Raw genomic sequence first — 141,329 nt, forward strand, 5'->3', positions numbered from 1 at the left:
TTTTTTTAAGCAGTCTGGCCCTTCTGCTCCTATGCTGCTAATATAATTTAATCTTTGTCCTGTGGATTTGTTTAAAGGGCCATTTTGGAGTCAACGGAAGCCAGCTGCTGCAACCTTGTAGATAAGAACCACTAACCAGCCCAGAAATCTTAGTTTTTCTTAACAGCCCCAAGATTCACCTCTCCTGGAGACAAAAAAATAGACCACAGGTAACACTTCACACCAATTAGCAGCCCCTTTCACTAAGCCAGTGGTTCTCAAACTTGAGCTCGTTTCAGAATCAGATTGCTGGTCTCTACCCGTTTCTGATTCTGTAGGTTGTGAGGCCGCAGGATTTGCATATCTAACAAGTTCCTAGATGATGATGTTACCTCCCCCGCTTTCCCCATCGGGAGACCAGGGTTTGAGGATCACTGCACGAAACTGCGTATTAAGCTGTTTTATCTTTCCAGGTCCCTGAAACTAGGACTCCGAAGTTCTTGTTCCCCGGCCCCCATAATATGGGGAGGGGAGTCTCTCCAGTTCTCCATCTGTGCAAACCATTACTTAGATTTTCTAGATCATTCAGACCAGCTGCCTCTGTACCTTTTCAATCCCTGCTCTTCACAGGACCTGGCTGTCTCCAGTTCTCCTTAATTTTCTATTTGCCCAGATTCATTTCTTTAATTTTCCCCTTGTTATGGGCAGATTTATAGGCTGTTTGAGGAAGCTAAACATCACTGAAGTACGGTAAAGGGGCCTCTGGCTCAGCCATTTTACAGTCTTTGATAAGCAAGCTCCCAGGGTGCCTGGCTAGCAAGCCCCACTCTCTCGGGTTTCTGTGGGTGGATCTGCAGTCCCCCTTCCCCTGCTTCTCTGTGCCACCTGCCTCTGGGGCTGCCCTTATCTGCTCCTCGCAGCCTTCACAGGATATTCTGGGCGGCTTGGCTCCTTCCGCTCCAACCACCCCAACACTGATGCCTTTCTTTTTCTCCTGCATGTATTTGAGCGGATTCTTTGTTGGTGATTCTGGTTGCATTTTTCAGGAGGGAGATAATCAACCGAGCTCTTCTTTAGGCTCCTCCCTGTGCCTGCATGATAATCCCCCTTTTTCCTTTCCAGCTCCTTTGCAGAAGTTCATTTCCTGAAAGGAGATAAAGGCAGTACAGGAACTTGTTCCCAAAATGCTGCTGGGGCCAGAGAGGACTAAAGATTGTGGGTTGGAAAAGTGAGAGGACATCTTAAAGCTAGAGGTGAAAGGAACAAGATTTACTCCATCATCAGATAAGACTCTTAAACCCAGCCAAGCATCATGAGGTCAGGGCCAGAAGCTGAATTCCAGGAAAGGTTACGAAGAACTCAAAAAAAGACGGGGTGGGCGATTTTAAGATTTTGAGTGACAATCACAGAAAACGTTTTAATGTGTCTTAGTCATCTCTGCTTTCACGCAGGATTCCTGGGAAGGCAGGCTGTACTAGATAGATGTTTCTTTTTCTATCAACCCAACAGTGATGGGAACAGCAGCCTGAGCCCTAGCTCCCCACCAAGGGTCCAGGAGACCATGGCTTGTCACTGGAAATTAAACACTTTTCACTGAAGACTGGTGTGTAGCACTCGCTTCCTGCCTGCCTTTACTGCTAACACAGAGATCCATCGACTCCCTGGCAGGTACACAGGGGGCTGGCATGGGCCCTAGAGGGGTCACGCTGTAGGTGAGGCTGAACTAGAAGGCTTTGACAACGGAAAGATAAGCAATCATAAGCTGGGAAGCTGGATGGAAGTGGAAATAGTGGCCATGATACAATCCTGTAAGTCCCTGTGCCTAGGGCTGCTTTCCCAGGCAGGAACTTTCTACTGCTTCCCACCATAGCCCATAAAAGAAGCCAGAGTGCTAATTCCTTTCACAATCCATTCCTCTCCCCAAATTCCTTTTAGACTTGAAATGGTGCCTTCTGACTAGGGTCAGTAAACTGATGCAGGTGGAAAACTGAATGATGGGACGGAAAAGGCATGGGTTCAGATCTCTGGGTCATCCATCATTTACTACCTGTGCAAACTCTGAGCAAAATCTTATGTTGTCAGTTCCCATTCTTTTTTGTTTTTCCCCCCAAGTTCTTGTCCTTTCCGTCTTAGTTGTGGAGGACGCAGCTCAGCTCCAGGTCCAGTTGCCCGTTGCTAATTGCAGGGGGCGCTGCCCACCATCCCTTGCGTGGCAACCTTGTGGTTGAGACCTCACTGGCCCATGTGGGAATCGAACCGGCAGCCTTCGGAGTTAGGAGCATGGAGCTCTAACCGCCTGAGCCACCAGGCCAGCCCCTCAGTTCCCATTCTTCAAATGAGGTGACAAATACCCACTTCATAGAACTGTGATGGAGATTAAATGAGATCAAAATGTAGTAATGAGTTAGTTTTCCATTTTCTCTGCTCTTCCCTCATCCACCCACCCATCTCACAAATATGGCAGCACTGAATTGTGTGACGACTTCATTCTCTTTGCCTCAAAGAGGATTCCAATTTCTGAACAGTGTAAATACCAAGAAATGATGACAGGCTTTTATCTGTGAATTAGGCATGTGAAATAGGCGTGGTTGTCAGAATTCTAAAGATGTCCTCCGTAGATTTTTGTCCCCTTGTTATTTAATCAAACAGGAATCTAGGTATTGCTGTAAAGGGGCTTTGCAGCTGTAATTAAGGTTATGGATCTTGTAAGATAGGGAGATCACCCTGCATTAATTAGCTGGTGTGCACAATCTAATCACCCAATCCCTTAAAAACAAATTTCTCGGGGGCCGGCCCGCTGGCTCAGGTAGTCGGAGCTCCATGCTCCTGACTCCGAAGGCTGCCGGTTCGATTCCCACATGGGCCAGTGGGCTCTCCACCACAAAGTTGCCAGTTCAATCCCTCGAGTCTCGTGAGGGATGGTGGGCAGCGCCCCCTGCAACTAAGATTGAACACGGCACCTTGAGCTGAGCTGCCGCTGAGCTCCCGGATGGCTCAGTTGGTTGGAGCAGGGGCTCTCAACCACAAGGTTGCGGGTTCGACTCCCGCAAGGGATGGTGGGATGCGCCCCCTACAACTAGCAACGGCAACTGGACCTGGAGCTGAGCTGCGCCCTCCACAACTAAGACTGAAAGGACAACAACTTGAAGCTGAACGGCACCCTCCACAACTAAGATTGAAAGGACAACTTGACTTGGAAAAAAGTCCTGGAAGTACACACTGTTCCCCAATTAAGTCCTGTTCCCCTTCTCCAATAAAATCTTAAAAAAAAAAAAAATTTCTCTGGCAGGAGTTAGACAGATGAAGCAGAAGGGAAGTCAGAGAGCCCAAACGTGAGAAAGACTTGACAGCCATGGTGGTAGGGGTCATGAGCCTAGGAATGTGGGAAGCTAAGTTTGACCTCTGGCTAACAGCCAGCAAGGAAACAAGATCTTTGTCCTACAACTGTGAGGAACAGTTTGGCCAACATGAAATGAGCTTGGAAGTGGATTAATCCCCAGAGCCTCTAGAAAGGAATGCAGGGCACTGTTTTAAGCCACTAGATTTGTGATAATTTGTTATGGCAGCAACAGAAAATAACACAACAGGTTGTGAAATCCCCTCAACAACCCTAGGAGGTAGGTACTATTACTACCCTCATTTTACAGACAAGGAGACTAAAGTACAGTGAAAAGGCAATGAGAGCGTGAGCCGCGAAAATAGTCATGTGGTGCAAGTGTTTGCTACTAAGTTTATTTGCAGGTAAACAGCACAACATTTACAAAACGTATTTTGTACAAGCAAGTCTACGCTGCCCTCACACACTGGCGGCTGAGGAAGACCTAGTCCCTCCAACAGTTATAAACAGTCCCGGATCATGAGTTTATAAAAACACTTTCTCTTTCTTCAGCAAACAAAATTATTTATGAAGCTCAGCAATAGGGAGCAAAGGGGAAAAATTACCTCAAGGAAAGCAACAGCTCCTTTCCTGGTGGGATCTGTCATTTTACAGACATGAAACATTCATATCAGAGATCTTCTCTTTCAAAAGGATGGGTTACATATCAGAGCTACGACAGTAAACATTTTATTTATTACTGATAGGGAATTAGAAGACTCTTTGGACACCATTTCTTACCGAGACTTTTGGAGATCAGGGTCAGCATGGCTCCCTTCTCCTCTAACCCTCAAGTTTCATCTTTCTATCCATTGCCGGCCTCTGAATCCCCTTCCCAATGCTCCATTTGAGAGCTGCCAAGGACTGTTCTGATGTTAAGTCACACCACAGATCACCTTCCATTGAAGGGCCCGAGTCTTGGCTTTTATGAACATAGGGTTTTAGAGAAACAAACTCGGGGAAACCATCTGTTCTCCTGAGGCCAGCCACTCTGTGCCCTCAGCTCTAAGCCAACAGCCCCAGCACAGGGAATAGGGCTGATAAATGAGTCAGCATCTTACTCAATTGGTGGCATTTAAAATGATTTTAAATTCTTTTCAGGTAAAAAAATCACCGCAATTTTGTGCTCATGGCAGATTTCAAAGGGAGGCTTGAAGTAGAAAATCTTTAAGGGACCCCTGCATAGCCAGAAATTCTTTTCAGGCTGATGTACCTAAAATATTTAGTAACTGGGACTGTGGAAAGATTGAAGAGGAGTTCCCAGGGCCTGGAAAAAGGCCATTTCCTCAGCTCATGCTGGGGGTCCTGTGGAGATGGACCCTGTACACTATACACATGGCTGGCTGGAATCAGCAGGAGATCTGGGGTACCAGGTAGGTGTCCAGCTCCTGACACTGGTAGAGGGCTACGCTGTCCAGTACCCACTCTCGGGTCACCACAGGTGCCTCACACATCTGCCCAATCGCTGAGAACAGAGAAAACAAGCAGAGATTAGTATCAGTTCACATTTTCCCAGACCGGTCTCTAGTCAGTTTACTCTGAGCTCGGGGTTACTCAGGTAGGAGCAAAATTGTCAATCTTAAGCAATGCTTGGGGACACAGGACCTTACTCAGAAACTCGAGGCATGACTGCTGGTGAAAGCCTACAGCTTCTGACAACTCTATTAACATGAGCTCCAATCTGATAAAGGAAAAGCCACCACAGAAAGCAAAACAGCATTGCAATTTAATGATGTGGAAACATATTTGCAATATCTTAAGTGAAAATGCACAACAGCAACGATGAGCATGATCACATTTGTACAAAATCTATGTGTGTGTGTGCGCACATGTATATATACACACACGTACGTATATACACGCGCATACATGCCCGGAAGAAATTTATGGTGATCATCTCCAAATAGTGGGATTACTGGAATTCTTTGGTTATATCTGTGCTCATTTCTATTTTAGGTGATGAACATTCATATTTAACCACCCCAGTGGAAACAGTTCACGCATTGCTTTTATAATGCAAAATAAAGTTTTGAAAGGACATTTTAGCCATTCATTCATTCAAATATTTATTGAGCACCTAGGATATGCTAAGAACTGTGTTAATTAATTACTGGGTAACCTGTAGTGAACCAAACTCATCCCACAGGACTCCATATGACACAGGTACATGTCTGTGGGCTTCTGGAGCCCCACGAAGATGCACCATCTACTCCAGCTGATCTAAATGGGAACTTTAGACCTAAAATCACCACAGTAATTGGCACCCTTAACCTGGGCCCTCCATCCCATACTCCTCTGGATGAAGGCTCACAGTAGGACTTACCTTGGAGACCACTGTCCTCTGTCCAGGCATCTGGCTGCACGACCACAATTGGGTAAGTACCCTGCATGCCCAGGAAGGAAACATTGAGCGTATCAGAATAGGACTTTTGGAACAGTCACTTCACCATTTCTTTCTTTTTTAAAAAAAAGGAGGGTGGGGCAGGCCGGTGGCTCAGTTAGGGCCATGCTCCTAACTCTGAAGGCTGCCGGTTCGATTCCCACATGGGCCAGTGGGCTCGCAACCACAAGGTTGCCAGTTCAATTCCTCTAGTCCCGCAAGGGATGGTGGGCAGCGCCCCCTGCAACTAAGATTGAACACGGCACCTTGAGCTGAGCTGCCGCTGAGCTCTCGGATGGCTCAGTTGGTTGGAGCGCGTCCTCTCAACCACAAGATTGCCGGTTGGACTCCTGCAAGGGATGGTGGGCTGCACCCCCTGCAACTAGCAATGGCAACTGGACCTGGAGCTGAGCTGCGCCCTCCACAACTAAGATTGAAAGGACAACTACTTGACTTGGGGAAAAAAAAAAAAGTCCTGGAAGTCCACACAGTTCCCCAATAAAGTCTTGTTCCCCGTCTCCAATAAAATCTTAAAAAAAAAAAAAAAAAACTATATAAAAAAAAACAACAACAAAGGAGGGCGCAGCGCAGCTCACAGTGGCCCATGCAGGGATCGAAGTAGCAGCCTTGGTGTCATAGCACCATGCTCTAACCAACTGCGCCAACCAGCCACCCCACCTTTTCTTGATGGTTTGCTAAAGCAGACTACTTTGGGGCAAACAGAAAGAAGGGAAAAGGGCACATGGCAAAAAGGAAGGGCTCCAGGGCCCTCAGTGTATTAAGTACTTCTAGTCTCAGGTCTTTGTTCCTCCCTTACCGATGGAGTCTTCTGGCACAGACATGTGATCAGAGAAGGCTTGGGGTGAAGAAAGCCTTCTTAGGCTACTTTGGGGGGTTTGAAAGGACAGATGAGTGATGCCTTGCTCAATCTCCAGACAGAATATTAATACTGTGTCCTCCCCTTCTGACAGGACACCAAACGCTTACCTTGCCGAGGGTGAACGAGGAAGGCTCTTTCACCACAGAAGCCCCACAGAGCTGCACCATCCACTCTAGCTGATCTAAACAGGATATTCAAACCAGAAAATCACCATAGCAACCCGCACATGTAACGTGTGCCCTCTACCCCATACTCTCCTGAATGAAAGCCTCCAGTAGGACTTCTTAGTGGGAGTCTCTGTGTCTCTGCCCCAAAGGGACAGAAAGGCCTTAAGCTAGAATCTGTAGTAGGGGGAGGGATTCTAAGTCAATTTGCTACCTACTCTGGTTGTCAGTCCCCATAAGGCCATTTGGTAGCTAAGGTTTAATAGTATCTTAAATAAAACACTTTTAAAGAGAAAAAAAACACCAAAAGCCAAGATCTAATTTACATTAATTTGACTAAAGTGCTGGCTAAGATAGTACTGTGAAAAAACTCCCACCTGCCTTCCCTCCCTTTTTGCCTAATTCTGTGTTGGTAATTGATAATCAGTCACTGAGCGCACCATACTCAGTAGTAATTACTGTCAATGTTGAGAGACAGGAAGATAATTCATTCAGTCAAAAACTAAACAAAACAAAACAGAAAAACCTTTTCATCCTGGACAGAGACTCAGCACATCAGCTGGGAAAGGCTACATGCTAAGCTGCAATCAACACACTCAGGGGACTAGAATTCAGGAGAGGTTACAGAAATGTTCCAGTGCACCTGGAAAATCAGCACAGAAATGACCAGTGGGTGAATGCTCTTTTCTGTCAGCCCATTTCTGGGGATGGCTGAGGTGCTTCTGTTTGTCTGAGTGCTCTGAGGTCAACTGACTCTCCTCCAAAATGATAGCTGTGAGACTCTGGTTTTCATTACACCAAAGTACAAAACCACAGAGAAGCCTTTGAGTGTGGCACTTGGAAATTTCATAAAAATCCAATCAATAACCAATAAAGAAGACATAAGCAAAATTACTTTTTCAGGTTCTTGTTACTGTCACGCTTCTGTCCCTGACCAGATGCTAAGGCCGTCTTCTGAGGAGTAAGAGGGCCTGATCCCTGGGGCAGAAATGGGCACAGAAGCAAAGGTGGGTGGCCTTTGTTTCCAAAAGAAGGAACTAAATCAATCCACACCGGAGCTGCAGTGTGTACAACTCCAGAGCTGAACCCCACAGCACTCCTATACGTAACATCACATTCAGTGTCAAAGTTCATTAGCAAAGTGTTCAGCAAGAGTCTTCCTCTGCTTGGGGCCTATATGGGGCTCCACGCCCATAGGGCTTATGCAGCTGCTGTGCTTTCTTTTCTGTGTCAAATGAAGATGGTTTAGGAAGAGAACTCTCTCCCTAACTTATTATCCACCCGCTTCTTAGAGCAAAGGGCAGTAAGGGCAGTTCTACCCCATCTGGGCACAGAACATTCTCTGTCCTAGATATTAATTCTTCACTGCCTTCTAGCTCCTGAGAAGGGGCACAGGGCTAGTTATTTTTGGTCACAGGGTAACATTTGTCTGACAGGTGGCAGGGAAACAGACTAACCTCTCTCCAATCTGAGGAACCCCCATACAATAATCCCTCCTGTAACACTGCACTAAGTAAGGGAAAGGCTGGTGCTGTTCTTCCAGTCTCTTACCTGTAGGCATGTTGGTAAAGGGCCCATAGCAACAGATTTCTAGGCCCCTGAACATCTGGGAGAAGCCAAGGACAGAAGGATGGAGAGAAAAAAACACTAGTTATAAAAGAGGATGGGTTTTATAAAAAACAATATAAAGAAACTCAGAATGAAAAAAACTTTTTTCCTTTTCTTTACCACCTGACAATTTCTGCTACACTTCCCAAAGAAAACTGGTCCAGTGTCCAGAACACTGGTGGATTCTAAAAGACCTTTTTGAAATAGTCGTCTGTAGTTGATCCACTCTACAGTCATGCTTTGTCACTCAAGGCCTGAGCAGCCCACCTTGCCACCAGTCAGGCCCAGGCTCCTCCCTGATGGCCTTTTCCAGGTGACTTCACTTCTTGATAGAGACGAGAAAAAGGAAAAAAGGTCCCTCTCTTGTTTCATGGCAAGAAATTCAGCTATTAGCCAACGTTTGATGTTAATCCAGACTGGGTACATCGATACTAACCATAACCGTAATTGGCAGAGGTCTCCGTGTAAATGCACGTGCTCCGACTTCCTTCTGGTCCTGAGCATGTGTTCCTGCCTTCACACTGCCCCGAGAATGCCCATGTTCCTTCAGGGACAATGAAGTGAAGCCTTGTTCTGCCTCTCCTCATCTATCGAGCTGACCTCACTGCCTGGTTTCCAGGAGACACTGATCCCACTGCACCTCCTAGGAACCTCGATAGCACTGACCCAAAGGCCTTCCTGTGACAATGAAAATGTTCTATATGTGGATTAAGAAGGTAGCCACGAGTCACGTGTAACTACTGAGCACCTGAAATGTGGTTAGGATGGGCGAGAAACTAAATTTTACATTCTATTTAATTTTAGTTATTTAAAATAGCCCCATGTGGCTGACGGCTACGATGTTGGACAGGCAGATTCTTAGACATGCATTGGCTTCGGTTCTTAGGGAAGAACTTGGGTATCATTTAGAAGAAATCTAAAGTTGTGCCAGTTGGCTGGATATATATCATTTGAGTAACCCTCATTCTCCCCATTCCACTAAAAAGAAAATCGCCTAGGTTCTAGAACTCATCTTGCTTCAAATAAGAGAGACTGGGATAGAAAAATCAGGAAGCTAAAAACATGTGACTGACTACCTTTTAGGAAACCCTCCCCCCACTCCCAACTACAGCCAGAGGAATGAGAAAGGGCAGCGAGACAAATCTGTTTCTGTTTTAAGTGACAGCCTCCATCTGCACCTTCACCATATGAATAAACTGCATCCCCAACCTGTTGACAGGACCTAGATGCTCATAATTCTAAAAGTTTTCCCCAGGCAATCAGCTGGAGCCAAATCTTGCTGTAAAAAGTACAAAAGATTAGAAATTTTTACGTCCAGGCTGACACTCATTGAGGAGGATAGCTAGTTATGAGATAAGAAATTTGAAGTTTCACCTCCACAAATACATTTCTCTTCCACAGGAAAATACTATGGTGATAGTTTGTATCTTCAGAATGTCATTCCTTTGATCTGGCACTTTCCATCATTGCCACCCCAAATGCAGGAAAAACTCCCACACACTGGAATTTCCTTTGAAAAGAGGGAGAGCCTGGTGCTAATTCTGCCTTGCATACAGTGGAATAAACACAAATGGCTGGCTCATACAGAGCTCCCCTGGGTTGAAGGCAGACGCAGAAATAGGACCAGCAGCATTTTTTGGCATCTGGAAGTTACTTGATAGGTTCAGAGGGTGAGGGTGGGCTGACCCCAAAGGTTCAAGGTCCCAGGGCTTGATTTGTGACCATCTCCCACATTAGTTTTCCTTGGAAAATCACCTCTGTTGGTTCTCCCTCAAGTTCTGTAAAGGGACAGAAGGCGGCCCGTATGAGGGTGTTCTGCAATGTCTGATGGTGCATACTTGAAAGGGGAAGAAATGCAGACAGGGAACATGAGCACTCAGTCAGGGACCTGAGAAAGCAGCTGTCTCAGGCCTGACAGGCAGGTGTGAGATCTTGCCTGGACCTCTTCCTGAGAGAAGGACATAGTTTTGGCTACATCAGGTGTTACAGGATGATCTGGGGAAAGTCACTGAGTCTTCCTGGGTCTCTAGTCCTTCATTTGCGAAGATGTTAGACTAATCTATTTTCCTCCTCGGTGAAACCTTCTACAACTTTCCAAGAAACTATGGTATTATCATTAAGAGCTCAGATTGTGGAGCTAGACTGTGGTGTGAGCTTGGGCAACTTATTCAATCTCTCTGAGCTTCAATTTTCTCATGTATAAAATAGACATAATTATAGTACATGTCTCATAGGGTTGCTGTAAAATTATCAATCAGTTACAATATGGTTGAGTGTTTAGAGCTGGCATATAGTGAACATTATAGAGATTAGCTATTGATTATCAATCACTTTCACGTCTACGCATCCACTGCGTACATCAGCCTTCACAGCACTTACCAAACTGCTTTAGAGAAAGACACCATGGCGAAGTGGAAAGAGCAAAGGCTTAGATTTACATCTATTTCAAATCCCAGCTCTGCCACTTAGCTTTGAACCCCAGAGTGGACCAAATTACATTGCTTCTCTAAATTTCTAAGGTCCTTCATTCATAAAATGGAGATAATACTTATTTTATTTATCTTGTTGGGCTAGGAGAACTAAAAAAAAAAAAAAAAAGTTATCTATATAGAAGTACCTAGCTAGTGCTCTAGCCGTGAGTACATAACACCCCTTACAAGACGAACGAGACCACCTCTGCGAAGCGGGCAGGAATGCAGAGAGATGGCGGTTTTTGGCCGTTTTGGGGGTTTTTGTCAACATGGGGAGAAGGGCTTTACCTTATTGTCCTGGGATTCTCTTGCTCGCTTTGGACCTTGGTGGTTCCTTCCATTGACAACATCCCCTCTGACCTCAAAATCACACTGAAAGAAACCAAACCCAAACCACAGGGATCAGAGGAAGAGAAGCCTCCTTCAATGGGAGCAGAGTAGATGTATGATATTTAAGAAATACAGTATCACCAGGCGAGGTTTTGAACCCTTCCCACCCCCAAAATCATTCTTTCTGGTGGACTGGATGAAATGACCAGTATCTCAGCGGCTGAAATCAATTCCCTGAAGCAAATCTTTGTGGGCAGAAATGAACAATTGGCTTTTCACCTCACTGGGACTTAATGTATTTTAATTTTCAACATCTATCTCCTCTCAAAACATTCACTTAGCATTTAGATTAAACTGCTAACACTGTGCTGTTATAAAGATAACTGGAGAATTCCTGATCTCTTAAATCAACTGTGGGCTTCTCAGATTTTCATTGAGAGGTTTAGTTAATGAAACCAACATTATAAAATATACATCTAATACACTGAAAAAAAAAGGTTTTTTTTATAATCACTACTTTGACTGATCAAGGACGAGGGAAGAAAAAATCAGGAGACTGGGGAGGTTAGAGCTTTTGGGAGAAATTTTGGGAAGAACGCTTAGAAACAATTCTGACTGAAACTCAAGATTGTAGGGAAGACCACATCTGTTGCCAAGACTATTATGAAGAAAAATAGTCATGACAGTACAACCACAGGTTGCTGTTATGTAATCTATTTGAAGATGACTCTCATATTTATAGTCCTGATTGTACCCCTGTGCCTCTTTAACCTCTCTACTGGGAGATATACTAGTATTAAATCCCAAAATTCACTCATCTAACAGAGCTCTCCTCCTGCCTCCTGCCTTTCTCCCCTCCCACTATGCCCTTTTCCCATTTCTTCCTTATCTAATATTAACATCCATTCCATTGTTCAGGTCAAAACCCAAAGCGTCACTCCCTCAATTCCTCTCATTGCCTCATCCTCTAAATTTAACCCATTAGTAAGTCCTATCTCCAAATATATCTCAAACCAACCTTTTCTCACCATCTCCATGTCTCCAATTACCCTATGCAGAAAATTCAAATTCTTTACCATGACTTACAGCAAATCTTACCCGATCTGGCCCTTGTCTATGACCTTTTCCAATCCCTTGTCTAACCCCTGCTCCCTACATACTAGTCACCACTTATTACTCTCCAGCTACACTAGTCTATTTGTCTTGAACAAACAAGCTCATTCCTGTCTCAAGACCTTTATGGTTGCTGTCCCTCTGCCTACAACACATTATCTATATTTTTCAAGGCCAATACTTTCTTGTGTTTCAGGTCTCAGATCAAGCATTGGAAGCCATCCTTGGTCTCCTTAACTAAAGTAGTCAACCTCTGTCCCCAGTTAATTCCTCGTCTGCTATTCTGTATATTTCTTCCTATTTACTGGTATCGTAAGCGATCTTTATTATGTGTATTTCCCCTCAATAGAACAAGAATCCCGCCAGAGCAGGGACCTGTCAGTTTTGTTTATTGCTGTATTCTTGGCACCCAGCACATATTAAGCTCCCAATAATATAAGTCACTGAACGAAAAGTTAAAACCAACAAAAACGTCAATTAATTATGAATATGCTAAATAGTGTGTACCAGTTTAAAAGTGCTTTTGTTAATTTTACATTGCCTGATCTGTTGTCATCAGCAGCTCTTAGACGGCTGTTTTAAAATTATTCCTCCTCCCACACTCATCTTATTTCCCTCTCACCGGTCTCAGTATCAGAGTAGTATCTCTTTGAAGGAATCTGATTTCTAAACAGATACATTTGCATATTAATATGAAGGATTTTTCTTCAACAACCTTGAACACACAATTCTCTACAAAGGTGTATGCATGTAAGATTTAGGTGGGCCTATTTCTTTTGCTTATGAGTCTTTTTTCCTGCTTGATTTTTCCTTTCTCTGAGGAAAGGATTATTTCTGCTGAAACTTAGAACAAATGAGCGAGGACACAGAATTTCTGGGTTTGCTCTGCATAACTCTTGATCCCCATCATCAAGGAAAACCCGTGGAAAGTGGTCCGAGGAAGGAAGCAGCTAAATTTTCGGTGATTATGTGACTCAATAGCATAATCTATGGTTTCATAAACTAACCAAGTCTTTCTGATTAGTTTATAACACAAAGTACCTACCTCATCTAGAATCTTTCTTTCTTCCATAGACTGGGTCACCCCTAAAAAGATCACAAAGACAGGTCACAACGCAGAAGAATATGCTCTTTTTACAGAGGTGGATGGTGAAGCAATCACATGAGAGCACAGAAGAAATAATACAGAGTGGAGGTCCTCTCTATAAAGTCAGCATTTTAATAAGGCTTGTAGCAGAAATTTCCTTCTGGAGACACAGTTAATGCTCAATCCAAACATAAAAGTGCCTGCTGCAGATGGATTTCTGCCTACTATTAAATAAATCCCTAGTTTATATGCTAACATTGCTAGAACAGATTAGGTCCTATTAGTTATAAAAAGAAATCCATTTTCCCAGCATCACCAGCTTATCTGAACAAAGATATGCATTCAAGATAAAGCTAGTTTAGTGTTATCATTAAAGACCTTTTGGTAATTCAGATTTGGCATCAGCAAAAACCTTAGGTGTTAAAATGTTAGGTGTAAAAATGCAATTCTGAGGTGTTAAAAGAAGGGAGAAATACATTGTACTTACAGAAATAGCTAACTACCCATTTTCCTCCTGCAATTCCGAGAAAATATTTCAGTGTCCGTTCACATACAAACTCAACATCTGCAGAACGAAAAACATCCCAACGATTAATAGAAGTTGAAAACAAAGTCAGGAAGTGCTGCCATAAGATGCTAAAGAACTCCAGGTCCATATGCTACTGGAAATCAACCTGGATTGATGATTCCAACACCCCTGGTGATAGACTCAGAAGCTGGAAGCACCCCTAATGATAACCAGCAGCCTTTACCTGGAAGGAAGCCTGGAAAAGGCCGATATGAAGTTAACACCAGAGGAAATGTCTGCCCTATCTTCTAGATGTCAAGACTAGCTACAGACATCCAACACTATGTTCAAGGAATTATCCACATCAGTAATATTGACACCCGTGAGTGGGAAAATCCAGTTTTACTAGATGGTAACATGTGAAAGGAGAAGAAAACAGTATTGTTGAAATCCTGCATCTGAAATGGCAATATAAGTGACACATTTTCACTCCCAGAACTTCTCCCTGGGAAACCCTAACCTCCTAATTCCTAATTTCCCTGAGAGGGACAGGAAAATACAGAGTAATCTCGTAGCTTTTCTCCTTTCTACTTAAGTATTTCAGAAAGCAGTAGCTGAAGAATCACTTCTGTTTATTTCCTAGTGTTTCAAAAGACTCCTTTGAAGAACTAAGCAAACTGAAGAAAGAACACTTAGTTTTAAACAGGAGAAATGTATTTAACTAAATCCTAGCAGCAACAGCCATTCTCCCTCAGAATTCTTCACAAATTGTCAAAATTTTTTTCCCTTTCATCACAATTTTATAGCTTTTTGTTTAACTGCTGCAAAAGAGGATTTAATAATATGCTTTAAACTAAGAAATTTCATTCAGCTTATTTTTAGTTCAACAGTGTTGTACTATCTTTGAGTTTAAAGACTGAATTACTTTAGATTTAATTTACATTTTAAAGTTTCCTTTTCACCTTCTAGCAGCTTTGATCCAAACCTATCGCTTAAGATATATTAAACTTGAATGACATTCATCTCTAAAATACTACTTAGTTTGAGGTACCTTGTTCTGGCACCTGGTTCCTGTGAGTATTCTCCTCTGACTTTGTGGTACGATCTATATACAGTAGAAACCTAACATCTTAGAGGTCTTAAGGCAATGTGCCCCTGCCAAGGAGGCTGGATCCCCTGCTCAAGGACCTGCAGTCATGTGAACAGAAACATCCTGGAGTGGACCACTGGATTTCCAGGGAGTCAATTTTGTTAGAAAGGCTTTTTTTTTTTTTTTTTTTGGTCCTCCCTCCCCCCAACTCCGAGTCAAGCCGTTGTTCTCAGTCTAGTTGTGGAGGACGCAGCTCACTGGCCCATGTGGCAATTGAACCAGCGATCTTGGTGTTAGGAGCACAGTGCTCCAACCACCTGAGCCACCCAGCTGTCCTTAGAAAAGTTTTTAAGAGCTGAGTTATAATCTGCGTCTGCTGTGTGCTGCATGCACTGGTCTCTGCTTCTTGGAGCCCCTGAGGAAGTCTAACTCCTGTTCCAGATAACAACTCTTCAACTATTTGAAGACAGTTGTCTTGTTCCCTTAAGTCTTCTCATTCCTTCAGCTGTTCTTCAACTGACATTGCTCTGAATTCCTTTTCTCCATGCTTATCATCTACCTTTGAATAAACACTAACATGTCAGTGACCAGCTTAAAAAGAAAGTATGGTGCTCAAAACATATCTTCCAAAGAAGCTAAACACCTTTGTAATAACAAACAAACAAACAAACAAAACAACCTATCTTCTAGGTAGATACTCCAGCAGAGAATACAGTGGGGTGGGGGGAAGGTCAGGATCAGCAGAGAATACAGTGTGGGGGGGGGAGGTCAGGATCTTTACTTCACTTGCTCCAGACATGAGGCTTGTATTAATGAGGCCCAATTTCAAATGAGCTTTTCCGCAGCCCTGAAATGTTTACCCAGATTTAGCTTATAGTCAACTAAAAGCCTCTAAGGTCTCTGTTACCATGGGAGTCACAATTAGGATTTCAAAAGGGGAAGGTATAGGACAAACCAATTTCCCCCTTCACCTTTTCCTTTTTCAAATGCTAGGCTACCTCAGAGCTGACATTGGACTTGTTTCCTGAAAAATTCTCAACCACACTGAAACTAGTATTCAAATGATCTAGGACATGGAATGCACATGGAGCTAGGGTTTCCAACCATCCAGATTTTGAATAAAGACTCACTTCTGTCCCATTTTCCTCTTTGCCCCACTTGTTCCTCCAGGACTTCGGCTCTGTGTTACAGAAAGCCCTTCCCACAGACTAGCCCAGGGAGGATGGACCAGAAGTGGTTCATCGTTCTGGCTCACCACACACCAAATCTTAACCCAAAAGAAAAGGGGGTGAGGAAGTAGCAAAACTATTATTTTTCTTCCATAAGTTAGTAATTGATTGATTATTGGAAGACTTTTATCCAGCCTACGCTTACCAAATATTCCCATTTCTTCACACAGTTTTATGCAACAGATGCAACATATTCTATAAAGGTTCTTGGCATACCTGTTTTCATAATGACATGAGTAGTCTCTTCGGTAATTAGATCAGTTAAAACAATGTGGTGTTTTCTGGCAAACTTGTGCACAAGCCCCTGAAATCAAATCAAATATTACATTATAATAAATCACCTCTAGCATACAGCTTAGTTATTAGTCTAGTTTTGTTATTAGTTATCTTCCATTTTTCTCAGAAAAAGCATTCTGTTTCTTCTAACATGCCTGAAGCCTCAAAATAAATAGCAATTTAATACAAATTATGTATAAATCAGAAGAAGAAATTCTAAAGTAGTCCATGCTAGCAGACATGAACTATAACCAAAGATGCAAAATAATTTTCCCTTTAATAGCAGACATCATTTGAATCCCTAAGACAATTAGTTTCTTCATAGAGTGACACTCTTACTATACTATAATTTAGATACATCAGCCTACACTATATGAGCCAAGAGGTAACTAGCCAATATAGAAAGTTATGCTACCGTGTTTCCCCGAAAATAAGACCTAACCAGACAATCAGCTCTAATGCGTCTTTTGGAGCAAAAATTAATATAAGATCCGGTATTATGTTATGTTATATCATATATATCATATTATATTATAGTAAAATAAGGCTGGGTCTTATATTAATTTTTGCTCCAAAAGACGCATTAGAGCTGATTGTCCGGCTCGGTCTTATTTTCGGGGAAACTTGGTATATACATATACATGTATGTGGCTTAAAAATAAGATGACACCTTCTCCCTCTGATAGTTACTTTAAAACATTCAAATCAAGAGTGCATAAACTATCAATTGTTCTTAAGGAGAAGGACTGGAAGAGACTCGTATTATTCCCAAAAGAAATCTAGAGCCTTCTAGCTATTGTCAACCCAATAAAAATCAATAGGCAGTAAAAGAAATTAACCAGATCCGTTATGGACACAGTTGACGTAATTAGTAGCTACTGTTTGGTAAATAACTCTGATTACCAAGGGCCATCATTTATCAGCCATCACCACCCATGCCAATATTTATGTGTTGCACAATATTGCAGGAGATCAGGCTATCTTTCTTTCATGCTGTCTCACTCCCCACTGCCACAGGGCACTGAAAAAGGCAGGCTAGAGAAGCTAATGACGTCCTCCCCCCTTTGCCACTGCCCTCTGCCAGGATCATTAGCAATTCTGAACTGATTAATTGCTGAAATCCCAGCCTTGAAACAGTGTTCAGTTAGAAGAGCAACTGCTGAAAAGATCATCTTAATATGGGCTTCAGAATTAATCATGTGTAATACAGTCAGCAGCTTTCATAATAAATTTACCACACTTCAGCAAGTCTGAATAGAGCTGAAGTTTTCCTCTTTGCTTATTTAAAGACAATATGTACCCAAGCCACTTATAGTCTCATCTATAGCTCAGAATTGCTCATGGCAAGAAAGATTAGGTCCTTTTAGCCTTCTCTGAAAAGCTGAACTCGCTAAACAAAAGAAGGAATGCTGATTTTCAAGGAATAAATGGGAATTCTGGATATGTACACAAATGATCAAGAGAAATATAAACAGACAGAGGTACGAATTTTCAGAGCAAATAGCTGGTCTGGGCATCTGGTTGTGAAATGAGAAATCCAGCATTGTTGACGAGAATTTATTCATTATATCTATTAATACGATGGCAGACATAGCTTCCTTTGTCCTTTTAGTAGTGGGGCACATCTGGCCACAGGGAATGTTATGGTAAGCTGCTACCCATAAAGAAATAGGGATGAAAAATGGTTCTTATCCTAGGAAGGATATATTAAGAAAGATACTTAAGACTGACTGGGTCATCTCTCAATGTGTAATAAATGACACCCACTACTGAATCCATTTGATACTCTGGTGTGTTATCTTATCATGGTTCTTTAAGAAATATTCACTCAATTATTGTGTTATAAAGTGATACCAATGGTGATTAATTACAGGGGAAGTAAATTTTCTAAGATGTCTGAAATCTACACTTGACAAAAGTAGAAAAAAGATTTCAATGGTTTCACTATTTCAATGGGTATTTTTCCACAGTGTAAAACAATTCCTTTTTCTGGAATGAGGGGCCCAAGGAGATGTCAAAATCCTAACAGGGAGGGGGTGTTTTAGGGCAGAAATAACAGGGCAGGTTACTGAATGATTGTGTCACAAGCCAGGATAAAAACAAATATACACTGGAGAAATGCCATTATCTGGCAGTGTGCTTGGAACCAGTTTGAATTTGGTTAATCATCCTGGTACATTCTTTCATGTGTGACACACAGCAGGGAAAGAAAAGATGCCTTCAGGGGAGTAGAGATACACCTACTTGCTTTTTTAGATAAGAAAATTAAAATAAAAAAGCTCTATATCATACCCCAAAACATAACCTCTGCTAATATTTAATATTTTAAGTACGAGGTGTGATCAAAAAATATGGTGAATGTTTAAATAAAAAAAATTTATTACAGTAAAAGACACATTGCTGCTAATCCCCCTCAAAATATTCCCCCTTGCTTTGAACACACTGATCCCATTGTTCTTGCCACTTTCTGAAACAGTTCTGGAAATCCTCTTTCGTGAGTGTCTTTGGTTGTGCTGTCATAGCTGCTGTGATGCCCTGAATCAACTCAAAGCGTTTACCTTTCATGGTCATTTTGACTCTGGGAAGAACCAGAAGTCACACGGTGCCAGATCTGGTGAATAAGGTGGATGAGGACACCCCATAATGTTTTTATTTGATAGACACTGCCAGACCCGAAGCGATGTGTGACACAGAGCCTTTCCTGTTGTGATCAACAAATACGGTGCATGCTGCTGCCGAGTGCCATCCAATAGAAAGGCAGGGATCTTTAATACAGGACGCAGCGTGTGGAACTTTAGTAACAGTGTGTGACAAGTTTCAACTTGTTCGGTGTAATCAGTTGGGTGTGAACTATGGTTGAGAGAAGGTATGTTTTAAAGTGTGTCATATATCATACTCCATTATGATAATGCTCCATGTCACACACTGCTTCTGGTACGGCAATTTCTGTCAAATAAAAACATTACAGGGCCGGCCCGGTGGCTCAGGCGGTTAGAGCTCCGTGCTCCTAACTCTGAAGGCTGCCGGTTCGATTCCCACATGGGTCAGTGGGCTCTCAACCACAAGGTTGCCAGTTCAATTCCACGAGTCCCGCAAGGGATGGTGGGCTCTGCCCCCTGCAACTAAAATTGAACACGGCACCTTGAGGAGAGCTGCCTCCCCGATGGCTCAGTTGGTTGGAGCTTGGGCTCTCAACCACAATGTTGCCAGTTCAATTCAATTCCTCCAGTCCCGCAAGGGATGGTGGGCAGCACCCCTGCAACTAAGATTGAACAGGGCACCTTGAGCTGAGCTGCTGCTGAGCTCCTGGATGGCTCAGTTGGTTGGAGCGCATCCTCTCAACCACACGGTTGCTGGTTCGACTCCCACAAGGGATGGTGGGCTGCGCCCCCTGCAACTAGAAAACGGCAACTGGACCTGGAGCTGAGCTGTGCCCTCCACAACTAAGACTGAAAGGACAACAACTTGACTTGGAAAAAGTCCTGGAAGTACACACTGTTCCCCAATAAAGTCCTGTACCCTTTCCCCAATTTAAAAAAAAAAAAAAAAAAACTTAAAAAAAAAAAAAAGATTAAAAAAAAACCCCAAAAACATTCCAGTGTGTCCTCATCCACCTCATTCACCGGACCTAGCACCAGATCTGGCACCGTGCAACTCCTGGCTCTTCCCCAAAGTCAGAATGATTCAGGACATGCAGGCAGCCGCAACAGTGCAATTAAAGACACTCATGAAAGAGGACTTCCAGAACTGCTTCAGAAAATGGCAAGAATATGATAAATGTGTTCGAAGCGAGGGGGAATATTTTGAAGGGGATTAATGGCAATGTGTCTTTTACTGTAATAATTTTTTAAAATTTAAACATTCACTTATTGTTTGATTACCCCTAGTAAATATATACAAAGTAATCCATGCCATAGCTTTATCTAGGTCCAAATTTTTCAGAAATTAGTAACAAATTAAATTACATAGAATTGTGCCTGTTTCCTAAATTTCTTCCTGTAGGTTTTATTCATTGTTAGTAGCTATTTAAAACTATTTGCAGCATGTCAATGAAGTCTCTGTCCTTAGGAAGATACATATGGATGGATACACTTACAAGTTCTTTGGGGGTCAAGCCTGATGCCACCATAGATATTCTTTTGCTGACTCTTTTTGTTAAAGATATCACTTTTGGATTCTCCCTGCTCACACTTTTCTCTCTCACAATATTAGTAGTATGAGCAGCGGCTGGACTCTTGGCAAATTCTTCAACTTGAAATTGGGGTAATTTCAAGGTAGAGGTTGAAGTTGGCACGCTGTAAACATGAGCCGGCTCTGGAGCTTTGTCTTCAGAAGGTTCAGACTCAAGCTCATCCGAGAAGAGGCTGATTCCAGATTTTAGGTAAGGGGTTCCCTCTGAAAGAAATCGGGGAAGAAGTTTAATCTACATGACAACGAATCTTGAATTACAATGTCTAGTCTGTGCTAGGAACTAAAAAGATAGATCAAGTTAGGTTAAGAGAAAAATGGGTACACTAAGTACACTGCTGGTGGAAGTGCAAAGTGGCTTAAATTTTCTAAAGGACAATTTGGCATTATATTCCAAAAGCCTTGTGTGTTTACACTTCGGTCAATAAGTCAAGCTTTAGAAATGTATCCTAAGGAAATAAAAGATGTATACAAAAGTTTAGTCATAGGAATGTTCAAGGCAACATTGTTTATAACAGTAAAGTTTTAGAAACAACCTAAATGCGCAATAATAGATTAAATAAATTATGGCCCATCTGTTCCAATGGAGTACTCTTCACCCATTACACTTAATTACAATAAAACGAAGAAATGCACACACCCAAGTTCATTGCAGTATATTCAAAATAGCCAAGAATGCAAGCAACCCAAATGTCTCTCAATGGATGAGTGGATAAAGAGAATGTAGTATATAGCATATAATAGTTTCTAAAAACTGAATGAATAGCTTTAAAAAAAGAAAATCCTGCCACATGCTACAAACATGGATGAACTCTGAGGACACTGTGCTAAGTGAAAGAAGTCAGTCACAAAAAACACACAAATACTGTGTGATTCCACTTATATGCAGTATCTAAAGTAGTCAAACTCTTAGAAAGCAGAATGGTGGTTGCCAGGGGATGGCAGAGTGGGAAATGGGGAGGAGGTGAAATGGAGGGTTGCTGTTTACGGGGTAGTTTCAGTTTTGCAAGATGAACAAATTCTGGAGACCTGTTGCACAACAATGCAAATACACTTAACATTACTGAACAGTTAAAAATGGTTAAGATGGTAAATTTTAACTTGTTTTTTATTGCACCTAAAAGTAAAATAAATTTTAAAATGCCATTGATTTTAAGATGCTTCAGAAGATGCTATTCTACTTCAGAATCTTACCATGAAAAAAATTTGCATCTTAGAATCCATTAAACGCAAGGTCTTATTTATTTTATCTACTTTAAATATTCCTTTTTTATTACCTATATTCTCCAACTGTTTGGCAATGAACATATAGTACTTTAATAAGGATTGAAAAAAAGGTTGAAAAATGAGAAATACTCAATTTTTGTTTCTTCATCCATGATATCATTAACGTTTGCACTTAATAAATCATCTGATATCATTACCAAATTAAAAATAGGAGATCGTCTCTGAAACATTTCAGAAAATGTCACATCATTGGCAAGCAAGCATAGCTTAGTGGAATGTATGAGATTCCTAAAATGACCCTAATTAATTAAAATGGCCAACTACCACATTTAGATACCAAAGAGCATCTTTTATGACAATGTGTTTGAGATTAATTTAAAACTTTCTTTACTAATTAAAACTTTGATTTACAAGCCATAAAACACATCATTCCTTTAAAGTGATTTATAAGGCATAAAATATATAGTCATTTATATTCATTAATTTGTAAAATAAAAGCTTACTTTGGAGATTTATTCTAGGGTCCTAGAACTCTTATCTAACAGTTGAAATAAAATATTTAGAGTGCACCAGGACTCTCTCATCCTCAAAACTGTTAAAGAGTTAAACCAGTAACAACTGCAATAATTTTCAAGTAAACTTGGATTAACATTCAAGCTATTTTTTAAAAAATGGGTTTAAGTATAACAGATGCATTCATGATAGATTGTACACCTGAAAGTTAATTAAGCGGAATATCTTCAGGTAAGATTCAGAGTAAAATAAAAGTGTTTTCTCCATCAGAGCAGATGAAATATTACCTAAATCTTGTCTTGGCAAAAGAGACGGCTCCATGAAATCCTGGGCCTCCGACCGTGTCAGCTGTTGCCCCTCCACCTCAGTCACCTGAATGAGCTCCTCTTGAGACGACGGGCAATTTCTCTTCTGACTTGGTGAATGGCTGTTCACATACCACCTATCATCTAACAACTGGGATTGAGAAGGGAAAGACCTAGAAACAGAGATGAAAGGAGAAAACCATTATCACAGCTCCTGAGAGGGCTAATCATACTTCCTGGGCAGCCAAAGTATACATGAAACAGCTCATTATCAGAGAGATTGGGAATGATTAGCCAAAAAGAACCCGAGTGACGGCCTAGAAGCCTGGGTTCATGACGTCTACCAGCATGTCAGGGTTGACGTAGAACATCTCCCCTTAGGGTCTGGTCTGAGGCAGTACATGTTTTAGCTATTTAAAAGCATGTCAGCAAATTATCCACTGCCATAATCAAGTTCTATAGCATTATTCCACTTGAGTCCCAATGGATGTGTTAGAATCAGGACTCTCATGAAAATAGAAAGTTGACTAATTTTGACATTGCCACAGGCATTCTTTCTACCCAATTTCAGCACAATTACATAGAATCATCCCTTATCTTCTGCCTTTTCAATGTCCAAAATCATTCCAAAAACAAAAGCCAGCTATAAAATATTGTTAGAATATGCACACAGTAATTCCTCTACTCTTTTAGGTGTTTAGGACCTTGCTAAATAAGATACTTATCAATAGATTTAAAGAATCTCACAGGTAAGCTACTTAATTCAAACAATTACTGGGTGTTTACTACAAGTCAGGCACTAATGCTAGACCCTGTGGATTAAAGATGAGCAAGACCTAAACTGCTGTTCTCAAGTAGTCTAGTAGAGGGAGTAAGTTCAATCAATGTGTAGGTTCTTTAACAGAAGTCTCTTAGGGTACACTGGGGTGGGGAGAAGGAGCTGTAATATTTGGCCTGAATATTAAATGGGTGGTTAGTTAAAGCATGGCAATGATATCACTACCTGTAAACATGGGTTTAGTGCCCATGGAGGCCAGATCTTTAAATTCTCTGTCCCAGCCCCCGTGCCAGTACCCCAGCCTCAAAAATATATCCTTAGTCTAGTTCAAGAGCCTTGGAAAAGATGGTGTGATTAGATTATTGACAACCTGTCACTACTCCCCAAAAGATAAGTAAAAATATCCATATACTGAGTCGAAACTCAATAAATATGCTTTCCTTTTCCTCCCTAGAGAGGTGAGATGTGGGAATCGAATGGCCAAGACCCTTTCCTGAACTATCAAATAGGAATAACAGTCCAGAACTTGTCCTTTTATCTTCAGTGTTGTTGTAAAAATCAAATGATTAGGTAAAGTTGTTTTTTTTTTTAATTTTTATTGGGGAATATTGGGGAACAGTGTTTTTCCAGGACCCATCAGCTCCAAGTCAAGTCATTGCTTTCAATCTCCTTGTGGAGGGCACAGCTCACTGGCCCATGTGGGAATCGAACCGACGACCTTGGTGCTATGAGCATTGCGCTCTAACCAACTGAGCCAACCAGGAGCCCAAGATAAAGTATTTTTGAAAATAGAAAATACTATACAGTCTTATCTCAATAGTGATTTAAATAGATACCCTGAAAGATCCTGTGAATATTTCTTGGGGTGAACCAATAAGCTAAACTTTTTCTACAAAGGCAAACACTTCAATTTAGGTAAGGGCTGCCTTGGAGAAGTCTGCCCTCAGCCTCCAGACTTGTTTAGGTTTTAGTTCGAGGCTTTATTCTGCCCTTCAGAAGGATGCACAGATGTGCTGTGCATTTCTCATGTTGCAGTTCATGCCTTGTATGGGTCCAAAAAGCCTACATACAGTTAAACGAAAGAAGTGTCTTAGAGCAATGAGAGGTTAGAAATAGCTGTGTACAAAAAACTGGAGAAAGTATGGTGAAAAATAGTGAACATTAAGTGTTCGATACAAGTAAAGGTGTTACTTAGATACCACGATTTGACATTTACTACTTCTTACCTTTCCACTTCTGGTTGTTTATTTTTACTAGTGGAAATATCCGAAGATTCTTGAAACTTATCTGCAGAAAGGCTTTCTGGATTCTGACTTATAAGATATTCACCATTTTTCTCTGAAGTTAATACTGCTGTAAATGGAATGAAAAAACAAAGAAATCTACTTTATTGCTTTGTTCTGATGATGATAATTCAGGTGAGTATTACCATTTTTTTTCAAAAGCAGCACTCTGTGACAATCAAATTGGTTTTTAAGCAAGTATATCAGACAGAATTTTATAAACACAAGAGTTCCAGCACCAAATGGAACTAAAAAATATATAATAGGAACACTTTAAGACTAGGTAAATAAAGATACCCAACTGAGACAAGGCTGAAAAAATCATGTATTTATATTTTTTGGCCCTACATGATAAGGAAACAAGAATAGGAAGTGATTTTTTTTCTTTTAATCTCTACAGCTAACTAAATTATACTCAAATTCCCTTAGATGATAGGGAAGAGAAAGTACTGGAAAGCACAAAGCACATTTCCTTTTCCATCCCTACTGCCTCCACATCAAAGACTGTATAAAATGGGGATTTGAGCTTTTTCAGTGTGGGGAAAATAAGAGGGGAGAGGTCGGGTAAGAAAGAAAAAAGAGGTGACATTTTGCTTCACATTTTCAATTACTAAGAAAAAACAAACCAAAAAACTAATATACATAAAAAGACCAAGGTGCCAACTGATAAGGAACCCTGAAGTAATACATAGAACTAATGATGAAATGGCATGAGAGAAAACAACACAAACAGACCCAAGGCCAAGTTCTGACATGTTAGTACATCCTTTTTATTTATTAATTCCTCCAAAAGTATTATTGTACCACTGCTTAAGTAGCTTAAAGGCAGAAAACTTTAAAAAGCAAAAACAAATACTTAAACATTACAAATGTCTTCTATTCATTAAAAAGTCACTGACAACTGTAATTCATTTTGAGCTTTTATCAGAAAAGCTAAAATCCATACATTGTGGGAGAAAAATTTTTAAAAAGGGCTGTGTTAATTACACTGTTCTTTAAGACCCTGGGTAGCCTGGGGGAAAATAATCATTGATTTCCTGAGTTAATCTTCAAATGCATTATTTATCGTTTTCTTTGTGCTCATCTTTTCTGGACCTGTGAATTTCTGTGAACTGGAAGAACTCTGCCTGGAGCTACCAGCTGCTGAAAGTAAGCAGAGTCTAAATCTAACCATGCAGGTTTTTCTTTCAACTGGGTATGTAAACTTTTTAATAAGGGTATCATTTCCCCCCAAATACAAGGTGATAATTAGTAAAAGGTTATATGCAGTCTCTAAGGAATCACATCAAACAGAATTAACCATTAGAAAGGGATACAGAAAAAAAAAAGTGAAGGGGCGGCTGGTTAACTCAGTTGGTTAGAGCCCGGTGCTCTTAACAACAAGGTTGCCGGTTTGATCCCCACATGGGGCCACTGTGAGTTGCGCCCTCCACAACTAGATTGAAACAACTAATACTTGACTTGGAGCTGATCGGTCCTGGAAAAACACACTCAAAATAAATAAAAGTTAAAAAAACCCCAAAACAAATTGGCAACACATACTTAAAAAAAAAAAAGGTTATTCTATTGCCTGAATAAATAGTGTATGACTTCCACTTTTTACTACAATGGGGTCAAGCTAAGAAGAAAATAAGCTAATCTGAGTTGTAATTTAACAACTCAACAAGACCTAAAAAACACGGAAAAACTTTTGTTTTTCTTTTTCTTTAATCCTTATGTCATAAATGCAGGGATCCAGAGTCCAAGTACTGAGACGATACTATAATATCCCTTAAATCATTCCCTCATCTGGGGGTCTTAACATGTTATATTCTTCATGGGTAGGGAGTATGAGCCAGACCAGATATTTAATAAATTTACTGGCTGCCTATCATGTGCTAAGCACCGTGCAAAATATTGGGAGAATCAAAGGAAAAGACATTTGGGGAGGAAGGAAAGAGATATTCAGAAATGATAAACTATAAAATAGGGAACTCATAATGAAATTCAGCTTTAAAAAGCACATAACCCATCTACAAGGCTAATTCAGAATTTTCAGGGGAAGAGGCTAGGAATTTTTAACAAGTGCTTCCAGGAATGAACTATGGGGACAAAAAAGATCCGATGTGTCTGAAAATCACTTCCGCTGTAACGGGCTATGATCTTACAAATGGTTAATGTTTGCTTTATGAATGACAGGTAATCCAGGAGAAAAAAATGGCAAAATGCCTGATATGAAATAGCTTTATCTACAGAGGGAGGTACACATAACTTATAATGGGTAAGTATACACATTTACACAGAAATATTATACAGCTTTAGGAATGACCCTTAGATAAACAATAGGGCAGATCTATGCTGACAGCAGGACATTTGATACAAAGACTCTAAAACAATGAATAAGTTTACTCCAAAGGATAAAGTAAAACCTATGAACAAAAATGTTTTATATAGAGATTCAGAAGAAATTTTGAAAAAGGTTTTCAAATCCATAGTAAAACAGAATGTATAAAAACCTAACATTTATGAAATTGCAAAAACAAAAAGCCACAAAGAAACATTTTTGTCTACAGATCTTCAGGAAAGAATAAACACCCCACCCTCAAAGATGAGATAGATTTACACAGATTCAAAGCCAGACAATAACATTTTATAAGCTAGGCATTAAAATGGAACGTCTGAAAAGAAAAAAAATTGAAAATCTAGTCTGTTTTTAGATTGAAGATGGTAAAAGCACCTCAATGAAGAGAACTGTGCTGGGGAATAGACTTTGGGCTTCATTATCTGGGAGATGAACTAAATGAAAACACAGTTACAAAGAAAGCATTTAAGGAAATACATTTGAACCACTGCCATAGCAACAGAGTTCCTAGCTTCTCTGTGCATGAGCTAGTGTTTCTCTCTGAACATAAAAATACTGCAAGGCACACTCCTGGATCAAGGCCACAGTTCTGAATCATTAAGACTTGAGTTCCTAGAAAGACTCAAAGGAAGGCACCAAGGCCCCCAGTACGACTAGAGAAGGAAACGATGAAGGAACTTAAACGTTAAGTAGGTATCACTGAGAAAGTAGTGAAGAACACTTCGGGGGGGCTCCCCACAACTGCCAGTCCCCACTGCAGAACCCATGCTTGTGCATAGCCTCTCATCTACTTGTCTAAGTATTGTATTTGCCCGTATTAAAAAAACCTGCCTGATGTGCTCTTTCCAATTAAATACTCAAAATTTCATCTTACTTTCCTTCATTTATGCAACATTATTCCTCAGCTCAGTGCTCACTTCTTTTAGGAAGTCAGTTCTGATCAACTCCACCTGCCTGGTTCCGCCAAATGCCTCATCTCAGAGGTCCATCTGGCCTTGTTGACAACTATAACGTTGTGATAAACCACCTGACTCTGACACATAATTGGACTTTCTGTGGATTAAGGTGCAGTTCCTGAAGGATAGGGCCTCTCTTCCTATAAACTGGAATGCACATGAAATAGGGTTTTGTGACCTGACAGCTGTGTTATAAGAGTATGTCCAAGTTTTTTTATAAACTTTCAAAAACGATGGGATCACCTATTTCCAATCTCCCCCACTATACTCAACTTCCTACGTGTTCTCCATAGCATCTCTTCATTGTGGGGACTCAGTCAGACAAGGACACTTAATGACTGTCTTGGTCCCTCTGAATGGTAAATTAATTGTGAGCAGGAACTAGAAAGCAGGCTCTAAAATTACCCACGGAGTGACTCAGCAAATATATGCTGAGCACGGATCATAAAATGTTGATGCTAGGTCCACATTTTCCAGAAGGAGATAAAGGCTTAGGGAGGGGAAGAATTTTGCTTACGTATAATTTGAACACTACAAACCTTTTTCTGACATGTTCTGTTCCAGATTTAGCAGGTCCTGTGAGGCACAAGAATCAGCTATGATGGAAGGGGAGCTGTTAGAAGGCTGGCTCCCGTGCTGCTCTAACACCGCTTCCAGTTCGGCCATTTCCTGCTGGAGCTTTACCAGATTATCTTGCATGGTATCCCTCTGCTGAAAACACAAAAAGTGACACTGAGAAAGTTACACTCTTTTAGAAATTTGCCAGAATGCAAGAATATGTCACACCAATTAATTTTAGCATGGGAATTAAAATCACCGAGTACAGAATTATGAGTTCTGCCTGAATACCTTTTAATCCAACCATATTCATGCAATTAATGCCCATGAAATTATTTCAGAATGATGTTAGAAGAGGAAAAAAAATTCCTCAAACTCGCCCAAATAGACTCGCTTTATTGTGATGTCCTTTTGAAGTTGGTTATTGTCTTTTAAAGCTCGGGGACAAAAAAAATCATTAAGGTGCTTAAACACTTTGATATTTAAAATGAATGACTCTGTTAACATTTTATATAGGCTGTATTTCAAAGATTCAGTACTGCGAGGCTCCTAAGAGATTTGAGTTAGTCCATACAAAAATGTCTGGTTTCTAGCTTGTGAGGAGTCTGTTTCTGGGATTCGTTGGACAGTTAGTCTCTAACAGAAAGAGCAGAACTAATTCATTTATCTATTTGTTCATTCAATAACCATCTGTTGACCATCTATTATATGTCCAATACTATCGTAAGACTGGGGGTATAGACCCCATGGTGCTGCCATTCTAGCTGGAATCAGGCTACCTTGAAAAGTTCAGAGGACCTGAGAGGGAAGGATCCAACAGAAAGAGCCCAAGGAAAGCCTGGAAGGACAGTTATTGTTTCCAATTCAAGAGACGGGGCTCTTCTTGCTTATGGGACTCCTGATATGTCTTTTTCCACTTCAAAAAGAAATCTGCTAAGTCTAAGGTTTTTGATAAGCCAAGTATTTGGGAAGTGAGATTTCCAAAGTATACATTTCTTCATTACTTTTAGAAGGAACAACAGTGGTTGCCAGCAAACCCCGGGGAAAAACAAATTGTTTCACACTCTGTGTCTTCCTCCTCGGATCCTTGAAAATGACTTTGCCCTTTACTAAAAACTAGCCATCTACTTTCTCCTGCTACACTGAGCTCATAGCTTTCAGGTTTTTATGACCAGAAAATGTATTCCCAGCTTCACAAAGGCTTTCACTGCTACCCTGAGACTGTTTTGCTGCCAAAGTCATCGCCGGCTGCACCACTGCCACCATGTGGCGCCCGTGAGTAGTTCCATCACTGATCAAAAGAGGGCTTGCCTCAGTAAATCTGGACCAAAACCACAGATATCCATCCATACGTTTCAGAGGCTGCACTGGTCACTACAGTCACGTGTAACCTCTGTGTGGCCGTTAAATAGGTTAGAAAATCAGAAAAAATAGTAATGGGAGAATTATAGTTAGATAACTTTCCTTTGGGTTTCCCCTGTAGGCAAGTGGCCCGATACGGTACCTTTGGGAGACCAAAACCAAATTGGTTACCAGGTTTTCTTGATTCTAATTCTTAAATGTTTCGCAAATTAGCCTTACTCTTCTAATTCCCACTATGCTACTCTGATTTCTACTTTTCATACAGCTTTCTACTGTGGAAGTTCCTTAAAAACCATGTTTATCATATCTCTTTCTTCCATAAAGACCTTAGTGGTTATTCCACTGCTCAGATAAGTTAATACTTTCTGAAACTATGTCATTATTACTCGTTATTGCCCTCAGGATAAAGTCCAAATTCCTAAGTATAGCATTCAAAAGGCCCCTCATACCCTGATCTTATTTCTCTTCCAAACCACCCATACGACCTGTTTTCTCGTCACACAAGACAACTTTGTGCTTCCTGGGCATTTCATGTTTCTGAGCCTTTGCTTCAGTTGCTGCCTCCCTTCTCTTTCCACCTGGAAAAATTCTGCTCATCTTTCAAGGCCCAGCTCCGATGTCTCCTTTGGAAGTCCCCATCAACAACACATCTCCTACCAGGAAAATGGTTCCCCACGACTTCATTTGTACTGCTAACACATTAGTATGCGGAAATGGAATACATGACCCTCCTTTGACACAGTAGTGCTTTCATACATGTTTCTGCCACAGAGGGCTATGGGATTTGAAGGTTTAGCTTATTGATTAAATTCAGTATTTAGTGTTCTGCAGTGAGCTAGGTGGTGGGTGGGTATGTGTGTAAAATAAAAGGTAGCATGAGTTCATGCCTGAGTTCTATCCAGTTGATTACAATCTAATTTGAGGAGACAAGGTACCACACACAACTGTTATACCACTGATTCTATGGGGTGATATAAGCAAATGTAAGAATGAATGCAGCATGCATACTACTGAATGTAATGGACAACACACAAACGCACACACGCACACATACACACACGCTTTTTACCTGAGTGGTTAAAATAACACTCTGAGAGGACAGCTCTGAACAGTCTTCAGAGAGGGTGGTTTCACTCTCATACTCAGATGCTGTTTCATCTTAAATAATAATAAAAATAGAGGTTTAGATGTAAAAACAGACAGCAAATATTGCAACTTGCTGTATCTGGTTCTTCCCACGGGCAGGACAAATATCATTTTCATGTCACACAAAATGATTACACGTCTTCTTTTGGGACACCCTGGTTTCCTCTAGAAATCGTAACAAAACTACAAGTCCACTAACAACTAGGGCATCAAATCTCATTCCAATAGAGACGTTCCAGCTAGGTGAAGGAATTTTAAGGAAAAGCACCTCAGGAGGAACATGCTTCAAGTTTAAGAAGCAGTTACTTTAATTGTACTTGGAAAACTCCTAAAATGTGCTTCCCCAAAGGCAGAAACATTTAGCTCACTTCTACAAAACAGATGGTTTGCGTACCTAAGTTTGAATCCATACTCTGCTCTTCCTGATTATACTCTTGCAGGCCAGTTTCCCTTTTGTCATCAGTGGAAACCAATTCCTGGTCACTGAGAACTTCCTGGTTTTCAGACTGATGCCTCACTTGCATGGAAGGAGGGTCAAACATCGAGAAAGGATCCGGAGTGTTTGTATTAGCTGTCAAGTCTCTCGATGCATTGCACTGTGAGGAAAATAAGCTACTAGAACGTTTCGCCTCCTCATGCAGGTGATGCTCCTCGGACGCCTCTGCTGATGTTACCTGTTTACTGCAGTCGTTTAAGCTCTTCTTCAACGATGCTACGTTCTCCTCTCTTTCCTTAGACAGACTCTCTGTGGCAACAGAGTTAAGTCTAGTCGATGGAGACGGTGTATTGCTTACTTTACCAAATAGTAAGTATTGGAAGCAGGGGAGTTCTTCATCCTCACTAGACGTGTCCTCTTCTGAGGACTCTAATTTCCTGGCCCGTCTTTGGTGACCCTGAGCCAAACGTGTATGAACTAAGGGGCTAGAGCTCCTTTTGAATTCTTTCTGGACACTTTTGCTAAAAACAGCAGATCTTTCCTTCATGTCGCTTTCAGCAAAGCTGCCATTTTCCTTTATTTCATTCTTGTTTAACAGGTCCTCCGGTGTCTCTGAGCAAACCTGACTACTTCCCATAGGTTGTTCTAGGTGATCTGAAATCTGACATGGAGAGTAGTCTGCATTAACAGCCTGAACTACCCCTTCATTTTCTCCCTGCCTTTTTATTTCAGGATGTTTACAGTTACTTACAGGAAGGCTTTGCTTACAGGCGTCAGGTTGCATGAGACCTAATCTGAGCACAGCATTTAATTCTGGTCCTCTGTTTCTACTGAGTTCTGCTTGAATGTTTTCACCACTGGAACCTACTTCATTGATACTAGAGCCTACTTCATTAGTACCGGAATCTGCTTCATAAATATTACTTGAGCTGCCTTCTTTAAAAGTGCTTACTCTAATGTTATTTTGGCTAATTGTGCTCACTGTACTTTGAATGATGCTCTCACTTCCCATTGCTCTTTCAGGTGACACTGGATGTTCCTCAAAGTTTTCCTCTGACAGGTTTTTCTCACATATAGTTTTAATAGATGACCTGATGGGAGAAATATGTGGTGTACTATATAGGTTTTGAGTAATTCCATGTTTATTTCCAATAGTGAGTTCAGTTTTGTTGCCTCTGAACAGAGATGATCGACAAAGTCCAGAGACTCCTTTTATGCTATATTTGGCATAATCTGTATTTTCGTCTTTCTCACAAACCACAGGAAAGCCTACAGTTGTATGAACTGCCTGCACATGCCTGAGTTTAGAATCTGTCTTTCCCTGATTTTCTTCTTTTTGTCCACATTCAAGAGTGACTTTTGGACTTTGTTTCCTTAAGGACCTGGAGTGAGTATAGACTGTTGCACATTCCTTTTCTGGATTTCCTGGATTTGAAGACAGAGCAAATGACTTACGCTTTGAAACCTTGAATGTTTTCTGTAAATACTGTGTATCAAGGTCACTCTCTTCCATTTCTATGCTTGTCTCTTGAACATGGTTAACTTCACATCTCAATGGATCCTTAAAACTCTCTGTGTCATTTCTAGTATCATTAGAAGAACCATGGATAAGTTCCTTGGGGTTTTCAATGGCTGTACACACACCCACATGTTGATTTGGTGCTGTTTTTGCCTTCCCTGGTGTGTCAGGTTCCAGTAATGACATACTATCCTGAGTGCCATAATCAGTATCAGGTACCAATAAAATACCGGTACTTTCCATAGATTGATCAGTTTGCAAACCTCTTCCTCCACTTAATATGAGATCTTTGAGGTCTTTGGTACTATGAGACACTTGAACTGTTTCTAGGTTCTCTTCTAGTTCTTCTCTTTGAAGGCTAGCATTGACAAACTCTTGAAGTTTATTTGAACTTGACCCGTTAGTAAAAAAACCAGGTATGTTTGTTAAATTTAGTTCTGGGAAAGCATTACTGGTAAGTCTCTTATTTATTTGTTCATTTGGCTTGTTACTCTTCTGGACTCCAGTTGCAGGTTCTTTATCTTCCATGAGTTCAAGCTTTTTGCTGTGCCTGACTGGCATTTGGTCAGAATTTTTTTTCTTTACCTCTTCACTTCTAGAACAACTATCAATTTGTAGTTCAGTATGATTAGGTGGGTGTGGATTTCTACTGACCTCTAGTTCAAGTGCATGAATAGGCCTGGTAGAGGACTTCCTCCTCAGCCTATTCTTCTTAGGTGCTTTTGAACTGTGAATATTTAATTCTAGTTCCATATTGCTTATACTGCTGCTTACAGGTTCGGCTACAGTTCTGCAAGCAGATTCTTTTTCCAATGATTCTGTTGCGTTAGCATCATTCTCTTTCTGAACATAATCACCTTTCGTTTCATTCCTATGACCATTATTAGTAATGTTCATCACATGACCATTCTGTTCTCTTTGGTCAGTTCTCTCAGTTATCTTTTCAGGAGTCTTTTGAACAACTTCTAAATCTATTTTCTTGATAAAATCCTCAGGATGCAGGCCTGATGTAGTTCTCCTCTTACGCCTCAGTTTGTTTGTGAAGGGACACTCTTGTGTTATCTGAGGTTCTACAGCAGATGCTCCTACAATTATGTTTTCAGTTAAGTGGCTGAAGTTAGGGAGGCTTGCCTTCCTCCGATAGGTTTTCCCAAATATTTTATCTTCAATAGTAGTTTCCACGGGTTTGGAGTGGACTCTTTCACTTTCACATATTAAAACATCATGAGGGTCACTGGTCATTAAAGCTATTTTCTCTGAAGAACCAGAATATCCAACTACTTCATTTGGAACTTCTGCACCAGCTACTTCTGTATTTGATTCAGCTCTTCCATCAGGTGAGCCATGAGACGTTAATATTTCATCACGTCTGGAAAACCACTCATTAACTTTCTGTATGCTACTATTCTGTGTTATCCAAGGAACATCTTGGGAATCTCTAGGGTTGTCAGAGCATGGAGGTTTCTGCTTATTCAGTTCTTTTCTCCCATTCAGGGGATCAGAATTCAGAACTACCTTTATCTCTGTGCTGGGAGTCTGCCTATCATTACATGTTTCCTTACTTTCAGCCCATCTGCTCTGTTGGCTCCTTGCTAAGCCAGGCTGCTTGCTTTTATTACTGAATTCAGCCTTTTCTACATTCCTTCTGTCTTCAGTGAGTAATAAACTGCTGTTCTCATGCTGTAATGAGCTGGCATGAGTATTTGTGCCACATGGCTCCACATGCAAGTTTGAAACAGAAATACCCTGATACTTTTCTGGATGCTTCTCAGCTGCATGCTTCTCAGTGGTGGTCAAATCTTTATTACTGGATTGGTGATGTTTAATATTTGTTATAGCCTCAGAAAACTCACAAGCAGCTGAAAGTATACAAAAACAACAAGTGATTAACAACGGACTTATGAAAAAATACGTATTTAATACAACTTGGGAGTGGAAATGAAATAACTGGCAAAAATTGTTAGAGAAACTAACCTCTTAAGCAACCAAGTATACTGAAGCTGTAGCTCATACTCTTTCACTTAGTTCCTATTTATCTAGAGTCACATTAATTCCCCTCGAGATCATTAAAATTTTAATTTCAGAATTCCCCCTATTCAAAAAGTACACCTATTTCCCCAACCACTAACAGTGATTTAAAAGCAGGCTGTCTGAGCATCAGACACATAGTGCTTTGTTCTATCTGCAGACTTATACTTCCTATATTTAAATATCAGTATGCAAAAGATAAAATACAAACATATCAATTAAATGTAAAAGTCAACAACCAGTTACATAGAGTACTATTATAAGCACATCAGTCTAGTGCCTTTTAAATAGTTCAGGCTGTATACCATAACATCTGAGAAACAGCAATACTCTAACTCTGCTAAGAGATGCTGTGAATTATAAATGTCCCAAATGGTCTTCAGAATAATCTAATTACAGTACTGCATCTTCCCATTCTCTCTTCAGTGCCTGTTACGTTGGGCAGACTTGCCATATTACCCTTTCTTGCAGGATTCAAACTGGCTTCGGCCCTTGCTCCTTGAGGGGTGGTTTGTAACAATTCGTGATCTCCCACACTATAGGGAAAAGACAGAAGCCTTAATGAGAAACCCTAGTTATATGCTTCAAGAGTTGTCAAATGAGCAAGATCAGGTATTTTAGCTCCCGATCAGCAATAAGCTGATCAATTTGATTCACTTTTTGAAATGTGCTCTCTCCTTTAGTAACTTCTAGTCAAAATACAATGGTCAAAGACTGAGAACACACAGTCACAAAAATCAGAGCAGGAATATAGAACACTGTTTTATGGACATGCAAATGAGAATAAAAACTTAAGTGATAGCTCACTTAAATGACAAACAATAGCCAAAAAACAGTAAAGCAAAAAAGCACAAAACTTAAAAGTGTATCCTAATGAGAATGCAAGAACAAAGATCTAAACGCAGGGAGCAATGAGATGGAGCAGACATCCCAATGGAACGCAAAGAACGCTCCATTCTGTAACTCTGCGTTCTGTGCTTTTTTTCAGGCTGAAAACCATTTCCTCTCAATTGAAAGATTAGGAAAAAGTCATTTGCAAATAAAATCTGGTTGGCAATGACACCATCAGTGTTCAGACAAGCCATCACAGATATGAAGGTCAAGCAATAATTCCTAAGGAAAGCAATTTGACAGGTAACACAGTTGCGGGCTGCCTGTAGATTGTATAATTTATGTAGACAAAGTTGGAGGGGTAGATGGAATTAAGGAACAGAAGAAGGAAAGAATTAAAAATGGAGTCCTCTATATTTCTATCAGCCACAATTACCACTGTGTCAATACTACTGTACATGAGGATCTAAGATAGAACAGAGCAGAACCCTCTGCTGGAAGCGAGTCTGTGCAGTTATGTTATTTTAAACTCTTTTGGACTCTTTACTAAGAAATCAAACAGACAAAAAGGGTATTTTCTCAGCTATCAAATGGGATTAAAATAGATGGTCTATTCCAATGCCATAATTCTAAAGAAACACCAATCCTTAATATTAACTAAGTACAAAAATACAGCGTCATAGACAAAGGCTCTCTGACTCACCTGAAATAATTTTCCTTATTAACTGTATCTTCAGAAGAATCAGATCCTAAAAAAATTCACCAAATAGCAAATCAATCAAAGGATTTTTATTCAAAGGGTTAAACTCAAAAAATGTACTTTTTGCAAAACAGATGTTCATTCAAGAAGCATTTACTGGGGGCCGGCCCAGTGGCTCAGGCGGTTGGAGCTTTGTGCTCCTAACGCCAAAGGCTACCGGTTCGATTCCCACATGGGCAAGTGGGCTCTCAACCACAAGGTTGCCGGTTCAAATCCTCGACTCCCCGCAAGGGATGGTGGGATGCGCCCCCTGCAACTAACAATGGCAACTGGACCTGGAGCTGAACGGTGCCCTCCACAACTACGATTGAAAGGACAACAACTTGACTCGGAAAAAATCTCGGAAGTACACACTGTTCCCCAATAAAGTCCTGTTCCCCTTCCCCAGTAAAATCTTTAAAAAAAAAAAAAAAGGAAGCATTTACTGAGCACCCATTATATAGATAAGAAATATACAGCAGTTCCATTATTTAAGGACCTGCTGTATATTTACACATACTTATAACTAGACATCTTTCTTTTGCTCTCTATAAAGTAAGATTAGGCACAAGTAAGAAAGGCACAATGATACATGTCAGGCATTACAGAGAAGTAGTTATACGCACAGGCTCTGAAGCCAGAATTCCTAGATTTGAATCATAGCTCTGCTACTTACTACTAGCTTTACTATCTTGGCAAAATTTCTTAATTTTCTTATCTGTAAAATACGTAAAATAATAACCTCAGAGGTTTGCCATGCATCTTAAATGTTATACAAGTAAAATACAACAGTGCCTGGATTACATTAAGTGCTCCTAAATATTTGCTATCATAATTATTTTGGTTATTTTTATGACACCACGTCTGTTGTCTAGGAACTTACACTTTTAAGAGGTGGAAAAGGCATGCAGGTAATTTCAAGAGAATCTAGTAAGTGCTATGGTAAACATATGGTGGCACTTGGGAGCCCAAGGAAGGGCCATTCTCTCCACTTATAAATATCTAAAAGATAAAATCTAAAAGATAAAACAATTCGAGAAAACGGTCTGGATTGTGCTCAGCTTTTCTTAAGTCTTTCTAGTCATTACAATTTATCTTGGATCTGTAGCCAACTCATCATGTTCTTTCTTATACCTACTCTCCATCGCTCCAAAGTATAGGAAGCCCTCCCTTAACGTCGGCAACAGGTTCTGTGACTTTAAGCGAAACGACGTATAACAAAACCAATTTTACCATAGAGTAATTGATATAAATGACAGTTAACTTCCTACAGCATCTCATCGATGTTAGAATGAAACAACACCGAAAGAAATGACATTATTTAAGGACCTGCTGTATATTTACACATACTTATAACTAGACATCTTTCTTTTGCTCTCTATAAAGTAAGATTCTTCAAGATGAGAACCGCATCTTTTACATTATTTCTAAACACACCATAAAACTAGTAAAATTATTTTCTTTTACTTCCCAAAGCTCCCTTCCACTGTGTAAATTATGACCAAGATTTTTTGTAAAACTGTAAGATAAAGAATCCAGCAGCTATTGTTCTAAACTTACAAAATCTGAGATTCTTACCCAATTCAATGTAGACAGACTTATTCTGAGATTGTATCTGTTGCTTTGTCCTCAGAGATCTCACAATTTCAAGGTTAGAAAGCTGGACACTATGACTGGTTTCCTGCTAAGCAGTAAACAATGATCAACCAATTATTGGCGAGTTCTTTGATTTTATTTTCCCTAAGAGAAACTCGAGGCCACCGACAAAAGAAATAGACCATAACCAATTAGCTAAAATTTATGATACCAGGAAAATGCACTTGGCAAACTACACACCAAAATGTATGTTATGTGATTTATTATGCCTCTCTGTTATTTTGAATTTTTCTAAATAAAATATGTATTATCTGTGTAATTTTTTGAAGTATAAGAAAAGCATATTTTGAAGTTAATACTTTATATTGTAGAAAAGGAATGAGATTCATTTAGTATACATTTACAATCACATCTGATAACAGGGTTTGCAACTAAGATAAAATAAATTTTAAAAAAGGATAAATGAAAATAATAAAAACCCAGCAATCTTAAGAACAATCAGGGCTGGCCCGGTGACTCAGGTGGTTGGAGCACTGGGCTCCAAACGCTGAGGTTGCAGGTTTGATTCCCACATGAGCCAGTGAGCTGCGCCCTCTACAGCTAAGATTGTGAACAACAGCTCTCCCTGGAGCTGGGCTGCTGTGAGCAGCCGGAGGTTGGCGTGTATTGCTGTGGGCTGGCAACCATCGTGAGCTGCCATGAGCGACCGGCTGCCTCAGCCGGAGGGAGCGCGAGGCTCCTAATACCAGCACGGGCCAGGGAGCTGTGTCCTACACAACTAGACTGAGAAACAATAGCTTGAACCGGAGTGGGGGGGAGGCGGAAGAAAGGGGGGGATAAAAACCATTCAATACAATCAAGAATTTTAAAAAGCCCAACATTACTCCAATGAAGCTTTCCTTCTTCTTTTTGAGCTCTTTAACATCTACTGAAAAATGAATCCTGGTACCATAATAACTATTATTGAGATCTCCATTATTCATTCAGAGTAACAACCGAGCGAACCACTGCATTTTTTAAAAAACAATTACACCTTTTAAGCAGAAGTAATTTTCAAATGTTAAAACTGATTTTCTTTTCAGGCAACTTTACATGGAAACTAAAATAGGAGATACTTCCTCATGCCTGGAGAATTGCCATATGATGGTTATTATAAAAAATATCAAGCTTAAAACCATCAGTGACCTCGTGGCTATTTTAGACAAGCCTGAGAATGGACAAAGCACTAAAGCAGACAAGGGCCTGTAATGTAAGGTCTTTCACCCACACGATGTACACAGACCTCTCAACTACTCTAACTCTTGTTCATTAGAACACTTACCCCACCGCTTCCATTTTACCTTACTTAACTGACTTTTTATAGAAATCCATGAGCATCTAGCACATTCACTAATTCACAATGCTCAGTAAAGAGATGTTACCAGAATAAACGAAAATGGCTTTACCAAGGTAGGATTTTCAGGTTCACTCTGTCGAAGTCTTTTGGCACGGTTTCGGTAGCCCAAACTTTGGATGATAGAAATTTCCTCCTTTAGTTGCTCAGGAGGGCTACTTTCCTTTTTTGAAAAGTTGTAACTGTATGTCACTGTGAATTACAAGGGAAAACATTATTTTTATAGTTGAAAAAATACATTAATTGTAATCAAAGAACCAAGAGAAATCCTGCGTGTGCTCCTTGTTGTATTAAGACAATGCATTAAAAGTTACCTATAATTTTTTTTTGAAGTTTGGCTTATGACAGAAATGGCATATTGTGTCAATAGGGAAAAGACAGACTGTTCTATGTTGCAGAAGTAAATATTTGTCATGTTAATCCTTATGCCCAGTTCTGTCATCTGCCCAAGTGAGGAGTACAGAAAACGAATGCCATCATTTTGTCCTGGAGGAGCTCTCAATAGAACTGGGAATGCGGGTTCTACAGGAAACTGTTAAGAATCAGAGGGTTTGACTTGATCAAACACTCATCAATCCAGCTGTGGGGCCTGGATCCAGGTGGAGACTCCTGGCTACACTAGGCTTCAACCAGGAAAGTCCCCGTAATAACCAGGAAAACATGGCAGCCAAATCCAGTTGGATGAGGTTAAACTTGGTGTAACCCCCCCGGATGTGGTACCCGGGAAAACTATCACTAAGATTTCAAGGCAATTACTGGGGTTCAAGACCAAGAAAGGAGCCCTTATGTGATGGTAGACACAGCTGTAGTTCCGTGTAACTAACAGTCACACTGCAAAGGGAGACGTCCGCCCACTTTCTTTCTAGTTTCTGGTGCTGCACGTGCCTTCTTGAACTTATTTTCAGTAGAAACATCACATCCTCAAGTATAGTGTCTGGTCTAAGGCACTGCAGAGTCACATTTCTTCCTGGAGTCACCTTATGCCTTCTGAGAGCACGGAAGGAAGATTTGGGTGAACTCCTGTAAAGGAAGGTCCTACTTACACTTTTTAAAAAAATCAATGTTGGAAATTCTACTCCTAGGAAACACACACATAGACTGTCAGTTATTTCTACTCTTTTTCCCACCTCGATACTAACAAATCTGTCTATTAACACCATATTTCACTGAATCTAACATACCAACAACGTAAGAAGCATGATTATTTTTTATATCACTAAGAAAGAAAACACTAAATTAAACAATGACACACCATGGATGGTAAACTGCCCCCAATTTTGGAGATGTTAAAATGTGAAAAATGTGAATCTTAGGATTGATAAAATAAGGTGTGAGCCCAGTGGGAATGATTTAAAAGACAGATTACAGATAAAGAGCTAAAATTAACCTAGCCCAAAAGGTCTTATCACCTATCATGGAAAATAATTGCGTAAACCTCCTCCTGAGTTTTAAGGAACAGCTACTTGAACACTGGCGCCTGGGGCTATACAACACTTACACTGCAATCCTGTGTCAAGCTCAAAAGCATGAATGATTTTCAATAGCTCTTCAACAAGCTGACTAAATCTTGTACTTTCTTGTAGGCTTCTGAAATTAAATTGAGAGACACACTTAGCAAAAAATTATCAACTCTTTAATGACACTAACATAAGGAAAGACATGTAAACAAATAAAAAAATGCAGCAACAGTAGAAAAAGTATATTCAAATAGAGCTATTAATTCTATAATCAAAACATCACTGACATCAGTATTGTTTGTATAATCTTTTTTTTTGCCACGCAAGTCTACATTTAAAAGCCTATAACTACCTAAAAGAATAACACTCTGAATCCATAGTAGATATAAATCCACTGTCCAGCAAACCTACTATTCTTAATATCTGAATCTCATCCACCCAATCTCCCACTTCTAGCTCAGGCATATCTGTCAAATGATGATTATAGTATGTTGAAAGCACAGATAGATGACAATGTCCAAAGAAAGATTTTCATTTAGTAAAGCGGTCGGACAACATAATTCACTTCATCCTTTAAATATCTGAGTGACTACTATGTGTCAAACACTGGAAAAACAGTGTTGACTGAGACAGACAAAACCAGTGCCCTAATAGAACTTACATCCTGGCCGGAGGGATGCACAATATGTAAATACATTGTGTGTGTATAAATAGTTAAGTAGAAATAAATGCAAAGAAAAAAAATAAAAGCAGGATCAGGAGACAATGGGGGCAGGGTGGTGCAGTACTACTTTAGATAAGACTGCAAGTTCTTGAACCATCCAGAAGCATTAGAAAAAGGCAATGAATTGCTAATACCTGTATAAGGGAGACAAACCATGTTTCCCTGAAAATAAGACCCGGGGTCTTACATTAATTCCTGCTCCAAAAGACGCATTGGAGCTGATGGTCCGGCTAGGTCTTATTTTCGGGAAAATACAATACAATAAAACTTTCAGGAAAATGACGTAAGAAATAATTTACTGTCAGCTAAACACCTTTTTACACATTTTTCTACTGAGGAATGGTCTGATAGGAACACCAAAGGAATTTCTGCTTTTTCCTACCATTGTTGCTTCCAACCTCCCATCACTACCCCAATTACGTACCTTTTGGTTATATCATTCTTACACAAAGGACACTGTGAAGGCCCTTTCTTCTGGTTGAGAAGTTTCAGCATACAAAGTCTATAAATTATAAGGAAGGAAAAGAACAATTCAAGTTACTTTTTTGTAGAGAGAATATTCAAAAGGCAATAGCCATGAAAAGATAATCTCACAACCGCCCTTAAGAGCCATTTTAAAGATAATGGCAGGTGAATTACAACCGATGGTTTTAATTGTTTTTAGATGCTGCCTAAGCAGAAAACTAAACTACAGGAGCAATGATCTATGCAAACTGAACTTACATGCATACGGCTTACTGCTATGATCAAATAAAACTTATCAAAGAGTTAATATGGCATATTTAATGATAACTATTTCATGCTGCATAATCAAACATAAATGTTAAGTAGTTCAAGTAAAATGATTATAATTAGTTTAATATATAACATATATTAGTTTAATATACAATTAGTTTAAAAACTCAGTACCTCACTACAAAGCAACAGTAATCAAGACAGTGTGGTATCGGCATAAGGATAAACATAGACATCGAAGAAATAGAATTGAGAGTACACAAATAAACCCATACAACTATGGTCAATTGATTCTCAATAATGGCACCACGACAATTAAATAGGAAAAGAATAATCTTACCAAAAATTTAGCTGGGACAACTAGCTATCCACATCAAAAAATGAAGCTACAATATTGGATGAACCATGAAAACATTATGCTACAGGAAGGAAGCCAGACACAAAAGGCCACATACTGTATGATTCTATTGATATGAAATGTCCAGAATAGGCAAATTTGGAGACAGAGAGCAGATTTGTGGTTGCCTAAGAGGAGGTGGGAGGTAGGAATGGGGTAGATCTGCTGATGGGTAAGGGTTTCTTTTGGGGGCGATGAAAATGTTCTAACTTTAGATTGCAGTGATGGTGGGAAAACTCTGAATATACTTAAAAAACTGAATTGTACACTTTAAATGGGTGACTTTTAGAGCATGTAAATTACCTCAATAAAAATGTTAAATAAAAAACTCAAGGCAGGGAGAAAATGTGCTCATTTTTATATTTATAAGCCTAACGTAGTGTGTAGCATAACTAATCTGCTCACTAGAAGTCTAAGGAAAGAAGAAGGTTTCAGCCTTCTTCTTGGGCTTTTAGAATGGCTCTGGATGGAGAACAATTTTGTTGGTTGTCTCAGACAATGACTATGGCTAAGAAGACTTGAAGAACACATGTAACATAGCCTCATGAGTCAGCTTCCTTAACAAAGGAAAATACCGCTTCCATTGGCTGGAGGGATCTATAAAGATCGATGTTCTCTTAGGAAGAAGACCAAAGAAGACTCAAAAGAAAAGTAGAAAGGAAAAAAAGAGAAGAGAGCAGTAGAGATAGCCATGGTGATCATTAAAAGCAGCCATTCACTCATACAACCAATATTTGTATTTTTTACATGTCTAGTACTGTTCGAGATGCAGGGGATTCAGTGGAAAAGCAAAATAAAATCCCCACCATTATAAAGGACATAATATTCTGGCTAGGGAAGTGACAGCCAGGAAAGAAAAGATTAAGGGCGCTGAAAAGGCAGTGGGACAGGTGAGCCAGCAGACACTTAGAGAATACTTTTTACTGGCCAGGTCCTTTAACATGCATTGCCCTCTGTTAACCCACACAACAACCCTGAAGTATTATATTCATTTCACAGCAGAGATTTGTCCCTGGTCACACAGCAATCAAGTGGTGAAAGTGATATTGGATCTGAAATTGAACTGCAACAAAGCCCGTAGTCTTCCTACCGGAGCCAGTGAATGTACGTAGCTTTGTATGGTCAAGGAGAAAGGGACTTCCTTCACCTATACAGATGCAACAACTCTACAGTTTACAGGAAAGCTCTAAATGCTACCGGTATTGTATGTAAATTCCCTTTAAAGAGCCAAAGTAGAGGGTACCACTCCTTGAGAAGATTCAAACACTATCTGTACTTTAACATAATGGCTCTAGGAGGCATCCATACATTACAGTGGCAAATGGTACAATCCGATAATTCAAAGTGGGGATAGGGAGGGAATTCCCTGAACACAGCACTGCAGAATACAGTAGCTAAACTATTGCATTGTAGCCCGTACAATAATTACATAAGTAACACACGGGAACTAGGTATGTAGAAATCAACCAAGATATGGGTTCTAATCTTTCATTATGCTAGAAAAAGAACAGATGCATAAAGGTTAACTAAACTCAAAAGAGAAAATGGACTTGTACATGACCTGAAAAGACTGCACTGAGGAAAATATTGACAGACCAACAGAACATTAGCATATCTTTCGGGGCTCAGAAAGAGTTTATTAAATTCTGTTTTTGAGGAAATCTATGTGATACACCAATTAAATAAGGACACATATATAAATAAGTTCTGCATGAGGTTCTCAGTGACAAGGGCTCAAATAAGTTTGGGGCTTCTTGGATTTCTAATACTTAAGGAGGCAACAACACATTTTTTAAGCAAATGCAGTATGTTTTCCGAAGGGTGGCTTCAGTTTTTAAAGAAAAAGCTGATGGAAAATAGTAAAATCACAGTGCTACAAACTAATCTGAGGGACTTTTCAGAGTGCTCATTTTTGAGTATGTCTATAACATGAGCAGTTTAACAATGTTACAGAAACTCATCCAATTTGGAGTTGCTCATCCAAGTCTATCCTGGCAGGAAGCAATAAAGTAACAGTTCTATGTTTAGGCAAAATAAAGGTAGGCTGGCTTTTCGCTAACTTCGATTATATTGGGTGCCCTGGATTCCTGTCAACAGAGCTAAAATTATGGACCAATATGGTCCCTAGTTAAAGGAAATCAATATCCAGAGAGTCCCACAGCTTAGCAGCTCAGCAGCCACTTATGTTGCTGGTCTTACCAAACCTTGTCAGTTTCTATAATAAGGCTCTGTTTTCTTGATCAAACTTCTTATTTGTACTTTAGTTCCAACAACTAAGAATCTATCCTGAGCTCTTAAATCTGGGAGTGTGCGAGGCTCCCTGCCTGGAATCCCAGGCCCATGGGTCAAGGCTCTTGCCTCCTAGGGACAAGTCTTAGCCCTAACTCTTAACCTCTTATGGCTCGATTCCCTGCTACTTTTCTTCCCTTATAACCACCACCCTGAACTTCTGCTCATTTCTGCTGCTAGACTCCTGAGACTATGTTCAATCTACTTGCTAGACTATCCATCTCTTGTCTATTTCTGGACCTCTGATATATCAACCCATTGCTAGACTCCAAAATTCCCTGATATTATGATCTAATGTATGTAGCTATCAAACCTCCCTGACACTGACTCACCACTTATCTGGATCGCCTCAGTTAGCTGACCCCAAGACTTGCATTACTTGGTCTATCTGGTCCTTAAACCTCAGCCATCCCTGGTCTGGTCCCTCTTACTAGCCTCCAAATAAGTGTAGAGGAAGGTCATCATGCCAGAACACTGCTTTTCAAACTTTAATGGGTATAAGAATCTCCTGGGGAATATGGTGAAAATGCAGATTCCGATTCAGGTTTGGAATAGGGCTGAGATTCTGGCAAGTTCCCATGTGATATAGTTGCTGTGGTCCATGAGTCCCACTTTGAGGAGAAAGTTCCTAAGGCTGAGTTGTCCAGTATAGAAGCTACTAGCCAAATGTGGCTATTGAGCACTTGAAATGTGAACAGTCTGAATGAAACTTACATACTATAAAAAAAAAAGTCAAACAAATATCTCATTAATATTTTTTATATTGATTATATTTTGAAATGGTAAAATTCTGGTCATAATTGGGTTAAAAATATACAAATATATAACTATAATAATAATTTTTTTTTTTTACTCTTAATAATGTGGCTACTAGAAAATTTAAGTTACACTTACGGCTCATATTATATTTCCTTGGACAATGTGGTTCTAGACTTCCAAAAAATATTACATATTTCATTTATTGTTTGGAAACTACAAGCTAATGCACAGATGGCCTAAGTAATTTTTTTCTAGACTGGTGTTATTATTTTTTTGTATATCTCATGAAAGATTTCAGAACTATAGACTTACTCTAGCCAATAAAACTACTTTATCGTTAGCGATTAGTTCATCCTGAGAAAATACAATTAATGCTTGGGGAATTTCCCCAGTTTTCTCACCATATAGATCAAGGTGTTATTCAGAGTACAGAGGTATTACAAAAGAGATTTCACAAAAAAGTTTACCTATCACATGGGAATTATTCTCTACTTTTAATTCTAATATATAATTTAAAATATGGCTGGTTCTTCTGCTTATCATATTCTCTGTATTATGAGTTGCAAACCTTACTCTCCCCTGGCTGCCAACTTTAACCCTTTCAATCTCAACAGATGTCTTTACCTCCAACTTCACTGAGCTCAAACTACAACTCCTCCCACCCTACCTCAAAATCTTTCTGTAGAATTATTCTCCTTTCCCTTCATTACTTCTTATGAATAACATTTCTCTTTCTCTCTCTCTCTCTCTCTCTCTCTCTCTCATTCATTTTCCATTTCCAATCCATTCTACCTCTTCCTGGATCTTTTCTCTGTTGCAAATGTCATCTCCCCGTGAAGGCTTCTCTCTCTTCCTCTTCTAACACAATACCTATACACATATGCAAAGTTAGGTTTTTTCCTGGACATGCTCTACTTCCTTCTCTTCGTACCTTTGCTCATATTATTTGCTCTACCTATAATTTCCTTCTTCCACAAGCTCTCAAAGTAATGCTCACAATTCAACCTGTTCTTGACTCACTATAATACTATGTATTCATTACTCAAGGTGACAGAAAAGCACACAGTACATTTCAGAAAGTTTCTCATTAAGACACAGTGAGAGTCCTACATTTAAAAGGTTTATCTTCAACTGTTTGTAACCTTTTAAATATTAGGACTTTAAAATTTTACTTCACAAAAGTATTGCTCTATGAATAAACTGGTCCTACATTGAAACATTGAAGGAGGAATTCAGAACATGAAGAAATGAACAGAAAAGAGAAATTGGCAAGGTTGAAACACAATTTGCTTATTTCACAATTGCTTGTAATATGCTTTCACCCATGGGCACAAAAAACCAAATAGCTGTTCAAAGTGATTTCATATCCCACTAAATAAACGTGCCAATAATTTACCAGGAACCTACGCCTGCAACCAACTTACAATGATTTTCTGAGTACTCTGTGAGGCAGAATGAAAGTTAGATTTTTCTTTTTCACTTAATTGAAGAAACTAAAGCTTCTGTAAAGTTAGATGTTTTCTGAGTTATGAAGGATAAGCACAAAAATCACTAACGGAGTCACATAAAATATTCAAACTTACTTGCAAAATATGTGGTCACATTTTGTAGAAACAGGTTCTTTGATCAACTCCAGACTAGAAGAGTAGGGAAAAAAAAGTGGCTCAATAATTCATTTAAAAATAAATATATTCTTAATAAAGAAGTTCAACTTTAAGTGGCTATAAAAGTCAAGGTAAGGCTTTAAGTTCATTCAATAAATATTTATTAACGTCTGCTGTGCTAGGAGCCAAAACTACAGCAGAGAATATGATCCGTACTCTTTCCGAGCTTTCAGACATCAAAACAGATTACTCTTTCCAACACTTTATACTACCTATAGCATTTAAAAGATTAGCTGATATTACTTCATATAAATTAGTTTTCACTGATACACTTTTTTGAACTTTCATTGTGGGTGCCCATCCTCTATCTTAAGTAAACTGTAAGTGCTACAAAGACAAAAACTTGTATTTCTTTAGGATTCTCTCATAGCACTTTTTTTGTGATTGCCTTTTAAATTTCTTAATATGGAAAATTTCAAGCATTTACACTTAAGCAAATAAAAGCAAATAAAATAGTAAAATGAATTCCTAGTCAACAATTATCAACTCACAGCCAACTGTATTTCATCCATGGCCAATATCCACCCAAAGTCCAGATTATTTTAAAATAAATCCCAGCTGTCATATCATTTCATCTATAAGTATTTCAGAACATATCTTTAAAAAGAGACTTTTTTAGCATAACCATGAAACCATTATTACTGCTGAAAAATAATGTCCTTAATATCATCTAATATACAATTAATGTTCTAATTTTCCTGTCTCATAAAAATTTAGTAATTAAATCTACGAGTATGTAAATCAGGATCCAAACAAGATCCACACATTGCATTTGGTTGATATATCTCAAGTCTCTTTTAATCTACAGATTTCCCCTCCATTCCCACTCCCCTGTCATTTACTTTAAAAACTAGGTCATTTGAACTGTAGAATTCCCCACATTCTGGATTTTGCTGATTGTAACCCTATGGTGTAGTTTAACGTGTTCCTCTAGCCTCTATTTTCTGTAAACTAGACCTATAGGCTTAACCACATTAAGGTTCAATTTTTTTTGGCAAGAACAATGTTTTGGCAAGAACGCCTTTTGATACTGTGTACTTTTATTACATTACTTCAGGAGGTACATAATGTTTGGTTTCTAATTACTTTGTAAAAACAATGTAATAAATACTCACTGAAGAAAATAATAAACTTAGAAAAATATTAAAATTGCTCGAAAAGAAAATACATCACCCAAATTCCCACCCCTCCGCATCTATCCACAAAATTTCAAGACCTTCCTGAGATTAATTCATTTACTAATATAAGAAGTATTTACTAAGCATTTACTATATACTATTCTTGGAGATGGAAATACAACAGTGAATAAGCTGCCCTTACAGAACTTAACATTCTAGTTGTGGTAGACAGTTGATTGAGAAATAGACAAGGGCATATGGGAAAAATAAAGAAGGGTGAGGAGGCTAGGGAGTACAGTGTGTGTTAGGGGGTGTATACAAGTCAGGAAAGGACTCACAGAAGGTGACATTGGTGGACAGTGAATAATATGAGGAAACAAGCTAGCTGTGCCACAACTGCGGTAAGAACATTCCATCAGAGGGAGCAGAGAAGACAGAATGAGCAGGACCACATCTGGTGTTTTGAAAGACAGCGATAGGTGAGGTACTAGGATGGAATGATCAAGGGGGGAAGTGCTAGTAGAAGAGGTAAGAGAGGTAGCTGGGAGCCTGGGTCAGAGAGGTAGCTAGGAACTTACAGGCTATTTTAAGTCTTTAGTTCTTATTCTGAATGAGAGCTTTAGAAACTGATTTTTGGTAAAGTTCAGGCGGACATCATACAATAGGTAACCTGTGTGTGACAGGAATGTGGTTCTTTTCATTAAATGTTTAACTTTTTAGAAAAGGGTCACAAGGAAAGCTGGGGGACAATAGCCTCCTTGTGAAGAGTCTGGTAACACAACTCTTGTAATCACGGGGTTTCTGATGCAGCACAGGGGAAGGAAAAGAAAAATACAAGGGTAAGTCAGAAAGCTGGGTTTCTACTACCTGTTCTCTTTTTTATTAGCAGAGTGACCTCAGGCCAAACACTCTACCTGACTGAACTTCACTTTCCTATAAGGAAACTGTCACCCATTCTACCAGCCTCTTCAGGCTGTCATGAAAATAAAATTAAATGCTACTTGGGAAAATGTTCACAACCTGAGATAACTTGTACCGATGTTAACATTATTATTGGGATTGAATGCGATTAAAAAGAAAAACCCACCAAAGAGAACTCTGATTTGTCACCAAATCACTATTCCTTAGATAAGAGAGAGACGCGTATATCAAAGACAGTCTCAGTAAAAAAGAAATTGGATTTAGCTATGATATCAGATGGCTTTGATTCTCACCACTGACTCAATTCTAAAATAATTATATTTCAGTATGGTAATTATAAGTCAAACTATACAAACATACTGTAAACAAACTTCAAACTGATAAAAACTCCAGTATGTAAAAAGGTCATGACTATTGAAGGAAAAGCTTCAAGAGGGAATGGGAATGAAAAGACAAAAATTAAAATATTCCTCTTCTAGGTTCTGATGAGAGTAAATGTTTACTATACTAGTGACTCAAATGTTTTAAACACTTTTCAACCCAGGCAATATTTTAGACCTACCGTATGTCTGCATTTCAATCTTCCAAAATGGGTGATTGGAAAAAAGAATCTAGGTTGGGTTCCAAAAACACCACCCACCCACCAGGATACACATTTTAAAAAACTCTTCTGAAAGTCAAAATTTTTATATAGTCACGTGTGAAAAGTTAGAATCACCAATTATCAGAAATAAATGTCAACAGCAACTTAGAAGCCAACGGAAGGAATTTTCGCTCTAGAGACCTTGAAGAAATCTTCCCTATAGCTACCATAAGTAACACTGTTACCAGTCACAATCAGGAATCATTTAAGACATGACAGTAAATTGTACTGTTCTGGGAACTGTAAAAAAAAAAAAAAAAAAGTGAAGTAGCTATGATTCCCACCCTAAAACTTTCCATTTAAATGAGTTTAAGGTTTAACAATGACTAGGTTGCAGTTTTAGTTTAAAAACTTAAGTCTATTTCCAATAGAAAACAGATTTTTAAAAAATAAGTTGTACAATACAAAATATTTGACTGAAATGAAAATCTCACATTAACTTTCACTTTGCATTTTTAATTTTTATGTATCCGAGTTTCTTAATTGATGGTTTAATTCGCTTGAATGAGAAAGAACATTACATTTTTATGACTGAGTTCTGTGGAAATGTAAAATAAATGGACCCAAGTGCCACACTATTGAGGACTTTTTGATCATTCTTTCTGATTATCATGAGTAAGTTTAATGCTTTTTCAAAAGCAATTTTCCCCCCAATTGCCATTTCCTGCTTTTCTGCCTCTGATGTCTCATAAAGTAGGCTGTAAATCTCATTTAGCTCTTGTTTTTGTTTGGCTGAAATGTTGAGGGGCAAGGGAGAGGAGGGTTATTTGTAAATCTTGCATCTCTTTAAGTTGAAAACACAACTTGCATTTTCTTTAATCTTATTTACTTGACTCCAAATATGAAAAACAACTTCCATGACGCACAAAGGAAGATTTACTTAAATTTACTCTCCTGTATTGAAGGTAAGGAGCAATAGGTGCAGCTTTCCAATTTGTTTTTTCAGTGTGACCCACCATTAACCATCACCATATTAAAAACCATTAAACTATCAAAGAACCAAATTAGTTTTTTAATAACTTCAACAAATGTTTACCAAGTGGCCAGTATGTCCCAGGTACTGTTCTAACTCCTGAGGATACAGAAGTAAACAATACAAATGAAAACCTCTGCAAAAAACAAAACAAAACAAACAAACACCTCTGCCATCATGGAGTTTATATTCTGCGGGGATAGAGAAAAGGGATGTTATATAGAGAGAGAACGTCAGATAGTAATAAGAGTTATAGAGATGAATAAAACAGGCAAAGGGCATAAGCAGTATGCTGGGGGTGGGGGAATTACAATTTGAAATAGGGTTGTCTGCCTCTTTGGAAAGGTGGTTATTTTAATCAAGATTGCAAGCCACGAAATTATTGAGGGAAGAGCATTCTAGGCAAAAGAAATGATATGGGAGAGCTCCCTCACTACAAAAGTTTTAAGCCTCCTTCACTATAGAAATTTTAAGTCTCCTTTTCCTTAGTTTCTTAGCTCTTTAGCCCGGGGCTTTGATTATTCTTTTAATCAGTTTCTGAATCCTAAAGATTGCTCCTAGCCTCCTAAAAGCCTGTGACTTCCCAACATTCCCCAAGCCATTCCCGACCTAACTCTTGGCCATCTCAGAAACTACATAGGTTTTAACATTCCCCCAGGCCAGTACACTTGCTGATTGTAATCACTGAAGCCTCAAGTTCTTTCCAACCCATTCTGGGCACAGCTCCGGGACAATTGATGCCACCTAAATGACTGGTTGAATGGCCACAGTCTGTATAGAGCTAACAGATTAATTAAAATCTATTTTTCCTCATCAGGGGCCTTGGGGATGCAGAGGATACCCCAGCAAGATTGCCAGTTCCAACCAAATAAGCCAACACGGTCTTCCAGGCGGATCCTGAGACCCCTTCCTCTTGTCTGAGATCAGATAGGGCCAGAGTTCTGTGAATCCCCCAATAGGTAGGGACAGCTCTACACTCCTGCCCAGCAGGAAGCAGATACAGAAGAACAGACCTCCTGTCCCTCAACTTCCCATAGACATTTTATGGGGATCAAGTCTCTCAAGGGAAAAACAAGGCAGGCAGAGATAGGCATCGGGTCTCTACATTAACGCCCAGAAGACTTCCCCTCTCTGTCCGAAACTTCCCCTTTCCGCGGTAAACAAATGGTTACAAGATACCCAACTAGATTAAACCAGCCACTCACACCTGCGCAGTTTAAAAAAGATGAGGTAATAGCCTCTTGCCAATCACAGGTGTCAATCAGGTGGCCCCACGCCCAGAAAGGAACAGTACATTTGAGAGAAAAAGATAAAAACCACCAAGGCCGCATTAGTCAGGGCCCTTGAACCATTCTCTACTGCTTGGATCCGCTTCTGTTTCTTTGAAGTGTACTATCTCTTCTAATAAACTACTCTTTCATCACTTTATTTCTGTGTCTCATTCAATTCTTTGCTTGAGACGCCAAGAACCTGGACACCATGCCGAGAAGGACTCACTCTCGAGTAACAGAAACAGCAAGCATAAAAGTTCATGCTGCAAATCTGAAGAACAGTTAAGAGAACAAAATGATCAGAGTAAAGAGAATAAGAGGGGAAAGGACAGGCAATAATTCTTCCAAATTTCCTTTCTGGCTTTTCACCAAGAGATTGAGGTATGGTTTTTAATTTATTTTGTAGATTTGAGATACCACAGAGATCACCTAGGGACTGCTTGAGGAGGTTCATAACCTTTGTCGGGCTGTGTACTCCCTTTGGCAGCTGGTGAAGCTCATGAACCACCTCCTCGAAGTAATGCTTTTAAATGCATAAAATACAAAAATATAAAATTATATAAGAAACTGATTCTATTGAAATACAGTTATATTCATAGGTCTCCAAGAGTTGTGGAAGGCTGGCACGTTCAGAGCTGAATACACACAAGAGAACATTCCGGGGTAATAGAAATGGTCTATATCTTGAGTGGGTTACACAGATATATATTTGTCAAAACTCATAGACTTGCACACTTAAGATCTCTGCATTTCACTATATGTAAATTACACGTCAAATTTTTAACGAATATTCTGGTCCCCTCTTTATTTTACAGATGAAGACAAACAGGATCACTCAAAAAGTCAGAGACTTGCTAAAGGCCTTGAGGCCTTGCACTATTTTTATTTAAATACACAAGGCTAGTTTCAAAGGTTCTCCCAGAGATCTACCTACTCTCGGGCACCAATCATTCCTGATTTTCTTTGCCATATTAAGTATGTCCATTTCAAGTAATCAAGCTGGTTTTAGAGCTGGATGAAAAATCCAAGTGCCACTTAATCCAAACCAGATCCCTGCCCCAATGTAGAATCAATCAAAATAATTTGTGGACTGGGAAAGAGGGGGCTGTGTATGCTGAGGCGGTAGAAAGGGAAGGGGAGAAGTAGAATGGAGAAAAAGGATGAATTTTCTATATTCTTAAATCTCTTCAGTTAAAAAAAGCAGCAACTTTAATAGCCTCCTCTTAACAGACATTTTATTTTTTCTCCTCACTGTATAAGGTCAATTCTATTCATTTGCATAGGATACAATCATATAAGAATCTCAAATTATTCTGTTGACTCACCAGATTGGACACTCTAAGATTTTCTGCATAGCATTAAGGACATTTTGTACTTCTTCAACTCGATCCACACATAAATCCATTTCTTCCTGTTACAACAAACTTTAACACATAAACTTAAATGTATGTATATCAATAAATCACTTTAAAATATTTATAAAAACAGCGTAGTTTCATTAAGTGCCATTTTAAAATAAGAAATTTAAAATTGGAGTGCTTTAGAATTATACCAACCATAGAACTAACGAGAAAAGCTTAATTTTTTTAAATTCGAAGGTTTTTTTGGTAATTAAGACCATTTAAATTATGTTTTTTCACATAGAGCCTCCAACCACTTCCTTTTGGTGCTTTCCTTTCTCCATGCAAGAGATAGCCATAGTGGGGTGACTAGGTGAATGGTGGAAGCTTCAGGTTTCTCCAATCATCCTGGCCGTTTTCTTTTTCTCGCTTAAAACCGAAATCAACAAAAACAAAACCAACACCAACCGAGGCTGCCCACCCTGTCTTTCCCCAGCGTTAACCAGTGGCCTGCATTCATCTCAGGATCCTCAGGCATATCCATGCCAGCAGCATCTGTGACTACTGACGCCCCTCTGGTCCCTTCTCAGAAACGCAGGTGAATCCAGTTCTCAAGAGCTATATCCCTCCAGCAAAATTCTGTCTCCTCCTCTTCCCAGACACATTCCTGCCCGGTTCTTACTCAGGTTCCCTTTCTCACATACACCAGCCTATTATGACGTCCCCCTCAAGACATATTCCAGTACCTCTCAGGATTCCCCCATGGACACATCCAGCCACCCCCCCTTATCCTCGGTGCCTCCCTCCACCCCGCGACCCACAAAGTGCACCCCTCCCCACGACTTCCCCTGACTTCCCCTGACGTCTTAGGCTTTCTCTCCGCTTGTCCCTGCCAGATAACACCAACTTTGCTCTCCTTTAGAGGTCCCCTCTCCCCCACTCTCTCCACACCTGTTTCTCGTCTGTCCCCCGAAGTACCCCTTGGGTCCCTTTCCTTTCCCCAGGGCTTTCTCACCTTTACCCAAAGCAAAGCGTCTGGGCTTCCCGGGCCTAGGGGCCCAGTTTTATGAAAAGACCCCCGGACCGTCCTCGGTCCAGAAAGCTCAGCGAGCTTCCACACAGCGCAGTCGCAGTTTTAATTTATCTGTAATTCCCGCACTTTTTCGTTGCCACGGTAATCGGCCGCGGCGGCTGAGCGTGAGCCACTCAGAATGCGAGAACGAAACACGTTACCGAAGGGCGGAGCAGAAAGAGCCGAGAGTCTCTCAGGGATCCCGATTGGTCATCTATTCTTTCCCCTGAGTTACGTAATTAGAAAGAGACGGAAAAAAAGGAATTCTCCCTGAGTTTTCTATTAGACTCCCGCCCCGTCACCACTACGCTTCCGGTGGCGGCTTATTATGTCACAGAAATTGCTGTACCAGAGTAGGAATCACTGAGGCCCGAATATGAGCACAAGATAGTGCCTACAACACTTGCCAGAAGAGGCCCCTTTCCCTCATCCTTTCCGCTGCAGTGGAAGTCTCCAGTTTAGGTAAATAAAAGGATTGTGGGGCAAAAACTACCATTTCCAGCATGCATTGCGGATCAAAAGGCCTTTGTCACAGTGTTCCTTGGAAACTGATGGAGAGGAGCTTCCCACACCGGCAGGGGGCACGATTCTAGCGGCAATCCAGTTGATAGGCTGCAATGCTTCGCACGCTTATACACGTCAACAGATATGGATTGGAGAGTTATGTTTTCGTATCATGAGAGCGGAGAATAAGCTAAAGAACCTACAAGTCCTAGGAAGACTACAATTCCCACCCAGCCCCGGAAGTCTCGGGTAAATAGTCCTCTAAGGTCAGTGACCTAAGGGAACGCAGTGGGCACCGAATTTACCTGGGAAAGGGAAGTCGGCCCCCGCCCATGGGGCCGCACTCGTAGTTCCGCCCCTCGGCCCCAATGTTTGTTATTGTTGTGCAGTTCAGGCGGTGTTGCCCCGCCCCCACCAATGTATTCTCGGCCAATCAAAAGGATGGTAGTTTTGAGGGACAAGTGGTAAGAGCCAATCATTTAGTCGGAAACTCACAGAACCAGGGACTAGGCCCTGTCTCTATCCGCCATGTTAGATTCACCCCGCAGGGATAGCAGCAGAGCTGGCAGCGAACGGTCTCTGCACTGACCTCCCGCAGGCGCCCCCCGTGGGCCGGGAAGCTGGTAAGAAAGCCGCTGCGGTCACCTCGGGGTGGGGTCATGTCGCACTGAGAGGATTTGGGGAAGCTCAAAGGAATTCTCCAAAGAGGGACGACTTTTTCTGTATCTGGGGGCAGTCGATTTTTTCAGTGACCGGACAGGAGAGCCGTTCGTGTTCTGTGGCCTCCGGGCAGATGCCACCGGAGGGATGTGGGGTGGGTGGCTCAGCACGCCCGCTTCTGATGGAAGGCCGAGACTCCCCGGCACAAAGAGGGCCTAGGCAGAGAAAACAAGAGAGTCCTTAGCGGTGGTGAAACTGTCTTGGGGACATGGAGTGCTAGGAAACGATAAGTAGAAGACTAGGATGAAGTCTGCAAGGAAAAAAAATATGACACTACCTACACAGCCTCCTCACCCCATCCGCCTCTGCTTTCTGAGAACCTCGTAGGGAAGTCTCTTTGGTCAGGGTCCTCTGGAGTTAAGACACCGTTTTTCCTTTTTGTCAAACACCCAGCTTTCAGGTGACACATTTTTAATGGGATAGTTTGTAGATGCTTCTGGGGGAGACAGTAATCAAAGCTCAGGTTCCCGGGTCTGCTTCATTAAAGAGATTTTTGGTATCCTGAAAAAATCAACATAGAGGAAAAGCAGACTCGTGCCAAGCAAAGGTGAGTCAGTGGCATGAACTTATGATAATGCCAGTTATGAAAGCCGAAGGCCTAGGTCCCATCTTCCTGACTTTACAGGCTTTATTTAAAGCAGCAGGGACAGATAGGCCTATCCATAGCTTTGGTGTTTCCACAAGTTCAAGATTAATGCTCCTGCTGAAAGAATTTCCACGTATAAGCTAAACGGAAATAGTTCTTTATGAAGAGCTGGATATGTTCCAGCCGAGCTAGCCTCCCCCACTTCCTGTTTTCTCATCAGCCGACCAGCTGGATGAGCTCCAAAGTATCTAAACTAATTTCCAGTTGTGTAATTTGAGAAAAGGGAAGGAAGATTAGTTTCCTTCTGGACTCTCAAAAGTGTGGAAGTGTGTTTCTCTGAAGTTCAAAAGTGAGACTGGCTCAGGGTAACCACTTTGGCAGACTGAATCAGTCACTTCGTTTCCTTGATTTTGCCCAAGATTCTGTGGAGTTGACAGGAATTCTGTCCCAAGTGTTAAGGACCCCAACCAAGAATTGCATTCCGTATGAATGAATATTAGATAATCAGCAGGATTAGTGCTAGAAACCAGTATTATTTTGGTGGTGAACTTGGCTGTAAATGGAGACAAAGAATGGAAGAAAATGGGGGATAATTGTCTTTGATTTTAAAAAAGATTCTCAGACCTTCAAGGTCCTTTTAATGACAGTGTCAGTTGTATTGTTTTACAGGGCAGTGCATTATACTGTGGAAAACAAAACTATTTTAAGTCCTAAAGACTGATTTATTATAATAGTGATTTTTATGTTTGTGTAACATTGTAAAAGAACTTGCATACACATATTTATTTGATCCTTAGGATAAAATTGTGCGATGGTGAAAGCAGAGATAGTAGACCTATTTGACAGATTAAGAAACTGAAGCTCAGAGGTTAAATGACTTGCTCAGGTATATGGCTAGTAATGTGCCAGAGCTCTGTCTGGAACTAAACTTTTTCCAGCCTTTGTGTTCAATCCATTCCCAGTACAATAAACTCCTGGCACTTAATCTTATTCATCTGTCTCCTGTGCCTGGATCAGAATCTGGTCCTTGTAACTGCTTATTAAAGATTTGTCAATGAATATGTTTAAAAGCTGACATTTTTCATTACAACTTATATTTAGATTTAAATGAACTATTTTTTCATAAAATCATAAAAACCAACCAACCTAGGAACTCATAATTAAACAAAATCATTAAATAAAAATTGACCAGAATGGACATTCAGTTAAGGAATTGTTAACTTCTTGGCATGATAATGGCATCGTGGTTATGTTTTAAAAAATAATTATCTTTTAAAGATACATAGCTTGTTTCATGGATGTTTCATGGATGAAATGATGCCTGGCTGTCTGACAGCTTGCCTTTTTTTATTGTAATCCGGTAGGAAAAGGGTATTGCTATAACAAGATTAGTCCTGAGTTGATGTTAATTAATAGAAGATAGCTGATGGGTCCATAGAGGTTTATTAAATATCAATCTCTTGAATAGGTTTAAATTTTCCCATAATTAATCATTTTTTAAAAATTAGATTACTGTAGTTTGGTTAAAACCTGAGTTGACTACAGTCAGTCCACATGGTGGGGGAGGTAGGTATGCAGGGGTGTAGATGAAGTGAGGGTAACTTCGAGTTGATCACTGTGATTAGATGTTCATTACTCTCCTCTTTTATGTACGTTTGAAGTTTGAAGTTCTCCATAAAAGAAAAAAGTAGACTACCAAAAACAGATGAACCTGGATGAAGGGTGTTGAATGCTACCCCAGTGTAGTTTCCTGGGTAGTGTTTTAGCCTCTAAATTATTAAAATTGATCTAGTAGAGAACCTGGGTTGCTCAATTTGGGCAAAAGCTGCTTTTTCAAGAAAAATGTAGAATGTTGCTTTCAACTTATAAGAATTAAATTCCCTGAGGCTAGAGACCTAATCTGATTTATTTATCTGGTAGGTATCCTGCTACTAGCAGATAGTAGGTATGTGTTAGTTAACCAATCACTATAAAGTTTCAGAAAATCCTAAAGGATTTTATAAATGTTAGATGATTTCTGTGGGCGTGGCCAAAATTTACATTCTCTCAGCAAACATTTAACCTTGAGATTAGTTTTAAACCACCCACTAGATTGTAAGTAGAAGAGCAGAGACATTGTCTTATTCACTGCTGTCACCTCCTAGCCCAGCCCAGCCTGTATTAGGTCCTCACAAGTATTTGTTGAATATGTTATGCAATTTACACGCAACCCTTTCTAATGTGTTTTCTCTCTCTCAACTACCCTCTCAACTCTAGCCCCATAGCATGGAACCACAGGTTACTCTAAATGTGACTTTTAAAAATGAAACTCAAAGCTTTCTGGTTTCTGATCCAGAAAATACAACTTGGGCTGATGTGGAAGCTATGGTGAGTGTTAACTTTGTTTCTCCGTCTTTTAACTATAGATTTTTTTTCCCCCCAAAAGGTAGCTATTTTTAGCAGTGTTGTTTCATAGCTGCAAAGCCTGTCATATTTCCCATTTCTGGGCCTTTTGGAAAATTATGTTTGACAAGGGTTAAATATTCATATAGGAGATGTGGCCTGGTAAAGAGAACAAATAAATTCCGTTTGAGAGTTTAGAAGGGAAAGTTAAAGTTATTTTTTTAAGTGAGATAGGACTTAGAAAACCTATTAATTTTAGAAACAGTCTGAGGAATGAATTGGTGCAGGCCCCACCCTACCAGGCCCCAGAGGAATGTTCTCTTGCCTGAGAGCAAATATGTTACTGTGGTTGGTAAACCACCAAGGGTATATATAACTTGTGTTTTGTAAGAACTAATCAATTGCTTTTATTGCTGGGTCAGAAGCTGAGTATCTCAAAGTTGAGCAACACAAAACTCTCATTTATTCCCTTTTTTTTTATTTTTTTGGTTTGCCCTTTGTACTCTTGTTTGGTTTGCAGTAGTGAATGTTTTACTTCCTGTATCACTGTTTATCTAACAAAAACCCTTTGGTAAAAACTTTTTATCTGGTTATGTGTTATGGTAACTAAAAGGTAAAAGAAATGGTGAAGAGACTGCAAAAGGTGTCTGATGTACTCCTCTGTCTTCCAGCAAATACTTTTTTATACTGTCCTACACAGATGATTATCCAGAGAGTTGGATCTTGTTTGTCAAATGATCTGAAAATCAAACAGTTATCTTTTTTCCTAATAGTTAAATGAGCTGACAGCTTGCCTTTTTTCTTTATTGTAAATTTTAAATTATGAAAGTGTAATAACGTGTGCCCATTATAAGTGAAATAATCCAAACATATAAAGAAAAAGTTAATACCCCTCCACAGCCCCCTCCCACCATCCACTATTCCCACCTCTCTGGGGTAACCAATGTTAACAACCTTGTATGCACTTACCCATATTTCCTATGTTCATACAGATACTCATACTACAAACATTATTCCGCAGCTTGCTTTTTTACCCAACAATATGTTATAGTAGACATAGTTCTCAATGGACAGTTAAAAATCCAAGCTCATTCTTTTTAAAGCTATAGATTGTCCATAGTATTATTGGTATTGTTGTACTATAATTTAACCATACTTTATTACAAGATTGTTTCTAGTTTTTTTGAGGTATAATTGACATATTAGTTTCAGGTGTACAACATAATGATTCTATATTTATATGTATTGTGAGATGATTACCACAATAAGTCTAGTTAACATCCATCGCAACATATAGTTACAATTTTCTTTCTTGAGAACTTTTAAGATCTCCTCCCTTAGCAACTTTCAACTATACAATACAGTATTATTAACTATAGTCACCATGCTATTCGTTACATCCCCAGGACTTACTAATTTTATAACTGGAAGTTTGTACCTTTTGACCTTCACCCATTTCATCCACTTACCATGCCCTGCCTCTGGCAACCACCAATGTGTTCTCTGTATCTCTGAGTTCATTGTTTGTTTTTAAGATTCCATGTGTAAGTGAAATCATATGATATTTGTCTTTCTCTGTCTGACTTACTTCACTTAGCATGATGCCCTCGAGGTCAAAAGGTTGTTTTGTTTTGTTTTGTTTTAACCACTATAAGAAACTACAGGGGATAGCTCTTTGTATATACAACTTACGCACTGTTCTATAGGATAGAGTTTCCCAAAGTGAGATTAATGGGTCACAAGACATGTGATTTTAAATTTTAATGAATACTGCCAGGTGCTTTGCCGATTGTAGCATCTCACAGAAATATATTATAGTACCCCAAACTTTTGACAACATGGGATATTATGGCTTTAATATTTTTTTTTGGCCATTCTGTTGGGATGACATCTCATTGCTTTAATTTGCATTGTACTGATTACCATTAAGCTTGAACATCTTTTTCATATATTAGTTAGGCGTATCTGATTTCTTCTATGAAATTTCTGTACATTTTTGCTGACTTTTATGTGGGTTAATCCTATGTTAGCAGTTTTGCAGATTATATATTATCTTTGTATATTATAGATATTGACTCTGTGTCTTATGATTTGCAAATATTCTCAGTCCATTGTTTGTCTTTTGCCTTTGTTTATGGTGTTTTTACCATATAAAATGTTTAACTTTTATGTAGTGAAATGTGCCCATCCTATATTTTATGACTTACAGGTTTCTGTTACAAACTACCTTTTTTTGATATCATGATCATACAGTGTATACATTTCACTTGCAGGTAAAAGTTTCATTTGATCTGAACACTATTCAAATAAAATACCTGGATGAGGAAAATGAAGAGGTAAAGTATATTATGATACCTTTGAGCAGGTATCCAGAATAGGGATCTTATATCTCAAGACTGGTGTGGGACTCAAAAAGTTCAGGACAGTGTTTGTCTCATTTATGTAGTGGTTTAAATGTATTTGATACTTGCGTGTTCTAAGCTGAATTGTGGCATCTGAGATGGAGTTGAGAAATAGGGAAGCAACATTGAAGAAGAAAATCAGAGATAACTTTTAAAAATCTGTAGTGATTTTAAGTTAAAATATATCACAAGCTGCCATTTAGTTTATAATAATAAAAGTAATGGCAGACCCTATCAGGTGGTTACAATGTGTTAGTCTAGTAATAATACTGTGTGTTAGGTACATTATTATCATCTCTGTTTACCCATAAGGAAATTGAGGCACAGAGAGGTTAAGTAACTTGCCCAAAGTCACAAAAGCTTGGAAGTAGTAGTGTAGGGGTTCATTCCATACCCTCTGGCTCCAGAGCCCAGGCTTTTAACCACTATATTATGCTACTGCTTAATGTACCTGAAATAGAGGAGGATGCAGTTGTTAAGCAATAAAATTTTATAATTATTAGTTACAACTAGTCCATGATACTAGAAAAGCTGAACCCCTGACCTGAGGTTTTACACATGTCCTGTGAGCTGGTTCTAGTAACAGAAATGCTCAATTGATGAGAGGTTTATACTTCACTGTTGCTTTTTTCCTTTTACAGGTATCCATCAACAGTCAAGGTAAATTAAAAGCCTTAAACTGTTCTTGGGCGTATGCATTTCCATTTACACTGAATCTTGTTACAGTATTCATTTTTAGAGTAGAATTTGGTATACAATAAATTGACATTGTACTCACTCATCCATGGGTATTAGTTACGTAGCAGATTTTTATTTTCTAGCAGTTTTTTGTATATAGTTCGGTGCCTTAGAGTAGAGCCTAAGGACAGCTCTAGTGGGAGGTTCTCTTATATTTAAGATGCTAATCTTCTGGAGATATGCCTCCCAGTTCAACTTGTTCCCCTGGTGTTGCATTTCTCTCTGACTTGGTGTATGTTAATGTCAGTTTATCAACAAGTGGTCTTCTAGGAGTTACATGTTTATAAAACAGGTGGTTTGTTCAGAGGTTGGAGTGCATTTTCCCACAGGAACAATGTTACATTTGAGATTTAGGTTCCCAGGCTAGCCCTCCAAAGCTTATTTTAACCAGCTGAAATGATAGTGTTAGCACTACCCACGAACCCCCTTGAGTCCTGAGCCTCACTAAAACTACTGGGAAGGAGCTGGCTGGAGGTTTTGTAACTGGAAAGCTCCAGTAGCACAGAGAGAGGGATTTGGGGAGAACTAACCTGCAAGTAGCTTCTATTTGCAATGGGTTGATAAGGGAGTTTGTTAGCAAAAAGGTAGTAGCTCTTTAGGTATAAAGACTGTAAGCTAAGAATTCTTAAAAGTAAGGATTGGCTATGTTTAATAGAATCTTTTAGGCTAGTGAAAAAGTATCACTGTGTTGTTTGTTTTTTCAGGAGAATATGAAGAAGCACTTAAGGTAATGGTTATTGCATCTTATTTTCAAATAAACATTGACTAAAACTTGAACGTGAATTCCATTAGCCATGGGGAAAGACTAATGAATGTAAACAGAGCAAAACCTATTTTTAGGGAAACTACGGTGAGGAGGGCATACCACTCAGCAAACGGCGGCTCCTAATATAAAAGTTCTTTTTAGTTATTCCGTCTCATTGCTGGTCTTGGTGCCACCATCCTAGCATTTAAAAATACAAACAACTCCCTGTAATGATGCTTTCTGGTTGACATCTGTCATCTCCTTTACCTTGTTTCTTATAGAATGTTACAGTATAATGTGGGAGAATTTAAGGTGCAAAACATCCATTTACAAACAATCTCGTTTGTCAGCGGTGAATTAGAGCATTTCTCTGCATTCTTTAAGATGTACCATCTGTCCTTTCATTATCATCTTTGTAATAAAGGTTTTTCGTTGAAGTTTGACAATCCCTTATGAACTTCTAGTCTAAGACTAAGCTATTTTCCAAAATCACTTTTGGTCTAGGGAGGGCAAAGCAGGATTTTTTTTTTTTTTTTAAAGATTTTTATTGCGGAAGGGGAACAGGACTTCATTGGGGAACAGTGTGTACTTCCAGGACTTTTTTCCAAGTCAAGTTGTTGTCCTTTCAATCTTAGTTGTGGAGGGTGCCGTTCAGCTTCAAGTTGTTGTCCTTTCAGTCTTAGTTGTGTCGGGCGCAGCTCAGCTCCGGGTCCAGTTGCCATTACTAGTTGCAGGGGGCGCATCCCACCATCCCTTGCGGGAGTCTAACCGGCAACCTTGTGGTTGAGAGGACGCGCTCCAACCAACTGAGCCATCCGGGAGCTCAGAGGCAGCTCAGCTTAAGGTGCCGTGTTCAATCTTAATTGCAGGGGGCAGAGCCCACCATCCCTTGCGGGACTCGAGGAATTGAACTGGCAACCTTGTGGTTGCGAGCCTACTGGCCCATGTGGGAATCGAACCGGCAGCCTTCGGAGTTAGGAGCACGAAGCTCCAACCGCCTGAGCCACCGGGCCTCCCAGAATTTTTTTTTTTTTGATTGGGAGCTAGAATTACCCTTTTTGGTTTCTGGTCAAAATTGCTATTCTGGGTGACACTGGTTTCAACAGTTTAGTCAATGCCTTGGTTTGTACTCAGAAATCCTTATTTACCTGCTAGTCTCTTGGATTTGGATATTCAGGCCCTTCCCTGGAATTCTTAGTTGAGATACCATCTCTGTTACCATCTTTCCCCGAAAATAAGACCTAGCCGGACCATTAGCTCTAATGCGGAGCAAAAATTAATATAAGACCTGGTTTTAATATAATGTAAGACCGGGTCTAATATAATATAAGACTGGGTATAATGTAATATAATACCCGGTCTTATATAAGACCGGGTCTTATATTAATTTTTGCTCCAAAAGACGCATCAGAGCTGATGGTCCGGCTAGGTCTTATTTTCGGGGAAACATGGTAATAATTTCTCATCTGCCCCAATATCATATGGTCTTCCTCTTTCCTTTTTGCTTTTAAACTGTTCTGACATGCTGTCCTCCCACACCCCTTCACGCTTGTCTAACTCTTCCTGGCTTTTCTCTTTCCCTATTCTCTGAAGCTACAGTAGTTTCACTAAAAAAGTCTTCTAAAATCTTCAGAACTCTCTACCTTTCACACAAGTCACTATTAGTTTACCTATTCAGTCAGAAATCTTGGACCTCGGGAGTCTAGAGTTTGTAGAAGCCTGTTTGCCCCATGAAGCAAGACTTTTTGTATACAAGATGTAATACTATTTACTATTTAAGATCCTATGTTTATATTTGGAAACATTCCATAATAGTCGTTTCTCGAGCAATTTTTTCCATAGTCTCTACCACACATTTTACTAAAAGCTTCTTGATTTATGGTCTAGAGTAGGGGTTGGCAAACTATAGCCAGTGGGCTAGCCATATATTTTTATAAATAAAATTTTTTTGGAACACAGCCAGGCCCATTCATTTTGTATTGTCTGTGGCTGCTTTTGTGTTACAATAGCCGAGTGGAGTAGGTGTTTGTTTTTTTTTTTTAATTGGGGAATATTGGGGAACAGTGTGTTTCTCCAGGGCCCATCAGCTCCAAATCGTTGTCCTTCAATCTAGTTGTGGAGGGCGCAGCTCAGTTCTAAGTCCAGTCGCAGTTTTCAATGTTAGTTGCAGGGGCGCAGCCCACCATCCCATGGGGGAATTGAACCGGCAACCTTGTTGTTAAGAGCTTGCGCTCTAACCAACTGATCCATTCAGCAGATCAGCGGCAGCTCGTTGTCTTCAATCTAGTTGTGGAGGGCGCAGCTCACTGGCCCATGTGGGAATCGAACCGGCAACCCTGTTGTTCAGAGCTTGTGCTTTTAACCGACTGAGCCATCCAGCCAGCTAGAGTTGAATAGTTTTGATAGAAACTATATGGCCTGCAAGCCTGAAATATTTATGTGGCCCTTTAAAAAGTTTACTGATCACTGATCTAAATAATATCTTTCAAACTTATTGGCCATGGATGCTATTTTAAAATGGAATCTTAAGTCTAATGTGTAAAATAGGTAAAAGAATAGTTCTTGTCACTGGGTGACAAGTGGGGGAAGCTAGAACCCCATGGACTTGACCCCTAATCTCTTAGATACTGGAATACCTTCATGGAACCACCAGTGCTCCTTGAAGTAGAATTTTCAAAATAGGATTTTTAAGAAGATGCTCTTCAAAAAGAGGTGATCACTTAAGCATGCTTTCCAAAATACTATTCTTAGTGGGAAAATAAATGCTTAATTATAGGATATAGCTTTAAGTTTCTTGGGTTCTGATAGGCTGGGATTGACTTTTTTGAAAAGTTGAGATTAAAATCCATAACTGAAGTCCTACATAAAAACCAGTTAAACAGAAAAGTAGTAACCCAGTTAATGAAAACATCTCACTTAATAAAGTACTGTACTAAAAACCCAGTTTTGTGTTTCTAATAACGTTGATAATAATGTTAATATTCCTAATTAACATTCTTGGCAAAGAAACAGGAAGCTGAGTATTAACATGGTATGTGTCATATGATTTAATAAAACAAACATATTTTCCAGCATAATTCACCACACCTCTTTGAATTTTCACTTGGGAAAGGAGAATCACGATACGTTTTTATTTCATAACCTCTGCTGTCAGATGGCAGTCAAGCAGGGAAACCAACTGCAGGTGCAAGTCCATGAAGGCTACCACGTTTTTGATGAAGCCCCACCCCCAGCTGTAGCAGAAAAACAACCGGTTGCCAGGGCGGGGAAGAAGCCACTTGCACATTATTCTTCACTGGTGAGAATCTTGGGATCAGACATGAAGACCCCAGAGGAGCCTGCAGCACAGGTATTAAGGGAATGGACCTGTCCCTACAATTTTTCTAATCATGTCTCATAGTCTCTGGTGTATGTAAGATTTGAGCTCTTCATTGGAGATTGGGAGTTATGGTGACCTTTTCTGTCTGACTTTTTGAAACTGGTAACAGTAGTAGTACTGTAGAGGGCAAATAGGGTGACACAGAGACTTTGTTTTCCTTTAAGTAGAAATAGAAGTAACCTCCAAGATCTTGGATTGTGTTTTCTTGCAGCAGTTTCCACTTGCTCCATGTGACACAGACCAACCTCAAGACAAGCCCCCAGACTGGTTCACGAGCTACCTGGAGACAGTGAGTGCTCTCTCTGGCTTGAGTTTTAGCAGCAATATGTGGAATGTGGTATAAATAGAAAGCCAAACTCAGATGGCTGCTGCCACTGAGAGCTAATAATTTCCAAACTAGACAGTTCTAGTCAATAAAGCTCCTAACTTGTGCAATGCTGTACCAGAAAAAGGAGAAGTTTAATTCTAAGGATGTATGTAAGGGAAAGGGACAAATCTCTATGCTTGAGAAGGAAAAGTTGGAGATTTATTTATCAAAAGGATTTCTTGATATTTTTTTGAACCAGTTTAGCTGTGGAAGAAATAGGCCTTCTTTTGCTATGTTTCTGTCCACTTGTTCAATAGCTCTTAACTCCTGTTCTTATATCAGAGATGATAAGGTTTCAGGTCTATTTGATATCTTCGTGCTTTTTCCAATATTGAAACTAAGGGATTTTTCCCTCCATCTTCTGCTCTGTATTCCAGTTCAGAGAGCAAGTGGTTAAAGAAACGGTTGAGAAGCTTGAACAGAAATTACATGAGAAGCTTGTCCTCCAGAACCCATCCTTGGGTTCTTGTCCCTCAGAAGTCTCAATGCCTGTATCAGAGGAAACACTGTTTTTGCCAGAAAACCAGTTCAACTGGCATATTGCTTGCAGCAGCTGCCAAAGGAGGATCTTTGGTGTGCGCTACCAGTGCAGGTAAATAGTAGCGGGGGTGAACAGCTCTTGGTAGACCTTAGGACAGGCCTTCTGGCATTCAGGGTCGGTAAAGGGAAATTGGGTGTACTCTATCTCTGAGCATCGGATACAACAGCTCTGGATTGGAAACGAACTATTCTTCACCCATAACAAAAAAATAACTATTTGAAAGGTAACTATTCAGGTTGTTGTGTTCAGATACACATTTGAATTGACAGAGCCAGACAAAATTATATCCCCCAAAACAAAATTAGATCACTGTCGTGTCCTGCGCGACAAGGGTTGTGGGGAGCCAGGAGGGCAGCACAGGGTTAAGAAAAGACAGTAGCCATGAATAGAGTTTAAGCGTCCCAAGGGACCTGCAGCCTCAAGGACTGGGTGCCTAATGGGCCTATCTATGCATTAGCTTTTATTAGTTAGGTGGGAAGTAAAGGAGATTAAGCTTGTCAATCTCAAGATCTGTGAATCCTATACATTATAATAGGAAACTGATTCCAGCCAATCACCCTTGCCTGCAGGCAGCAGAACTGTAAGTCTCAGGATGTTTGTACCAAGGGACAAAACCTATATGCATATGAATAGATGGAGAGTACATCATTGAATCACTTCCCTTGCAGGTTTTGGGAAGGAATGCAGCCACTGAGGCAGAGGCTTTCCTTAGCCTGGGGAAAGTGGGGGGCTGTGCCCACCTCTATGAACCCCGTGGGTTCTCCTGTTGGTCCCCACTCGACTGCACCTGGCTTCAGTTGTCGTGTCCCCCCCGCCCCCCCCCCCGCCCTGTGGGGAATCTTACTCGTCATTGGCTGATCAGCCATCTTTTTGGGGCCATACAGGGAGACATAAGGTGCAAACACAAAGGTGAAGTAAAGTCCCTGAAAGGATCCGTCTCACAGACTCCCCTTTCTTTAGGGGCAGGTACATGGGGACAGACGGGTAGGCTGCTGCGTGGCAACAGATCACCAAAAATTGTCTCTCCGTTGTTCCAAATGCTTTCATATTTTGTTTCCTCCCATCAATTGTCCTTTGAAATAGATACAGGTTAAATATTATTGTCCTCATTTTATTAATGAGGAAGATTGAGACATGGCATAGTCGGTGGCATGCTCAGATGGGCATCTGGCTGTTAATAGAGCAAATATGGAAGCCTGGTCTCATATCTCCCTCAGGAACTTCTCACTGTGCCCTTCTTTTCCCCATAGCCTCTGCCCATCCTACAATATCTGTGAAGATTGTGAATCAAGACCATATGCCCACGACTCCAACCATGTCCTGCTCAAGTTGCGGAGACCTGTTGAGGGTTCCTCTGAACCGTTCTCTCACTCAAGGCTTTCTACTCCTCGTCTTCCTGCTGCTCTGGAACAAGCCAGGTAAACCATATATACATAGGATGCTTGTTCTTGATTGGCTTCTTGCTTCTGGTGACAGACTATGAATCACAAAATTACAAATAGTCTCCTTAGTTCCTGTTCATTTCTAATTGATATGCAGTGATGACGACAGTTATTTTAAGTTAATGAAATGGAAATGAGAACTATAGGAAGAGGTTAAGAAACTAAACAGCAAGCTCACGTGATGAGACTACAAGTGGCTCAAAATAGCTTCAAGATTATTTGTGAGGTTTGTTTTTAAGACTTGCTTATTATCTCTCAGGCTCCAGAAACAGGTTGACAAGAACTTTCTTAAAGCAGAAAAGCAAAGGTTGCGAGCTGAGAAGAAACAGCGTAAAGCAGAGGTCAAGGAACTTAAAAAGCAGCTTAAACTCCACAGGAAGATTCACCTATGGAATTCGATCCATGGACTCCAGAGCCCCAAGTCTCCTTTGGGCCGACCCGAGAGCCTGCTGCAGTCTAACACCCTGATGTAAGCCCAGGGCCAGGGTGGGAGCCACACTTGAGGTCCAGCCCTGTAAGACTGGACCTTCAGCCAACTTCTGTCTGACTTACTGGCAGCACCCTACACCCCAACCCTTAAAACTTCCCGTTCTCTGATCCTAGCATTCTTAAAGAGTGGTTAGGTAGTTGTTTTTGACACTTGCTCTGTTGCCTTCTTCAGAAAGATAGGTTCAGAACTGGCTGGTTCAGAACTGGCTAGTGTGACCTCTCTTCACTGGAGGCAGTCTGGATTTGAAGCAAAAGGAGCAAATATTTTAAGAGCCCGACTCGCTAGTAGTTTTATTTATGGACCTTGTGTTTGTCCTCACCATAGCTTTTAAGCTCAGGAGTCAGATCAGTCCTCTGCTTTTTTAAAAGTTATTAGTATTACTTTTAAGGCAGATGCGTTACACATCCTCAAGAGTCACAGTCAGCTCCTTGAACCGGTGTTGGATATTCAGAAGCCATCACATCCAACAGCAAGTGACTGAGTATCTGAATTTCTGTTCAGGCTCCCTTTGCAGCCCTGTGCCCCAGTTATGCCAACCCTCAGTGCAGCATTTGTGGATGAGAATTTGCCTGATGGGACTCATCTTCAGCCAGGAACCAAGTTTATCAAACACTGGAGGATGAAAAATACGGGAAATGTAAAGTGGAGTACAGACACAAAGGTATTTTTCCCGCAAAAATGTGAAGATGAAATGATTTGAAGTGACAGAGTGTTCAGCTGACAAGCTTTTTCTGTTGCCACTGTTCTTTTTAGCTCAAGTTCATGTGGGGAAACCTAACTTTGGCTTCTACAGAAAAGAAGGATGTTTTGGTTCCCTGCCTGAAGGCCGGCCATGTGGGAATTGTGTCTGTGGAGTTCATTGCCCCAGCCCTGGAGGGAACGTACACTTCCCATTGGCGTCTTTCTCACAAAGGCCAGCAGTTTGGGCCTCGGGTCTGGTGCAGTATCATAGTGGACCCTTTCCCCTCCACGGAGAGCTCTGATAACATTGAAAGGGGTATGATCAGCTCAAGCAAAACTGGTGATCTCACCTGCGAGCAAGAGGTGAGCATTTGAAGGGGTGATCAGAACTAAAAGAGCCCGCTCACAAATGGTCGTTCTTTCAGAAATCTGGAATGGCTAGCTTCTCCTCCTCCCCCCAAAACGTGGATATGCTTACATTGGGCCTACTCATCGGGGGCTTTATTTGCATGTCCTTAGGCTCTGGTGCAGGCATCCCTCAATGCTTGTGTATCTCTCTTACGGTGCCTGGCCAGCCTCTGCTGCACTAGGGAAAGCAGGGCTGCCTGGCTGGCCTGCGGAACTGCTGGACCTGTGGCTTTGCTGCTTAACATTCATCTCTGCTGAGCGTCCCTTGTGTGTGTTCTCAAAGTACTAATAAAGTCTTGCCCTGGTTGTTACTTGATGCGCTGTTTTTTGTTTTTGTTTTTGTTCAGGCAACTTCCCTGTATTAGTTGTGCACTTTTTAAAGAGTGTTTACTATTTAAATTCAGTTGGCCACTGTTAATGTCCTGGTTTTGACTATTGTTACTATGGTTAATCTGAGTTGTCATTATGGGATGCTAGGTGAAGGGGGTGATAAAGTGAACTCTGTACTATTTTTGCAACTTTCCTGTAAGTCTAAAACTGTATCGGAACAAAATGTTTTAAAACATGTAGAGGTGCAGCAGTGTTTTGTTGTTAGGGAGGCAACTGTCAGCTTGCCTTTTTGAGTTCTGTTAAGGGCCTAAAATTTGTCCCCATGGTTTGTCTCTGTAGGAAGCTTTTCTTCTGGCTAAAGAAGAAATTCAGCTTGGTGAAGAAACTGAGCAGTCAGAAGGGACAGGAACCTGCATCTCACAGAAGACAAAAAATGTTGCCAGCGACAGGGAGCTCTACATCCCATCTGTGGACCTTCTGACTGCCCAGGTGGAAGATTGAGCGCTTTGAGGGGAAGGGACAGAAAGCAGTGGGGAAAGAGTGCTGACCTTGTTGAAGAGAAGGTGGTATAGCCACAGACGGTGCCCAGAAAGTTAGCAACAATGCCCACTTTGGATCAGTCAGATGCATTGCATGGCAAGGAGATCTGTGGAAGCAATTTCTAAACTAGATGTTTCCTCTTTGAATTGAGAATCTTGGGCTTCGCCACAACTTCCTTTAGTTGCCTCTTCATTTCTGCTTATGGGCTCTCCTTTTCCCCACTGCATTTTCTCTTTCCTGCCATTTGGTTATTTGAATGTCTAGTTCCCCCTTAACTCTTCTTGTTTTCACTTGAGTGAGGTGAGTCATGAATTTGAACAGAGTTGAATCTAGGATGGTGTGGAGCTCGATGGCCTTCAAGTGCCATCAAGACAAAGTAAGGCTCCAGTGTGGACTGCAGGTGGCCTAACGCTGCCGTGTGCTTTTTTCCTCCCAGGATCTGCTGTCCTTTGAGCTGTTGGATATAAACATTGTCCAAGAGTTGGAGAGAGTGCCCCACAACACTCCTGTGGGTAAGACTGTCCCTCAGTTCACCTTGTTTATTTTCTTAATGGGCACAGAGGCACTACAGCCTAGATTCTAGAATCTAGGATTTTATTCTGAGGAAGTAGATGGCAAGAATTTCTCCCAGGATGTGATACTAAAATTACACCCATGGGTCCATTTTTCTCCTTTTCCCTGTTGTCTGTCAGGCAACAATAAAGTTTGTGTAAGGCCTCCCCCCTGTAAAAGGACCCTCTTCCCCATTTTCCTCTAGCTATTGTGTTCTTTTGTTCCTTTATTTTCATAGTTCTGTCTTGGCCATGGCCTTCCAAGCCAAACTATTTATGATCCTTTGTGCATTGATTGGTCTGTCTGAGATACTTGCACACCTAATAGTCTGGAGAAATTCTTTACAACAGGCCTTGAAACATACCCAGGTTTACTTGAGCCCTGCAAGAGGCAAGAAGCTTGTGAGCTGCTGCTTCTGGACACTGACTGTTGACGATGTGATGCTTTCTCTTGGTTGATGGTTCTCCTGTCTTTATTCTCCAGATATGACTCCCTGCATGTCTCCTCTGCCACATGACAGTCCTTTAATAGAGAAGCCAGGCTTGGGGCAGATACAGGAAGAGAGTGAAGGGGCGGGATTTAAAGCACTTCCTGGTAAGGGGTTAAATATTTGTGAAGTATTTGCGCCCTCTTCCATAGCACACCCTGGTTTTTCACACATACCCTCTACTAACCTGACCTTAGCGTGTGAATCGGTTTTCTGTAGCATCTCATGTTGCAAGTCTCCTCCCCTTCACATGGCACAGATCACAGCTGTTCCATGGCATAGTATCAGCATGGGTACATGACTGCAGAGAGCTCCTCAACACTTTAAACACCAGGTGCAGACAAGATCTGTGTCTTTCAGATTCCACAGTGTCAGTAAAGAGGAAGGCTGACAATCTCGCTTCCATGGAGGAGTCAGAAGATGACCTGAGTGGGACCCAGTTCGTGTGTGAGACTGTAATCCGATCCCTTACCTTGGATGCCGCCCCTGACCACAACCCACCTTGCAGACAGAAGTCACTGCTCAGTGAGTGTCCCTGAATTGCCCCTCCTAGCAGGGTGGTGCCTGAATTGTGACTGTGAGATCTGAGGAGGTAGAAGTGCTCTTCTTCACTGACAGTGGAGGTAGGGTGAGCTTTGTTAGCATTCAGATCATGGTTTCTTTAGATTCCACATACCGTACCTGGCCGTTTTAATGATAGCATCAGGAGCAAAGCAGCCACCATAACTCATTTCTGCACTTTCTCGGGCAGAATTACAGCTGCAGACCACACAGGAACAGCAGCCAGTCGTGCTGCCTAGAGTCTACCTGTAAGTTGACGGAGCTCCTTAGCAGAAACCGCCCCAGTGGCAGCTGAGTTGTCTCCTTTCTCCAAGGACAACAGGCCAGGAAATAGTGGGCAGAAGCAGGACTACCAGACTAAGTTTCTCAGGGTTCAATTCTGCTATAATAAATTCCTTTGTAACAGAAATTTCTAGATACCAGATAGGTAGAACCAATACTGTGTATTTCAAGAACTGTCCAAAAATTCAATGTTCAAGTTCATCAGAATGATACAGGAAATCTCTTGTGTTTATTGTAATGAAGTTTGACCTATATCTTTAAACATGATTTGTCTCACTTTTGTTTAAAATACACATTTGCCCCCCACACACTTATGTACAAATGCATAACAAAAAACTCTGGAAGGACTTAACACCAAAATGTTCACAGTAGTTATCTCTAGGGTTATAGGTACTTTTTTTTCCCTCAGCCATCCATGTTTTGCCAATTTTCTACCTTGATTGCTTGTTACTTTGCAAAGAGGAGGAAAGTAGGCATACAGTCCTACAATATTCACCACCTAACAGTTTCTCTTTTTATAGTGCTGTAAGCTAGAAGATCAGTTTTGCTTTGCCCCCCATCTCATTATATTAACCATCACGTGAAGAAAAAAAGGGATGGGGCCTCCCTGTTTTAAGATTCACCGTGTTTTGTCAAAAGCCTGGATGTTTCTGCCTACCTTATTTTTGTGAGTTTCGGTTCTGTCCAGCTTTGCATAGGCTTCAGCCGTAGAATATGGCCAGGACTGTGGTTCCAGCAGCAGCCCCTCCCCTCTGATTCATCCGTCTCCTCCGACTTGCGTAATTGTAGCTCATGACCCACAAGGCTTCGCCAGATAAGGGTAGCACCAGGACCTGCTTTTCGCTTACACCTTAAAATTGGTTGCTTTCATCCTTTAGTGAAATTTGCCTCACCTGAAGAGGGACCACTTGGAGACGAGAGGGAGGAGATTGTTCATATTGCTGAGAAAGAAGCTGTCATGGAGAAGGAGGAAGAAGAAGAAGAGGAGGATGAACTCAAAGATGAAGTTGAGAGTCAGTCCTCTGCTTCCTCAGAGGATTACATCATCATCCTGCCTGAGTGCTTTGACACCAGCCGCCCCCTGGGGGACTCCATGTACAGCTCCGCGCTCTCAGAGCCAGGCCTGGAGCGAGGGGCTGAAGGCGAGCCTAGGGTCGAGGCTGGGCAGGAACCAGTCGAGGCGGAGAGACCCCCTGGAGGGGAGAACCAGCCGCAGGGGCACAGCATCAATGACATCCTCATGACCTCACAGACTCTGGACACAGTGCCCCTAACCCCAGAGGTAGTGGGGCCTCCACCTCGGCTGCCCAGGTACCATCCGCACCCCCCTCGGCTGGGCTGTTCTTCAGAGGTGGAATAAAGAGAGGAATCAACTTGATCTCAAAACCTGTTTTTTTGTCAGCATGGGAAGAGACTATTTCCCATAGTAAAGTCTGAATTTAGATGAATAAAAGTTGTACTGCCAGTATTTGTGGATTCTGGATTCAAAACAATACTTGTTTTGGTTAACCTTAATTATCTGAGTGTCATCTATCTACTTATGTTTTGATCGTGGAGAGCCAATTTGTAAATACAAACATCCCTGGATCTTCCCTCCTTGTTCTGTTGATTCATGGGCAAAGGCAGCAGAAACTCATTTTTGTATTACCCCAAAGAAAGTATAACTAGGAAGTTTAATGTTATGGAGGAAGTATACTATAAAACCAGGTAGAAGTTATTTTTCATTCTCTACTGGATCTGTCTGTGTCATTGCTCTCATAGCATGGAAAATGGTGAAACCTTGACTAAACCATTCTCCCAGGGAGCTAGATATTTCCCTTTAATCAGCACCACTTAATGTAGGGGGAAGTGACTAGACGGAAGCCAGTTTTTCTAGCTTGACTGTGCTGAAGAGGAAAACCAGAAGGAGAATGAGCCCTTCTCACCTGATCCCTAATTTCAGACATGTGATCTGAATCAGAAATGTGAAGCCTCTGTAGAGAATTTGGCACTGCTGTGCTGTGTTCACTGTTTCCTCGCCATTATCACGGGTGCCTTTTCAACTTACTTTCAATATTGTGTCTTTTTGAAGGAGCCCTCCTCGTGCACAGCGTCATGGCTCCCCAGGAGTGGATTTACCAGTTACCACACCAGAAGTGTCTTCAGTCCCTGATCAGATCAGAGGAGGTAATGACCAGCCTGAGCTTTCTCTCTGTATGCTCCCTTTTCATGGAAACCAGGTGTAAAATAGGCGCTCTATCTTTGTGGTTCTTGGCATCTTTTAGAAACTTGCCCTTTCATTCTTTCTGTTCTCCTCCCTCATAGCCTTTTTTTTTTTTTTCTACTCTCTAGCTTAATGTTTATTTAAATGAGACCTCACAGAGGTCGGCATTGTGCTGTAGTGGAAAGAACACAGGCTTTGGAGCCAAACCAGTCTAGGTTCTAGCCCCAGCTCCACGTGTCCTCACTGTGTGACCTTGCAGTGGTTCAGCCGGTTTATAACACCTGCAGGTCTGCTTCCTTATCTACAAAATAAGGAGAATAGCACCTTGAAGTTGTGAGTAGACCCTCAAAGTCTACTCTTTCTCAAAAACAAAACCTAAAAGTGCTTAAAACCTAATAAATCAGTATGATAGGATTATAGAATTAATTTTCCAGGTACAATAAACAGTCACCTTGCATTGCATTCTGGACAGTTTTCCTTATCATTTAAAGCACCTGAAAATTTTCCCAAATTAAAAAAAAAAACAAACTTAAATACTGTGATCAGATTACCACCTGCTTCAAAAATAGCCTTGTTGTGAGGTAGGAAACACTAAGCGCTTACGGTTGCTGCATCTAACCAACAGCTCTTTTGCTTTTAGAGCCCAGAGGCTCATCAGGACTTGTAAACAGCAGACAGAAGAGCTATGACCACTCAAGGTAACTGGACCTTGTGCAACCTCTTCAGAAGCAAGGGTCATCCTAGTGTTGCTTCTACTTAAACAAGCCTCTCAGAGCATGTGCCACCCCAGAGAGCAGGGGAGAGCCATCATTCCTTATTCTTTCTTCTCCTAGAACTCATGAGCAACACCAAACAGGGCTAAAGTTGATGTTTAAGAGTGTTCACATTCCAGACCAGCAAGAAGTGCCCTTAAATTCAGCTCACCCTTAGTACCAGAGGAGAAGGCAGGAAGGTCAAGCCCACTCTGCGTCTTAGTCACTTTTTCTTAGACACACCTGCCTCTGCTCTCAGAGCACTGCCGAGGTGGGCTCCTGGCAGTGTCCAGAAAATCTCATTTCCTTTGGGAGGTGTTTCCTCTGAGATGATAATTGAGCAGACAGACTACCAGTGCCCCACTGTGCCCTTGACCACATTAATTTTCAGCTGGGACTGAAAGCTGGCATGCTCACCAGAGGGGCATGTTTTCTGCAGTGTCCATATCTTAACAGCAGTAGAGCTGGGCCCTCCATCAAACCCTAGCTGTAAAACTGATACGCAAACAATTCCATTCTCTTTTTACATCTGAGTTTTTTCTCAAGGACATCTTGTTTTCTTTCAAGGATTAGAGCCTAGACCATCTTACAGGAAGATAATGGTGTGTGTTTCTTTAGGGAGATCATTTGGTTTTCCTCCACAGGCACCACCACCATGGGAGCAGTATTGCTGGAGGACTGGTAAAGGGGGCTTTGTCTGTTGCTGCCTCTGCATACAAGGCCTTGTTTGCTGGGCCACCAGTCACTGCACAGGTCAGTGCATGTTTTATTTTCCAGAACCAAATCCAAGTCATCAGTGAAAATGACGGCATCTGTCTGGGTTGGAGAGTAGCATGGCATTGTAGAAATTCTCTTTTCTACAGTTTTAGTCTTTGGTTAACACACAACGCCACCACTTTCTAGCTGTATGACTTTGGCCAAGTTTCTTAAGCGAGGAAAGGAAAAAGACCTAATGTTTATTGAGGACCTACTATGTGGGAGCTCTTCCAGGTGCCAATGCTACCAGATGAGTAAGACACCAGTCTTTGCCCATAGACAGTGGGAAACAACAGACATTTACAGTCGAGTATAAGATACTGGTTGGTATCTTATACTGTTGTCGACAGATAGAACACCTCACCCTGGTGTGGGCCCCTGAGTGGGGCCAGGGAAGGCTTCCTGGTAGGTGATACCTGAACTGAGTTCTAAAGGACAAAATAACTGCCAGGAAAGAGGGATAAAAAGGACATTGTAGACAGCATAGCCAGTAAAAGGACTTGGAAATAATAAGTCTGAAAGGTGAATTTGGTTTGAGAGGAGGAAGAAGAGAAAAGACCTTAACTATATAAGTGGAATGCTATGTTAGTGGTTTGGATTTTATTTTATTTTAAGGCCAGTGGGAGGAGCGTTTGAAGGGATTTAGGGAAGTAAGTAACATGAGCAGAATTGTTTGTAGTAAGATCACTGCAGTGTGGAGGCTGGTAGAGCTGACAAATCCATTTGAGAATCCATGTGTAGGTAGTAAAAAAGGGTTGAAGAGAACTTGGAGACCGTGATTAAATGGCTAGAAAGAAGTCAAGGATAAATCCTGTTTTTGGCTTAGGCAATCAACAATCCATTCATTAAAAGAACATGCAGGTAGAAGGATATATTTGGGCAAGAGGAGAAGAAAATTTGGTCAGTTTTGCGTAGTGTTGGATCTGAGGTATAGCCAGGTAGTTATCCAGAGTACAGTTGGATATGTAGTACATCTGGGTCATGGGAGAGATTTGGCCTGGAGATAAACTGATAAACACACTTGTATATGGATTATGTGACTGGAGCCATGTGATTCGATGAGATTTTCCAGAAAGAATGGGTAAAGCAAGAAGCAGCCTTTAAGGATCATGGAAAAGAGGGCCCTGAAAAGAGACTGAGAACTTGGAGGCACATGAGGAGAGTTCTTGCTGGAGCTTAGGGAAGGGAGTTTCAATGAGGAGGACGTGGCAACAGCGCCAGATGCCGCAGAGAAATGTGAACGGGTGGAGAGGACTTGGAGAGTGCAAGTATGCCTCACTTTCAGATAGCTGGTTTACAAAGGGAGAAAGAGGGAAAGGTAGGCTGCATGCGAGGTGTGGTCAAACAATATGGTGAATGTTTAAATTTAAAAATATTTATTACAGTAAAAGACTCATTGCCATTAATCCCCCTCAAAATACTGCCCCTCGCTTCAGACACACTTATCCCATCGTTCTTGCCACTTTCTGAAGCAGTTCTGGAAGTCCTCTTTCATGAGTGTCTTTAGTTGTGCTGTCGTGGCTGCCTTGATGTCCTGAATCATTTTGACTTTGGAAAAGAGCCAGATCTGGTGAAGAAGGTGGACAAGGACACACCATAATGTTTTTATTTGACAGAAATTGCGATATACCAGAAGCGATGTGACACAGAGCGTTGTGATGGAGGATGATTTATGGCACAATTTAAAACACATCTTCTCTCAACTGTAGCTCACACCTGACTGACTGCACCGAACAAGCTGAAACTTGTCACACACTTTACTAAGGTTCGACACACAGCTTCCCATATTGGATTCCTTCCTTCCTGTTGGATGGCATTCAGCAGCAGCATTCATTTTATTTGTTGATCACAATGGGAAAGGTTCCGTGTCACACATTCTTGTCCAGCAATTTCTGTCAAATAACATCACAGTGTGTCCTCATCCACCTTATTCACTGGATCTGGCACCGTGCGACTTCTGGCTCTTCCGCAGTCAAAGTGACCATGAAAGGTAAACGTTTAGACTCTATTCAGGACATTGAGGCAGCCACGACAGTGCAACTAAAGACACTCACGAAAAAGGACTTCCAGAACTAATTCAGAAAGTGGCAAGAACTACAGGATAAGTGTGTTTGAAGAGAGAGGGAGTATTCTGAGGGGGATTAATGGCAATGTGTCTTCCACCGTAATACTTTTTTTTTTTATTTAAACATTCACTTTGTGATCACACTTCATAGACAGAGGGCAACATTTTTAAAGATGGGTGAGCCAGTAGCGAAGATTAACAGTCAAGATGAAAGGATAATTAATAGAAAAAGATTTCTGAGGTGGTGTAATGAGATACAAAGCAAAGTATGTGTGGAAGGGATTAACCTGGAAAGAAGGATGGGTAATTTATTCTGAAATAAGAGGTAAGAAGGGAACAGTGGAATTAGGTGTAGAGGGAAGTGCCAGAGATTGTGCTCAACACATTTACATACTTTCTTATCTTCATCCTCCCTCATCAGTCCTGCAAAATAGGAGGTATTCTGTTACCTCCATTTTCATAAATAAGGGAATTGATAACACAGTTGGTAAGTAAATGGTAAGAGTTAGGGTACTGCAAGTGTTACGAGGATTTAGGAAGGTTATATGTCCACCACATGGCTTGGCCCAAAGAAAGATAAATGAATGTCAGTTCCCTCTTACCTGGATTATTTCTATTCTTAAAAAAATAAAAGCCAAGGAAGGTCACCTAGAATATAATTTTGCAAGCAGTTTTTTGGTCCAGCTCTTTTGAATACCTGACTACATTTCCAATAGTAACTTTTAGTCTCTTCTCTTATACTTGCCCCATCATCACGGTTTCCTTTATTTTAGGGTTTCCAGAGCTTGTTTGCATCTTTTCTTACATCTGGTCAAAGAATACTCTGAAAGCCCCCTTTGAAGCTCCCTCCTAATTCTAAGGACAGTTCATTACTTGCTGGGTTTCGGGTACAAACCATACCTCATCCAAAACAGCCTTCCCCATCATTCTTCCCCCCCCAGATGACCCATTAATATCAGAAATGGGTTAATGTCAGAAAAGCTCAGGGGTGGGCCAACGAGTGTGCAGTGCCATACCCTTGCATGTAACTACCTAATATTTTGAATAAATCTGGAAGGATAAGTATGACTTACAAGATAAACGTAAATTGTACAAAAAATGTTACTCTGCTTTTCTTGACTACACAGCCAATAGTTTCCGAAGATCAGACAGCAGCCCTGATGGCCCATCTCTTTGAAATGGGATTCTGTGACAGGCAGCTGAACCTGAGGCTGCTGAAGAAATACAATTACAACATCCTGCAGGTTGTCACAGAACTCCTTCAGGTCAACAACAACGACTGGTACAGCCAGCGCTATTGAGGAGTGACCATGTATTAAATAACTTTGCCTGCTGCTCGGAGATGATCTTTATTCTGTCATTGGGGTGCAGGGTAGAAGCCCTTGTTTATTTTTTAATCTGATGAATCTGTATAGAGCCCATCACTGAATTATCAAGACGATACCTGTATTACAGTATTTTTTGGAGCAAATCAAAGACCAGAATGTAAGTTTTCACTTTAGACATTGGATGAATAGTAGGAAGACAGCTTTTCAATTTTTTTGGATAAAACTCCTTTCTCCATTTTAGTGCATTGGAGTATAACTTGAACTTTCTATAGACCCGTTTTCCTTTCTGCTTGTATTGAAGTTGAGTATTTTTCTTGGTTAATGTGGATGTTTTTATGGGGTTATGTGTTGTCAGTTTTTTAAAGAAATTAACCCTGAAAGTTGTTTTGAAGAATTAACTCTCATTCTTCGATGTCCATTGATGCATTTAAGAATATCTACCTTCTGGGTCTCTGCACTTCAGTGAAAGAAGTGGGAGTGTGCTAATTAAACCAACAGTAGTGGCATTGAGCAGGGTCTGTTGTAGTAATTTTGCATACATTTTTCTTTTATTTAAGGGAAAAAATTTAGGTAGTGTAAGATATTTTGCTAATCTTACAGAGAAAGAAAAAAACTTAACAGGAAAAAGCAAATTTAACAGTTACCTTTTTTCTTACATCAGGACAGATCTTATTTGCAGTAGAGTCGGGGGAAATAGAAACGTGACAAGTGAAAGGCAGGCTTCTGTGTTAATGTCAGAAAAGCTCAGGGGTGGGCAAACGAGTGTGCATGAGGCATAGGAAATCGTGATGACTTCCTGAATGTTTGAAATCTGTTCAAGGCTTTCTAGAACCCTGGAGTCTAGAACAGGAAGAAGCTGGTGTTTTGCAAAACTTAGATGGGGGCAAATACTGAAAAGTTTTGGTTTATCCCCAGGATGAGCTTGCTTCCAGGGGTGCAGGTCCTCACTCTGTTTACAGAAGAGAGTCTTGGGTACAGTTGGTGAAAGAAGAGATTACAAAAAACACTAGAGGGTATGTTCATGAAAATGACTTCCAGAAAAAGAAGAATCTGACCCCCAGCCCGAAGGGGGAAGGATAGTAAAATAGTATTATTTAACCTGGTTGGTATTTATAATGAATGAATTTAATCATTAGCCATAATGTTTATTTACAGTATAACACTCGAATGCTATTAAATAAGCCAGGATTCAGACTGCAAGCCAACCAGGCTGTTCATTATTTAAAACGTTTTTATCTGGGCTTCTGGGTAGAGGTTGAGGGGCAGGATGAGTGTAATTAATTGGATTGATGTGAGGCGGGACCTGTCTTGACCATCTGAGTTGTATTGTAGGGGTCCAGGAGGGCCCTGGAGTCCGATCATCCGTGTCGTTGTACTTGTACATAACCGCTGAAAGAATGGTGAAATAAAGGTTCTTTGAAACGCCTACCTGGATTGGCTGGTCCTTGCGGAAGCAGTGTCCAGGGCCTGGGTGACCTTTGAAGAGCTGAGACTGTTTCCGGGGGTTGTGTCTAGAGGGACCGGCCCTTGGGAGGGCAGGGGCGGGGCCGGAGGAGTAGGGGCGGAGCTTCCCAAGGCACGAAGTCAAAGCTTGGGGCGATGCGCTGGCTCCCGCACTTTCGATTCCGCTTGCCGCTGTTTCGGTGCGGTCGGCCGGGGATAAGGCGCTCCCGGCACCCTTTCCCTTTGGGAGGCAAGGGCCGAGGCACCTCTGTGCCTCCTCCTAGCCCAGCACGGACACGCGGCTACCAAGCTCGACCAACCGGCCTCTTGGGCTGTCTGGCGGGACGTGAAATCCCCCTGAATGAAGTTCCAGCCTCTTCGTCAGCTCTCACACCCACCCCTACTCCGGATCTCTAGCCGAGACCTGATAGGGCGGGAAGTAGCTTGGCCCTCCGGGGAGGCTGCTCCCCGCTCCCTGCAGCGCTGCGCCTTGGCTCCCCCAGGACTCTGCTGAAGGGGTCCGGTTGCCCTGGCCGGCCCAGCCCGTGGCCCTCGGGCCAGCCTGCCCTACGGACCCTCCTTCCCCTAGACGCACTCCCAAATCTCTGTTCTCGCAGCTGGGAGGAGCCCGGGATCCCAGACCTGAACCAGGTGAGGCTCCCTTTATTTTAGCCCAGGAAGGGCTGAGTGCGCTTCAGCATGCCCACTCATTCTGCCACCACTCTTGAGTTTTGGGGGAAGAACCTGGATTTAGCTTTGGCCTTTCCTAGTGAAGGACAGACCATGGCTAGCATTTCTACCCCCTCCCCCAAACATTCTTTCCTACCCCACCTCAGGAAGCAATGAGGAAGACGTTTGTGCTGCCTTCCAGCATTATTTTAGGGTTCTTAGCCTCACCTGTGATCAGTCGAGCCTCCTTTCTCGTTCTTGTTTCAAAAGAATCCCTGCCTGCCTATTAAAGCCTGCACCTGTTCAGGCTCAGGACTGAAAGCTTTCCTTCCACACCGGGATGGGAGACCTCAGGTATTTCTAGAGACTTCTTCAGAGCCCTCTTGTTGTAGAGGAAGACAACACTGCTGTGCCCCGCCCTCTCCGACTGACTCCCGTTAAAGTGAATGCTCAGCTCCTTTCCCAGAAAAAAAATAAGTGTTCTGCCATTTATTTACAGAGCTCCCGTGAAGTGAAATAACTTCTGCTTTTCTTTCTTGTAGGCAGATTGAGATGGAAGGAGTTGAAGTACGTTGAGCTTCCTGACCCGAGAGTTCTGTGTAACTGCTCAGTTTCCCATACCCTGGCTTCCTTAGGCTTGAACTTGCTGAAATTGTGCTGGGACCCCTTGCCAATCTTGAGAACCTAAAACCAGAGCGACATTCATCATCAGTGCTAACAGGCGTAGCATTGAACTTTGTTCTTTTCTCATTAGTGAAAAAGTCCCCAGAAAGATGGGTGAGACGTTCTCCCAGCTGGGCTCTCAGAAGGATGAAAACAAGTCAATCCTGCCCCACGGCCCAGACATTGGCAGCAAGGCTGCCAGCTACTCCAGCAACCGTAGCAGCAAGTCTTTTTTTTCCTGTGCGCCTTGTGCTGCTGGCAGCTTTGTGACTTGTCCCACCTGCCAGGGAAGTAGAGAGATCCCTCGAGGTGAGTGGCCCAAGGCTCTAGAAATAGCTTGAATCCAGGAAGAGCTCTTACCAGTCAGATGGCCCGGGGCCAGGCCCCTCTGAGTCTCCTTGAATGGGGTTGGGTCTCCCAACTCTTGGTTCCTGTTTCAGGGAGGCCAGGCAAATGCTGATCCCTCCTGCCCGGGTTGCACTCCCCAGTCCAGGGGATTTCCAGCCTCTCTGCTCCCTTAGCAGCCCTGTGCTTAGGGTTCAGGAAGTTACAAATGACTCCTCCAAAGTAGTGAGGCTCTGATTTGCTGGTGACTTGCAGAGATTCTTCACATCATTAATGAAAATCCCACTTCCATTCTAAAGATGGCAGAGCTGAGCTGCCGACTTCAGCACAGCCCAGTGCTCCCGGTGCTGCCCCGAGGCAGAAGCGGCATGCTTCCAACATAGTCTGTGGAGTGGAGGGGTACTTCTGGCAGGAAACCTTTGTCATGGGCACTTCTTGGTCCTCCCTCACTTCTTTCTCTCTACAGAGCTAGAGAAGCAGCTGGTGGCCCTCATCCCCTATGGGGACCAGAGGCTGAAGCCCAGGCACACGTAAGCCCCTCTTCCTACCCGAGTTCCACAGGCTGTCACCCCTGGCTGTTCCTTTGTCTCCCCATTCTGCCTCCCCCCCCCAAGTTTTCTCCATTGGTTCTTCCCTAGAGAGCTTGAGCCTCACTGGGCTCAGACATACTAGCCCCGTTTCCAAGGATTTTGCTAGTTTAAGAAATCCGGGGCATAGCTACCTGAGGCCACTTGGTGTCCTTCTCTGAGCTTCCAAAAAGCATGGCTCCCTTTCTTTAATAAATTTTATTGGGGAATATCGGGAGACAGTGTGTTTCTCCAGGGCCCATCAGCTCCAAGTTGTTGTCCTTCAATCTAGTTGCGGAGGGTGCAGCTCACTGGCCCATGTGGGAATCAAACCAGCAACTCTGTTGTTCAGAGCTCACGCTCTAACCAGCCGAGCCATCCACTGCCCCGTGGCTCCCTTTCAAAGACAGAGAGGGCCTCTCGACTCTGCAAGACCTTCCAGGAGGGAGGGAGTGGCCCTGGCTGTAATTGGTTTGGGGGGAGTTACTTTTCCTAAGAGCTTCTCGTTGTGGCTTGTTCTCTTCCCAGTAGAGATGGAAAACCAGCTGCTCCCTCTGTTATGAGACACTTCAGAACCTCAAAGGCAGCCCTGAGTTTCAGTGAGGGGGTGCCCGTGACCCTGTTTGTCATCTGAGTCCATTTGACGTGGGTCCGTCTAACTTCCTCCCCAGGTCCTCAGCTTCAGTCTGGGAGCTGCCACCCAGCCTTCCCCACCACTACGCCAGAATCCGAATCTGGCAGTGCCCCTAATGAAATATTACAAGGTGCTATCTCTTAATGCCCATCTCAATGTTTCAATTAAATGGACAGATGATGTCCAGTTCTAAATATTAAAATTCAGAACTCTCAAAATTCATGTGGGCTCACTTTTTCCAGTGGTAACAGCATTGGTTGAGCTTTAGCTATATGCCAGGACCTGGGATTAGTGCTTTTCATGCATTAGCCCATAACAAATTCTGAAAAGTAGATACAATTATCTCCATTTTACAGACAAGAAAACTGAGGCTTAGGGTTGCTCAGAGTTCCTGGGCCAGTGGATACAGAGAGCTGGGAATGGAAGCCAGGCTACCTGCCACCCAGTGCTGTGCTCCTACCTGCTCTGGGTCACATCTGAGTGTAGGCTGGTCCTCCACATCCAGGGGGCTAAATGTACAGTTGGGGTGGGGGGCAGGAGAGAGCCTTGTACACGGAGAGGAGTGTCTGTGCCCCTGCCTGATTTCCTGGCGTTCGGACATCTCCACTCTACCCGGGTCCTGCTTTTCCACAGGAAGCTCTCCGTGTTCCTGGCAGTGCTCATCTGCCTGCTGACTTCCTCCCTCAGCATCTTTTTCCTATTTCCCCGGTCCATCGCGGTGCAGCCCGCAGGCCTCAACTTCTCCAGCGTGGTCTTTGACAAGGCTGATATCCATCTCAACATAACGGTGGGTGGGTGCTTGTGCCCCCAGCTCTGACCCCACCTTCCCAACAATACTCCTCTGTAGCCCGTGTCCAGTGTTGTGACCCGGGGCATGGGTAGCCAGGGATCTTATGACACCTAGAGGGTGTCAGAAACCTGGGGAGAAGCAGGGGCGGCCATGAGCCCCATAACAGATTGTGTAGGACGGAGACTCTCCACAGTGAGGAGTCAGAATCATGGGCCGAGAAATAAATCACAGGGTGTGAGGTGGGTGGCATGCCTGAGACGCCCTGGGTGGGCAGGGTGAGACTGGATCCTGAGCCAGCATGATGTCTTCGTTAAAGGTGACCCCTCACCATTAAGAGCCCCTACGAGGGGCTCCTGGCTCTGGTCCTCAGCAGCTGAGGCCCATAGTGGGAGTGGGGCTGTCAGGCAGGGTTTTGGTTTTGGTGTTTTATTAGCTTCAGGTGTACAAAGCAATGGAATAGACATTTAGTCCCCTCAGGCCGGGGGATTTTGAAACTGACTTCTCATTTCCAAGGACGGCTGCCCTCACCCTCACCCCTCCTTTTCCTTATCTGCCTCCCCAGAATGTCTTGAACATCTCCAATGGTAACTATTACCCCATCACCGTGACCCAGCTGACCATTGAGGCCCTGCACCTGTCCCTCGTGGTGGGGCAGGTCTCCAACAGCCTGCTCCTACACGTCGGCCCTTTGGCCAGCGAACAGGTGACTCCCTCTCCCTGGCCAGGCCCGCCCGCAGGTGTGGATGTGTGTGGGGTGGGAAGGGGGACGCTGGAGTTGGGGCTGACCCAATGCCCATTTCGTTGACAGATGTTTTATGCAGTAGCCAACAGGATCCAGGATGAAAACACGTAGTGAGTATCCCTTGTTCCCTTCCCCCTCAGCCTCCATCCTGGCTGGAAACCCAGTTTTAATCTCCACCAGATTTCCTGATTGTTTAGCAAACTCTACAGCCAGGATTGGCTGGAACTTATGGCCGAGACAGCAGTGTGCAAGCGTTTGGGGTCCCCAGCCTCTGCCCGCTTGGACCTGGATTGGAATGAAAAACAGGCTAGAATTTGGTTAATCCTTAAAATATGTGACCTTGGGCTCTGCAGCCTGAATTGCTGAGAAGGATAAGTGTCTTGTTTTGTGCTGAGGGAGGGGTTGGCATGTGCCTGGGCCAAGCCGGTGAGGATTTGAGGAGTGATATTGCAGCGATGGTGGCATACTCACCTTAGGCAGAGGGAGAGAAACGGAAGGCAGGGGGAGGGGGGGAGTGGGGCCCCTGATGGACCGCAGGGCTCTTAAGCCTGACAGGCTGCTCAGTGTGAAATGTGTTCCTGTGTTCGCTTTCTCCCTTCCGCCTTTCCCCTTCCCTCCTCCTTTCCCCTCCCTCCCCTCTCCCTCTCTCTTTCTCTCTGTCTCTCAGCAAAATCTGCACCTGGCTGAAAATCAAAGTCCACCATGTGCTTTTGTACATCCAGTAAGTATGGCCTGGAGCCCTGGGATCCCCTCCCACTTCTGACTCCAGTCTCTCTTCAGCTTCACCTGTGGGAGCAGGAGACTCATCCAAGCTGACCCCATGAGTCTGTTTTGGGAATTGCAGGTCCAGCCCCTTCTCTAGGTCCCACCTTGCTTATAAGCTGTTAGTATGACAGCCACAGAACTGTCTGGAACACAGTTGGGGCAGCAGTCCTAGGTGCCTTAGCAGAGTAGGGAACAAAAGGAAGTGGGGGTGTGTCTCAGGGAGCCAACCCTCCCCAGACAGCAGAGAGGGCCCAGAGCTTTCCTCTTCATCCCAGACATAGCAACAAAACCTGATTCCTCTCCAGGGGCACCCTGACCTATACCTACCTGAGCCGTACTGAACAGCTGGTCTTCCAGAGCTATGAATATGTGGACTGCCGGGGAAACACGTCAGTGCCCCACTTGCTGGTCCCTCACCTGCCGTGACTTGCCTGCTGTCCCCAAACTTGCCAGCCTGGTCTGTATCTCACAACCCCATGTTGCCCAAGGAAGGACGATGGTGATTTTTGCCAAAGGAAAAGCACTGCTTTATCATACTCATCCATCCTCACAACCTCAGCACGGGAAGCTTTCTGTGGAAGTTCACACACACACACACACACACACACACACACACACCCTCACCCTCACCCTCTGATTTCCACAGAAACAGAAGCCTGGTTCTTCTAGCGGCGGGTACCAGGTTTTCCCCTTGGTCTATCTTGAAAGTCTGACCTGACACTTCCTCGGAGCTACCTGACAGTCCCTGGAGTGGCCCCTGCCCTTTCTGTTCTGAGCGCCTTGGGTGCCCAGCTCCTCAGGGCTGTCCTTCCTGGAGAAAAGTTTTAATTATCAGGCTTTAAAAACATGAATCCTTTTCAAGTTCTCCACGTAGCAATGGGAAAGCGACTTGGGGAACATCCGGTGCTGTCTCCAGGGCCCTTTAGGGTACATAGATGCTCTTCTTTGCTTACCTACTTTGCTCATGTGACAAGGTCATGGTGATGTGCTGCTGCTCCCCGGGTAACTTCTCCCCTGCCCGTCTGACACCAGGATGGCCAAGGCCCTCTGGCTCTGCACCCTTCCTGGTTAAAGACTCCCCTCGTTCCTAGGAAGACAGAGCTGTTCTCCAGCTCAGGCTTCTCTCCATAAAACAGTTTTATTATTCTCTTCACAGCAGAAGCCAAAGTAGTGGGAATGGGGAAGGAGGCACCTGGCACCCCTTGGGCCTATGCAGGTAAAACAGAGACAAAGCCAGAGTCATTTTGAAGGGTATTTATTAAAGGAGAGCTTCCGGCAGGTGGTGAGCCCACACCCTTGCCCATGTGAGTGGACCCAGGCAGGTCCAACAGAGGGCGCAGCTGCTGCCCCGGAAAGCCTGCAGAGGTGAAGCTGTCGGTATCCAGCCAAACTGCTGGGCTCTGCTGCACCAGGGCCCACCCTCTGCTCCCAGAGGCCTCTGCTTTCCTTTGGGCACTGACAGTACAGAGTAGCACATCGGTAGGGGCTGGTCTCGACTGTCTCCTCTTTGTTGTCACTCAGATGAAGCTAAGGCCCAGGTAGTCCAGATCCCACTGGGCTCCAGGTGGAGGCGGTTTGTGTTTAGCCGAGCAGGAATGGTATTTGCCCACTAAAGGTGGCTAAGGTTTTTATCACTCAGGCAGGCAGAGAGAGAAGCTTAGGTGGTGAAGAAAGCTGAACTTGAAGTAGGATGGATGGATGGAGGGGAAAGTGGTGACAGAACCTGGTGACTAGCTGGCTGGGGGAACGAGAGGAAGGGTGTGCTGTCTCCACGCTTTCATGTCTGGGTAATGGGTCAAGGGGGTGCCGGCAAGAACACAGAAGTCCAGGAAAGCCAGGCTCAAGCTTCTGCTGTGCCTAGGTCACCAAATGTAAAGAATTTATATTGTATTCAATAAACTATACTTAACAATGTTAAAACAAAAAAAAAAAACAGTCTCCTGTGAGTGGGAAGGGAGCTGGTGGACATGTGTCATCTCACAGCCTATTTCTTAATGTCTGAGGGGGTGTCAAGTTCTCTTAGGCCCTGAGCCCCTTGATAACATATCTTGCCTTTCTGGCTTCTGAGGGATGGCTCCTAAGAAGCTTGTTCTCTCTCTCTCATTGTCTGTCTCTAAGGTCCCTTCCAACTTGAATATTCCTGTTCTGTGCCCCCCCATACCTCCCTCAGATGCTCCCCTCCGGAAACACTGCACTGAGGGGCTCCTTCAGTCTGATCTAAAAGTGACCCTGTGTGATCCAGTCTCAGGTGAAAGAGGGGCCTGGGCTGGGGGACCCTGGTTTCAGCTTCAGGAAGTGGTGAGGGGCATGCCTGGGCCTATATGCCTGGTGCCTCTCGGCTGTCTCTGTTCCACGGAGAGGCTAAGACCCAGGGAGGAAGAAGCCTGTGGATTTTTGTTGGCCAGTCCCCCTCCCCTTCCAGGGTCAGGTGTCCTGTGCCTGAAGCTCTGTATCCCCTTTACTTCAAGCTCTCTCTCTCCATTCCTGCCTCCCATCATGAATTCAATAGCTGAGTGCCTACTGTAGGCCGGGCATTACACTGGACTTGGGGGCTCCCTGCCTGCCGCAGGCCTGCTCTGGTGGGAGGCAACCCCTTCTTCCCCAATTGTATCACAGTAAGCATCTGCTAGGAGCGAGGTGTCATGGCTCCTGGGAGAGGCATAAACCTGAAGCCCCCGACAGAACCATCATTGCTAAAAACTGTGCCAGTAGTGGAGCTGTAGATTTGGGGGTCCAAGGCCAAGTCTTCCCATTGGTTTTGCCCAGAGAAGCATGGAATTGCCTTCCACTCTGTTCTCCTACCCTCACCATCCCCTTCTTGGGTCTTCCTGCCCCTTTTCCCTCATCTCAGTCTCACAGAGCTGACCAGTCACAATTCTTTCCAGGAAGGAATCACATTTTATTCCCGGCTAGCCTCCTTCTAGAATGGAACAGGAGGGGACGGCTTTTAGATGGAGATGTTGCTGGGTGGTTTGACGGTGGGGCTGCACATCTGTTTTTACTGATGGCCAGTGGGGTCTTGGGGTCTATCTCTGGATCACCACTGTTGTATGTAATTCATTGACTAAGAAGAGGGAAAGACAGGAGGCAAAATGAGTTAGTTTCTGCGCTTGCTGGTTTCAGAACACTGTATTAAGCCTTTTGAGGCCAGAGGACTCAAAGTGAAATGTAACAGCCCAGCCCTCATCCTGAAAGGACTAGAAATGAGCCAGGCTCTAAGCTAAGTTCTTTTGATGCCTGCTCTTGTAATTGCCACAAGCTGTCCTCATGACACCTCTATTAAGGACATGGTATTATTCTCATTTTGTGGATGGAGCCGCTGAAGCTCAGAGATTAAATCACACTACCAGGGAGTGGTGATCCCGACAGACCGGCAGCCTCTGACTTCAGGTCTTGCCTTCCTCCTGTTCCAGCTGTCTCTACCTCAGCACCTAAAACAGCCCCTTTATTTTGCTTCTCTGGCACCCATCCTATCTTTCCAAGTAGATTGTCAGCCCCTCCACTCATGCTTAATGCTGATGAGCAACAGGCCTTACTTAGACATTTGTAGGGGGTAAAGAACAGAGGAATAGGCCGTCCAGAAGTGACTCTGAAATAATTGCAGCCCTTCTCCCCACCCCTGCCAAGAACGGCTCTCTAGACTCCACACGTACTCACACATACGCACACCCTCAGACAGGCAGCCAGTCTGTCTGCCTTTCACACTGTCTCACCGTGAATCGCAGGTACTTGGTGTATTTATCTGGGCTACACTGGTCTGATTTCCTGAAACCTGATGATGAAACAAAGCACATGTTACTCATCTGGCCGGTTCTGAGACTGAAACATGGCAGAGCTGGACTCTACTGTGTGACTGGGGGAGGTGGCAGCCCCTACCTGGGGCAAGGCATAGACTGAACCCATCCTGAAAGTTCTCAACTAGGAAGCCACGCTGTGACTCCCTGTCCCAGGCCTCCCAGGCCTCGGTATATCTGTCGTTAAGCCTACAACTCGTATCCCACCCTCTGACTACCCTCAGCCCATCTGTTACCCTCGCCCTGGAAGAACTTCTCAGCCACCCTTTGCAGAAGTTGGCAGCCTTCTTTGCAGCCCTAGGTGGGTGCAAACACTCTCAGAGGGAGTGGGATGTAAAGGCCAAAGGTGCTGGGGAGAGTCAGAGGGTGGACTGACAGATGTGGATTCTGGACTATCCGGCTAGGATGGCAGCAAGGGGCTCTCGAGCACCTCCCCTTCCCAGGCCCCTCACTTACTAGGGTATTGAGGGATTGTGGGCCCTCCTTGGAATTTATTGTTAAAGCAGTTGAATTGCCCTGCAGCTTGATGGGTCCCTACTGAGCCAAGCTGGGGACCAGGTTTTTGGGAATCTTGGAGATTGTGCTTGGTGGTGTACTGAGTAAGAGGATCTTGGGCATTTTGTTGGCTTGGCTGAGGTGTTGGCTGTGGTGGCAGCGGTGAGACCTGTGGCTGCGCCTGCGCTAGCAGCTGCTCCAGCAGCTTCTTCCTCTGGGACGATTGTGGTTGTGCGGGTTGGGGCTGTGATAGCACCAGTGATGGCCGTGGCACCTGCTGGGACTCCTGGGATGGCTGGGGTTTTTTCTCTGATTGGCATTCTTCCTCTTGGAGTTTCTTCAGTTCCTGGCAAGAAGCCCCCGGCAAGTGACATACTTTTCCCTCCCACCCAGTCACCCATCTGCCAGACACCTCGGGGAGCAATCCAAAGGAATCTAGAGGTGGAGGTAGGCAGAGGGTCTCTGTTTCCTGGAGTCGGAGCCTGAGGCTAGAGCGTGGGCTATTTGCCTGTACCCACCACAACACCTAGTGTCCCCTGGCACAGCCCCTGCCTGGGAACCGCAGTCTCTGAGCACCTACCTCCTAGCTTGGGAGCTGTGCACTGAAAACAGTTTGCAGTACAGGAAGATAAAGAATAGTTTCTTGCAAGCGCTTTGAAACAGCACTGTCCAATAGAAATATAATGCGTGCCACATGTAATTTTAAATTTTCTAGTAGCCACATAAAAAGTAAGAAGAATCAGGTGAAACTTATTTTAATAATATATTTTATTTAATCCAATACGTACAAAACATGTAATCAATATGAAACAATACATAATTCGTTCTTTGTATTTGTCCTAAGTCTTCAGAACCCAGCATGCATTTCACATTTACCAGCACATCTTATTTTGGACACTATATTTTCATCAAAAACAATTAATTTAGATTTAGATGTCATAAAATTTACAGTTGAAGAAGTGGATTCACATATCCAAGTTGTTCCAGACATAAAGTTTTCCAATATGTACGTTGAGTATTTGTTTTAACATTGATATTGAAATGAATTAAGTGTATATAAAATTTTAAACTCAGTTCCTCAGTCTCATTGGCCACATTTCAAGGGCTCGTTAGCACAGAGGCTGGTGGCCACCCTATCGGACAGCACAGCTTTAAAACTTCCCAGGCTTGAGCCCCCTGCATCCCCCACTAGGCCTCAGTACAACAGCAAAGCGGAGTCACCCCGCCCCACAAACACACATAGACAGAGTCCATCCAAGAAAACATCAAACAATCTTGCTTCCCTCCTACCCCCTGCAAAACAACATTCACCAGATGAGACAGTTTCCTAGGGGTCTATCTTCCTTCCCCATTCCCTTCCTGCCCCTGGAAGGACCCTGGCCCCTCTCATGCACCTGCTGTTGCCGTTGCTGCTGCTCTTGCTGGGCCATCAGCCACCTCCTCCGGTCCAAAGCCATCTGCTTGCGGCGGGCCTCCCAGTGGTAAGCACTGCCCATGATGGTGGGGGTGGTAGAAGGTCTCTGGCAGGGGCTGGGGCCGGCAGAGCCCAGAACACTGCCACCACCCCCACCACCTCTGTCATCTCTCAACCCAACCCCACTGCCTGTCACCAGAACCACCTCACAATGTGGCCACTACCAAGGCAACTGGGCAGGACCCCCTGCCTTGGGGAGGAGGGTGGTGTTCTTCCCAAGCCTCCTAGGGAACATCTGTAATGTACCTTTCTCTCCAGAGCCCTGAGCAGGTGGAAGACCCCTTCTCACCCTAGCTCTGACTCTCAGTGGGCCCCAGGGACAATTCTGAAGTCAGCTGGCTTTTCTGTCTGGGTTTTTCCCTCCATCCTTCCCAGGATTTCAGCATCCTGATCTGATCCTCTGCTGACCCCCCACCCCCAAAATTCTCTGGAGTTACCTTGCCCTCAGCCCTCCATCTCCTCCCCCTATGCGGAGTCAGGAGGAAAGAAAAAACAAAATCCAGGTAACTCTCACAGGCCTGAGCCCTGTGAAGACAAGGTGGCTGATTGGAAAGTGACCTAGTCCTGGGATTTATAATGCAGGGCACAGCCTAGCGTCTACCTCTTCCTCTGACCTTGCAGATCCTACCTCACCTCTCCGGGCTTCACTTTCCTTGCCTGTAAAACCAGCCTTCAGAGGGCTGATATCAGGACCAAATGGATTAAGGGATGAGAAATGTACTTGATGAAGTATAAAGTTATGGAGCTACAGGTTGGTATTCCTTATTGTCGTACCCAACTGCATCCCCAGTAAGTGGAGTGGCCAGGGGAGGGGATCATTTCCTGCTGCCCAGGAAGCTGCTGGGGGCAGGGTCTGTGTAGGCTATGGACATACCTCCTACACACACACTCCTTTACCCACAGATATAAATCTTTCTGGAAGCATCAGAGCCCGAGTCCAGCTTCAGGGCTGAGGGCAGGGGGAGGGTGTACGTGCAAAAGGGGCTCCATACCCAGCGGCAGCCTCAGACACTGTGGTGGTGGAGGGAAGGTGCCCTTGAACCAGAGAACAGGTGCCTAGAGAGCCTGTGAATTCAGGTAGCCAATGTAGTGGGTCAGCTTGGGCTTTGAAGTTAAAGACTGAGATTCAGGTTCAATCCTTGTTGGGGCAATTGAGGCAGGTCACTCAGTGTCTCGGAGCCTTTTCTGTGAAGCTTTTGGAAGGCCCATAGGACACATGGGGAGCACCTGCCCTCACAGTGGGCACTTGGCTATGGCCAGGTAGTAGGGATGCCCCAGCTCCGCTGAGGGGCCAGTGGGGTACTGAGTCTTGCTGGATTTCTTTCCTCCTTTGCTTATTCCTTCTCCTCCTCCAAGCACCCAGGAAGGTCATCAGCAACAATAGATGACAAGGGTTTCTAGATGCAAAAGATGAAACTGAATCTTGTCCTCCTGAAGGAAACTGAATTTATCCTCCTATAAACTAATGCCAAAAATATTTAGATGGAAAACGATAATAAGAGGAAGAGAAAGGCACTGGACTTCCCAATAATTAAATGTGCAAAGAAGGAAGTGGGTTCTTGCTTGCATCTCTTCCTCTCTCACTTTCCCTCTTACTGTCCTCCTACCCTAGAAAGAACAGGGATCAAATGGAGAGATGCTCGGGGTGGGAGAGGTGGACTGGAATGAATTTAGGGAAATGTTCCCAATCCTCTGAGCCAGTCCTCGTGACAGAGGAGCAGTTTCCAGGGTGAATCAGCCAAGGCCTTCTCATCTCCCTTTCTGAGCCCCTCTCCTGCCTCCCCTGTGCACACTACCTCTCCCAACCCCACCTCTGACCTCAGACTTCCTTCCCTCCAAGTCCAGGATTCTATTCCACATCCCACTCTACCCCTTCCAGTCTGGATTTTAACTGATAGTGGCCCTCAGGGAATTTCCCATGCTGTTACCTGATTGTAGCCACCTGCATTTTTAAAGAAAGCTTGTTATTATTCAAGACCCAGAATCTTTTGTTGTGGAAGGAACAAAGTACAGTTAGAAGCAATGGGCCAGGTAAGTCCTGTGAAATACCAGCTGCATTATTTACTAGGTGTGCAAATGTGGTCTAGTTCCTCTATCTCTCTGATCAGTTTCCTCACCTGCAAAGTAAGGGTAATAATATCTCTATCCTGGAGGTGTTGTGATGACCAAAGGAAATAATCCATTTCCATATAAACAGCAGTCCTTTCTCTTGGCATCAAATGTAAGATGCAGCATCCTGGTTTCTGAGATGTAAAGATATGAAAAAGATGTGTGTCTTTGGAATAGATGAAATCGGGCACCATCATAAAGTATGATCACCTGATGGCTCTCTACAGGAAGCCTGGGCTCTACACCTCTGTCTGTCCAACACCTGGATGACCTTGAACTTTCCATCTGGACCTAGTTTCCTTGCCCGCCAGGATGGATGACTTCCAGGCTGCTGGGAGGCTCTGAGAGGTAGTGGCTGCCTTTGCTGCTCCCTGCTGGCCCCTGCTGGCCCTGCCTCTGCTGAGAGCATGACACAGCACCCATAGAGGTGGTGAAGTGCAGGTGAAGGAGTGGGGTGGCTCCCAACACCGTTGTGATCTTAAATGCTCCCCACATTGTGCCCTCAGCAGCCAGGTTTCCAGCTTCTTCAATGAGCCCACCACACACCCGAGTCTGTCTCTGGAAGGTTTGGTTAGCTCGAATCTATTTTCTCATCTGTTAAATGGGAATCATAAACCCTGACCTGCTTTCCTCACAAAGTGGTTGAGACTAAAGATCCACCCACAATAAAGACGTGAAACCGCCAGCCAAGATGAAGGGGCCCTTAATAAGGTGGGAGGAAGAAGAGGAAGAAAGCTGAGGACTTTGGGAAGTCAGCCTCAGTTTCTACAGATGTAAAATAGGGTAAGTAACAACTTTTGTTGGGGATTGTTGAAAGAAAATGTGGGGATTTGCTGGCATACAGTGGGTGTATAATGGCAAGTATTTAAGCCCAGTTCTTGGTTGACTCTAAATAATATTATGGATCCAGTCTGGCCCTGAAGCTTGCTCTCCAGCACAGAAACTCCTATGTTTTAGTCCCAGGATCCTGAGCACGTTGGGGCTGAGGAGAGTGAGGGCAAGCATTCCGCTGGTGCAAACATACCCCCCCCGCCCCCCATCATATGTAACTCTTGGGGAATCATAGGAGTACATCCTGGTTCTCAGGCCTGGAGTTACACTGCCTGTTAAAGAAATACAGTGTAACAGCCCCAAACCGCTGTGTAAAAAGAAACAATGATTTGCTGACATCTCCAGAAACGTTAAAGGGAAGCCAATTAATAAGCCTTGGCAACCTAGTGTCTTCTATGCTTTCTTGTCACCCCATCCAGAGCTCTCCACCCATCCCATATTTCTTGGAGCCTCCCACTCCCTAACAACTCATAAAATGAAAAACAAAAATTTAGCTCAAAAACAAAAATTGAACCCCAAAAGGGTGACATGACAATGTCGGGGGGGGGGCAATGGCGAGGGAGGAGGAACAACCAAATTAGAGAGAGGCAGAGAGGTGAAGCAGGGGGAGAGCCAGGCCCAGGCTCTGAAGGGCACACATAGGATGACTGGCCAGTCATCCAAGCCGACGGGCTTTCACAACAGGGGCCAATCGCCGGTGCCCTTACCTGTTTGGTTCAGTCTCTTTTTTTTGTGGGAGAGGAGGTTTCCCAGACAAGTCACCAGTGTTGCCTCGCATACATTGATTGACAAGGGCGTAGAGCTTCGAATAGTGGTTCTCAAATTCGCCAGCACCTCCGAATCACCTGCAGGACTTGATAAAACACCGATTGCTGGGCCCCACTTCCAGGATTTGTCATTCAGTCAGTCACGGGTGGCGGAGACCGTGCATTTCTAACAAGTTCTCGGGTGACACCGATGCCGCCGGCCCGGGAACTACTCTCTGAGGACCACTGGCTGGGAAGATGAGTTCCAATCCTGTCTGTAACGTCTCCCAGTGAGCCCTTGGGCACATTACTTACCTTTCCCAGCCTCAACCTCTTCACCTGTAAAATCGGACGATACTACTTCTCTAATAGGGTTACCGTGAGGATCAAATAGGGTAAAAGAAGTGAAGTACGCAGCAGAGGGCTGGGCATATACAAGTCCTCTACGCCTGGTAGTTTTTACGATGATGATATTAGTTTCTCTCAACCTGTCACGCAGGGACTCTAGTCCCGCTCCGCGCACCAGAACGCAGGATATGGTGAGGCCAAAAAGGAACACCAAGGGAGCCATAGATAGGGGAGTCATACCACCACATTCCCGCTGGCGGCTGGGCTGGAGACACAGGAAGCAGGAGCCACACGATCCGCAATCCGCCCCCGGCTTCTCTGCCAACCAACCCACTTGCTAGCTGCAATCCGCTGTCCGCTTCTCTGCCCACGAACCAACTCTGCTATCTGGTTACAGCTGATGGCCGTCCAGTAACCGAGCCAGCCCCTCTCCACGGGAGGCGGAGAGCCTGGAAACTGCTCTCTGGGACTCCGTCCCCACACAACCGATCACAAAAAAAACACATCGGCCCAGGAAGCCAGTTTAACGTGGAATATCTTCCTCCGACAATATACAAAGTGTCATGTACAAATTGACCACCCACCCGCCATGTCTTTTCCGAAGATTGCTTCTCAGTCTTAAAGGTGCACACAATCCCCTGTGGACCTCATAAAATGCAGATTCTAGTTCAGTAGGTGTCATGGACTGAATCGTGTGTCCCCCCCCTCCCACCCGAAAGTTCTGCAGCCCGCCGGGTGGTGAGGATTACAAGGAGTGTGTGGGTCCGTCCGGGGACGAGGGATGGGAAAATGGTATCTCAGCGTAGCTATTACTTAATCTTATAGGTCGGCTTAAGATGGATTTGAGACACCATTAGGTCTCCCATCTTCTCAGTTGGCGCCTTCTCCGTCAATAAACCTTTCCTGACTCCAAACTCTGACGTTTTGAGTTTTGGCCTTCGGAAGCGAGAGACTTTGGTCGGGTAAGAAACTCTCCTGTCTGGTGTCCTGCCACCCTTGGCCAGATCTTGCCCTTCCCCGCCCCCCTCCACGTATGGAGTTCCGGCCAGTGGCCTCCTGACTGCTGCTTCTCTGAATCAGTCTGACCTGGGCATCGTTTATTCACTCAAACGTTTACTGAGCGCCTACTACGTGCAGGGCACTGGGCTCGTGCTGGGATCCAGACTCCAGACATAAGCACTGAGGAGGTGACCGCCCTCAACGATCTCCGATTTCCTTGGGGGGAGATAAAAGATTGCCCCACGGGGTGGTGAGTGGTGGACTCGAAGTGAATCACCGGGCGCGATGAAACACATAGGTGAGGAAGAGGTGAAGGGAAACGGCGTCGCAGGCGGAGGGAGCCTGACGTGCGGAGCCCGGGATTTGGTTCACTCACAGAAGCGCCGAGAGACGCGGATGCCGGAATCTCAGAGAAGCCCTTCAGCTGCCCTGCCCGGGCCTCCCCGTGTGACACGCCTCCTCACCCCTCCCCACTGGCTGCCATCAGCCCGGGTCCAGACCTGGCGCTCCCCCGACTCCGCACGAACCCCTCTTCGGACACATAAGAGGCTCGTCTTTCTGGGCGTTTCTAGTGACTGCGTCTCGGCCCGTTCGTACAGGCCCCTCTGGCCGCCGAGCCCCAGTCCCCTTCGGTTCTGTCCTTTCTCTCCGTTTGCTCAAAAGAGGAGCTCGACCCCCGCCCCCAGCCCGGGGTTCCCTGTCGGCGCGCGGAGGCCGTCCCGAGGGGGGCAGTCCGCCCGCCGTAGCCACGCCTCCTCGGGCGGGAAAGGGCGGGCTATGCAAACAAGAAATGGCGTTTCACCCGAGAACGCCGGTGCAACGACCGACAACACGATTTCTCTCTTAAGATACAGAGAATAAAACCAAACCAAATCGGCACCGCAGCCTGCTGCTTAGTGACTCCCATAGTACAGTACTTCCAAAGAAGCAAAGGAAGTGAGACCTCGGCTGCCGGTGACCTGGGTCACCGTAGGTGGAATGTGCGCGACAGGAGGAGGGTGACGGGCGAGGGACGAGCGACCGGCATCGCTTCTCGGCCTTTTGGCTAAGATCAAGTGTAGTATCTGTTCTTATCAGTTTAATATCTGATACGTCCTCTATCCGAGGACAATATATTAAATGGATTTTTGGAGCTGGGAGATGGAATAGGAGCTTGCTCCGTCCACTCCGCGCATCGACCCGGTATTGCAGTACTTCCGGGAACGGTGCACCCCCTCGGGGGAATAACAGAGGTTTTAACGGAAGATACAAGCTTCGTTTCTTCGCTGTGTTTGCGTCTGGGGTACTTCTTAGCATAGTTCTGAGTCTGTCCTACCGTACTTCTTGAACTCCGCTCTGCGTTCTAAACGGATGGTTTCCTGTTTCAACTTCATCTTTGCCTGCGACGATGGGGTAAGAGGCAGCGGATGAGCGAGTGTGTTTTCGGCATCAGAGCTTTCCAAGGTCTGAGTTTATAAACTGTAGCAGGTTTTAATAGCGTTCACGGAGAGTGATTTTGTTCGACAGAAAATAGACCGCCCGCCCTGGAAAGCCTTCTCACTCAGCTCTTCAAATTTCTTCTATCGTCAGTCACTAGGTTAAGCCTATGAGATGGGGGGAGAAAACTATGGTAAGTGACTGGTAGAAGGACCCAGCCATCAGGAAGAGTTCACGGGAACCTATCTCGTGGCCTTTAATCATTCCCTGCAGTCACCACAGAAAGATCAAAGTGTCATTTCTCCATGCCTTCTATCCCCGTAAGATTCTAAACATCACCCTTTTCGGTCTTTTATATCATTTCTCCCCAACTCCAAAACACCTGTCCATCTTCCAAGAATTCCCTTTTTCCTGCCTCCTCTCTAAATGCTCTTCCCGTTGTTTCTCAAACCTGAGTCTCTCTCCAGAGGACATCGTTTCCCTACAGCCTTCGGGGGCGCGGGGAGGGTACCTCTCCCACACACCTCATCCTGCAGGAACCGCAAAGGGAGTGCGTGTCCTTGTCCCCTATTGCTACTTCCAGACCCTCCTCACACCGTCCTCAAAACAGAACAAAAATACGAGCTCGAGTCTCTTATCTTCAGTCTCTACTCCCCATTGTCTCCTTGTACTGACTGGCCCCCAGAACACATGAGGATCATCTGGAAATTCACTGCCTCAACCAGGGTGGAGAAAAGGTGGCCCAGGAAGTCAGTTTCATGTACAACGTGCCAAGATTTGAGGCCAGGGGATTGATTCCTTTCCCACTTCTATGACAATGAAAGACCTTTCACCTCAAAGCTTAGTTTCTCGCTCTGCTGGACATCTGGTTCCCGGGGCAAAGGCAGGGACGTTAGAGTCAAAGGAGACCGTGTCCACCGAGGCCTCCCTTGCTGGAACGCGGAAGGCAGAGCTCCATCCCCGCTTGGCCGCAAACCTGTGTCCTCCTGGGAGGACAGTTATCTTCCTCAGGGAAAACAGGCAGGCTCATCTAGAGCCTCCTCTCCAGCCTGAGGCACTGTGATGTCCCTAGTGCCGCCTGAGTGCTGGCGTCCTCCCAGAGTGGCAGCAGTTCTCATGAGAAGTGTCTCTTCTCAGTCTCTTACCCCCAGTTGACCTTGAACTCCCAGGGGCACCAGTCCCCGTCACATCTGTGGCCCCAAGACCCACCAAGTCTGTGTTCCACACATCCTAGATGCTCGACAAAGGAGTCTGAATGGTAGGACGCCCAGGAGAAGGAGTGAGTGAAGACGAAGTCAAGAGCTAGAACCAAAGAATCAGAGATGGTCCTGGCTTTCACTGAGGTGCCTTCCTTTTTTAAGAAGAAAACCAGGGATGGACCCAATGCACGTGTGATTTTAGGAAACGGTGAAGTTGGCCTCTCCAGTCAGTGGGAAAAAGGACAACCTATTCCACATGTGATACTGAGACAACTGGGCGGCCATCCTCTGTGTGTGAGTGTGTGGGGCGGGAGAGGGCGGGGGGGACAGTAAAGTTGAGCCACATTTTAATCTGCATACCAGGATAAATTTCAGAAAGATAAAATATTTAAATACAAAGACAAAGCATTGAAAACACTGTTAAGAAAACGCGGGACAATAATTGCTTAAGTTTGGAGTCAGGGAAAGCCTTCTAACTGTGACTCAAAATCCAGAAGCCCAATTTTTAGAAATTTGGGCTTCTGGATTTTGAGTCACAGTTAGAAGGCCTTGAAATACTTGAGTTCTAGAAAATCTAAATTCTCTGCAGAACACAAAACATCATAAGCGAAGCAAATGAAAACCAAAGGAAAAAACTGCAAATATACTGCAGAAAAAGATAATCACCAATGATATAGAGATCCTAGACATTCATAAGAAACAGCTGAACAGCCAGTAGAAAGTGGGCAAAGGATAGACAGTTCACAGGGGACAAGGAAAACAAAGATATACACCGACATCTTCCCCCTGGCAAGGTTACCTTTCCGTGCCCCTCGCTGTCCCTTCTAGTCTCTGTATGAAGGGGCCTGGGCCACCAGCATGGGACAGGGTGAGCTGGGTGGGGGGCCGGCACAACAGAGGCCTTCCTGAGACACACACACTCCCGTGCCCTTCCAGTCAGAGAGGGACGTAAACACTACAGCGAAACAGGGCAGCACAATGTTCAGGGGCTCCTGTTGTCGGCAGTGGGAGGCTAGGAGATCGCCTCCAAAGCAGAGGCAGATTGCTTCCTCTCTTTGTATCCCCGACCACTGAGAAGGAAGCCCGGGGCCCAGAGAGCCTCTTTGGGTTCTGGAAGCAACGCATTCCGCACCTGGAAATACTGCTTGGGCTCATACAGGTGACACTAAAGGAATGTCAGCTTCGCGGACGCCCCTGTGAGCACAGTGGGGCCTGGACTTGAAGAAGCTGTCCTCCACAGCTGGCAGGGGACACAGCAGCCCTCGGATGCCCAAGGACGGAACACGTAGGAGCGAGCGCCTGGAGTCCGCAGCCTTGGCATGGGCAGACATTCTCTGGCTGTGTGCACAGGCTTCCCCGGCAGCTTGGCGAGCAGTGGATGTGGTTGAGTGGCAGCCAGAAGAGGAACGGAAGAGCACGGCAGATGCCCCTTGCTGACCACAAGGTCATGTTCACCTGTGTGATCCCAGGACGGGTATTCCATATATGATGCTGGGACAACTGGGTAGCCATCCAGAAAAAAGAAATAAAATCAGATCTATACCTGGACTCATGCACTAGGACACATACAAAGTGGGATAGAGATGGAATGCAAAAAGATCAACGATTGAAAGGACAACGGGCAAAGGATATGAACATTCAGTTCATGGAAAGAATAGCCGATCGTCAGCACAGGGAATAATAATACCCCGTAAGAGACACCACGGGGTATCATGCAAATGTTTGATAACATGATGGTTGGGCCAGGCTGCGGGCAACAGGCACCGATTGAGAAGTCTAGCTACAATAGCTGTGCTCTGATTCAAGTCGTCACCCTTGGCTTATCATCCCCTACTCCCCGGCAGCGATGGTAACTGGGTCCATAGTGAGACCGTAGGACACTTGGACAAGGGCTCACCCGACAGCCACGCCCTGGTATTGCCCTAACGTTTGCAAGCGCTTTGATGCGGGCCGGCTGAGGGGGACTGACTCAAAGTAACCAAACTCAGCATGAACGAGAATGCTAAATCATTAATTAATTAATTAATTTTAATTTTAATTTTACTGGGGAACAGTGTGTTTCCCCAGGGCCCATCAGCTCCAAGTCGCTGTCCTTCAATCTAGTTGTGGAGGGCGCAGCTCAGCTCCAAGTCCTGTCCCCGGTTTTCAACCTTTAGTTGAAAGGGGGTGCAGCCCACCATCCCATGCGGGGAATTGAACCGGCAACCTGGTTGCTGAGACCTTGCGCGCTAACCAACTGAGCCATCCCGCCGCCCCTAAATCATCAATTTAGAACAGGGGCTACTCCTTTGCAACGACAGAACACACATGTCTGCAATCCACGGCACCTCCTTCTAAGGATCAAAATACCTGGGAAACTAAATTACAGTGAGCACAAGACGGCCCGATAAACGTGGAAGCGGCCAGAAAGGCAGCGAAACACAGTGAGGGTCATAGTAACTACCACAAGCCCGGAGGTCTGCTAATCACTTTCTACACGTACAAATCGCATTGTTTAACATTAATTCCTTCATTTACTCAACCCCAAACCACTTAGTATCTAGTATATGCCAGGCAGTGGAGATATAAACGTGGACAACACAGACAAAGATCCCCGCTCTGGAGCTTACAGGCTATTAGGCCAAAAGGCAATGAACAAGTGAATGTACAAAATGTCAGACGATACGCGCCGTGGGGTAAAGTAAAACCAGGTAACGGAGAACGGGGGGGCCCTGGGTGGATGAGGGAAGTTTGAGCACAGGACTGTATGCCAGCCGTTAGTATTCTCATTTTCTAGATGGAGAGGCTAAGCTACGGAGAGGTGACCTGCCTGAGATCATTTTCCCTTGTGTTTGGTTCTTACAGGTACACGGTATGTCAGACATGTCCCATTATTCCTAATAATTACGTCTAATAATTTCTCATCTCATCCTCTCCAGCTTACAGATATCTTGAAGGCAGAGGGATAAGCAAGGAGGCCCAGTCAAGCACGAGGTCACACACTAGGTCGTTAAGAGGTAGACCGGGGTTAAGAGTCCCAGGTCTTCCAGGTCTTCCAGGTCTTTGCTCTTAGCCGCGCACCGGACGGCTTGGCTCCTGTCTCTGCAGACCGAAGACCCGCGTGGCAGGCTCAGCAATGCTTGGTCTCGTAGTCGGGCCTTTTGTAGGGCCCAGGCCCCACGCTCTCGGTTTCATAGGCGGATTTGGCCTCTTCCGTTAACCAGCCGTGTGGTTTGGGGCAAGTTGCTTAGCCTCTGGGTCTCAACTACTCCACCTGTAGCTAAACTTTGCAAGTTTGACAGGAAGAAAGCGCTTAGCACAGACAATAAATGTTTCCTAGTGTACTGTCCACAGGCATGGCAATACAATACAGGCTCAGTTGTTACAGTGTCACAGCCATGATCCCTTCACCGGAACCTCGTCGGACACTAGGACCCACATTCTAGACGACTAAACCCAGGTGGCCTCATTAGCTCCGCTTATGCTCTCTCAATCCCACAAGGTAGGCTTTAAGGTTCCCACTTGTCAGTTGGGGGCACTATAAGGCTCGGGAGGTGAACGAGTTTGCCCAAGTGCCCTGCCCACAGGGCAGGGCGAGTGTCCTGACGACCAGGGAGGGAGTCAGCCCTCGCAGGCCCTGATCTCGGGTACCAACTTTTCTCTGCAGCCCCTGACAGGCAGGCGACCCCGGACGGGCGCTTCTCGGCTGAGTCCTCGGCCAGGCCAGGACCGAGCCAGCCCCGGGGACCCTCTTGTCCTCACAGCGATGACCCGACGGCTTCCTCCGGAACTCGGACCTCTCTGCGCCAACTCGCGTCCACCGACAGCTCGGTTCGCAGGCGCCCAATTCCCCTCGGTTCTGTCTTTTCGCGAGAGCTTGTACCAACCAAGAGCCCGGCCACACACAGCTCAGTTTCCGCTCCTGCGCGCAGAAGTTGGCAGGAGGAAGGGGGGAGATCTACCCGCGCGGGTGCGTGTACCCGCGCGGAAAAGGCGGGGCATGCAAATTACAGTTGCGCTTTAGCCACCGTGCCAAGAGGATATAAAAATTCACTTAAAAACGTAGAAAATTAAAAAAAACCTGCACAGGGTCTAATGTGTTCTACATATGTGTCAAGATACTCGGGAGGTGAGATCTCGATTGCTACCGACCTGGCTCACCGTGAGTGAAATATGGGTGACAGGAGGAGGGTGACGGGCGAGGGACGAACGACAGGTATCGCTTCTCGGCCTTTTGGCTAAGATCAAGTGTAGTATCTGTTCTTATCAGTTTAATATCTGATACGTCCTCTATCCGAGGACAATATATTAAATGGATTTTTGGAGCTGGGAGATGGAATAGGAGCTTGCTCCGTCCACTCCGCGCATCGACCCGGTATTGCAGTACTTCCGGGAACGGTGCACCCCCTCGGGGGAAATGATTAAGGTTTGCAATGGCAGAGTACTGGCTTAAGATTCTAAGCAGCGTGGAAGTTCGTTTTAACCAGCCGCGTGGTGTCGCTGGTCCTCTGTGCAGAGTGCACGCTCGCGGTCGACCGCGTTTTCTGTGCAAGGCTTCTTTGAAAGTTAGAACTGCGAGCACATCTAGTGGCCGTCAGTGGGGCGTGCCTGGCGGGGTATCCCACGCGGCAACGTCTGAAAAACTGAGCGAGAAGATCCCAGCCCCGTCGACACTTTCTTGACCTCTCAGATGGGAATTTCTACATTGGAGACTCTCCTGGAGAACTGATCGCACTCTCCCGGTCAGGGCAGCCCTCATCGTTTCTGCCCTCAAGGGGCGTCCAACCCAGGATGGCCAGAATACCCGGCGGGACAAGGAGGTAGCCAGTGAGAGATGAACAAACGGTTGGGGTGTTCAGACTATAGCAATCCCCTTCTACGAGAAACCAAATTAGCCGAAGATGGCCTGATACACACAGATCTGAACAGTGATCATGGGATGGGGAAGCCTGAAGAGTCATGGCAGGTGCAGGCTAAGCACGTTCTATATTGTTTCTCATTCAGTCATTCAACAAGTATTTTACCAAGTGTCACGTACGGGCCCGGGCCGAGCACTGTCCTAGGTGCTCACCATAGAGCAGCAAACACAATCTCCACCATCGAGGTGAGAAGCAAACAAGCCACTAAATGTATATTTGTGAATATACCTCTGTATCTCTGTGTCTGTGTGTATCTGTCTAATATCTCTAGATCCGTCTGTGTGTATATGTCTATATGTCTCTATCTATGCCACATGATGATTATGGGTGTCCATAATGACTTGGCAGCCACCGGAAAAATAAGGCCAGGTAAAGTGCGATGTGAAGCGAGCGGGAGTGCCTGGCATGGGGAGGGGGAGATTTTCCACCACACTATAAAATGAATATTATCTGTTTTCTCTAGAGTGCACTTATTAAGGGATGCTTGTATGCTTGGCATTTCCATGTGTAGCTTCACAAGGACCCTAATCAGAGAGGTGTCAGTTATCATCATCCCTATTCTACAGTTTAAAAAACCTGAGGTCCCACCTGGTTAACAGGCGGCTTGAGTTCAAATCCTGACCTTGCATCATATTAGCTGTGTGACCTTAGGCAAATTGCTTAGCGTCTCTGACCTTCGGTCTATAACATTGCTGTCCACTAGAAATATGTGTCGCGTATGTAGTTTTTAATTTTCTAGTAGCCACATTAAAACAAAACACAACAGCAACAACAACAACAACAAAAACCCAGAAACCGGTGAAACTAAGTTTAATAATTTAACTCTATCCAAAATATTGCTTCAGTGTGTAATCAATATAAAATTATTGAGATATTTTACATTTTTCAATACTAAGTCTTGAAAATCTCATGTGTATTTTACACTTACGGCCCCTCTCAGTCAGGATTAACGACGTTTCCAGGGCTCAACAGCTACATGTGGCTGTTGGCTGGGACAGCGTAGGTCTATAGAATGGGGATGATAACATGGAGTGGAGTGAAATGAGTGAAGCACTTGCCTTGGGCACAAAAAGTTAAGGGGGCACCAAAAAACCCAGTAATCAAGGTAAGATAAATTGTATTAAAATAATATTTATCTTGATTACTGAAGAGTTTTTAGGGCGACTCTCCACTAACCAACCGCCCTCCTCCACCACCCCTAGGCGAGTACCTCACTGGCTTCACTCTGGTCTTGGCCCTAGAATGATGACGAGGAGGAGGGGAGAAGGAGGAGGAGGAGACGGAGGAGGAGATGAAGACTGTCTACCTCAGAGGCCTGTCGAGTGAGTTAAATGAGATAATACATGTGCAGCGCTCAGCCCAAGGGCTGGCACTGAAAAGGGCTCAGGCAACACCTACGATCAGGCTTTCTGTGTTGTAGGTTGAAATGACCGATTTCACTTACACTCATGACACCTTCTGGCTTTTCTGAGTTCAAATGAGAGAAATACAAACTCCCCAACTACAGTGAAGTTCTGTCAGGAATGAGGATGGGAAGGGGAAATGCTGACTGGGCAGCCGGCAGGCAGTCTTTGCCCCAGAGGGAAATTTGTGTGGGCTTGGGGTGGGGTGGGAGAGTGCTTAACGCACTGAGTGGCCTTGATGCTCAGAGCATCCCCAGCAGTCACCTCTCCTCTCTGGTGTTCTGCCAGATCTCCCCCTGACCAGATGCTCCCCGCTCCCCGCTGGTTCCGGGCCCGTAGCCTCCTAACTGCTGCTTCTGAATCAGTCTGACCTGGGCATCGTTTATTCACTCAAAGTAGGCGTTTTCTGAGCGCCTACTACATGCAGGGCACTGGGCTCGTGCTGGGATCCAGACTCCAGACATAAGCACTGGGGAGGTGACCGCCCTCAATGATCTCCGATTTCCTTGGGGGGAGATAAAAGATTGCCCCACGGGGTGGTGAGTGGTGGACTCGAAGTGAATCACCGGGCGCGATGAAACACATAGGTGAGGAAGAGGTGAAGGGAAACGGCGTCGCAGGCGGAGGGAGCTTGACGTGCGGAGCCCGGGATTTGGTTCACTCACAGAAGCGCCGAGAGACGCGGATGCCGGAATCTCAGAGAAGCCCTTCAGCTGCCCTGCCCGGGCCTCCCCGTGTGACACGCCTCCTCACCCCTCCCCACTGGCTGCCATCAGCCCGGGTCCAGACCTGGCGCTCCCCCGACTCCGCACGAACCCCTCTTCGGACACATAAGAGGCTCGTCTTTCTGGGCGTTTCTAGTGACTGCGTCTCGGCCCGTTCGTACAGGCCCCTCTGGCCGCCGAGCCTCAGGTCCCTTCGGTTCTGTCCTTTCTCTCCGTTTGCACAAAAGAGGAGCTCGACCCCCCACCCCAGCCCGGGGTTCCACTGTCGGCGCGCGGAGGCCGTCCCGAGGGGGCAGTCCGCCCGCCGTAGCCACGCCTCCTCGGGCGGGAAAGGGCGGGCTATGCAAACAAGAAATGGCGTTTCACCCGAGAACGCCGGTGCAACGACCGACAACACGATTTCTCTCTTAAGATACAGAGAATAAAACCAAACCAAATCGGCACCGCAGCCTGCTGCTTAGTGACTCCCATAGTACAGTACTTCCAAAGAAGCAAAGGAAGTGAGACCTCGGCTGCCGGTGACCTGGGTCACCGTAGGTGGAATGTGCGCGACAGGAGGAGGGTGACGGGCGAGGGACGAGCGACCGGCATCGCTTCTCGGCCTTTTGGCTAAGATCAAGTGTAGTATCTGTTCTTATCAGTTTAATATCTGATACGTCCTCTATCCGAGGACAATATATTAAATGGATTTTTGGAGCTGGGAGATGGAATAGGAGCTTGCTCCGTCCACTCCGCGCATCGACCCGGTATTGCAGTACTTCCGGGAACGGTGCACCCCCTCGGGGGAGACAAGTCGCTGTGAAAAGTTAGTTTCAACTTTGCGTGTTGAGAATGGGTTGTTTTTCCCGTTGTGGCTGGAAGTGCGCTTGCTATCTCTGCAGCACTTCTTTGCTTTCTCGTGGCGCTCGGAGTAGTTTTGTTACCCGGCAAGATTTTCTTTGGTGCTGGCGGTGGCGGCAGGGAGGCCGTCCAGCACGTGCAGTTGAGTTTGAGCTGTATTTAAGTGCTCTCTTTATACTGGTCACACTCATTAACAAGTATGTTGTTTCTGTCTCCTTTGTAGTATGAGATTCTAAGTTATAAGGATAAGAGTGTTTGCATTATTTATAATAGCCAAGATAGAGAAACAACCTAGAATATGCCAGACACAAATACTGTATGATCTCCCATGTGGAATCTAAAAAAACAAACCAAGCTCATAGGTACAGAGAACAGATTAGAATTTTAGGACTCAGAAGCTATACTGAGGAGAGTACAAGGAAATCCTGTATCCAAGTTAAATAGTTTGAGCTTCATTGGAGACAATTCAGGAGAGTGGGATTAGAAGTATGATTCAAGACGGCTGATCTGTAAATAGTCTAGCATGTATGGTTGGGGAGACAGAAGCCTGAGTCAACAGCAATATTTCAGGCTAGAGATGAAGGCCTGAGCCAGGATTGTGACAGTGAGTCAGTCTCACAGTGGAAAATGAATGAGGGAGACAGCATACAGGAAGAATCAGCAGTGCCTAGCAGGTCTCTGTGGAAGCCAGGGACCTCGAGAGTGTCAAAGACGAAGTGGAGATTTCTAACTTGTGACTCAAATAGCAGTTCCTCCCTACAACAGGAACAGGGAAAGCATGGATGGGGAAGAGTCACTTAAATGTTAGCTTCAGTGGTGGACACTTCCTTTTTTGTCTCTATTGGCGATGGTGGTACTAGGCAGTGCCCTCCCTATGTCCTGGGGCACTTGAGGTAGCCCTCTGGAGTAGAGAGTAGCAGTCAGTCAGGTCTCCGTAGTGGGGTTTGCGCTTTGATCTGAGCTGTTTCCCTAGTCGTCAATGTCCCGTGGAGGACAAAAGGGACCCTGAGCTCTCACCATAAGGTGGTAAAATTAAAATTCACAAAAAGGATCAAGAGGGCAAATGCGGGAACATAGGGAGGGATTCCCGTTCCACTGTTATGGGAGTGAATGAACAAACACCCTACACTGGAGAGATGACATCAGCAGCAGCTTATTAGTCAGGTATTGTAGGGTAGATGTTGAGGAAAATTTGCCTTCATTGGTTGATGTGAGCTTTTGTGTATTAGCTTTTATCTAGCTTTTGTGTATAGCTTACATGTGAGGTGACTTCTGTGCTGTGATCAGGGGTTGAGTAAATTCCCCCTTTGGTCTCATTCTCCCGAGCAGGGGAGACATGAGATGGGGTTGCTTTTCTGTTTGGTCTCATTCTCCCAAGTAGGAGAGATGTGAGATGAAGCTACTGTTCTGTCTGTGCTGTGAGGTGATAGCTTAGGGTTAAAAAAAATTCTATGATCGGGTTGAGAGAATTCCCCCTTTGGTCTCATCCTCCCGAGTAGGGGAGATACCAGATGATGTTGCTTTCTGTCTGTTTCGCCCACATCAGCAGATGAAGTGAAGAAGTAGCTAAGTTATATCAGGATGACGTGACAAGCACATTGCCAGGCCTTGTCGCTTATCTGGATGAATTGGCCCTTCAACCAGATGGGCAGCATGCATTTCAGTAACTGCTGGACCCTCCCGGAACTGGCCATTCCCAGAGGGGGAGGTAGGAACAAGAAACTTGGCTCTAAGGTACATCTGAGAAAATATATAAAACAGACCTCAGTTGGCAGTGTAATTATTAATTTTTCATCATTTGACCATTTTTCATTGGTGATTTTTCATCATTCCAACATAAAAGACTTCCAGCGACATGCCTGCATAGCTTACACCAGGGGATGTCCTGACTTCCAGCCGCGGACCTGGTGAGGTCTGGCTGATTCCCGACCTCTCCAGTGTTGTTCTCTACGGCTAGCCTTCTTGGGAATTGGTTAACATTTTAGAAGCTTGTATGCAGCTTGCAGCTTGCAACATCAGAAGATGCCCTAACTTCCAGCAACAACAACAACAACGGCAACAGCAACAACATTCTTGAGAACTTGTTAGCAGTTTGGAAACGTGTATGCAGCTTGTAGCTTGTTGCTAGTAAGGGAAGCCCTCACTTCCAGCAACGACAACAGCAATAGCAACAACCACCACAGCAGCATTCTTGAGAAATAGCAAGCAGCAGTGGGAGATACCTGAGTTTCTTTGTTACAAACCTGCCGAGGTTTTGATTTGTGAGTTTTTCCAGTGCTGTTTTTCCTGTGGTTTGGTGAGCTTTTGGCATCTACTGTAATAGTTACTATCCTATAAAGCTTATTACTGCTTTTGGATACTCATTATTGATGTTTTTTGTGTATTTAGTCAAGTGATTTTTGATTAATAGTAAACATGCATTGGGCTCTCTTAAACTTACATGTATGTATGTTCCTTTGACATGACATTGTTATTAATGTATATAGTTTAGTCTTTACCACGTTTACTTTCTGTCATTAGCACATTCTATTGTCTTTGTCTTTTGCTATTGGATATTGCTAAGTTGATTAGATATTGCTAATAAATTAATTAGCCCCTCTCTAGTGTGTCCCTCCTCTCTCTTCCCTCCCCCCCCCCCCCCCCGCCCTTCGTCATTACACATATACTTAGCCACGGCCTGGAGGACATGGTTCACCACACAGGTGCACACTTGGGTTGCTCTCGGGAACAACACATAAGCAGGAGCTGTGCTTTGCCCCTTTTCTGCCCCACTAACTGCCCCACTAACTGCCCCACTAACTGCCCCACTAACTGCCCCACTAACTGCCCCACTAACTGCCCCACTAACTGCCCCACTACCTGCCCCAGCCATCTGGAAATTCCTCTTTCCTAATGAGGGAGAAGGCTATCAGGGCCGGGGGTGGGGGTGGGGGAGAATCCAAGCGAAGCGCCTACATTTGGAAGCTGCCAAGGACACACAGGGCCTCTTCTCTTCCAAGCTGCTTCCCGCCCCCTGCCACCTCTCACGAGGCTGACTTTGAAACCCCACACGGGCACCAGGGAGGGAGGCCTATTCTCACCAGACCTCTTCCTCTCACCAAGACCTCCCAGTCCCAACCCAGGCCTCCCTCCCAAGTGCCCACATCACTAAAAGGCGGGTTTGTCCTAGATCCCTTCCTGTGTCCTTCCCTTCCCTCAATTCCATAAAACTAGAAGGCCCGCGCCTGTTGGAGACCATGTACCAAGAACCCAGAATAGCCTCGGAGGCCAAATATTTGTTGGGGTACTCCCACGATTCCACCAGCTAGCTAAGCCGGCGCTAAACTGTGTGGGAAACCCAATTCACAGTAGCGCTCTGGAGGATTCTGGGTACAAAATGATACTGCAGGTATAGTTACGTTTTTGCCACTAAAAAAGGAGACAGAGACAACATACTTGTTAATGAGTGTGATCAGTATAAAGAGAGCACTTAAAATTAGTCACTCCCTCACTAAATCGAAAGCTTGAAGGCCAAGAGTCTCTTATTTGTCATGATACCTGCTTTAAGCACAACATTTTTTAAAACCAGAGATCTGATCACTTCCCCTCCAGCTTTTGTCCTTGAAATACAGCTCAAACTCAACTGCACGTGCTGGACGGCCTCCCTGCCGCCACCGCCAGCACCAAAGAAAATCTTGCCGGGTAACAAAACTACTCCGAGCGCCACGAGAAAGCAAAGAAGTGCTGCAGAGATAGCAAGCGCACTTCCAGCCACAACGGAAAAAACAACCCATTCTCAACACGCAAAGTTGAAACTAACTTTTCACAGCGACTTGTCTCCCCCGAGGGGGTGCACCGTTCCCGGAAGTACTGCAATACCGGGTCGATGCGCGGAGTGGACGGAGCAAGCTCCTATTCCATCTCCCAGCTCCAAAAATCCATTTAATATATTGTCCTCGGATAGAGGACGTATCAGATATTAAACTGATAAGAACAGATACTACACTTGATCTTAGCCAAAAGGCCGAGAAGCGATACCTGTCGTTCGTCCCTCGCCCGTCACCCTCCTCCTGTCACCCATATTTCACTCACGGTGAGCCAGGTCGGTAGCAATCGAGATCTCACCTCCCGAGTATCTTGACACATATGTAGAACACATTAGACCCTGTGCAGGTTTTTTTTAATTTTCTACGTTTTTAAGTGAATTTTTATATCCTCTTGGCACGGTGGCTAAAGCGCAACTGTAATTTGCATGCCCCGCCTTTTCCGCGCGGGTACACGCACCCGCGCGGGTAGATCTCCCCCCTTCCTCCTGACAACTTCTGCGCGCAGGAGCGGAAACTGAGCTGTGTGTGGCCGGGCTCTTGGTTGGTACAAGCTCTCGCGAAAAGACAGAACCGAGGGGAATTGGGCGCCTGCGAACCGAGCTGTCGGTGGACGCGAGTTGGCGCAGAGAGGTCCGAGTTCCGGAGGAAGCCGTCGGGTCATCGCTGTGAGGACAAGAGGGTCCCCGGGGCTGGCTCGGTCCTGGCCTGGCCGAGGACTCAGCCGAGAAGCGCCCGTCCGGGGTCGCCTGCCTGTCAGGGGCTGCAGAGAAAAGTTGGTACCCGAGATCAGGGCCTGCGAGGGCTGACTCCCTCCCTGGTCGTCAGGACACTCGCCCTGCCCTGTGGGCAGGGCACTTGGGCAAACTCGTTCACCTCCCGAGCCTTATAGTGCCCCCAACTGACAAGTGGGAACCTTAAAGCCTACCTTGTGGGATTGAGAGAGCATAAGCGGAGCTAATGAGGCCACCTGGGTTTAGTCGTCTAGAATGTGGGTCCTAGTGTCCGACGAGGTTCCGGTGAAGGGATCATGGCTGTGACACTGTAACAACTGAGCCTGTATTGTATTGCCATGCCTGTGGACAGTACACTAGGAAACATTTATTGTCTGTGCTAAGCGCTTTCTTCCTGTCAAACTTGCAAAGTTTAGCTACAGGTGGAGTAGTTGAGACCCAGAGGCTAAGCAACTTGCCCCAAACCACACGGCTGGTTAACGGAAGAGGCCAAATCCGCCTATGAAACCGAGAGCGTGGGGCCTGGGCCCTACAAAAGGCCCGACTACGAGACCAAGCATTGCTGAGCCTGCCACGCGGGTCTTCGGTCTGCAGAGACAGGAGCCAAGCCGTCCGGTGCGCGGCTAAGAGCAAAGACCTGGAAGACCTGGAAGACCTGGGACTCTTAACCCCGGTCTACCTCTTAACGACCTAGTGTGTGACCTCGTGCTTGACTGGGCCTCCTTGCTTATCCCTCTGCCTTCAAGATATCTGTAAGCTGGAGAGGATGAGATGAGAAATTATTAGACGTAATTATTAGGAATAATGGGACATGTCTGACATACCGTGTACCTGTAAGAACCAAACACAAGGGAAAATGATCTCAGGCAGGTCACCTCTCCGTAGCTTAGCCTCTCCATCTAGAAAATGAGAATACTAACGGCTGGCATACAGTCCTGTGCTCAAACTTCCCTCATCCACCCAGGGCCCCCCCGTTCTCCGTTACCTGGTTTTACTTTACCCCACGGCGCGTATCGTCTGACATTTTGTACATTCACTTGTTCATTGCCTTTTGGCCTAATAGCCTGTAAGCTCCAGAGCGGGGATCTTTGTCTGTGTTGTCCACGTTTATATCTCCACTGCCTGGCATATACTAGATACTAAGTGGTTTGGGGTTGAGTAAATGAAGGAATTAATGTTAAACAATGCGATTTGTACGTGTAGAAAGTGATTAGCAGACCTCCGGGCTTGTGGTAGTTACTATGACCCTCACTGTGTTTCGCTGCCTTTCTGGCCGCTTCCACGTTTATCGGGCCGTCTTGTGCTCACTGTAATTTAGTTTCCCAGGTATTTTGATCCTTAGAAGGAGGTGCCGTGGATTGCAGACATGTGTGTTCTGTCGTTGCAAAGGAGTAGCCCCTGTTCTAAATTGATGATTTAGGGGCGGCGGGATGGCTCAGTTGGTTAGCGCGCAAGGTCTCAGCAACCAGGTTGCCGGTTCAATTCCCCGCATGGGATGGTGGGCTGCACCCCCTTTCAACTAAAGGTTGAAAACCGGGGACAGGACTTGGAGCTGAGCTGCGCCCTCCACAACTAGATTGAAGGACAGCGACTTGGAGCTGATGGGCCCTGGGGAAACACACTGTTCCCCAGTAAAATTAAAATTAAAATTAATTAATTAATTAATGATTTAGCATTCTCGTTCATGCTGAGTTTGGTTACTTTGAGTCAGTCCCCCTCAGCCGGCCCGCATCAAAGCGCTTGCAAACGTTAGGGCAATACCAGGGCGTGGCTGTCGGGTGAGCCCTTGTCCAAGTGTCCTACGGTCTCACTATGGACCCAGTTACCATCGCTGCCGGGGAGTAGGGGATGATAAGCCAAGGGTGACGACTTGAATCAGAGCACAGCTATTGTAGCTAGACTTCTCAATCGGTGCCTGTTGCCCGCAGCCTGGCCCAACCATCATGTTATCAAACATTTGCATGATACCCCGTGGTGTCTCTTACGGGGTATTATTATTCCCTGTGCTGACGATCGGCTATTCTTTCCATGAACTGAATGTTCATATCCTTTGCCCGTTGTCCTTTCAATCGTTGATCTTTTTGCATTCCATCTCTATCCCACTTTGTATGTGTCCTAGTGCATGAGTCCAGGTATAGATCTGATTTTATTTCTTTTTTCTGGATGGCTACCCAGTTGTCCCAGCATCATATATGGAATACCCGTCCTGGGATCACACAGGTGAACATGACCTTGTGGTCAGCAAGGGGCATCTGCCGTGCTCTTCCGTTCCTCTTCTGGCTGCCACTCAACCACATCCACTGCTCGCCAAGCTGCCGGGGAAGCCTGTGCACACAGCCAGAGAATGTCTGCCCATGCCAAGGCTGCGGACTCCAGGCGCTCGCTCCTACGTGTTCCGTCCTTGGGCATCCGAGGGCTGCTGTGTCCCCTGCCAGCTGTGGAGGACAGCTTCTTCAAGTCCAGGCCCCACTGTGCTCACAGGGGCGTCCGCGAAGCTGACATTCCTTTAGTGTCACCTGTATGAGCCCAAGCAGTATTTCCAGGTGCGGAATGCGTTGCTTCCAGAACCCAAAGAGGCTCTCTGGGCCCCGGGCTTCCTTCTCAGTGGTCGGGGATACAAAGAGAGGAAGCAATCTGCCTCTGCTTTGGAGGCGATCTCCTAGCCTCCCACTGCCGACAACAGGAGCCCCTGAACATTGTGCTGCCCTGTTTCGCTGTAGTGTTTACGTCCCTCTCTGACTGGAAGGGCACGGGAGTGTGTGTGTCTCAGGAAGGCCTCTGTTGTGCCGGCCCCCCACCCAGCTCACCCTGTCCCATGCTGGTGGCCCAGGCCCCTTCATACAGAGACTAGAAGGGACAGCGAGGGGCACGGAAAGGTAACCTTGCCAGGGGGAAGATGTCGGTGTATATCTTTGTTTTCCTTGTCCCCTGTGAACTGTCTATCCTTTGCCCACTTTCTACTGGCTGTTCAGCTGTTTCTTATGAATGTCTAGGATCTCTATATCATTGGTGATTATCTTTTTCTGCAGTATATTTGCAGTTTTTTCCTTTGGTTTTCATTTGCTTCGCTTATGATGTTTTGTGTTCTGCAGAGAATTTAGATTTTCTAGAACTCAAGTATTTCAAGGCCTTCTAACTGTGACTCAAAATCCAGAAGCCCAAATTTCTAAAAATTGGGCTTCTGGATTTTGAGTCACAGTTAGAAGGCTTTCCCTGACTCCAAACTTAAGCAATTATTGTCCCGCGTTTTCTTAACAGTGTTTTCAATGCTTTGTCTTTGTATTTAAATATTTTATCTTTCTGAAATTTATCCTGGTATGCAGATTAAAATGTGGCTCAACTTTACTGTCCCCCCCGCCCTCTCCCGCCCCACACACTCACACACAGAGGATGGCCGCCCAGTTGTCTCAGTATCACATGTGGAATAGGTTGTCCTTTTTCCCACTGACTGGAGAGGCCAACTTCACCGTTTCCTAAAATCACACGTGCATTGGGTCCATCCCTGGTTTTCTTCTTAAAAAAGGAAGGCACCTCAGTGAAAGCCAGGACCATCTCTGATTCTTTGGTTCTAGCTCTTGACTTCGTCTTCACTCACTCCTTCTCCTGGGCGTCCTACCATTCAGACTCCTTTGTCGAGCATCTAGGATGTGTGGAACACAGACTTGGTGGGTCTTGGGGCCACAGATGTGACGGGGACTGGTGCCCCTGGGAGTTCAAGGTCAACTGGGGGTAAGAGACTGAGAAGAGACACTTCTCATGAGAACTGCTGCCACTCTGGGAGGACGCCAGCACTCAGGCGGCACTAGGGACATCACAGTGCCTCAGGCTGGAGAGGAGGCTCTAGATGAGCCTGCCTGTTTTCCCTGAGGAAGATAACTGTCCTCCCAGGAGGACACAGGTTTGCGGCCAAGCGGGGATGGAGCTCTGCCTTCCGCGTTCCAGCAAGGGAGGCCTCGGTGGACACGGTCTCCTTTGACTCTAACGTCCCTGCCTTTGCCCCGGGAACCAGATGTCCAGCAGAGCGAGAAACTAAGCTTTGAGGTGAAAGGTCTTTCATTGTCATAGAAGTGGGAAAGGAATCAATCCCCTGGCCTCAAATCTTGGCACGTTGTACATGAAACTGACTTCCTGGGCCACCTTTTCTCCACCCTGGTTGAGGCAGTGAATTTCCAGATGATCCTCATGTGTTCTGGGGGCCAGTCAGTACAAGGAGACAATGGGGAGTAGAGACTGAAGATAAGAGACTCGAGCTCGTATTTTTGTTCTGTTTTGAGGACGGTGTGAGGAGGGTCTGGAAGTAGCAATAGGGGACAAGGACACGCACTCCCTTTGCGGTTCCTGCAGGATGAGGTGTGTGGGAGAGGTACCCTCCCCGCGCCCCCGAAGGCTGTAGGGAAACGATGTCCTCTGGAGAGAGACTCAGGTTTGAGAAACAACGGGAAGAGCATTTAGAGAGGAGGCAGGAAAAAGGGAATTCTTGGAAGATGGACAGGTGTTTTGGAGTTGGGGAGAAATGATATAAAAGACCGAAAAGGGTGATGTTTAGAATCTTACGGGGATAGAAGGCATGGAGAAATGACACTTTGATCTTTCTGTGGTGACTGCAGGGAATGATTAAAGGCCACGAGATAGGTTCCCGTGAACTCTTCCTGATGGCTGGGTCCTTCTACCAGTCACTTACCATAGTTTTCTCCCCCCATCTCATAGGCTTAACCTAGTGACTGACGATAGAAGAAATTTGAAGAGCTGAGTGAGAAGGCTTTCCAGGGCGGGCGGTCTATTTTCTGTCGAACAAAATCACTCTCCGTGAACGCTATTAAAACCTGCTACAGTTTATAAACTCAGACCTTGGAAAGCTCTGATGCCGAAAACACACTCGCTCATCCGCTGCCTCTTACCCCATCGTCGCAGGCAAAGATGAAGTTGAAACAGGAAACCATCCGTTTAGAACGCAGAGCGGAGTTCAAGAAGTACGGTAGGACAGACTCAGAACTATGCTAAGAAGTACCCCAGACGCAAACACAGCGAAGAAACGAAGCTTGTATCTTCCGTTAAAACCTCTGTTATTCCCCCGAGGGGGTGCACCGTTCCCGGAAGTACTGCAATACCGGGTCGATGCGCGGAGTGGACGGAGCAAGCTCCTATTCCATCTCCCAGCTCCAAAAATCCATTTAATATATTGTCCTCGGATAGAGGACGTATCAGATATTAAACTGATAAGAACAGATACTACACTTGATCTTAGCCAAAAGGCCGAGAAGCGATGCCGGTCGCTCGTCCCTCGCCCGTCACCCTCCTCCTGTCGCGCACATTCCACCTACGGTGACCCAGGTCACCGGCAGCCGAGGTCTCACTTCCTTTGCTTCTTTGGAAGTACTGTACTATGGGAGTCACTAAGCAGCAGGCTGCGGTGCCGATTTGGTTTGGTTTTATTCTCTGTATCTTAAGAGAGAAATCGTGTTGTCGGTCGTTGCACCGGCGTTCTCGGGTGAAACGCCATTTCTTGTTTGCATAGCCCGCCCTTTCCCGCCCGAGGAGGCGTGGCTACGGCGGGCGGACTGCCCCCCTCGGGACGGCCTCCGCGCGCCGACAGGGAACCCCGGGCTGGGGGCGGGGGTCGAGCTCCTCTTTTGAGCAAACGGAGAGAAAGGACAGAACCGAAGGGGACTGGGGCTCGGCGGCCAGAGGGGCCTGTACGAACGGGCCGAGACGCAGTCACTAGAAACGCCCAGAAAGACGAGCCTCTTATGTGTCCGAAGAGGGGTTCGTGCGGAGTCGGGGGAGCGCCAGGTCTGGACCCGGGCTGATGGCAGCCAGTGGGGAGGGGTGAGGAGGCGTGTCACACGGGGAGGCCCGGGCAGGGCAGCTGAAGGGCTTCTCTGAGATTCCGGCATCCGCGTCTCTCGGCGCTTCTGTGAGTGAACCAAATCCCGGGCTCCGCACGTCAGGCTCCCTCCGCCTGCGACGCCGTTTCCCTTCACCTCTTCCTCACCTATGTGTTTCATCGCGCCCGGTGATTCACTTCGAGTCCACCACTCACCACCCCGTGGGGCAATCTTTTATCTCCCCCCAAGGACATCGGAGATCGTTGAGGGCGGTCACCTCCCCAGTGCTTATGTCTGGAGTCTGGATCCCAGCACGAGCCCAGTGCCCTGCACGTAGTAGGCGCTCAGTAAACGTTTGAGTGAATAAACGATGCCCAGGTCAGACTGATTCAGAGAAGCAGCAGTCAGGAGGCCACTGGCCGGAACTCCATACGTGGAGGGGGGCGGGGAAGGGCAAGATCTGGCCAAGGGTGGCAGGACACCAGACAGGAGAGTTTCTTACCGGACCAAAGTCTCACGCTTCCGAAGGCCAAAACTCAAAACGTCAGAGTTTGGAGTCACGAAAGGTTTATTGACGGAGAAGGCGCCAACTGAGAAGATGGGAGACCTAATGGTGTCTCAAATCCATCTTAAGCCGACCTATAAGATTAAGTAATAGCTACGCTGAGATACCATTTTCCCATCCCTCGTCCCCGGACGGACCCACACACTCCTTGTAATCCTCACCACCCGGCGGGCTGCAGAACTTTCGGGTGGGAGGGGGGGGACACACGATTCAGTCCATGACACCTACTGAACTAGAATCTGCATTTTATGAGGTCCACAGGGGATTGTGTGCACCTTTAAGACTGAGAAGCAATCTTCGGAAAAGACATGGCGGGTGGGTGGTCAATTTGTACATGACACTTTGTATATTGTCGGAGGAAGATATTCCACGTTAAACTGGCTTCCTGGGCCGATGTGTTTTTTTTGTGATCGGTTGTGTGGGGACGGAGTCCCAGAGAGCAGTTTCCAGGCTCTCCGCCTCCCGTGGAGAGGGGCTGGCTCGGTTACTGGACGGCCATCAGCTGTAACCAGTTAGCAAAGTTGGTTCGTGGGCAGAGAAGCGGACAGCGGATTGCAGCTAGCAAGTGGGTTGGTTGGCAGAGAAGCCGGGGGCGGATTGCGGATCGTGTGGCTCCTGCTTCCTGTGTCTCCAGCCCAGCCGCCAGCGGGAATGTGGTGGTATGACTCCCCTATCTATGGCTCCCTTGGTGTTCCTTTTTGGCCTCACCATATCCTGCGTTCTGGTGCGCCGAGCGGGACTAGAGTCCCTGCGTGACAGGTTGAGAGAAACTAATATCATCATCGTAAAAACTACCAGGCGTAGAGGACTTGTATATGCCCAGCCCTCTGCTGCGTACTTCACTTCTTTTACCCTATTTGATCCTCACGGTAACCCTATTAGAGAAGTAGTATCGTCCGATTTTACAGGTGAAGAGGTTGAGGCTGGGAAAGGTAAGTAATGTGCCCAAGGGCTCACTGGGAGACGTTACAGACAGGATTGGAACTCATCTTCCCAGCCAGTGGTCCTCAGAGAGTAGTTCCCGGGCCGGTGGCATCGGTGTCACCCGAGAACTTGTTAGAAATGCACGGTCTCCGCCACCCGTGACTGACTGAATGACAAATCCTGGAAGTGGGGCCCAGCAATCGGTGTTTTATCAAGTCCTGCAGGTGATTCGGAGGTGCTGGCGAATTTGAGAACCACTATTCGAAGCTCTACGCCCTTGTCAATCAATGTATGCGAGGCAACACTGGTGACTTGTCTGGGAAACCTCCTCTCCCACAAAAAAAAAGAGACTGAACCAAACAGGTAAGGGCACCGGCGATTGGCCCCTGTTGTGAAAGCCCGTCGGCTTGGATGACTGGCCAGTCATCCTATGTGTGCCCTTCAGAGCCTGGGCCTGGCTCTCCCCCTGCTTCACCTCTCTGCCTCTCTCTAATTTGGTTGTTCCTCCTCCCTCGCCATTGCCCCCCCCCCCGACATTGTCATGTCACCCTTTTGGGGTTCAATTTTTGTTTTTGAGCTAAATTTTTGTTTTTCATTTTATGAGTTGTTAGGGAGTGGGAGGCTCCAAGAAGTATGGGATGGGTGGAGAGCTCTGGATGGGGTGACAAGAAAGCATAGAAGACACTAGGTTGCCAAGGCTTATTAATTGGCTTCCCTTTAAGGTTTCTGGAGATGTCAGCAAATCATTGTTTCTTTTTACACAGCGGTTTGGGGCTGTTACACTGTATTTCTTTAACAGGCAGTGTAACTCCAGGCCTGAGAACCAGGATGTACTCCTATGATTCCCCTAGAGTTACATATGATGGGGGGCGGAGGGGTATGTCATATCACTCTCTTGGGGCTCCTATTCTGTTTCTTGCTGACCACCCAAGTCCCCTCCTCCAGCTAAAGCCCCTCCTGAGCACCAGGCTCCGGTGTAAATGAATGTTGGACATCTATCCCCACGTGGATCTGTCACAGCAAGTTGGCTGCAACTGATCTCTTCATAACTTTCCCTCTTACAGCCCTGTCCTGCCTCAGCCTTCCCTGTACCTATTATTAGGCCCTCAGTAAAAGTATGGGAAATGTAATTGAAATTAGATTTTTCCTCTGAAATAATGTACATTTAAATCTGATTTCACTTACACAAAATAACTGTAAGAGGGTGGAATTGCCATTCCTACAATCCCAAGTTGTACAAAAGATCCTGTCTGAAAGGGAGACTCCAGAAGGAGGCAAGGGAACCTGTGCAACTTAACCAGGGGGTTAACCCTACTCCTGCACTTTGCTTCAGGAATCAGGCAGTTACAAACACGTCCACCAGGGGGAAGCATCTACTCCTTTCAGCCCTTGACTGTGCTCCGGGGTTGGGTTTTGGAAGGCTTGCCTCTGAAAGGTCCTCTAGTAGAGGAGAAGGGTAGCTGTGGGGCACTTTCACACATTTAAAAAATTTTTCCATACTCATTCTAAGAGGTAGGTTGTATTTTTTCCATTTTATTCTTGAGGAAACAAAACTGGGATTTGAAAAATGGGTCTTTGTGGTTCTCAAGCTGACAGCTGCTCCTTGATATGCATCCCCCCATCTCACGCCACCCCCTCCTCCCTTCATTTGTGCACTCAGACAAGTACTTGGTTAGGATGCTGTACTGTGGAGGTCAGGATCCTCGGCCATTTCCTAGGTGACCTCTTTGCATCCCCTACCCTCTCTTACTCTAGAGCATGGACTGTTATGGGGGAAGGAATCTGGAACCATCTAAACCCTTCATCACATGCTGAGGAAACCGAGGCTTCCCGGAGGAAAGTGGCGTTTCCAAGCCAGTCTACTAGTGAGGGACAGGACTCATGACGACTCTTAGCCCAGGGTTTCAGTCAACCAGGCCTTGAGGGGGGCCTCCCTCTCCAGTGTCACCTCCTCCCCAGTTTCTGTTTTTCTCCTCCAAAAAGACCCTCCTCCTCAGTAAAGGCCTGCGAGATCAATACTACCCAGACATTGCCTAGAATGCAGGGTTTTATATGCATTCTTGGCCAACCCAGTATCAATAGAACTCCCAAAGGCTCGAGGACCCCAGACCAAGAAACTCCTAGGCTCGGACTGGATGTTTGGTTCCCAAATACAGGGAACCTCCTCCCCCCAAGTACATTTAAGCATTCCATCAGGCATTCATGAATTCCTGCAAGGTTTCCTGATTGCCTAGTATGTACCAGGCACAGTGATGGACACTGCAGAGAAGATGAAAAGAACCAACTCCTGGGCTCAGGGCTTTGTCTGGTGGGGGAGACAGCTCTGAGGAAGAGCAATGACACAGCAGCTAGAATCTGATCCAGGTAAGGGAGCCAATAGGAGGAAGCAGGTAAGTCCCAGCTAGTCTGTCCTTCTGTCTAGAATGTTTACCTGACTCCTTGTCACTTAAACCTTGGCTCTAATGTCACCAATGGGAGAGGCCTTCCTGAGCACACACACCTCCAATCTAAAGTAGTTCCCTTCCCCCAGACACTTTCCAGCTCATGTCTCTGCTTTCTTTTCCCTGATGGCATGTATTGCCATCTGAAATTACTTCTTTATTCATTGTCTGTCTCTCCTTACGCCCTACTGTAATGTCCACGCCATGAGGGCCTTATCCGTCTCACTCAGGACTATATGCTCAGAACCCAGAGTGGTGTCTCGCACCTAGCAGGCACTCCATATATGCATGTTGAATGCATGAATGTTTGACTGTTCTGTGCAGTGAATCCCCCAGTGTTATCGGTCCTGGGCTGTGATCTTGAGAAGAGAAAGGGCTGCAGAGGTGCCAGGAAAGAAAAGGGACATTAATGGAGGAAAGCTTCCTGAGGCAGATGCCTGGGCTGGGGGTGGGGAGGTGAGGACTGGAGTTCCCATTTAAAGGAGACATATTGGGGTAGGTCTACAACCTGGTGCTACCCTGACAAACTGGGCCCCTTCCTTTACCCCTCCCCTGTTCCACCTCTTCCTTCCCATTTGTTCATCAACACCTTCCCTGGCAAACAGAAAAGATGAAAGGTGGGGTGGGATTGCTAGTTTTATATGTCTTATCAGATAATCAAGTGACAATTTCCTTCTTGGGTATGAGGCCCAGGAGATAAAGGAGAAATGTTAAAGAAGTTTCAAAGATTGTTGAAGAAACACAAGACAATCTGTATGTTTTCAGTTCTCTGTTTCTGTATGTTTTGATTTCATAGCCATTGTAACATTTGTTCAAAGCCAAGTTTGGCCAATTTCTAGCTGGGTGACTTTGGGTAAATTACCTAACCTTTCTGTGCTTTAGTTTCTTCCTTTTAGAATAACCATACTTACTTCTTAGGTTGAGGTGTGTATTAAAGAAAGGAAAGTGTGCAAAGTTCCTAGACCAGAGCCTGGTATACCATGACCACTCAGTGGAGTAGTCGTTCCCTACCTCTTGCCTTGCTCTGTCTTCCCCTCTCCTAATTGACCATGCTCAGCTCCACCTCTGTACCTTAGCTCCTGCTGCAATTTGTCACCCTCCCCCCCAACCTGGGAGTGTAACAAACTGATTTCCTAAGGTCTTGATCTCTTCAGCGGTTCAAGGAGGCTTCCAGTATCTTAGAGGAAACCAGGTGGCTGGTTTTGTAGCAGGGAGGGGAAGGAGGTGGCAAAGCAGGCTGGTTATGAACAGATGGGATGCTAGTGGTCAGGAAGGGTTAGGGCCTCCTGTCTGGCAATGACTGCCTCTCCCCTTTTTCCAATCCCCCCCCCCAATATAGCCTTTAAAAGGTTAATATTGAATTACGTAATAAATGTAAGAATCCCGCCTCCTTATAAAAATGGAAATATTAGAGTTACAATTTCATCCTCCTAACCTCCTTCAATTTTACTGTGTTATCATTGTTATCCTTTGGGTCACACTGCCCCTTTGTGACATCTCCTCTTCAGGAATGCCCAGATTGTATCAGGCTGCAATGGCTCGGGAGATGCCACCCAGTCCTGTTCCCCTCCTAACCAATCCTACACAGGACCAATTAACGTCTAGAAACCTTTTCAGAAGCTTCCATTTGACACTTTCTCTCCCTTCTCAGAAGTCCTACAAGTGCTTATCTCACGATTTACAAAGGCCCAATACATGTGTGTCCTGCACTGTCACTGTTCCCTGTGTTGATGAAAGAAACCCAAACCTGTAAACAATTTTTTATAAGAGTTTATTTGAGCCAAAACTGATGACAGTTGATTGCTGGGCAGCAAGATCTCAAGTGCTCTGGAGAATGACAATTTCTTAGTTTCTTTTACACATTTAAAATTAAAGAGGGAACATAAGAAAGATTACATGAGGGTGGGAGAAAGCAAGGTGGGGATTGGATTACAGAATAGTTAACAAGATCATGTGCTTTCTCAGAGGGTGAATAAGATTATGTCAAGGGTGTGTTAACCTAGATGCACGAAAACATTGGACAGGGCTTACTTAAGGAAAAGGTAAATCTTTAAGTAAAAATTCATATGCCTGGGGTGTGTGGCTACGCACCATAACCTGCCCAGTCAGGAGTTTATGATCAGATCACCCTGTGAGGTTACTTTCCATAGAACCCCTTTTCGTCCATACCTTTCAATGACCAGTCTGGTCTCTCTCAACGAGAGTATAAGCTCTCTGAGGCCAGGCCCTGTCGCCTGCACATTCTCTATATCCCCATCTCTCTGGCTCATACATGGTGTGAATGGGGTCAATAAATACCTGCTCTGTGGAATGAAGAATTCTGCCTTTATCTATTTGAACAGGGAGATCTTTAAGGGGTCTGCTGTAGACCAGCGCTCTGACTAGTGATTGATGGTTTTCTGTTGGGGATACCTAACCCTACAGCCTCCCTGATGAGAGAAGATGGTCAGGAGCCCAGAAACTGGATTTAGACAGGTCCTTGCTCAGCCTCTTACAAGCTATGTGTGACCTTGGACAAGTCATTGAACCCTTCTGAGCTTTCTTCACCTATAAAATGCAGGCAACATCAGCCCCCTACTTCTCGGACTGTTGTGAGAATCAATAGGGGTAATGGGTTTCGGCTATTTTATAGGGTTCTTAGGTTCACACAGGTTTGAATATTGAATTAGGAAAGATAAAGGAGGGAGACTTGTCAGTATCTCCCCCAGAGCCCCTCGCGGAGGGATTTTACCCGTGGGTGGAAAACTCTGCCTGGGGGAAGGGAATGCGGTGGCATTGAGTATTAAGCTCTTTACTTCTCCAGAGTTAAACGGTGCCACGCGTGTGTTCCTTTTGCCCTTCCCACCTCCCATTCCTGGTTCGTCCCGAGTTGGATACCAAATACTAGAATATGGTAGAAAAGATCAATTAAAACGGTTACGGATCGAACAGACACAGATCACTGTGAGGTGAAAGATGCGGCGCGCGTATCTCCACGCCCCGCCCCGCCGTAGCGGGGCCGCTGATTGGCCTGCACAGCGTGACGTCACTTGGGGTTTTTAAGGCTGAGTTGCTCCACTGCTCTGCAGTGGCGGCGCGCTGGACGCGGGTGTGGAGGTTCGTGTGGCGGCTCAGGCGACTGGCCCGGAGGGGCTCCTACCGCGGAGAGCGCGGCTGAGGTAAACGGGCTGTGCCGGCGGTACTGAGGCGGCCTCCGCCCGGGGCCGAGTGGGCAGTCAGAGGAAGGCGGGCAGAGGAGTGTCGGGGGCCTGTGGGGCAGAGATCGCCGTGTAAGGAGGAGCGTGCCAACCGCCTGGGGATGTGGAGGGTGGGTGGCAGCGGGCTTCAAGCTTCGGTCCCAGCGCCCGCACCTAAACTCTTAAATTGGGGGCGCTGCCCGACCTGCCTCTACCCGCGAGGATTCTCGCCTGGGGAATGAGGTCGCGGCTTCTGCTACCGCACCACAAGCTCGGAGAAGAGGCGCTGGAAGCCCATAGTCCGCCAGATCCACGCCTCATCCCCCACCAGTGTCCCTGTACGTGGGGGTTTCTTCAGGTCTCGTCGCCCTTGGTAGGACCCCAGGAAGAGGGGAGCGCCTTTGTTACACCTGCAGCTGTTTTAAAAAGGAAAAAAAAGAATTTTAACAAGGAAGCATGGACAGCTGATTTAGGAAAGGATCAAGACGTTGCACATTTCATGTTTATTAAACGTCTCCTCTTTTCTCTGATGACCATTCCCTGCTCAGATAACCTAGCTGTGGTCCCCGGAGCCTGCAATTTCAAGACCTCCTTCGTGCCTCTACTGTGAGCCCCAAGACCCGCACTTTAGCCGGAGCTCACCATGGGGAACCACTTGACAGACATGGCGCCCACCGCCTCCTTCTTGCCCCACTTTCAGGCCCTGCACGTCGTGGTCATCGGGCTGGACTCAGCTGGAAAGACCTCTCTCCTTTACCGTCTCAAGTTCAAGGAGTTTGTCCAGAGTGTTCCCACCAAAGGCTTCAACACAGAGAAGATCCGGGTGCCCCTGGGGGGGGTCCCGTGCCATCACCTTCCAGGTGTGGGATGTCGGTGGGCAGGAGAAGCTGCGACCATTGTGGCGCTCCTACACACGCCGGACAGACGGGCTGGTGTTTGTGGTGGATGCTGCTGAGGCCGAGCGGCTGGAGGAGGCGAAAGTGGAGCTACACCGGATCAGCAGGGCCTCGGACAACCAGGGTGTGCCTGTGTTGGTGCTGGCCAACAAACAGGATCAGCCTGGGGCACTGAGTGCTGCAGAGGTGGAGAAGAGGCTGGCGGTCCGAGAGCTGGCTGCTGCCACGCTTACCCACGTGCAGGGCTGCAGCGCTGTGGATGGCGTGGGTCTGCAGCCAGGCCTGGAGCGCCTTTACGAGATGATCCTCAAGAGGAAGAAGGCAGCTCGGGCAAGCAAGAAGAGGCGGTGACGGAGGCCTGCCCTGCCTCACCAGCAGAGGGCTGTCTGCACACCTGGACAGCCAGGCAGAGCCTGCGGCCCCTCACTCAGCCCCAGGGTCAGGACCTGTCCACCTCACTGAAGGACCCAGGAGCGCACTGGGGGGTCCTCTGTTTTGGTGCTGAATTGGGGAGGGGAATGAGAGATGGACTTTGTTCTCCCATTTCTTCCTCATCCTCCCATCTGGAGACATGGGGGCTGCAGGACTGAGGAGGTTTCAGTGTAAAATGTGACTCTACCTCGACCTTGTTTCTTGTTTTTCTTTGGCTTTTTGATAGATGTGTTTGGGAGCAAAGGAAAGTTGCATTTGGGATGAATGAGAAATGTCTCTGCCCTGTCCCCACCCCGCACTGGGGAGTCTCCCCAGGCTGCTTTTCTAGGGATGCCAGTCACAATAGTCTATTTTTTTGTGTTTGTGTGAGAGTGCCAAGAATCTCTTCCCACATTTATAGATCCACAGCTGTAGATCCACAGCCGTTTTATAAGCCATGTATGTCCTCTGTATTAAGTATTTTTTAGCATTTGTCTATAAGTTATTAAAGACTCATGATACTATAGCTCTAACCATGGTCTGGTATGATTTTCGTCTCTCCTTACCTAGCTCCAGGAACCGAGGAACAGTCTAACATTTCTTCCCCTCCTCTTCTTGTGCTCCCCCACCCCCAACTCCAGTTCAAGCCGTTGTTTCTCAGTCTAGTTGTGTAGGACACAGCTCCCTGGCCCATGCTGGTATTATGAGCCTTGCGCTCCCCGCCGCTGAGGGGTTCCCGGGTTGTCAGTCAGCTGCTCACAGCAGCTTTAGCCAGCTGCCGGCCACTCACGCCAGTTGCCTACCACTCAGGTTGACTGCTGGCCACTCACACTGACCCCGGGTTGCTCAGGGCAGCCCAGCTCCAGGGACAGCTATTGTTCACAACATTAGCTGTAGAGGGCGCAGATCCCTGGCCCATGTGAGAATCGAACCTGCGACCTCTGGGGCATTAGGAGTACGGCGCTCCAACCACCTGAGCCACTGGGCGGATTGGCCGTCTAACGTTTCCATATGGGCAGGGGTGGGATCTGGGGGTGGATGGTGAGAACAACTATCTTGAAGGTGAATTTGCAGAGCAAGTGCGCTTCTAAAAATTAGAGTTAAACCCCTCTCCCAAGCTATTGCCTGATCTCTGCAGGTTTTTTTTGGGGGGGAAGGTCCCTTCTTTTTCCTACTTTTCTCCCACTTTTCTCCTTTCCCCTCATCCTCTGGCTCTTACTCGCCCCTGATACCAGCTGGTCCTTGCAGATTTCACTTCAAATTTTGCTGCTCTGAGCTGCTTCTAGGTTTTTGCCTTTAGGGACACATTCTAGGTCTACATAAATAAGTCCTCAAAGAGCCATTCTGTCCCCATTCTCCTCTTTAGCAGTCAGGTGGGTCTGGATTTCTTTTCTTTTTTTTCACCTTGGGGGGATCCCCTGAGAATGGAAAGTAGTTCCTTCCTGGCCTAAAGCCAGGTGTGCTCAACCTGCTGACTACTTACTGGCAGCAATGGCAGTGACTAGTGCCGGGGAAGCCTGGGCTGTATTGAAGCAGCCTGGCCCTGTGACTCAGCCGTGAGTCGCCCAGCTCTGGGAATGGTAGCTGTTCCCACGAGAGCGGCAGTGGTAGCTTATGCATGGTGGGACTAAGGACTGCTGGACATCCACCCCCAACCCTTTGGGAAAAGAGAGGGAAGGTGTAGGCCACCAATGTTAGCTGTGATAGTAAGAACATGCTAAGGTGTTCTCTGCCCAGACTTTCAGGGCAGCCCCCTCCTCACCAGCATCAGGGCCCAGCGGGGTCTGAGATAACAGAACAATCAGATCCTCCTAATTGGTGGGAGTAGTGAATAAAAACCCAGCACAATTCTTTCCAGCCCCCAGTCCCTCCCCCAGCCTTTGTGCAAACATGGGATCTGCAGAGCAGGTTTGGAGTCCCTGCTCCAGAATCAGATAAAGACCTTGAAAACCTTGCCCCAGGGGAGTCTTCCTCAGGAACTGCCTCTTCCTAGCTGGGCTGGCAGAAGCCCAAGTTTTGCTGCTGAGTATGGGCCAGTTCAGATTTGCCCCCTCCCCACCCTGGGACTGGCAGGACAGGGGTGAGTGTGCATTGATCCGGAAGGGTGCCTAGTGTGCGTCAGTGCTGGGGACTACTCAATAGAGCTGCTGGGCTGGTTCTGCTGGGGACACCTACCTGACCCCCCTCTACACAAGCCTGTGACTCATGGCTCGCATTCCTCCAACACAGTCCTCTTCTGCAGCCCAGGAACAGGCTGGGGAGGATTTGGTTAGAAGGACCTGCCCTGCTGGAAGATCTTTCTGACCCGACCCACTCCACCCCAATTCTGCTCTTTTGTCTCAAAATCTCCAAGGACATGTTTTCTCCATTTATTGTCACCTGGGGGACTGAGGTCTCTGGATTTGGGAGAAGGATGTATACAGAGGTGCTCCCCTCTCTCTAGCAGAGGGGCCTCCAAAGTGCCAGCTCTTGGCTCTGCCTACCTGGTTAGGATATCTTCTGCTCTCCCAGGCTCCAGCCCTGGGGGCCGTGGTCCATAGGAGACCAGCTCTTTCCTACATCCCTCTGTGGCCAGCTGGTGGGGGTGGAAGACTGGGGAGGAGAGGAGGGGGATGGTGGCACAAGTGAAAGTGAGATGGAGAAGCCAGTTGCTTTGAAGGGTTTGCGGGAGGGGGAACACTGGAGAAATATTAGAAAGCTACATTCTGGCTGAGTGGGGCTGGGAAGCTTTGGAATAATCCTCCTGCCTTGGTCCATTCCACCTAGGTATTCTGCATGTTGAGCTTCTGGGCCAACTGTTTGGAATGGGGGTGGGATCGGGGTTGGGGGGGTCGTAGTTCCCTTATCCCGGCTTCTTTAAATAGACTTTCTTTGAGATCCTGAGATGGATGCTGAGGGAGAGGCTCCCTGAGGGCAGAGGGTCTTTGGGGACCAGGAGTGGTGGGCAGGGCCTACATGCCTGTGAAATGAAGCTAAAGAAAATCAGTGGGCCCAGAGTTGGGTCCCCCTTCTGAGCTGCCCTCCCCACTACTTCCCCCTCTCCTCACACAGGTTGGATTGTAAAATCCAGATGGAGGACACTTTCCCTGGCAGCTTGCCCTTCCCCAAGCCCCTCCTCATGAGAGCCAAGATGGCAGTGGTCCCTCACCTTCCAGTGCCCTCTGCAGTCCTCCTATGCTGCACTTGCTCCAGGAAGAGAAAAAGCAAAGAGGAAGGAAAGAAGTCCCTAAGGCTGACAGGGCAGTGACTTGCCCAAGGACACACAGCTACTTGGTGGTACATACATACATCCTTCCTCCAAGCCGGCTGTTTGTATTCACAATATAGACAACAGGAGATAGGAGCCAAGCGGCAAGTCTAGCATCCCCGAGGTCTGACCTCCCATTCTCTTCCTCCCTCCCAGCCTTGATTAGACTAAGAGCCAGCTTTCCGCTCCCCAACTCCCCTTCCTGAGGAGTGGGAGTTTTATCTCCAAAGCCCAGCACAGCTCTGGCCTCAAATCTGGCCAGAAGTCCCCACCCTCCTTTCACATTGACCATGTGTCATTCCAAGTCTTTCTTGAGATGGATGCCTCTACCAGGCCTGGGGAGAACTGAATTCCACTGAAGTATCAGCAGTGCATAGGACAGCCTGTTCTCCAACCCAGGCCATTTTGGATGGAGGCCAGCGGGAGGGAGGGAGCGAAAGCCGTAAGGGAGGCCCAGACCAGCCATGGGCGGTAAGGGGTGGGCAGTCTGTGGCCACACATCGTTTCCAAGGCCATCTGCGTACCACGGGCTGGGGAGTTCGTGGGTGGGTGTCATGGGACCTCCTCCCAGGCTAAGCCAGAGGAGGGTGTTTTCCTTCCTTCCTTTTTAAAAACATTTTTTTTTTTACTGTTCTCCCCCTCCCCCACGTGGTTAGAAAAGTAATAGATTTTTGTTGTGAAAAAAACTTAGAAAATGGAGAACCCTGTAATCTAAAATTCAGAGCTAGCTAAACATTTGAACAGGTTTTTATATATAATCTTCCAGATGTTTTTTCTGCATATACAAAAAAGGCATGTGTATATAACACACATGGGACTATTAATATATAAGACATACTGTGGTATAGTTTTTCTTTCCTTATTTACTTCTTGGGCATTATTCAATGTCAGGACATATGGATTTTTCTCGTTCTTTCTGATGACTACGTGAGATTCCATTGTATGAATGCACCATCATTTGTTAATTAAATCCACCGACTGTCCACAGCAATGAGCTTCCTTGCATATATTTCTTTGTACATTAGGAGGGAGATTTCCTGTAAGATAAATTCCTAGACATGTAATTGTTGTCAAAGGGTATATGTATTTCAAATTTTCATAGATAGTGCCAAAGTGTAGAGAGGGTTTGGGTGGGGAGGGAAATTTGATCCAGCGTCCTCTGTGCCCAGAGTTGAAGGCCCCTTCACACTGAGGATGTGTGTGTTGGCTAGACATTATAGTGCTCCTGCTTTTTGGGAAGTAAGAAATAGACCGGTTTCTGTAAACTTGAACAAATCATTGAATTTCATCGTTCTCATCTATAAAACTGAGAAAATATCTGAGTATAATGATCAAATAAAACACTATAATTGTAAAATGTCTTTGTAAATACTAAAGTGTATACACATGTTAAGTAATAGTTACTCTATCCATTAAGCTAAGAGAAAAAGTGGGCCAGGTAGGAAAAAAGAAAGAAAATCACTAGCAACTTGGCAGAGGATTTGCAGGCATGGGGAGTGAGCTTAGGGTGACTTTCAGGGGATTGAGCCCTATGGGGGCTGCTGGCTGATGGTGGAGGTGGGTAGATGGTGAGGACTCCCTAAACACCCAGCTTCTCGCAGACGTTAGGCAAGTGGGCGAAACAACTCCTAAAATAAATCCCCAGGACTTGGCTCAGGGAGAGAGTCAGGCTGAGACTAGGAGTGCATGCTGTGAAGGGAACATGGAGAACAAACCTGGAACCTGAAGGAGGGCAGCCGAGGCCCTGGACCTCACCCAGGGTGACCCTTGACTCCTCTAGTGGGGACCCACCCAACAATTGCTATATCTCATGGACTCCTGGAACAGGAAGCAGAAGCCAGTGTCAAATACCTTGGCCACTCTGGGCTGTTTGGGGCTCCACCTCTCTGTTTAGTTCATTCAGGCCCCTCCAGAATGGAGTGGGGAGGCAGAGAGGTAGGGAGGCAGGAGGGCTTATCTCTTTAGCACCTCCCACCCCCTTCTATTAGATCTGGTGAAAAGACTGGTGGGGGAGTAGGGATGACAGCTGGGTTTTAAAGATTGCTGAAAGTGAGGTTTTGTGCTTTTGATTGTGTTTGTTTTTACAAGATTATCCATTGCTTTTCACTCCAAATGCTGACTTATCCTTAGGGAGAGGGAAGGCAGAACTGCTTACTCACTCTCTGGAACTCTTCCAGTCTGATGGGGGAGAAACAGAATCACCAGTTTGACCAGGTAGCACCTCAGAAAGTAACCCACCAAGCAAGACTTGGCTCTGTTACCAACTGTGACCTTGACCAAGCCATTCCTAGTCTTCTTGGCCTCAGTTTACCCTTCTGTAAAGTGAGGGGGGTGAGTAAACAATATCAGATCTTCTCTGGTTCACTTACTATGCTTCTCAGTACAACATGGGCCTGGGAACTCCTTAATGATCTTTCTCCCTTCATCTTATCACTGAAATTACCTTGTTTGTTTTGTTTTTGAGTTTGTTTGCTGTCTGCCTTCATCTCTAGGCTATGCCTTCTAGGAGGACAGCCCTTATCCATTTTGCGCACGATTGTATCCCCAGGATAGTGGTGGGCACACAGTACGTGTTCATCTCATATCTGTGGAATGTGAGGTACCCACTCAGGGCTTGGAGGGTAAGGGTGTCACCTCAGTGAAGAGGTGGTTTTAGACTATAAATGCTGACAGCACTCAGGAAAGAAGCTATCAAGTAAGGTTGGAGAGTTTACCTGGGAAGGCTTCCTGGAGGAGGTGAGGAAAAGAAGCAGATTTGGAATACTGAATCAGTATTCTGATTAATAAGGGACTCGAACGACCATGGGCTTGGAAGTACTTTCTTGGCCTTACCTACTGCTCAGGAGGAAAGACTTGAGGTTTAATAGACAAGTTTCGTTCCTCCCTCTCCAGTAATTAATCACCTGGCCTGGGACGTTCCCTAGAGTCTGTTTACCACTCCTCTCCCTCAGCTCCTCCCAAGGTCACCCTATGATAGTTCTAGCTGTATCTAGATACCCATTCTCTGCCTCCCACCCCCGATGAACTGAGTGTGGGGCAGGTGTTGGGAAGGGACTCCCAAGATTTAGACCTGTGCTGGCCATATGGCAGCCACCAGCCACACGTAGCGACTAAGCAGGGGAACTGGACTGAGATATACTGTAAGTGTGAAATACAACACATTTTGAAGACTTAGTACTAAAAAAGAATGTGAAATATTCATAACTTTTTTATATAGATATGTTGAAATGAAAAATTTTAAATATATTAGTGAAATAAAATAAATTACAGGATGGTTCAGTTGCTTAGAGCACAATGGGATGCAGGCATGGGATGGTGGGCTGCGCCCCCTGCAACTAAGATTGAAAAGGGCAACTGGACTTAGAGCTGAGCTGCGCCCTCCACAACTAGATTGAAGGACAACGACTTGGAGCTGATGGGCCCTGGAGAAAACATACTGTTCCCCAAAAAAATTTTAAAAATAAAATAAAATAAAAGCATACAGTTGTATCGACTTTAAAAATAAAGTACAACTAATTTCACCTGGTAAGAAAGTTTTTGCCTTTAAAAAAATGTGGCTGCCAGAAATTCTAAATTGACTTGTGGTTCACATTCTATTTCTATTGACAGTGCAGGCCCAGATATTTGGAAGAAGGAACATTGTGGATAAAAGAATGGAAAGGCCATTGTTCTTCTGAAGTCAGAAGAGAAACGGATCAAACTGCAGCAGTCTGGAAGGAGGGTAGATGACAGGAAGTTCTGAAAAACCTGACAGATCTGCATACTCTCCTTCCTGAAAAGCTTTCTGAATAGGTGAAGACTTTGCTTATCTTGATTTGTCTTAAAACATCTTATCAAACTGATTCTCAATCATCCAAACCTGATTATTTAGCAGTTTAGGTTTCCTAGCTTCATTCAAGGTGTTTTCACTCTATAAACAGCAATTTAATTGTCTATTTGATAATGAACCCAGACACCTGGGATCCACAGAAAATTCCTAACATGATTTTACCCAATAGTTTCTGATCTTTCATCAGACTGCTGTGACAGTAGCAATGTTGACAGACTGAGATTTCATCATCTTACCCTCCCTGCTGCCTTCCTGTGCCCACCCCACCCTTCACCCCACCCAAAGATGCTGGAGCAGAGAGAGGGCTCAGTCAGGAGATACTGAGGGGGAAGATGGCAGCTGGGGGTCTGGATAAGCCACAAACTGTGTTATCTGCCCCGAGTTTGCACCTACATAAGCAGGTGGCCTATATGCAGACAGGATGTACTGGGATAAACCACAGGGATCGTGTTAACATGGGGTGAGTGTGTGTGGGGGGACGGCGGAGAGCAGTCCTGCAGTAAACCCCCTACCTACTTAGCTCCCATCAACAGCATTAATCCAATCAGTCACTCATTCTTTCAATCAACCACATTCAATATCATAATATTTAGCGTTACCATGCACCGACACACTGTCCTAGGCACCGGAGCTCAGGTGCAATCTGTACACAAAGGCCGCATAGATGAGGTTTCCTGAGACAGGGATTCAGGGGGCACATGGTTTATTGAGGGCACAGTCTCAGGAGAAGGGGAAGGGTTAAGCAAGGACAGGGCTCTCATAGCTGAAGTCTAGTTTTGGTGTGATCATGTGGGGCAGCTCTCTGGATGGAGAATGGAACCCAGAAAGTGTCCTCCCTTAGCCAGGGAGGCTGGTCTTTTCTATCCTCTGCAGTCAGCTAATTGGCTGCTGCTTGCTGGAGTCTCCAGAGAAGGGCATCCAGGAGGAGCCCTCGGAGCCAACACTCACAGACAGTCCAGGGGATGTGGGTGGGGCAGCGAGGGTATCCTCTCAGGGTGTAGCCCGAGAAGAGAAGAGTCAGCTGACCTGGACAAGCCAGAGTCCTAATTGCTGTCTTTGTTTGGCAATCTTGTCCTCTTTCTACTCTCACTCTCGGCCTCAGCCTCAGCCCTTATCTGCCCCCGTCTAGTCTAGCCTTGTTTCTGCCGCCATCTGTCTCTTTGTCCTTGGTTCCTTCCTCTGATCCTGCTGTCTCTCTTCTGGAGGTTTATCTGAAACTCAGGATGAAACGCTGCATTCCTTCAAGAGCCTCCAGGAAGCTGGGGCTACTGAGTCATGCCTGTTGACCTCTTCCCTTGCCAATGGGGCAGCAGAGGCCCACTGCTCCCCCAGGCAGAAAGCTTTGGTGTCCCAGGAGACATTTGAGCCAAACCTCTTCTCTGTGTTCTCCCTTTACTGGCTGTATCCATCCCCACTTCTTGTCGTGGAGAAAGGACAGGAGACATTTATTCTCAAGGCTTGACTTAAACATCACAGGATACGTTCTCTGGAAGGGAAGGGTGGGATCTGGGCTGGCTTCCTTAGAAACTTAAGCACAGAAGAGACACCTTCTTTTCCTGCCCCCTCCCATTTTCAAACAGGGACTGGGAGAGAGGAAGAGATGAGTTTATGCCCAAAGGCTGGGGGATGGAGAGACTGACTTCTGAACCTGCTTTTTTTCTGGCTCAGCCCTGTTTGTAGAGGTGCCAGAATTCTAAGGCAAAAAGCAAGAGAGGTATTTGTCTGCTCTTTTATACCCCAAATCACACAGAGAGCCCAGTGTCGTGCCCTCAACATCTCCTTGTCCTTCACATGTGGATTTCCCATGGTATGTCACACACACACACACACACACACACACCCCTTCAAATTGTTGAAACCAGAGCTGCTGGCTCGAGGGAGGGGAGTGAGGAAGCATCTGTGGACAGGTGTGGGTGGCCACATACCTACATACCTTTCTTTCTGGGAGGTGACACTTCCACTACACCTCCACAGGTTTCATCTGAACCTCACCCTCAGCTTGGCCCCATGGTGTTAGGGTGGGCAGGAGTTGAGCTGGCCCACTGCCAACAAAGAAAGCATTCTTAACAGGCCCTTGAACTGGCCCCAAATCAATTCTCTGAAGGACCAAATCTGGGGGAAACTCACCTTAAAGAACAACAACAGGAATTGGGTCTAGATTGCGGGGTGAATTTCAGTGATGGCTGAGAGAAGCACCCTGGAGAAGTGTGAGGAGCACCCATCCTCCCTGATGTATTGGCTGAAGGCAGGGTGTAGGGCCAGGACAAAGTTTGGGGTCTGGACTGGGGAAAGTGACCCCGGAGGCCCAAAGCATTTGGCATCTCTGAATCAGAGGAAGGAACTGCCTGACTGGATGTGTCACCCCCATTAGGCTGGGGCTGGGGCTGTAATTGCTGTAATTCGTTGATGAATGCAATTTGCAGCTGGCTTCTCTCCTTGTGACAGGCTTCAATTAGAGCTGCCAGAAGGATCTGGAGTGGGAGGGGGAGCTGAGATGTTTCCAACTGCTTTGCCTGATCCCCTTTCACCTCTCTGCCCCAGCCCGAAAAAGAGGGGGTTCTTTTGGTTAATTGTCCCCCCCTTTCTCTAAACATACCCTCAGAGATATAATTCCAGAACGAGTGGTACTGGAGTGGAGAGGGAGAAAGATATAAAACGAAGGATACCTTCCTGCAGGCTGGTCTGGGATGCTATAGATTTTAAAACTCAACCATGTTTAATTTAGTTGAGTGTTTTCTCATTTATTTTAGAGCCCCTAGAAGTCCTATAGGAAGGAAGACTTTTGAGCTAAACTACTTATTTCTACCTTATAGTCTCTTCTCCATCTCATCGAAGGAAAAAATACAAGGCGGAATGATGGAAAGGAGAGAGAGAGATTAGTTTTTCATAGATATATACTAATTTTAATTTCAAAAGACTGTAAGGACACTAGAGATCATTAAGTCCAATGGTTTTCAAACTCTTTTTCAAAAAAGCAGTGGAATGTTTCTTCAAACAAAATCTACCATAGAAGCTCAATGTGTAAATCAAGTCATGACTGATCCAGTTAAAGTGGAAATGGGGGCTCTGATTCCCCTGGACTGTCCTCCCTTCCTCCTGCCTCGATGGCCTCCCTGTGATATCTGCAAAGTTCAGTTAGGGTGGCCAACTCATCCCGATTTGTCCGGTTTTAGCACTGCAACTCCGCAATCCCAAGAAATTTGCAGAACCCCACGCAAACTGGGACAGTGGGTTGCCCTACACTCAGTGGAGCGTAGAAAAGCACTGGTACAACCCCTTTGATCTATTGATGAAGATACTCAGGCCCAGAGAGGTGATGCGGTTGGAAGTCCTATAGATTCCCCGTGTCCAGCCTATAATTGGCAGCGAAATCCTGCCACTCTGCCCGAAATCTCTGTGAGAGGTAAACAATCTACCTCCAAATCGCTTTCCTGCTTCAAGTACCTCTCCCATGAAGTCTTCCCTGATTCCCCTAGAAAGAGTTATGTCCTCTCTTCCAATTCTTCTCTTAGAGCACTTATAAGGTAGAGTCTTTTTTATCTTGGGTCTTTCTTCCCATTTGGACTGGAAGATTCTTGGTTTCATGTCTCATTTATTTTCATATCCCTCAGCACCTAGTGTAGTGTCTGGCATAGAGTAGGCATTTGAAAGATGATTTTAGATAGATGTATGGATGGTGGATGAGTAGACAGATGGATGGATTTGATGGATGGATGGATGGATGGGTAATTGGAAGATGGAGAGATGGAATGGATGAGTGGCTATAAAGATGGATGGATAGGAGGCTGGGTGCCGTGTTGAAGGCCTTTGGATGGAATAATGGCGCAGTTTCTAGGCAAGTTCCTCTTGTATCAATTCTCCCTAAAATGGGCATTTTGCTTGGATCTGATTTTTGGAATAGCTAACATACCTATATTTAGAGGCAAGGACCAAAGCAGCTTCCTAATCCAATTAGAAGTCATTTAAATTGATCATTTTTGGATTATTTGTGGCATTGCTTTCCTCTATGCAAAGTTATGGTTTAACTACACAAATACAATATTTGATGAAAATACCTCAACTAGGCAGCTGATGGAAGTGACGAATCCTGTCTGAAAATAAAACAGTTTAAAAATATCAGACAAGGGAGCGTGTAGGAGGCAAGAAGAGAGAGTGAGCAGTTGGTGAATATATCGGGACTCGAGGACTGGAAAGGCTGGAATCCCAATTCCTCGCAGGAGGAATGCGAGGTGTGCCTCCGAAGAACTTCCCAATTACCAGGATCAAGAGACAATAGGATAAAAGGTTTCGAAAGAAAGAGGGGAACGGCGTTGATCATGTTTGGGAGTAAAACATTACCCGAGATGATTATTCACGATTCTTTTCTGACCTACTATTCATTCAACTTCAATTTACTGAGAGTCCATCCTGACCCACGCATCAAGACAAGCACTTTCACTTACATTGTCTCAACCCATCAGACCTGGGGGCGGGAAGATGGCGTGGACCTACTCTCAGTGTGCACATTCTTCTTGGGCAATCGCATCCACACCCGTGGTTTAAACCACAGCAGCTACGCTGACTCCCAAGTGTTCGTCTCCAGTCCAGACCTCTTCTTGAGTTCCACACCTTACCTCCACCCCACTGCTGGGTATCTCCCCCTGGATGTCTACAGGGCCTTAAACTCAGACCTCACATTGAACTCATTTGTTTCCTGTCTAAACTTTCTCTACTGCCCGGATTCCCCGTCTCTGTTCATGGCACCTGACCCACTCGACACCCAAGTCAGAACCATCCTCTTCTTCCTCCCCCACTCCCCATCTCCTATGCTGGCTACCACATCCAGTAATTCTACTCCCTCAAATTCCTCACAGATGTGCGTCTCCCTCTGCCTCCCCACGGGAAACACCCTAAGTTCAGGTCTGCACCATTTGTCCCTGGGTGACCACCCTAGCTTCCTCAATGGTCTCCTACTTTCCCGTCTCGCACCCTGGGAACCTATTCTCCACCTGGTTGCCAGACTCATTTTCCCAACAGGCAAATCTGGTCACCTCATCCCCTTAAAGCCTTTTGACAAAAGCCTAAATGTCTTTAAAATAATATTCAAACTCCTTAGCATCTGCAACAAAGGTTTTCATAGTCTGGCACTCTTCTACACCCCTCAGTCGGCTGCACCAAATCGTGACCCTTGCTGGCCATGCTGTCTCTCTGTCAGGCCCCTGCCTTCGCACAGGCTATTCCTGTTGCCTCAGAATGCCTCTCCTCCCATTTTCACTGATCTAATTCCTCTGCAGGCTTCACAACTCAGCATTTTCGGTGTCACCTCCAGCAGGCAGACTCTCTGACTACCCCTTCACTCCTGAGTCTGGGTGAGGTGCCCCTCCTCTGACTTCTAATGTGAGCAGTGCTTGTCTCTTCCTTATCTCTGATTGCACTGTAGTACAGTTACCTGTTAACTTGTCTGTTTCTCCTACTCCAATGTGAGATGTCCCAGGGGAGGTATGCTGTCTTTCACACCTGCATTCCTTGTGCTGAGTGTGTTGTGTGGCATGTAGTGTGCCCAGTAAATGTTTGTTGAATGAACGAATGACCTCCTGTAGTTCTCTGTCATTTATGGGCCTTTGATCTCATCCTCCCTCTTGAGGAGGCCAATTTAATTCCATATAAGATAGGACTCAGGATATACTGTAGAAATCAGTACATTTTTCTCTACCCCCCTCCCCTATCTCTTTCAGATTTTGCTGGCAGCCACGCCCTTGGCACAGACACAGGCAGCTCCGTCTCTGCAGAACGTCAGCTGGTAGCGAAAAGCCCTTCCCTTCCTCCCTGGCTCTGTCTTCGCTCTGCACAAATCGTTTTTCCTTTTTGGGTGTTCAGAGCTCTGATAGCAGAGAGCTGGGTGGGAGGGTGGCAGCACTGGGCTGTCTGCAGGGAGGCGGAAAAGGGAGGTGTGGGAGAATGAAGACATAGATGGAAGCATTGCTATGGAGGCCCTTTTGAGGGAGAAAGAAAATTTAGCTCTTTGGGGCTGCCTGGGGCAGAGCAGCTAGGATGCGCTTGTCCCCTTTTGCTCTCTGGGAGCTGAGATTGCCCTCCTAAATATTGGTAGGCTTTCTAAGGGGGAGGGGAGAGAGAGACAGAGAGAGAAGTCTGGGTTTTCAGAATTGGCCCTGTAAAATATGCCCTTCCTACCAAAACATTGGGCAGAATCTTGGGGGTCAGGCTATTATTGTCTTTTCGTTTTGGAGAACACAGGAAAAGAGAATCTGTCACATACCTCATTCATTCGTTCATTCATTTGTGATGCCAGATGCTGGAGTACAGAGATGAACAAAGCTTAGGGCTCTTGGAGCTCAGTCTCTGAGGCAGGATGAAGCCAGTAAGTGGATATGTTACAACACAGCAGCCTGGTGTGGTCTGGGATGGCTGCGAGAGCAAGTGCTTGGTGGGCTTGGAGGGCAGGTCACTCTGTACATCAGCTAAGAAGGTGACACTGGCCCTCCAGGACAAATTTCTGCAGTGTTGTTCTCACAAGTGTCTTCAACTTCAATTCCTCAGAGGAGACTCTCTTTAACTTTTCATGAGGAAATATGGCAGCATGTATGGTAGGAAGAGTACTGAATTTAGAGAAGATCACATGGTTTTAGACTCTGGCTCACCAACTCCATTCATTCATTCATTCATTCATTCATTCATTCAGTGAATGCCCCTGGATCAGATGTGAGACCTTGAGAAATTGACACAACTTCTCTGAGCTTCAGTTTTCTCATTTATATAATTGGGATACCGGTGACAGCCACCTCATCATTTTTTCCAGAGAATTATATGAACTGAAGTACATGACAATGCTTTGTAAACCGTAAAGTACTTTGCCAATGTGATCTGTTATGTATTCTTCCGCTCATGCACTCATTCAGTCAGCCAGTAACTCTTGAGTGCCCTTTCCTAAGGTCTGACAAGCCCCTCTTCAGGCCGCTTTGTGCATGTGGCTGTGTACGTCTGTGTGTGTGAGTGACTTCATCGAGCAGCCACCATCTGCTCTGTCTGCAGGGAAGTCCTAGCTTCCCCAGTCCCCAGCCCTCGCCTCCAGCTGCAGGTGGGCAGGGACACGCTATCCACTCTCCTGTCTCTGAGCTGATGGTTACTGGTGCACGGAGGAGGCTGGAGGAGGCCAGCAGGGCGCATGACTCAACAGCCTTAGTCACGCTGCCACAAGGACTTCTCTTTCTACAAGACGAAGACCCAAAATAAAAACGTGGCTGAGGTGCAAGGTAGTTCTCTGGGCTGTGTCTCTGCGGGACATCTGAGCCA

At 44.8% G+C, this 141,329-nt stretch overlaps 5 protein-coding genes and 5 non-coding genes across 16 annotated transcripts; 6 read left to right on the plus strand and 4 right to left on the minus strand.

The window, feature by feature from the left end:
- Positions 1–3,696: 3,696 nt before the first annotated feature.
- On the minus strand, positions 3,697–55,114 carry BRCA1 (BRCA1 DNA repair associated). Of its 4 annotated transcripts, none has more exons than XM_033091590.1 (23): positions 54,997–55,114; positions 53,967–54,065; positions 47,635–47,688; positions 42,296–42,373; positions 41,189–41,277; positions 39,743–39,882; positions 38,280–38,382; positions 36,666–36,711; positions 35,591–35,667; positions 31,543–34,962; positions 31,072–31,160; positions 28,622–28,793; positions 24,729–24,855; positions 22,707–22,897; positions 20,588–20,886; positions 16,432–16,519; positions 13,876–13,953; positions 13,347–13,387; positions 11,147–11,230; positions 8,331–8,385; positions 6,723–6,796; positions 5,679–5,739; positions 3,697–4,820 (listed from the first exon to the last, which is right to left on the minus strand). In XM_033091590.1, the coding sequence occupies exons 2-23, from the start codon at positions 54,044–54,046 to the stop codon at positions 4,705–4,707; spliced, it is 5,562 nt and encodes a 1,853-aa protein (XP_032947481.1). In that variant the 5' UTR covers positions 54,047–54,065; positions 54,997–55,114; the 3' UTR covers positions 3,697–4,704. The 4 variants fall into 4 exon arrangements, with proteins under 4 accessions (XP_032947481.1, XP_032947482.1, XP_032947479.1 ...); XM_033091591.1 differs by having other exon boundaries at positions 34,849–34,962; positions 38,280–38,385; XM_033091588.1 differs by having other exon boundaries at positions 38,280–38,385.
- Positions 55,115–55,393: 279 nt separating this feature from the next.
- Positions 55,394–81,720, plus strand: NBR1 (NBR1 autophagy cargo receptor). 2 transcript variants are annotated; one of them, XM_033089574.1, is made up of 21 exons: positions 55,394–55,823; positions 59,120–59,230; positions 61,519–61,581; positions 62,289–62,307; positions 63,090–63,112; positions 66,285–66,479; positions 66,721–66,798; positions 67,254–67,468; positions 68,668–68,835; positions 69,119–69,328; positions 69,851–70,010; positions 70,103–70,393; positions 71,108–71,257; positions 71,745–71,820; positions 72,344–72,454; positions 72,708–72,872; positions 74,069–74,501; positions 75,262–75,356; positions 76,034–76,091; positions 76,790–76,898; positions 80,094–81,720. In XM_033089574.1, the coding sequence occupies exons 2-21, from the start codon at positions 59,129–59,131 to the stop codon at positions 80,265–80,267; spliced, it is 2,895 nt and encodes a 964-aa protein (XP_032945465.1). In that variant the 5' UTR covers positions 55,394–55,823; positions 59,120–59,128; the 3' UTR covers positions 80,268–81,720. The 2 variants fall into 2 exon arrangements, with proteins under 2 accessions (XP_032945465.1, XP_032945464.1); XM_033089573.1 differs by lacking the exon at positions 55,394–55,823 and adding an exon at positions 56,045–56,180.
- An 82-nt stretch (positions 81,721–81,802) lies between these two features.
- TMEM106A (transmembrane protein 106A) lies at positions 81,803–88,804 on the plus strand. Of its 3 annotated transcripts, XM_033089577.1 has the most exons (9): positions 81,803–82,388; positions 82,949–82,973; positions 83,161–83,378; positions 83,881–83,944; positions 85,248–85,401; positions 85,967–86,107; positions 86,213–86,256; positions 86,814–86,867; positions 87,217–88,804. In XM_033089577.1, exons 3-9 carry the CDS (start codon positions 83,180–83,182, stop codon positions 87,335–87,337), a joined length of 777 nt encoding a protein of 258 aa, XP_032945468.1. In that variant the 5' UTR covers positions 81,803–82,388; positions 82,949–82,973; positions 83,161–83,179; the 3' UTR covers positions 87,338–88,804. The 3 variants fall into 3 exon arrangements, with proteins under 3 accessions (XP_032945468.1, XP_032945466.1, XP_032945467.1); XM_033089575.1 differs by having other exon boundaries at positions 82,949–83,378; XM_033089576.1 differs by lacking the exon at positions 82,949–82,973.
- A 1,778-nt stretch (positions 88,805–90,582) lies between these two features.
- On the minus strand, positions 90,583–93,047 carry CCDC200 (coiled-coil domain containing 200). Its single transcript, XM_033090151.1, has 4 exons — positions 92,595–93,047; positions 91,244–91,546; positions 90,942–91,002; positions 90,583–90,683 (listed from the first exon to the last, which is right to left on the minus strand). Exons 1-4 carry the CDS (start codon positions 92,694–92,696, stop codon positions 90,583–90,585), a joined length of 567 nt encoding a protein of 188 aa, XP_032946042.1. The 5' UTR covers positions 92,697–93,047.
- Positions 93,048–98,732: 5,685 nt separating this feature from the next.
- LOC117014147 (U2 spliceosomal RNA) lies at positions 98,733–98,923 on the plus strand. The gene has a single exon (XR_004421450.1). It is a non-coding gene; the product is annotated as a U2 spliceosomal RNA (small nuclear RNA).
- Positions 98,924–104,519: 5,596 nt separating this feature from the next.
- LOC117014148 (U2 spliceosomal RNA) lies at positions 104,520–104,710 on the plus strand. The gene has a single exon (XR_004421451.1). It is a non-coding gene; the product is annotated as a U2 spliceosomal RNA (small nuclear RNA).
- A 3,227-nt stretch (positions 104,711–107,937) lies between these two features.
- Positions 107,938–108,128, plus strand: LOC117014149 (U2 spliceosomal RNA). The gene has a single exon (XR_004421452.1). It is a non-coding gene; the product is annotated as a U2 spliceosomal RNA (small nuclear RNA).
- A 3,884-nt stretch (positions 108,129–112,012) lies between these two features.
- LOC117014150 (U2 spliceosomal RNA) lies at positions 112,013–112,203 on the minus strand. The gene has a single exon (XR_004421453.1). It is a non-coding gene; the product is annotated as a U2 spliceosomal RNA (small nuclear RNA).
- Positions 112,204–117,799: 5,596 nt separating this feature from the next.
- On the minus strand, positions 117,800–117,990 carry LOC117014151 (U2 spliceosomal RNA). Its single transcript, XR_004421454.1, has one exon. It is a non-coding gene; the product is annotated as a U2 spliceosomal RNA (small nuclear RNA).
- Positions 117,991–125,532: 7,542 nt separating this feature from the next.
- ARL4D (ADP ribosylation factor like GTPase 4D) lies at positions 125,533–127,474 on the plus strand. Its single transcript, XM_033089068.1, is given in 3 exon segments — positions 125,533–125,638; positions 126,205–126,488; positions 126,490–127,474. Coding segments are annotated over 2 exon segments (603 nt in total). The 5' UTR covers positions 125,533–125,638; positions 126,205–126,299; the 3' UTR covers positions 126,904–127,474.
- Positions 127,475–141,329: the final 13,855 nt, after the last annotated feature.

Source organism: Rhinolophus ferrumequinum, chromosome 21 (genome assembly GCF_004115265.2).
Source record: "Rhinolophus ferrumequinum isolate MPI-CBG mRhiFer1 chromosome 21, mRhiFer1_v1.p, whole genome shotgun sequence".
In the NCBI taxonomy this organism is placed as follows: domain Eukaryota; kingdom Metazoa; phylum Chordata; class Mammalia; order Chiroptera; family Rhinolophidae; genus Rhinolophus; species Rhinolophus ferrumequinum.

Coding starts and splice junctions, on each gene's coding strand:
- BRCA1 (XM_033091588.1), bottom strand. CDS start 54,046: ATGGATTTATGTGTGGATCGAGTTGAAGAAGTACAAAATGTCCTTAAT. Junction 42,374..47,634: donor TGTGACCACATATTTTGCAA/GTAAGTTTGAAT, acceptor TATAATTTATAG/ACTTTGTATGCTGAAACTTC. Junction 6,797..8,330: donor CTTTACCAACATGCCTACAG/GTAAGAGACTGG, acceptor TATCCTGTTTAG/ATCAGCTAGAGTGGATGGTG.
- CCDC200 (XM_033090151.1), bottom strand. CDS start 92,696: ATGGGCAGTGCTTACCACTGGGAGGCCCGCCGCAAGCAGATGGCTTTG. Junction 91,547..92,594: donor AGCAGCAACGGCAACAGCAG/GTGCATGAGAGG, acceptor GCTTCTTGCCAG/GAACTGAAGAAACTCCAAGA. Junction 90,684..90,941: donor GAAGTTCTTCCAGGGCGAGG/GTAACAGATGGG, acceptor TTTCATCATCAG/GTTTCAGGAAATCAGACCAG.
- TMEM106A (XM_033089575.1), top strand. CDS start 83,180: ATGGGTGAGACGTTCTCCCAGCTGGGCTCTCAGAAGGATGAAAACAAG. Junction 83,379..83,880: donor AAGTAGAGAGATCCCTCGAG/GTGAGTGGCCCA, acceptor TTCTCTCTACAG/AGCTAGAGAAGCAGCTGGTG. Junction 85,402..85,966: donor ATATCCATCTCAACATAACG/GTGGGTGGGTGC, acceptor CTGCCTCCCCAG/AATGTCTTGAACATCTCCAA.
- NBR1 (XM_033089574.1), top strand. CDS start 59,129: ATGGAACCACAGGTTACTCTAAATGTGACTTTTAAAAATGAAACTCAA. Junction 68,836..69,118: donor GCTGCTCTGGAACAAGCCAG/GTAAACCATATA, acceptor ATTATCTCTCAG/GCTCCAGAAACAGGTTGACA. Junction 71,258..71,744: donor TGGACCTTCTGACTGCCCAG/GTGGAAGATTGA, acceptor TTTTCCTCCCAG/GATCTGCTGTCCTTTGAGCT.